This window comes from Sander lucioperca, chromosome 12 (assembly GCF_008315115.2).
Source record: "Sander lucioperca isolate FBNREF2018 chromosome 12, SLUC_FBN_1.2, whole genome shotgun sequence".
Taxonomy (NCBI): domain Eukaryota; kingdom Metazoa; phylum Chordata; class Actinopteri; order Perciformes; family Percidae; genus Sander; species Sander lucioperca.
Genome location: NC_050184.1, coordinates 14,638,044 through 14,782,222, shown reverse-complemented (window position 1 = coordinate 14,782,222; position 144,179 = coordinate 14,638,044). Strand labels below are relative to the sequence as shown.

The following is a 144,179-nucleotide window of genomic DNA, read 5'->3' as shown; positions in this document are numbered from 1 at the left end:
GAATTCGGTTTGCAGTGGAAGCAAGCAGGGTAACCCAGACTTTGTTTCCCACATCCTTCAGCTCTCCTGGGGATCTCGAGGCATTGGGATGGGACAGGTACATGTATTATTTTTCACAAATGTACATGTACAGCAATACTATAAGCAAATCATTGTGTTCCATCCATACAGCTGTGTACCATCCAATCATAAAAAACATATTTTTGTCATTGTCTGCAAAATATCAATTGCGTCATAGCATAACTGGTGGCGTTTTTCTTCTCTGGAAATAAGAAGTCAGTGCCAAACTAGGGTTTAAAAGTACACTTAGTACCATCCACAAAATGCAGGGTTAATGCTTGCCCCTGTTCAGTCAGATAAGATGTAGTACATTATATTTTTTATGTTGTTCCTGTGAATCTATTCAGAGGCCTGCTGTAGCCAGGTGGATTAAACTACCCTTACAAATTGGAATTTATTGGCTTGAGTGGAGAGTTGTGCACTATTTCCGTGTATGGTCAAAGTGCTTAATCGTGGCCAAATTGTTACAGGGATAGAAGGCGGTGGTGTCTATAATTGGAATGAAGATATTACATGTTCATCTGTAGTGGTCCCAGTAATATCTGTTTGATACTTTGTTTGATATTTGTGTGTACTGAAGTGGCATTTTACACTTCAATGTAATCATGCTATTTTCAACAAATTATTGTTCGGTAATACTCATGTAAAGTGACCATCCCATAACAGGATTAACCCCAAGTGAAACTTTCCATGTTGTTAGTATCACTTAACGTTGTGACTTTTCAACTAAAGTGTACCTGCTTTCTAGTAAAGGGTGAGTAAAGATGCTAATATGATCTTTTTATGATTCTTATAATTCCATACATTTAAATAAAGTAAAATGGTGTGGTCTTTTTTTCCATTTGATGTAATTGTTGGCTTACATCAAACACTAGCATTGTGTGTGTGTGTGTGTGTGTGTGTGTGTGTGTGTGTGTGTGTGTGTGTGTGTGTGTGTGTGTGTGTGTGTGCGTGTGTGTGTGTGTGTGTGTGTGCGTATCGGTGTCAGCTAGGCAAGATACCGACATCATCTGATAAAAGGTGATCTGTGTGTGTGTGCGTGTGCGTGCGTGTGTGCGTGTGTGTGTGTGTGTGCGTGTGGTCCGGCTGGCAGGCTGAGCAGTGTTTCCACCAGGTCAACGACCTGCCAGCCAGGAACAGAGCAGGACTCAGGCCAGGCCAGGGGAGATACAGCCAATTACTGATGAAACAAAAGAAAACTCATTTGCATTTCCATATACAAAGCCTGCCAATACACACAGTGAACATATTAATCATAATTAAATATGGTACAGGAAATGTCATGAATGTGCATATTCTTTCATCCCACTCGGACCACATCCCACAGCGTCTCATTTCATTTATTTGTTTCTTACAGTATCTTTATATACACTATATATTAACTTTTGCTTATATCACTTCATCCCACTTAATTTAATAACATGTTTTACTTATTGTAATATCATATTTAATCCCAGTGAATCTTGTTACTTATCTCAAAAATGTCCTCTCTCCTGGGGCGACCTCTAGCTCACCCAGTAAGAGCGTCCTTTGCAGCGGCCCGGGTTTGAGTCCGACCTGTGGCCCTTTGCTGCATGTCATCCCCCATCTCTCTCTCCCACCTTTCCTGGCGTTCCACTGTCACTATCAAATAAAGGGAAAAGCCCCAAAAAATAATCTAAAAAATCATCATTCCACTAAACAGAACCTTATCTTATCTAATTTCTCACATTTCTTCAGTGCTTGTGCACATACATTTGGGTCTGAGGGTTTTTGTGTGCTGCCTAGATCCAAAAACATGGGATTCGACAAAACAATCAGAGCAGACTGGACATTTTGGGAGGGGGGCTTAAAGAGCAAGGCGATAAAATAGAGCGTTTCAGACAGAAGGGGAATACAGGTATATTCAGACAGACAGTACGAGAAAATAAGTAATAATAATAAAGAATAATGTGTTTTTTTAACAATGAAGCATGTAAACATGTTATAGTAGAAAACCAAAATACAAGTATGGACTTAAGAAATGAGCATGATATGTCTCCTTTAATTTAAATAAACTGCATTTACAGTATAATCTCACACGTTTTGGTTTTACCTCATCAGATTGAATTATTTCCTGTATCTTGTCTGGTAAAATATCATCTTATCTCGTGTTACAGACCCATAAAAAACAACTTCATTATTTTATTTTGAAATGCACATTCCCTTTTTTTCTCAATTTTTTTCAGTATCTCATCCATATTGGCTTTTCCATTTGTGTATTGTGTATGAGTTATGTTTAACAGTCATTTGGATTAGAGGTGTTGATTGAAACAGTAAATTACGTACTGTAATGGATTTGGAAATATTTACAAGGCGCAAGCTTGTGGAAAGAGCTTTCTCAAGAGATAATTCAGGTATTATTGTTGACCTTGAGTATCAGAGTTTTGGATGTGTGTGTATGGATTCTTCTTTAGCACCTGAGGTCACATGTTCCACCCGTATGTACTGTTTGCTTCACTGCACTTTCACTTTAACAACAGTATTTAACTGCGACAGTGTGTACCAAAGTTTAAAATCCTCATAAAACATGTTCTTGAGGATGAAATGGCCTCAGCAGTGAACACTAAAATATGTGACTAGCAGGTTAAGATGAATGAGACAGTACTGCACATGGGGAGCAGCACTTTTACACAGAGGCTCTGTGGATTTGGATCCTTTATCAAAGGTTTTATTGCAGCTGGAGGAGACTCCAGGGTCTCATGTAAAACTCAAACGTACACTCATTCATGATTAGTGTCAAATCTTTATTTTGCATGTGGTATATTGCACAGACATGCATGTGGGAGGATCTGCTAAAATATGTTCTATATTTTACGTAAAGCATGCACTTTGCAGCTGACATTGATTACATTGGTCTACAGTTAAATAATTGCTCAATGTAGCATTATGCATCAACATGCCCAGCAATTAAGTTATCGGACTAACAATCTACTCCACTGTGGTGTAGTTATTTTGGCTGGATACACACACACACACTGTACACACCATTACCCCTAACAATGTTTTTGCACCTAAACTCTTAAAATACACAAGCGTATGGTGTGTGACAAAGTAAGTTGTAGTACGTTTCGGATATGTGGAAGACATTCGGTGTGTGTGCAGGGTTATGGCTGTATTAAAGGTCCAGCTCTCAGAGTGTGTCGCCAATCTCCCACCGTGTCCATAAATTACCCAAACAGGATTTGGACTCTATTCTCTGCTTTGGGTTAATAGCTGACTTTCTGGGTTTACAGCAGAAAGCCTCCCAGGTTGATTTTAATAGACTGAATTTGAAGTTTGGCCAATCAGCTCCACCCTGCAGTTTAAGGTATTTAAACTGCCATAACACACACAATAGCCTGAGGAAAGATGTACTGTTTTGGGTTGATGATGTGATTGCTGAACTGCCTTTCCAAATGTATCTCATTAAAGTTTACTGACTAAGTGCATTATATTATTTCACCCGCTGAAATGAGCAATAACAAACATAAACACGCATTGCCCAGTGTCACTAATGTAAGCTGATGAATATTGTCTGCGGACTCTGGCTGTAATTTGAATGTCATTATCATTATCAGCTCAGAACCACTATGTCACATTTTATAAATTGTTCTATCTTCTTCTATACATGTGCAATTTTCCTGTGGATGGATTTATTCCAGCTGCAACACTTCACTTGAAATTACACAACCACATGTCCCCCGGTGGGATAATAAAGTTTGACTTGATGCACTTTTTGTCCCACTAAAAGCTGAAAATCAGTGTGTTCATGTCAGGGGGTAGGTTCCAGTGGTGGAAGGATTATTAAGATTCTTAACAACTTACTTATTAAAGTAGCAATACCACAATGTCTAAATATACTATTAAAAATTCTGTATTCAATATTTTACTTGAGTAAAATTACACAAGTATTATCTTAAAAAAATATTTTAAGTATCAAAAGTAAAAGTACTCATTATGCAGAATGGCCCCTTTCAGAGTGATTTCAGAGTGCTGGTGTTATATACACACACATATTATTGCATTAACATTATTGATGCATTAACATGTGACAGCTAACTGAGGTGAACATAGTATCAAACTACATTAATCTATAGTAATGTATCTGGGATTTTTCTTCAATCAGGAGAGTCTAACTAAAATGAGGGTTTAACAAGTCATTAAGAAATTAATTAATGTGATATATTGTGAACAACCACAGCAACCCTGTCTCCTAAAAAAAGTTGTACCCATACCCATTCCCATAAACTGCATTCTCAAGTGCATTCTGAGGGAAACGTATTTTCATTTGTTTCAACATTTGTTTGAACACGCCTCGTACGAGCGACACAAGGGCACATTGTAAAACAGTCACAGTTTTAAACATGTGGTTAACATTGTGAATTGAAACAGAACTATTTGGTTAGGTTTAGGCAACATAACTACTTGGTTAGGTTTAGGCAACAAACCTACTTGATCAGGTTTAGGCAGCAGAACGACTTAGTTAGGTTTAGGTAGTCTATATCCTCAACCTTCCACTTCCGGGATTGCTCCATTGCCGACTGAAATTCCGTCGGATTTCACTCATTTAGGCCGGATAGCCGTTGCCTTGGGCTTCCTTTGTGTTGGCCTTTTAAACCCTGGTGGATTTATGAGGACTATGGTTAACTGCTCCTCAGATCTCTGCAGGGTAAATCCAGACAGCTAGCTAGACTATCTGTCCAATCTGAGTTTTCTGTTGCACGACTAAAACAACTTTTGAACGTACACACATTCCACGAAAACAAGTTCCTTCCTGAGGCTATTTTGCAGCGGCATTGCTGCTTTTCCCGCAGTTCAGCACCACCCAAGATGATTGTGATTGGTTTAAAGAAATTCCAATAAACCAGAGCACATTTTTCTCCCATCCCAGAATGCTGTTTGGACTAGCTACACCCTCCTCTGCAGCGCGGCAGTGGAGAAAGGTCTGGCAAAGCGAGACTAGGTTTAGGCAACAGAACTACTTGCAGAACTACTTGGTTAGGTTTAGGCAACAGAACTATTGGTTAGGTTTAGGTAAGATCATGGTTTGGATTCAAGTAAGTATGTTTGTTAAGTAACTCAAACAAGTCAATGTTGACTTTTGGTTTCACACGGGCCACGAACGGCAGTCTTCTGGGTGAAAGTCCTGTGTTTGTTGTTTGACCTAGCCATCCATCCACCCCGACCTCCTACGATTAAAAATTCGTACTTGGGAAATATGTTTGCTAACCACATAATTGTCCCTCTAGTCTAGAGCCACCCACAGAACAAACTACTTGTTGTAAGGCAGCAAAATGTCAAGCTACAAGTCACTGTCATATTGTCGGATCTTTGGAACATTGCAGTACATTGAACTGAATCACTACATAAACATCCAGGCAACTACACATTCGACTTGAATCAGAGTGCTGACTGGGACTGATTAGAAAATCATCACCTTCGTGTTCTAAACAGAGTTTGGGCTCAGATGCAACAGCATACAAGGCCAGACATTCCACTCATTAAAAATAAAGCAACAGTAAATAACATCCTGAATGGCTGCCATAACAGCAACACACGTTTTTTTTTTCTTTTTCTTTTTCATACAGAGATCCTGCCATTATTATACCATATACATTCAGCATCTGGTTTCCATTTGTGTTGTGTGGAGAAGATGGTGATTGTGGTTCCTGTCAGCCAAGCTTTTTCCTCCTTTGTTTCTGTATTTCTATGGTTTCTATTCAATTCTTTACGGCAGGGTGTGTGTGTGTGTGTGTGTGTGTGTGTGTGTGTGTGTGTGTGTGTGTGTGTGTGTGTGTGTGTGTGTGTGTGTGTGTGTGTGTCAGACCAGAAGAAGAATGACAACACTGTAATGCCTTTATCCTAGCTAAGGAAACGTTGGAGACTTAATTCAGCAGAGAACAAAAGATACTTTCAATATTAGATTCCTCAGCTTTTCCGTCTCCATCTGCTGAAGCGCTGCTTCTGCCATATAAACACACGAAAACACATTCAAATGTGCTAGCGTGCTGTGTTTCAAGGCCTCTCACAAACACATGAAAAAGAAGGCAAACAATTAGGAAAGCAAGACATGAATCAAGAAGGTAAATAAATCAAAGACTGAATCACTCACATAGAATAATAGTATTGTGTTTTATGTAGCTCTTGCAAGCCTTGGATTATGAGGGCAGTCTGGCTGATTTCGACATTCACCACTATCTGTTACAGTTTAACAGATGTGCCGTCTGCTTAGTATACACACACACTGAAGTGTACATTCACTGATGCCTGCAGGAACTCACATGTGAGAGTGTACTACTTCAGAGCTGAGACTGCTCTTGCCAGGCAGTATTAAAATGTTATGAGTTATTGCTTTGTGTTCTTCAAACCAAATAATAGCCTTCAAATGAGTTTCCACCAAACACATTATGGATTGAACTTGCTATATGGCCACATTTGAACTGGAACCGCAGGCTTCAATATTTGTTGAAGTGGTGATAAAGCTGACAACTGTCCCTTATGCCAGTGGTTCCAAAACTTGTTACAAATCAAGGACTCCGAAACGGACACAAATTAGACCTCTGACACCAATTTGATAAGAGTTTGTCCCAGGGTCCCCTATCTTTTAATTGTTTTATTACAGAAAGTATGAAAACCATGACCAAAATAGTCATACATTCTCTCATTTATGTTGCATGAAATAATAGTGACAAAATATTTGTTTTGCTCAGGATGCCCTGGAACCCCCTCAAGGACCCCCGGGGTCCACGGACCCTAGTTGAGAACAACTGTCCTTTGCCACCAAGTTTCCCCTGGGAGTATTTTCTCAACACAATGAATGTAAGAGCCATTTTGGTTTATGTTTTTAGTTTCAACCTCCTGCCACTTGAAGCAATAGTTCCCTGTCAATTAGATAAGGTATTATAATGAAGAGGTAGTCTTCCTCCACAGCACTGTGGAGCAACGGCGCAGCTGCAAAATAGCCTCGGGAAGGAACTTGTTTTGGTGGAACGTGTGTACGCTCAAAAGTTGTTTTAGTCGTGCAACAGAAAACTCAGATTGGACAGATAGTCTAGCTAGCTGTCTGGATTTACCCTGCAGAGATCTGAGGAGCAGTTAACCATAGTCCTCAGAAATCAACCAGAGTTTAAAATGCCAACACAAAAGAAGGCCCAAGGCAACGAATATCCTGCCTAAATGAGTGAAATCTGGCGGAATTTCCGTTGGCAAAGGAGCAATCCCAGAAGTGGAATGTCGTGGATATAGCCTAATGAAGAGGTAACTGCACTCAGGTGTTGCAATGAATGGAGAAGCAAACTGTTTTTTGAGCGTGCGGTAGATGTATGTTGTGTTTTGTATATTTATGAGTGGAAAGTAGTACAATACGAGCAAAGTGGCTGTATTCTGTTGTATTACTGTTGTATTGTAAGAAATACATTTTGTTGTCATTGGAAACACTGGACATTTAGTCATTTACTACATGCGGCTAAAACAAATTGAGTCTGCAGCCGTAGAAACATTGTTATTGAACTGACTGAATCTTGATACTGAACATATCTATGTTCAATGACAACATAGTTGAGTTTTTTTCCCATTTGCTCCATCTGCTATTTTAATACATGCTCGCAGCTACTAAAGCATGATTACACTTTCTTATTTTTATAGGTTCTCTTTCTCCTTTGATTTACAGGCAAAAAAATATGATAAAAAGAGAATAGGGATGCCAGGTCAGCAAATGAAAATTATGTGTATTTCTGTATTTATACACAAAGTATCTAATCTGTCAGACTAGCACCAGAGACCAGGGTTTGTGTCTTGTCTGCAGTCCTTTAACTGTAGAGACAAGTGTGTCTTTGTCCTATACTAATGGGGGATAACTTGCTAATAACCTGGCTCTGCGCTTTGTTGTTTTCCGTTAACAAATTAGATTATTTCTGCCTCCTGATTATATAATGAATCTCCGATCTGCTGCCAGTATGTCATGTTGACAGTGTTTGCCTTGACATGGCTTACCCAGAATGCTCTCTGGCATTAATTGCTCTGAGAGATGTTTCGAAATGCAGTCCGTTGTTTACTATGTTTCACGTGTCAGGGTTTCATCAATCATTCATCAGCATTTTGTAACAACGAGAGGCAGAGTCATTTCTCTCAGTTTCAACAGATTCTTTTCTTTATAGGCACCATATTATTTGTTCTGGAATCTGAAAATGAGACTTCTGAACATCTTTGACTTGTCTGAAGGGTAAACAGATTTGTATTGTGGCTGGAGGAGGAGGGAGGAGATACAAAGAAAAGAAAATGAAAATGAAAACATTGTGATGATTGTGATTGGTTTAAAGAAATGCCAATAAACCAGAGCACGTTTTTCTCCCATCCCGGAATGCTGTGTGGACTAGCCAGACCTTTCTCTGCAGCGCTGTGGAGGAAGGTCTGGCAAAGCGAGACTAAGGTTAAGGTAATGCACCTCAGCACTGGTTGCGCCCACTGTAAAACAGAATAGAAAGTAGATGAAACGCCCTCTTCACATGATCTGTGGTAAAACCGCTCTGCGCTGGCTGTGCCATTGTTCCTATGGGGAGAGAGGTGGAGACAACTCAGAGGAAGCGCTAGCCTTGGAGTGTCGAAATTGCAGCTGAGCGTTGCTCTCAATCCATCCATCTTCGTCCGCTTATCCGGGGTCAGGTCGCAGGGGCAGCAGCTCCAGCAGGTGGCCCCAAACTTCCCTTTCCCGAGACACATTAACCAGCTCCGACTGGGGGATCCCCAGGCGTTCCCAGGCCAGGGTGGAGATATAATCCCTCCACCTAGTCCTGGGTCTTCCACGAGGCCTCCTCCCAGCTGGACGTGCTTACCAGAAGCCCAAACCACCTCAACTGGCTCCTTTCGACGCAAAGGAGCAGCGGCTCTACTCCGAGCTCCTCACGGATGACTGAGCTTCTCACCCTATCTCTAAGGGAGACGCCAGCCACCCTCCTGAGGAAACCCATTTCGGCTGCTTGTACCCTGGATCTCGTTCTTTCAGTCATGATCCAGCCTTCATGACCATAGGTGAGGGTAGGAACGAAAATTGACCGATAGATCGAGAGCTTTGCCTTCTGGCTCAGCTCTCTTTTCGTCAAGGTCAACGATGTGATAAAGTGAATGTATTACATTACGCTGCTCTCAAAGTTCAAATTATTTCAACTTTGATTTTGTTGCTGTTGACCTTTCAAGACGCAACCAAAGGCAGAAGAAATGATGATGTATACCTGTGCTGCGCTTTACTTCTCTGCCTGCAATATGCTCTGTGCCCTACCTCGCGGTTTTAGGTGATGAAACTTTTTTAGGTGATGAGTTCCGCGATACCCTGCTGCTCTTTACAGAGTCATTCTCCACAGAACCTGCTCTCAGGACATTTTCAAACATGTCTTATTATACATTTCTAATTGCCTCCAGTTTCTGAGGCTTACTGTTAGAGGCACCCTGCAGGGCATGTCTGAGGGTGTCTGGCACCAAGTGGTTGACCACAGCTGAGTACTGCCAAGCCATTGTAATGTTAAAACAACCACTGCATTCCTTGCACTGCAGTACAAGCACTGAGACAGGCTTGGAAAGTTACCGACTTGGGGCCCATGATTTCCCAAAAGCTTCTTGGAGCTCAGATAATAGCTGTACAAAGACTTTGTGAACCCAGAGTTTTATAGTGATGCAAAAATAGTACATTGTAATAATGCTGGCAAGCATCAGATTGAGATATGAAACACAGCTTTGACACTTGGGTTGATAATTTTAGACAATGGTTGCCAATATCTCCATGCATTCTAGGAATGAGCATACACACACAAATTCCTCGGTTTTTACTGTCCACACCGCCAGTTTGCCAAAACTGTGAAGCCATGAAACAACAAGGTTTTGTTCTTCTTTCTGGGTGAGAAATGAACGTTAGCCACATGGAGCAAAGCAGTTCTTCAAAGTTCATAAAACAGTATACATACAGGGGTTATATTAAGGATGATTCCAGTGTGTCATCGAAGCATGATTTCAGACGGCCACAATTTTATTGTGTAATGTGTTTAGAAAGATATCACTGATTTTGCTTTACCCAGACTTTAAGGAAATATATGTTTATAATGAATGCAGTGCCTGCCTTTAAGCAAGGCATCTATATTCTTATATTTGAGCTGCTAGAAAGCCCCCCAGAAAAGACTTATTCCTTCTGCTGGCTGGATAACTGTGTTTGCGTGTGTTCTCCATCATACAAGTTACTCATTAACCTCAGATTTGAACCTGTGACCTCCTCAGTCACATTTCCAGCCAGCTCTGCCAGTTGACTAACAAACACGAGGCGATTCAGTATTACTGCTGTTGGCACTGACTCTGTACCACGCAGGACCTGGAAACTAAATATCTCAACCTGAAGCTGTTGTACGTATATAGCAGCATTTATAAGCCACCGGTGGAGCTTTTACTGTAGCTTTTCTATTCTGTCTTGACGCACATGTTCTGAAGAAGGTGATTTATTTTCCTGTATTAAAAAGGTCTTTGTCAGGCCAGTGTGAACGTGCTCTGATGTGATATTTGTCTGTAAATGTTATCTCCATACAGTACAGTCACATGCAAATGCTCATAATCACATGCATTTGATTTGCCTACAACATGATCTGTAAACACACGATTTGAATGAAATGCTTTGGATTTCAGATAGCCGCAATCTTAGACCTGTAATTGGGTTTAATTTCCTCCATGTTGTCCAAATCAGATACTGCAACTTTGACATTACACACACAGTCAGAAACCTGGCAGACACACAGCGGTACTTTGTGTAAGCCTGGTACAAATCCCACTTCAGATATCGGTTTGGGGCTACTCTGGTCTCAAACAGAGCATCTTTCACGTACAAAAAAGTCGTGGTAACTGCATCTATTCTCTCAACACATAAACAGACACACTGTCATCCCTTTCTCACTCCATCTCTCATTTCCCTCTTCTCTCGCAGCTATTATCTTTACATCTATCTGTCATGTCGGCCGAGTCCTTTGGACAGGCCACACATTCACACACTCGGCCCATTCACCAGATCAAATTGAATCTTTTTTGTGTAATTGCCGCAGCGCCGGGTATTGCCAAGTGTTTGTTTGCATTGGATGGGCTTTTGGTGTGTTCACTGTAAAAAAAAAAATCTCAGAGAATCAGATCAGAGCAATCTCATCATGTCTCAGACTCCCACCCTGACTCCTTCCGGAGAGGTCCAATTCCCAACTCCACTCAGAACTTACCTACAAGATAAATAACATAACTACTTACATACTTGATGTTACAGTGGCTTTATAATGTATTTCTACAAAACTTATTCATCCGTAAGCCCACTTTCCAAAGTCCCCTTAATATCCATAAACACGTCAAGAGAGTTAGTCAAAATAAAAAAAATACTTGAGCTGAGGGCTGATAGAGGCTGTAGGGTTTTTAGCTCTGGGTGAAGTGACCGGTTGTTCCTTTTGGGGGAAATCAGTCTGATTAAAGGGAGCAAGTGGCAGCCATACTGCATCTCCTCCCTGCCTGCTTCAAGCAGAGCTTTGTCTCAACCGTCAATCTGGCTCTATTAGCTGCTCCATCCAGCAGACAGACTCTTATTTAACTTTATTTACTGAATGTCCATTTAAAAAAAGGGTGTAGAGTAGGGCTCCAAAAACATTTCACAGTCACATGAGAAATAGCCAGAGAATCAAATATTTTAGTAGTATACTCTTTTCATTGTTTGGACCTTCACCAGAAGCAGGCCTGCAGCCCATATTGCATTCTGGGCATCAACAAAAAAGTTGTGAGCTGGTTAAAGAACTCCGGCCAGAACACCGGACTTAAAGCGCTCATATTATGCTCACTTTCAGGTTCATAATTGTATTTTGAGGTTGTACCAAAATAGGTTTACATGGTTTACTTTTCAGAAAACACCATATTTTTGTTATACTGCACATTGCTGCAGCTCCTCTTTTCACCCTGTGTGTTCAGGTCTCTGTTTTAGCTACAGAGTGAGACATCCCACTTCTGTACCATCTTTGGTGAGAGGTAGCTACTACATGCGCAGTAGCTAGGTAAGGATCACATCAGCTAGCTATCTGTTTCTCCAACTTCAGTAGTACAAGGCAGGATTAGCCAGGAGACGTCTTCGAAACGAGGGAGCACTTCCAACTTTGCGTGGAATACCTGCAGAACGGGGACACGTAAGTAGTTCTTTTGTAGATTATGGTGAACTTGTGTGTGTTGTAGCAGTGTTTTGCCATTGAGAACAAGGGGGCTAACCGCTAGGCGTTTCGGCTAATGACCAGTGTTGGGTGTAACGCGTTACAAAGTAACGTAACTACTTTTTCGGGTAAAAAGTAGTGTAACGCGCTACTACTGAAAATTTGGTAACGAAACGTAGTTCCTTTTTCAATTCGGCGCAACGTTACTTTTTCCAAGGACAGATTTGACAGCGACACTGCCTTCTCAGCTGCGCGCTCACAAGCTCCACGCAGGACGTGACAGAGGCTGGTAGCAGAGTAATCATGGCAAGCGAGAAGCAGCCAAAGCTAACTTTTGAGAGTGTTTTAAGCTTCGTGGCTTTTTGCTAGACGGCGCTCTGAGCCAGGCAGACACAAGCTGCGGTGGAGATGGCCTCATACATAAATGCAGCGGACCGCTGTTGACTTGTGTCGGTTGCACGGACATGCAAGGATTTCCAGAAAAGAGGCTGCATGTGTCTACGACAATGCACGGACCATCGTGGCAGCGCGACTGGTACAAGTCGATACAGATATTACATACACTAACACCGTGTAACGCTGATGACCTGCTGATGTGCATTCAACCCGCGCTGGACTCGTTCATAATGAATGAGCCGTCACTCTGTGAGGAGAGAATCCAGTCTGCAGTGTAGTTCAGACACTTCACTGATAAATCAGAGATTGGCTTTATGGTCAAAGATAGTTTTTGTATAATTAACTTCAGTCTCTGCCAGAGACCCCTGCTTTTAAAAGTAACGTAAAAGTAACGAGTAAAGTAAAAAGTTACTTTCCATAGGGGGTAACTAAGTAAAGTAACGGATTACTTTTTTAAGAAGTAACGAGTAACGAGCAAACACTACTTTTTAAAGGTAACTTCCCCAACACTGCTAATGACGTAGAAAACCCTGCAGATTTTGAACAGCTCACCCGGAGACTGAAGGCAGGACACATTCAGAAACCGTATCTCACTCAAAACAGCATGGATGTTTTTTTTTTCAAAGTTTGTATGCGTGTGGAAGCACCAGAGACCCCATATACCAGAAAAAGTGATTTTTTTCATAATATGGGCACTTTAAGCTTCAGTGTCAGCAAACATCCACTTTGTTGAAGTGTCAATGAGTAAAAACACTGGCTGCATCTGAACCTCTCCACTCTTACTCTCTTACACATATACGTTCTGTATCACAATAAAATTACATCTGACACCATTAAGTTCATGTGCAATGCATGATGGTAACAGACACAGGAGTCTCGCATTGCCAGACCTTCCTCCACAGCGCTGCGGAGGACAGTCTGGTTAGTCCACACAGCATTCTGGGATGGAAAAACATGCTCTAGTTTATTGGCATTTCTTTAAACCAATCACAATCATCTTGGGCGGCACTAAGCCTCTTTGTAAACATGCTGCTGCAAAACAGCCTCGGGAAGGAACTTGTTCTGGTGGAACATGTTGTAGTTCAAACAGAAAACTCAGATTCGACAGGTCTCGATTTACCCTGCAGAGATCTAAGGAGCAGTAAACCATCCGACTCTAACACAAATGCCAACACAAAGAAAGCGGAAGGTGATGGACATCCGGCCGAAAATTTGGGACATCCGGCGGAATTTCCGGCGGCACCTGAACAATCCCAGAAATGAAACGTTGTTGATATAGACTACAGAAACAGTAACTGTTAGCGATGTTAACGATGACTGTTATGCCACATTCAGATCACATGGGATGGATGGTAGAGATTAGAAATAACACATATTGAATAGAGTGGAGTCATCGTAAATATTATTAATAACACCTGTGATTTTCCATCAATGAAAATCAGAAGTGATGTCACACATGATGGGATGGGCCTGACTCATAATTAGCCGCTGATGAGACACACCTGGGAGATGCCAGGAGAGCACTGGGAAAGATGCTAAATCGTACCATGCGTTTGAAACTGTGCAACAATGTAGGACTTTGCCATCCAACTTTTCACCCATGAAATAAAATTTGAACCACTAACAGGGAAGAATATTAATACATTTGAGTCAAATACAAACTTCGCCTATCCTGTGTGAATGTGCCTCACGAAACACAGATGTGGGAGGGTAATATTTAAATCACATGGGGTTCCCTGGGGCTTTAGTTACTAATTTCTGGTGTAACCAGGCCTTAATGCTCCGCCATAGTAAACTTAGTAGACTTTTTGCATTGCATGATGGGATCATTTAAGTTGATTATTAAGGGTATAATAAAGAATTCACCATTCACCTTTTTTAAAATCACCGCCAGACAGCAAGCATTTGACAGTGGTAGCAGACATGGACATGACAACATGGAAAGTGTAATATTGACCATATTTCAAACAGGATTGTAAACTAACGGTGCCAGGGACTAATAGCAATTCAGAACATACTATATCAAACCCTCTGTTCTGATTTTGTGTAACTCCAGTGTCATAGGGTACAGATCTGATGCACAGGAGCAGGAGAGCAAGGTTTTAACTTTCAGTTTCCACACTTTCTACCCCTGTGTCTGTTAGTTTTCAGAGGTATTTGCCTGCCATGCACACGGGTCCTGCATTTGGGTTCATATGACTTTTTACTGGGAGCGGTGCTTTCAATATTGAGGCCCAGGATAGTGTTTGTTATAAAACAGTACCTCCCCCGGGATATCTGCTTTCTCTGTTACACAGGAATGTACAGAAATTGAGACCTTGTGAAGACTTCAGAGTAAGGCATCCAAGAGAGAGGTAGAAACACACACACACACACACACACACACACACAGTGAGAGAAAGTGTGCCTGAGTTTTGCCTTGAACACAGAGCTTTAAACACTACCACATGCTAAGAATCCAGCAGTGAAAGAGAGACAAACTCACAAACTGTGTACACACATGGTTGCATATGGTTGCATCTGTGCATGGCAGTGTATTTACTGTATGCTTACCTATCTAACTGTGTAGGAGAGTTAGAGAGACAGGGGGGGAGGACTTGAGCTGACTGTATTATCCACTGTTGACGGCTCAGACTGATCAGAATGTACTTTGTAGAAAACCATGAAGCTCTGTTTGCCTGCTTAAAGCCAATAAGAAACACAGCCAAAGATTTTAAGTGTTGTTTAACTTGGTCACTCACACACTCTAAACAGTGCTTATTACAATGCACAATAGCTATGTGGGAGAATTATGTAAGAAGATGCATGGCCAGTCAGAAAATGTGTTTTCCAGAAACTGTCATCATCGTCCAACATTTCCTGGTTAGCGTTACAGTTTCTTCTGTGGTCTAACTATTCTCTGCCGTGTGTGTGTGTGTGTGTGTGTGTGTGTGTGTGTGTGTGTGTGTGTGTGTGTGTGTGTGTGTGTGTGTTTGTATTCTCCAGTTCATTTTCCCCACTTTTATATGAATCTCAGACCAGCCGTTTCCAACTGAAACCATTCATTCAGTGAAACGATCCCACATCACGCTCCAGAACCACAATGAGAGGAGAAAATCACATCCAGCACATATCGCAGGCGGATTATGTCCAATAGATTCAATAGAGAGTCCTCTATGTGAATGAAGTAGAAAAGAGAGTGTGTGTGTGTGTGTGTGTGTGTGTGTGTGTGTGTGTGTGTGTGTGTGTGTGTGTGGGTGGGGGGGGGGGGCTTGTTTAACTATATTCATGGGGTCCAAAAACCAGTATACTTGTGGGGTCCCGACAGCTTTGTGGGGGCCAAAATGCTGGACCCCACAAGTTTAAAGGACTGTTTGAGGGTTAAGACTTGGTTGTAGGATTAGGGATAGAATCAGGTTATGGTTAGGGTTAGGGTAAGTGTTAAGGTTAGGCATTTAGTTGTGATGGTTAAGTTTAGGGTAAGGGGCTAGGAAATGCATTATGTCAATGACGGGTCCCCACAAAGATAGTGCCACAAACCTGTGTGTGTGTGTGTGTGTGTGTGTGTGTGTGTGTGTGGGTAGCACTTAAATGCAGTTGAGGCGGTTATAAATTTGTTCGCAGAGTATGAACAAATTCAGGTAAGAAAATATTGATGCAAACCAGATTTTAGTGTAAAACAATCGCATGTACAGTTTCCGCACAGATTTGTGTGTAGTGTGTGCACCTTTTGTGAATGAGGCCCAACGTCCTGGACAATCCGAACAGTTGACAGTTTTCACCTTTTCTTCTGAATGAGAGTAGCTTGAATGAAAAGCATTGCTAAAAACTACTACAGGTAAGTAAGACATTTTTTTTTTTATTTGGGTGAACCAACCCTTGTAAACTACATCTATTGACACCTATATAATATGAATTCAGGTGAATCAGTAAGCATAATCTAACCAATGTTAATTATATTAGAAAATGTTAAACAACAAAGTTGCATAATCATGTATGAAAAGCGTTTATCTCATCATGGCCTTTAGAATGACGGTTAAACTCATATTTTAATACAAGATCAAAATCACACCAGTATTTTCTAAATCCTCTGTATTGGTGTACCGCTGGTCTGAACTACTGTATACTGGTTAATACAGTATGACAGTATGAAAATACATGTGTTGGTGTAGCCTGAGTAAAGTATTTAAACTGCGGTACAGATCTGGTTTTACAATCTGTGAGTTAGAGAGTGTGTATGCTGAACTGCTTTGCCATTGATTATATCAAGTAACAGCCCAAGGTCCTGCTGGCACTCTGAATGCTACTTGGCGAAGAGAAAAAGAGGTCTCTCTCTCATACACAAAATAAATAGTTCTCTCTCTCTCTCTCTTTCTTTCTTCTCATTGGATGCATTTACTTTGATGGTTTTCCAGAGTGTTCGTCACCACAAATGAAAAGCGGTTCAGTGACATTCGCTTGCGTCATTTTGTGTACTTACGCTTGGACTCAAACAAGCAGCTTTCCAAACAGAAACAGCAGACATGGTCGGCGAGCCTCATCCAAGGTTGCACTTTCACACTAACAGCAAAGCCACACAAACAAACACACACACACACACACACACACACACACACTTTACATCACAAACAGCACTTATTCCTCAAATTTGGTAGGTCTTGAGCCTTTCAGAGTTTTTACTTTGAGAGCCAAGAAATGCCAAAGCCATGCACCCTTGCACCAACCTTATATCCTGATAGTCTTTGTATGTGTGTGTGTGTACCAGTTTGCTTGGCAAGGAACGGTGGGAAGAAGCGTTTGTGTTGTACAGGCACTGACACATCACACCATCACTGAGCACAATCAGGCTAGTAGAGACTCTCAGTGCAGGCGATGTTATGCTCCCAGCTGGTTTTGTTTACTTTCTATGCACAGTCAGCACCTATAAAAAAACAAACTAAAAACAAACCAATGAATATCAAACGTATTTAATCTTGATTTGTGTATTTGGTTCTGGATGAAGACACAGGAAGGAAATGCTTCATGTACTGGATCAGTTGACTGAGACAGAAGAAAACTTACGTGGGGGAAAAAAATATATTACAAATGCATCCAACAGTATCGGAGAGCAGGAAGCATGGCTAGTTAAATATGATACTCTGACATACCAACTACATACAGATACATACAGTATACTAATTGATAGTAGCTGTTGCACTCAATTGTTTCGTTAGACCTCAGTGACAGCAGAGTCACAGAGGGTTGGTGGTAGATGTGTTTTTTTTCTTCCTCTGCTCTGTTTTACAACCTCTCCTGCTCCCTGGCCTGCTTCCCTTTGCTCACAGCAGGCCGCTGGGCCTGTGGGAGGAATCAAAGACTCTCCTCAATTCGTTATATAAGAGCACTGCTGCTCGTTATCAACCTTTCTCAACTGTCGTTCAGGCTTTTAACTACCACAAGCTGTTAAAGCTGTAGTGCGTAGTTTCTGTCGCCCCCCCCCATGAGGAATTCTATGTAATGACAACAACACTGTCGGCACGTCCACATGATACAAGCCTTATCTTCACTTGAGTTTCTGTGAGCGTAAGTCGCCGGACGACACCAGTTTCTGAACATAGCCATACTGAGAAATACAGAGAGAGTTGTGTGGAGCTGATAGTCTTAATTAGCTTTGTATCCACTCATTTGGCAATGGCTTGAATGTGACGGACGTTCATTGATATAAAAAGTTACGTTCATACACAATGGCAATATAAAGTGCTTTACAAATGAGCAGAAGTGTAAGTGTAGCGTGTATTTATCAAAACAAACAAACATAAATATGTGTAAAATAATGAAAATAATTAGTTACAAAATTATAAAGGAGAGAAATACTAAATTTTTAATTAGAACGGACGAAAACGGTATAACTACTTATTTTAGGCAAACATGTCAGCTCTCAATTGTGCGTAAGAGTGCTCTTGAGTGTGTGTAGCTTCTGTTCTTACCTAAGAACAAAACCAAATATATAAATAAGAAAACACTGGTGAATGCCAGAATCTTCTTGAAAACTGCGTATGTGGGGTTTAAGAACAAATTTGTTCTCGAGAACGTTTGGTGACTATGTTTGAAAATATCCATTAACATGAATCCAATGCGATTTAGCAAAGATAAATCAGCCTTTTCGTAAAAAAAAAAAACACAACGTCAACAACACTGATGATAGGCTTACTGGCCTGCAGGTAAGGTAGCCACTATGGTAGCCATGCAGTTGAAAGTGCTGTAGGTAGGATTGCGAAGATCCAGGACTTAGCCAAAAAATTTGAACATCGACAGCTTCTCAGTCCCTCCCCCCTTTCTGCTAAAGCCCATACCGGTCTCCTAAGCCCCTCCCCCCACAAGGGAGAGCTGTGTACGATAGAGCGTGTGTGAAGAGGGGGGAAGGGGAGGAAACCTATCTGGACGCTGTGATATGTGTGTGCCTGAGCAGTGATTGACACGCAGTTAGACACCTCCCCTGGCCGTGATTGGTGCATCTGAACAGGGATCGGTGGATTTTTGCAAATCACACGACAGGCTGTAGTTGGTGCCAAAGGAGCCAGATTTTTTTTTTTAATTGCCTGCTTCATGTAGTTCTACTGGAACATATGGTCAGTTTCAGCAAATATGACAGAAAGTTAGTTTTATAAGTCTTACCTACTGCATCTTTAAGCTTAAGGATTCACTGTGCCTTCTACATGTATGTTTAACATTAAAACATGATGATATAGGAATTTGTAAATAGTAGCTTAGTATCGGAGGGCACCATAATAGGTATGTAGGCATGGGCCGGTTACTGGTTTCAAGGTATACAACGGTTTCAAAAAGTCACGGTTTCAAAAAAAACACAAAAATGTTTCGTCATACCGTTCCAGCAATATGAGCTGTTTTTTATGAGTCGTCAAGGACAGAAAGTGCAATTGAGATAATCCCTCTCCCTGCCAGTGTGAAAATGAAATACAGTGTGTTCAATGGAAGAAAAAAATGTTTTTGTTTTTCACCCAGACATTTCAAAATAATAAATTTTAAAGCTGTAGCAATGCCATGAAACCGGGATATTTTTGCTGTAGGTTATCATACCCTTAAAATCTCATACCGGCCCATGCCTAAGGTATGTGAATAGGCTTTAGGCCACCCTACAAGTTATTGTAGGTCCAGTTTAATATGCAACTCAATTATTATATGTAGTAGGTGGTCCCCAGTGGTGGAATGTAACGAAGTACATATACTTCGTTACTGTACTTAAGTAAATTTTTCACGTATCTGTACTTTACTTAAGTACAATCAATAGTGCATACTTTTGACTTTTACTTTGTTACATTTTGCAGCAATTATCTATACTCCACTACATTTCTACAACGTTCCGTTAAATTTTCGGATCAGTTTTTCCCCCTGCCAAAACGTCTTCCTGACCGTCACACATTTGCAGTCTGCAGGGAAGCCTTCAGCAGCGGCCAGTGCCGCTCGCGATATTACGAATCCCACTATGGCCACACCAAGACCCGCCCTTCAATAGCATTTACTGGCCAGGCGTGTACCGCTCCCGGTACAACCGCTGCTCCTGTTACTGCTGCTGCTCCCGATACTCTGCTTGGTCATATGTGAAGCATCCGTTCACATAAGGTTAATATACAACCCGTATATCGAGGACCGGGAGTGTTTTTAAGATAAATATCTTAAAAACACTCCCGGTCCTCCTCAGCTGTGAAGCCACGTACTTGTTGTCCAAGCCCGTGTTTTCTGTCCCGTGGGAAATAATGCAAAGTCAAGCTTCATGCAGATCACCCTGATAGATAACTAGAATTGTAAGTCAGAATGTAAACTGGGCCACAGATGGTAAGCACAATTACATTAACCTAAAACTAACTTAATTAAAATGCCACAGCCCATACTGTTTTTTTTTAAATTATTAGAATATAGACATTAAGAGATTAAATCATTATGCAAGTACTTTTACTTTTAATACTTAAAGTACATTTAAATGGTTAAAAGGTACTTTTTACTTTTACTTAAGTAGGGTTGTCATTGTTGTACTTCTACTTTTACTAAAGTAAATATATCTCTGGTTATTTGTACTTTTACTTAAAGTGCCCATATTATGAAAAAATCACTTTTTCTGGGATTTGGGGTGTTATGTTGTGTCTCTGGTGCTTCCACACACATACAAACTTTGAAAAAAATCCACCCATGCTGTTTAGAGTGAGATACAGTTTCTGAATGTGTCCTGCCTTCAGTCTCTGGGTGAGCTGTTCAAAATCGGCACGGCTTGTGACGTCACAAGCCGAAACGAGCAGGCTAACCGCAACCATTAGCTCGTAGCGTTAGCATGCTAACGCTATGGCTAACGCTAGCATGCTAACGCTAGCATGCTACCTCGTTCTCAATAGCAAAGCACTGCTACAACACACACAAGTTCACCATAATCTACAAAAGAACTACTTACATGTGCGCCCTCATTTAGAAGTCTCCCAGCTAATCCTGCCTTGTAACTGACCAAAGTTGTAGAAACAGCCTTTCTTTTACTGTCTATGGAGCTAGCTAGCTGACATGATCTACATCTGAGCTACTGGGCATGTGCAGTGCAATCAAAGATAGTACAGAAGAAGAAGAAGAAGAAGAAAAGAGGTCTCACTCTGTAGCTAAAACAGAGACCAGCTGAAAAGAGGATCTGCAGCAGTGAGAGAGAGCGGTGCAGTACAACACAAATATGGTGTTTTTTGAAAATTAAACCATGTAAACCTATTCTGGTACAACCTTAAAATACAATTATGAACGTGAAAATGAGCATAATATGGCTGCTTTAAGTACTGAGATTCAGTACTTACTCCACCACTGGTGGTCCCTGCTCGTCTCTCTTTTAGGTTAAGGGTCCTTGGGCTAAAAAAGGTTGAAGACCCCTGCCCTAGAGAGTGAAATGACAGGAACCTCAGGGTGACATGTGAGCAACATGTGTGTGACATTTTCTTTATTTAAAAGTGATGCAATTGTGATGTTTTTTTTGTGATAATCTATAATTACAATATTACATTTGACTCAACAATACATCCAGCTGAGTTATTCTCATTTTCAATCACATGTAATATTTATCAGACATTCAGTGTCAGACGAAAAGCAACACTTGCTGCTCCTATACATCTTCAGAAGAGGATATAATAAATACAATTTGTGGAAAGAGGGGAAGCAAAGGAAAGCAGCGAGTCAGTCAGTAGAAACATGTGTTAGTGTGTGTTTATGTATAGGCAGAGTACCCTGCGCTGACTGCTTCTCTGCAGGCAGGAGATGTCAGTTGATCCTTCTCCCATGACCCGGCTGACCCCGACACTTTGAGTGTCTCCACAGATGCAGGCGCACCGAGCACCCTCAGACCCCCGTCACCTTATACAAGTTGCAAAAATGCAGAGCACAAGAATCTTTGACCCCGACGCTTGAACCCCACATATTATACAAAATCATGTCACTTGAACCTCCTTGCACTTGCAGGAGGTCAACTAGTAATTGTTATTTTTGATATTGTAATAAGCTCATTCAAATTGAAATATTAATAGATCAATTTAATCATAGTGAAAATATCCAGCTTACCATGTCATTTTTTTCACTTTGAACCTTAAAATTATATGTTTTTCTGAAAGGATTTCCATGTAAATAAATGCCTGTTTAGGGGAATTTCATAAGTGATTTAACCTCTACACATTTTTTGAATGTGTTTATATTTTTTTATACCAAACATTCAGTGTTTGACAGATCTTTGCCAGAAAAGAAATACTGTTCTGCACAGAAGGTGCATCCAGTTTATTTGCAGACTGTGAGCAGTGATTGCTTGTCTGAAAAGACAGAGTGCCACGTACAGAAACTACAACGAAAATAAATAATTTATAGTAATATAGTAATAGTATAATATAATATATATATAATAATTTATGTTTAGATTTTTATTTTATTATGCAGTTTCAAAAGGTTTCGCTAAACAAGTGTCAGTATCTTGAGAAAAAAAGGAAAAGGTAGCAGATTGCAAATGGAAAAATGCACATTAGAATATTTAAAATATTTATATCTGGTGTAAGTCTTTGTTTGTTATTTACCATGCATCATACTTCCACTCTTTGACAGTTCAAATGGGAGTTACCCTCTTGATTTTGAAGTGCACTTCCCTGCATGTTGGATTCATAAGAGAAGTTTTTTTAAGTGTGTCATGAAAATATATCCTTGAGCAAATGTGTCGACACACACAACAACTCTGGAAGGCGCTCCAGTCATCAATCATACGATAAACTTCAACAGGATTATGCAACATGTATACAGCATAGACACTTGACAGCAGGGGACCAACTGATGTCTCATCTGAACTCATTCAGTGAATGCTGACACACCTGCACGCACATACTGTACATGCCGACCCCCCCCACAGGCATGCACACTGGCAGTGTGTGTCAAGTCGGATTTTTAAATTACCTGCTTCATGTAGTTTTACCCAAACATAGGGTCAGTTTCAGCAAATATGGCAGAAAGTTAGTTTTATAAGTCTTACCTACTGCACCTTTAACAGGATAGTGTCTCAAATCGCACAAGGCCGTTTGGAATGACTGGACATGACTCTTAATTTTCTGGTAAATTACAGCCAGGTGGAGCATTACCATGACCTATTGTCACCCGACAAAATACATATATACTGGCATGATTGCTCACTATCTGACTACAGTATAGTGGTACTTTTCGAGAAAAAAAAACAAAAAACATTTGTATAATCCGGTTTTCGGCGTTTCAATCGCAACCGTTGCAGCTTCCTCGCCATATTCACAAGTTTGAAAATACATTGGTGGTCCCGTAGCTTTCGCTCCATAGCAAACATGGCGACCGTTGAGTGCGAGTAGTTTCCAGCGTTCCACACTCAACATTGTGACTGCTACGAGTGCATCATCCAGGTACTTGTAGTGCACTGCATTTGGCCATACTTCACCAGTGTGAATGCTCTATTGACTCAAAATAGCAAATGTAAGTACATAAGTGCGCGATTTGAGACAGAGCATGGAGCATAACACATATGTTGGCTATATCCTGCTGCCCCTGATTGCCATGTGACAGCTGTATATATAGAGAGTTTGACCATGTATAGGTTATACTGACCCTGAGAATGGACTATATCCCTGCAACAGTATCCCAACTGAAAATGTCAGTTGTCAACACCCAGCTGGGAGCGCTTGAGAGCATTTTGAAGGCACAGCTTTTTTCAGCTGAGAAGCTTTGGTTGTGTCTCGTTATTATGACAAGGAATATCCTAGAAAGTAAAAATGTCGGCATAAGGTACTTGCTCTGGCCTTTGCTCTGAATAAGGAAGCTTTGGGAAGAAGTAGGGAAGGAACGATGCCGGTCCTCGGTGGAGAGGATGGACAGCAGTACCTTGGTGGTAGTGACACAGTGGTGAGAAAGGCAAGGCAGAGACTCTTACCTTAGACGCCTTAGGAAATTGTGAGAATCCCCTCAAATACAGAGGAATTTCTACTCCTGCATCATTGAGAAAATCCTGACGGGGAACATCACTGCCTGGTACGGAAACAGCATCGAACAGGACCGCAAGGCCCTGTAAAGAGTAGTTTGTTTGGCTAAACATGTAAGGCGGTGCCTTACCACGCCTTCAAAAATGCCTACAGAACAAGGCTAAGAGAACCATTAAAGATCCAGACCAACTGGGTATCAGGCTTTTCTACCGCTTGAGATCTGGTAGAAGATAACAGATACACCAGGCCAGCAGAGCCTCTATGTGCCACTGCCTAAGACTGGAGTTGAGTTTTTACTCAAACAAAATAACTGAAAAATAGTGTCTTTAGCTGCATGCTATCAGTCAGTGAGCTACGCTGTATCTTTGGTTGTTGTTGTTATTCTTTTGGATGTGTGCAAGTAGGCGGGGATGGAGAAAGAAAAAAATACTGGGGGAATCGCTAATCCGGCTTTTGATTTAGATTAGGGCTGGGCGATATGGAGAAAATCAAATATCACGATATTTTTGACCAAATACCTCAATATCGATACCGCAACAATATTGTAGTGTTGACTATTGGTGCTTTCACAAAATATTTACACAATGAAATTTTTGATAAATAATCATCAGTAATGTGGATATAATGACTAAGTGGGTAAAAGCAAATAATAGAACAGTTACAACAGTCTGGTAAGTTCGGAAAATTACATCACTTTACTGTAATGCAGCCTTTAAAACCAGGAAAAGACAACACTTATGCCATATTACGATATTACGATATCCAAAATCTAAGACGATATCTAGTCTCATATCACGATATCGATATAATATCAATATATTGCCCAGCTCTAATTTCGATTGTCGAAATCGTAATATCATTTGATCGATTTTCGATCTAAAATCAAAATCATGACACCCCTATTTATGAACCATTTACTTAATTTTCTGAGCCCACTAGATGGAGCTCTATGCTCAACAAAGTGGGCTCAACAAATATGTTAGATAGACGACTAATCTAATGCTAATTTAGCCAGCTAGCTAGCACACCCCGGTCTGTCTGTCTCACTCCCCCGCGGCACAAAGACACTTCATTCGGGATGGGTGCTGACAACACCCCCAGGACATAGGTAGTTACCGTTGCCCCTTGCCAGTCAATAGCCATCCAGTATTACAGCAATTCTTATCTGGCCAGCACTTAACTTCAGTGCCAGATGCTAACGATGCTAATTGCAGTTTAATGAAGCGTCGGGAAACAGGCCATATCAGAGCCAGGCATCAAGTCACAACAGCAGCCATCCACAACGTTAGCTGCGTCTCCATTAGCGCTACCGGTGTTGGTGCCAAAAATCTCCTCCCTGCCGAATTTCTCCCCCCTTTGCGTTTAGCTGTCTTTACAGTTAACTAAATTAGTGAGCTTGCTGGCTCACTAGCTAACTGGTCAGCTAGCAACCAATACAGATCAAATCAATAAAAACGTAATTATGTTGGGGACAATGCAGCTATTTTCTTAAAATGACATGAATAAACGTTACTAAACATAACATGAATAAACTTGAATGGGTGCACTCGCCCGTGAACAGACGCATTCTAACCAGCGATGTGTTTAACAATAACAACTACAACTCCCATAATTCCACGCAACTTCCCAACATCAAAATCTGTGTTTACAATCCATTGTTTTGGTTGAGAGACCACTAGTGGCAGAAAGTTACATATTGTACGTTTAAGTCCTGTATGTCCTAATCTTAACATAGCAAAAACTCTTCTTTCCTACATTTACCTCTATTACTTTTTACTTTGACAGACCTTTGGATTTTGAAATATTCTCTACCCTTATTGTCATTAATTCAGGATGTCATTCTTGCCAAGATGTCATTATTTCATGCTGAATTATTGATTTTGCTTCTGACCTCCCAAAACTAATTTCTAAAATATCATTATCATTTTTGTTTAATGCACTTAAAAGCAAGCTTATCAGCAATCTAATTTCCCTCTATTCCAACATGTGCTGGTTTACCTGACAGTGTACACTAAACACGTAAATCCACAAATTCTAAATTGGACAATTTTAAACACAAATCTTAACTAATTAAGCCTTAAGCCAATAGCCTTATTCAAAATGTTGTTGCTATGACATTTTCTTTTTCTCAGCTTTTTCTTTTCCATAGTGCACGCACATACAGTACATGACAAACACACACACGCACACACAGTAAAAGTAACAAGAATGTTCTCACAGTAGCTGTAATGACACAAGGTGTGTTTGTGTGTGTGTGTGTGTGTGTGTGTGTGTGTGTGTGTGTGTGTGTGTGTGTGTGTGTGTGTGTGTGTGTGTGTGTGTGTGTGACAGAGGGCGATAGAGCGGGTGAAGTGGGAGTATCACAAGGCCAACAGCTGCTGGTGTGACCAGCAACAGGTGCCCCAAGGTAAACCAGACATTCAGGCCATCAGGGAGATACACATTTACTCAAATATCTCTTTGCTGATACTTTCACCTACACTATATCTGCCCACAGATATAGTGTAGGTCCCTCCAGTACAACTACTACAGTAATAAAGGCTGAGTAAAGCACTGGCATGGCAGCGTGGTTGGCAACAGGGGACAGGGACATTTATTTATAGTAACAGTACAAGTTTCCATGATATTTTCCACCACGCAGGCCAGAGACCCTGGAAACACATCTATCACAGCTATCAACCACTGCGCTTATCATCACACAAGCACCAAAGCTACTCTGTCTGCAGCAGCTTATAAAACACTGCACGGACCCAGACTCTCACTGTCCTGAACAACGCCTCATTCATGTCTTTTTCCTGGTAAATAAAACCAGCAGTGTGGTGTGTGGTATGCATCAGTATACAGCATGCTAATCTTATTATCTATTCTGAAAACAAAGTCAACAAGCTTTTGGGAGAATATGCATTGTATATTAATGTACAGTTAAATTAATGAGTATAAAGACAAAAATCAAAATCTTCACTATTCCAAAATAGCTTCATCAAATGGTTCTATGCTCCTGGTTCTGCGACTTAGTATGTATGCTAAATGGAGCCCACCTCATTCCCATGTCATGCTATAGCATTGGCTTGAAGCCTATAGTATAAGTCAGTATAATATATAATTTCTTATGAAATTAAAAGGAAGTGTGATACTTCTAACCTTAGGCTAAGATATTCTGACTTTTGGTAAACTCATATTTTAAACCCCACACTCCCAGTTTGTAAGGCAGGCTTTTTATACTAATATATATATATATATATATATATATATAGACTCCAAACCTAAGCTGAGATAACCCTGATGACATCATTAGTGTTATTAAATCAAACTTGTCAAAGCTCCCTTCAGAGCCACAGAGGATTTTCAGCAAGTGTTTTCAGAGTGTGAGTAGTGCTTCTCATGACGAGTAAACTGATCTATATGTGTAAGTGGAGTGCCTGCTTAAAATCCAGTTTCCTATTATTGCCTTTTAAAGTAACTTTAACGTTGGAAAAATAATCCTATTACACACTATCTGGCAGTATCATATATATAATTCTTCATCAGCTTGTTCCAGCCCATCACAGAAGCGTTATGATGTTTACACAGACTGAAATACTCAAACCTAAACGACTTCATGATTTTTTTTTTAAGGCTGCACCTTTCCATCCATTAAACACATATCCCCAAAATTCGATGTGACATGGCATCTTTAGAAACTTTGGAATTTCCACTAGAATTTAGAAGGGCCAAGGCTGGTGATATTGATATTTATGGTTTTTAATTCCTCTTACATAAGTACATCGTTAAAATGGGTCATAAATACAGTAGCCTCTACTCTATAGTTTCATTTTTAAAGACAGCTCACTGAGCTTCCAAAAACAGGAGTGAAAAGTGCATGTGTTGGTTACTATTTTCATGCTGCACAGCAGTTTGTAATATTTTCCCTGCTGATGGGACCTGATCCTGAAGAGGCTAAATTCTCAGTTCTCAACTTACTATATTCACTTTTGGAAGTAAGTCCAATGCCCAACGCAAAATCCAGGTGAGTTAAGAGTTTCCCCTCACCTCTGCCATTTCGGTTGAGGTCATATCTCATAAATGTGTGCAACTACTAAAAGCATTTATATGGATGGGGAATATGCAGAAAAACTGCTTGACCTAAGTGTTATCACATTACAGTGGTGGAATGTTATGTGGACACTCTCTCAGCCAAGCACGTGCATTAGAGAGGGGTTCTACATGTAATGCCTTTTTCTACATAGACTGACAAGTGTGACCATGGTCTAGCTAAGCAATTTAAAAAGAGATCATGTTACAAAATAGCTATAAAAAACACTGCCTGAGCTGGTGCTCCTTGTCTGTGATGCTTTGTTTGAAATAAATGTCTTTTTAGATGATGTAACTACATGAAGTTCTGGCAAGTCTCTACTTACCCACAGCACTGCTCAACAGTTCAGAGCAGCTCTGCAGTGTGTGTGCGCTCATATATATCTACCTATATATACAGTATATATGCCTGTGCATGCATGTGCACCATGTCTGCATGGAGGCGTTAATGAGGTGCTGAAAATGCCAGAGCTCACACAGCCATGGTGATCTGAAGCCAAAGAAAACCACAAAACACATACTGTACACATGAAAAAAAAGGCAGAAATGTATAGGAAAACATAAGGAAAGGCAATCTTAGTCTTTCCTGGTTTTGATTATAGTTAATAAGAGTTGAAAATAAACAGTGAGGAGCTGTAAACACGATTTTCATAACCTCCTGGGGCTTTTGACCTGAATAGAAAGAAAAAGGAATCCATAACTATAACATGGATCATGTTACTATAAACTTAAATAAGACCAGGACTTAAAGCCTGTTACAGACAGATCTTCCTAACAGACCACCATGCTGTTGATACCTCCAAGACTCACTGCACCTCTGCTTTCCTACTTTAAGATCTTGGAAAATTGCTCTTCATACTTGTCAACTCTAATATCTTGAAATTTTTTACAAGCCTCTTTGTTTTGATTGCAGCAGTTAGGAGCACGTCTAACCTGTTCAAGTGTTCTTATAAAAACAAATTCTCTCCACTGTGGTCTGCATTTAGCTTCAATATAATGTTGCATGTAGGTGAAAATGTTGCCAAGCAATTGCCTGTTTTAGTAAAAGTCTTTCAATTAATAACAAAGACACAAACTGTACCTTTTCTGTCTCTTTAATCCATGCTACCACCTAGTGGAGTAATTGTGAACTGTCAATGAGTAACAACTGGTGGGTTTGGAGAGAGATACAAATGTGTACTTGATTGTGATCAAAAACGTAGCTAGGTAGACCTACAATACCTCAGCAAAAAAAAAAAAAAAAAACTAAAATAAATATAAAATAGGCTATTGACTTTAAGAAATGCTGAGAAGTAAAAGTAGCCTACACAAAAACAATTTTAGTAACGTGAGTGAATGGAACTTGAAAACATTCGCTATATGAATATTGTGATGTATGATTGTGTCAGGGGTTGGGGCAGGAATTGGAGGCAAGATGTCATTATTGACCTAAAAACAGGACAGTTTTAGTCACTTTCTGCCTTATGTTTGTAGTCTGAATGGTCAGTGTATGGAGCTGTACAATATGGTTCTTCGCTAATTTGAAAAAGATTGAAGTGAGGGAGATGAGGGTGTAGTGGCGATTGCAAATGTGGGTGTTTGTGTAGGCTATTAATGAATGATTAAAAAAATGTCCCTGTTTCCTATCTAAGACACGATACAGTTGTGTGGTAGTGAGAGAGGGACTTCTTTGCTGTAAATAACAAGTTAACAACACCCTCCACCCACCCATGGCATGACCAATCCGCCCCAGTCTCTCAGTAATCACAGTCCGCGGCTCCTTTGCCCACAGCACGGGGTCCCTCTCCCTTTCGGCTGCGAGCCACCAAATATCCTAAACTGGAGCGAGCCACTAAAGACGTATGCAAATTGGAGGCTATGTATGCTGCCTTACTCCCTTTGTTCAGTCCTCGTCCCCTTAATCATGATGTGTGGGTCCTTCCAGTCCATTGCTAAACTTTAGTGACCAACTGATCACCTTGCTGTGGGTTGGACCTATTGGAGAGCCGGACAAGAGGCAGGCCACATAAAAGATGAGCGGTAGGCAAGAAAAATGAACACAATGTGTCGAGATGACACGGTACCAGACTGGATTGTGCAAGAATGGATGAATTGGATTTAGGATCTGAATAAGCCTGACTTCAAACTTGAAGAACAAACTTGAGAACTGTGACATCTTCTGAACTACATCAGTTTGCTGTTTTGTGTGAGGATAGTTGTTGAAGGAAAGCACTGTATTGGAAGGATGCACACATTGTTTGGTGGAAAAAGAGAAGAAACATTGGGAGGAAGCCAGCATACTGTACATAGCCTCTAATTATCCCACAGAGATGGGACCCAAATTGAGAACGGACGGTGTACTGGACGTCAGGAACGGCAAGGGCCGGTAACTAATGACCTGGCTTTGTGTTGGACCTTTGGAGAACCGTACAACAGGCCTGTGACATTACAGCTGTGCTGAAGGCCGGCCGAGCTGAATGGACACAATGTGTTAGGATGATACTTTACCAGGCTGCATGGTACAGTAATGGATGAAGTGGATTCAGGATCTGCATAAACTGGAAGACTTTAAGGTTGAAGAACAAACTTTGAAACCGTGACATCTGCTTAACTATATTAGTTTGCTGATGCGTGTGAGAATGGCTATTGAAGAAAAAACACTGGACTGGAAGGACCGCACATCATGGTTAAGGTGAAAAAAGGAAGGAACAAAGGGAGGGAGGCAGCATACATAGATTCTAATTCTCCCACGGAAATGGACACCACTGGAGGACGCGCCAGGGACTTGAGTTCAGGAACGGCAACGAGAGCAGAATGTGTCCTGTCCAGACCCCTTCAGGGACCGCTGACTTGTCCCGACTCACAGCCGTCCAATGAGACTTCATCCTACTGGATGATGTAATCATGACCTCAAACACTAAAAGGACCAACTTGGTGCTTCTTTGTCAGATCGTTGTAACATTCCTACTGATCGTTTACCCCGTCATTGTTTCCAGTTTCATCTGTCATGCAGATGGTTAAGTAGTTATCATGACTTATTGTGTCTTATTTTGAAGGAATTCTTAATTTCAGTGTTTCTAAACGTAGTATATGGCAAAGCTAAGAGTGTATACGATGTGATGCATTGATAATAATCTCATGTAAACTGATTTTAGCTCATAAATCTGTGCAAAGTTAGAAGTAGTCAAGAAGACAGCTCAATGAAGAGCAAATCACAAACAAATCTAAAATGGCTACTGCCGGCAGTCCACCACGTGATCACGTCAAAATTTTGAAACCTTTATGCTGAGCTTTTATCCCAACTCTGAAATTTCCTTTAATATGTCATTCCTTTTGTGCGCACAGGTTTGGCAATAAATAATACTTGTTCTTGCCATCAGCCATGGTTATTGTAGTGTGATAATTACGAGGCTTCTTACATGGATACCTGCTCATTGTTAATGCGCTGCCAGACATGTAAGAGGCTGACAATTAGCTGCACGTAATACTTGACTAGTCAGTCACCAATATTACTCTTTACTTTGTTAAATCAGTGACCCTTTTTTTTATAATCTCTATTTGGATAAGACACTATACATCCTACAGTATTTCACTGACAGAGACCCAAAATGTCAAAATAAAAAAACGAACTAAGGGATCTATTAAAATATTTAGCTTTTTGCAATAAAAGTGACTGAATTTCTATTTTTGTCTTTAATGTCAGAGACCAGACGTCCCTTGTATGTTAGACTGTAACTGGGAACACTGGTCTCTCCTCAGTGTCAGAGCGTCTGGGTGGCCTCACAGGTCACACAGCCCGCCTTCCTCCACTGGTCTGCAGGGTGCTGTAGTGGCTGTCCTTCTCTAGCATCTCCTGGGGGGCTCCTGCTTCTGTCCACCTTCCAGGCCAGACTCAGGGGGGCAGCACCGTCAGGGTGGGGATGGCTTCACCCACTGCATAGAGAGAGAGAGAGAGAGAGAGAGAGAGAGAGAGAGAGAGAGAGAGATTAATAAAGTGTATATTAGGTTAACTAAACTTCATCCTGTTGGTTGCACCAGAAGAGACTACCAGCTCAGTAACCATGGCAACGGGCAGGCATCACTGCTGATTGCTGAACCATGTCAACAGACAGGTTTCAGTAGCCTACTAAAGATACAAAAGTTAAAACTGACACTCTTTTACTTAACTTTCTGAGTTTCATAGTTTAAAATATTACACATAAAATGAAGATTGTGAGGCTTTTATTGTTTTTTAATTAGCTTATTTCTTGTCTCAAGCCAAAACCTCATGAATATTTCACTGTACAGCCAGGCTTTGTTACTGAAAAAATCCAAATGAATATTAACTACTGAATTGATTTTTTTATTTTTATTCATAAAATTATATTTAATTTAAAGGGTGGGGCAATTAGTTATCTATTGAGTTGTAAAATATTTTATTTCCATGAATGAAAAAGTGAAGGTGTTGTATCTGCCTGCTGCTGTCACCAGTCCACCAGAGATGGAAAGAGACAGGAGGGGGATATCGTTATCTGCCAATGCCATGAAATTTAAGACGGTGCCCCATGATGCATGCGTACTGGCTCACACACACTGTAGGCTACACTCACATACTGCGCGCACACACACACACACACACACACACACACACACACACACACACACATACTGAACTAAATACACAACATACTGTATGTACAAAAATGCCCGAGCAAACAGAAAACGGAACATATGCTACACATCTATAGCCTTAATATAGACAGCCATTTACACTCAAACACATAACACAGCATTGCAATCACAGTTATTCTTAGGAGCATTCACCTCAGCTGTGCTCACACTCACCCTCAAAAGCTCTGGAGACAAAGGTAAGGACGATATACAAACGATTATAGAAACTTCTCTCCACTGTGTGTAAAGGCTTATTTCAGTTCACGGTAGCCCAAGAATGACTACAGCACAGCTAATGCTCTTTTCAACAATAAGTTAATGCTGAGCATGTGTCTTCATCATGAGCAATGCTTGCCACAGATTGTTTTTTTCTTAAACTGCAGCAGTCTAACGGAGCAGCCATGTGTAGTGTAGGCACTTTTACTCAAGGAGTGCATTGCTTACTTGAAGTCAGCAATGCACTCCTTCACTCATGTTTGTCTCAGTAATACAACGGTTTCCCTAGTGGGGTCTGGGGACTACCAGGGGGTTCCTCCAGCAAAATGATTACCATGATTGTTTTTACATCTGATTCTGTCCTTCTCATTGTAACACAGTCTACAATACAGCTATCAAACTGTTAATATGATCATATGCTACGTTCTGTTCTTCGTCTATGAAATGAACAGATTTAGGTTTTTAGGTTTCTATTTTTAAAGTCCTAACATGGCAGAGTGAAAAAGTGCATCTATATTTTACTACTTAATCATAATAAAAACACAATACCTACGTGATGTAACATTTGAGATTCATTGATATTATTTCCCAAATTTCTGCAGCTGTTCACTTTCTCCACAGGGGGGCGGGGCTACACGTTGCCACTAGTTACTTTAGTGTTGTATCCAATCAGAAAGCGCCAAGTTGTGTAACCGTGGTAACCGGGGCAGTGGTATTATGGTATGTAGACATGGCATCCAGCAGTCGAGGCATGGATGTCAACAGAAGATACTTGTATATTTTATTGTTCTGATGTGTATATCTAATGGACCTGCAGATACATTTGGACATTTCGCGGGATTTCGGGGACTCTGTCGTCGATATTGTGTGTATTTGTATTTCTCGTTTTAAGCAGTATGCTAGCAGTCTCATTGGTTCGGATAGACTGAGTGGAGCGCACCAATCCATGATGTAAACAGGGTGGGTGCTGAATGGGCTGCTACCCATCGTTTGTTACAGCCACACATGGTCTCAGTGTGCAGAAGTCGTCTTTTGCATGCAAAACAAAACCAGCTTTCAAATGAGGGAATGCCATGCATATTAAAGAATACAGGCTTTCAAAGAGGATATTCTTTTATTGACTTTACGGCTAAAAGCCTACTTGCATCTTAAGTGTAATTATTTGAAATGATAGATGATTAATTGTGATCTTCATCCATTTATTGAACATAAATGATAGGCCGTTGAGATTGACAGTTAATGCTACACAAGGCAAACTGGTGATTGTATCAATGTAGACCTACATGTTCTGTTCTGCACCACAGTTTGTGTTTACACAAGAGACTAGACATTAGATTTTTTGTATGTGTGGCTTGAGTTTAATCATTGAAAGCCCAGTACAGTAAGCAATATACACATACACTCACAGATAGGTTGCCCAATTTTTCTAATAGCCTTAGTAAAAGTAACGACAAGTTATCATTTGCATTTAAACACTGCTAAAGTCTTATAATAAACGTATTCTGAGAAATAATCATCTGTATTTTGTATGTAAGGACTAGAGCTGGGCGATATGGAAAAAAATCAAATATCACGATATGTTTGACAAAATACCTCAATGGCGATATTGTGGCGATATTGTAGTCTGTAGTGTGACTACTGATGCTTTCGAAAAATATTAACACGATGAGTTTTGATAAATAATCACCAATAATGTGGATACAATGACTAAGTGGGTAAAGGCAAATAATAGAAAAGCTAGTAACAGTCTAGTAAGTTCAGAAAATGACATCACTTACTGTAATGCAGCCTCTAAAACCAGGAAAAGACCACTTGTGTCATATTACAATATTACGATATCCAAAATCTATGACGATATCTAGTCTCATATATCGATGTCGATATAATATTGATATATTGCCCAGCCCTAGTAAGGACGGAACCCTTAAAAGAGACTATAAAGCTTTGTATTTCTTTTTACACTATTATTTCACAACTTTTTAACTGATTGTACCATATATCGATGTATATTAACCTTACTGCTAACTGTCAGTTCACAGGCTCCATACAGCACCCGACCCACCTAATGCCCAATTTTATTCTGTACCCCAGATTAAGCCAACACTGCCAAGGTCGTCACAGCCACCAGCGCCATCATGCCCGGTGAGGATAAACCACCACAACAGACCCGCCAGAGGAAAAAGAACAAAAAGTCCCGCTCCAAGGGGAAGAGCCCGGGTGGGAGTCCCAGTGCCTGCCTGGGAGGCGCCATAGATGGCCAAGATGACCTCATCTTACCCCCAGTGCTCCAGCCTCCTCCTAAAAAGCTGGCGGGGGAGAAGCCGAAAGTATCCGTCGCCAAAGTGGAAGAGGAGTCGTCCATTGCTATCTGTCTTCAGGTGCTTTTCCCCTACCTGCTGGCTGGGATGGGCATGGTGATGGCCGGCATGGTGCTGGACGGTGTACAGGTGAGTGCTCGGCCATGAGAATGGCTTTGAGATATTGAACTGACTGACTGTGTGCACATTACACCCATATATATATGTATGTATGTATGTATGTATGTATATATATATATATATATATATATATATATATGTATGTATGTATGTATGTATGTATGTATATGTGTGTATATATATATATATATGTATATGTATATGTGTGTGTATATATATATATATATATATATATATATATATATATATATATATATATATATATATATATGTATATATATATGTGTATATGTGTGGATACATCTTCAATAACTTGTGTGTCAAAGTTCTTATAATTCATGTTCAACCAGTAGTGATGCTTTTAGTGTGTTGTAGTCAAAGCTTCAGTGCGTAACTTTTTGATATTAATGAACGTCCGTTACATTCAAGCTAATTAAAACTCTCAGCTCCACAAAACTCTCTCTGTATTTCTCTGTATGGCTAGGTTCAGAAAATGGGTGTCGTCCGGCGACTTTCGCTCGCCGAAAATTGAGTGAAGATAATTACCTCTTCTTGACTTCCGGTCTCTATCATAGGCTATAGTAAACACAAGTCAAAGGTCTCTGTCCTGAGTGGTTCATGCTACTATACATTTCTCAAAGTTGAGAACGACTGACAAAGTCTTACAGCCTGACACCACAACATCCACCAAAAATATTTTAATTAGCATTTCATTTTTGTTTCAAATCGTAGGCATCTCTCCTTGATCCACTAGCTGCCTGCCCCCTGAATACACTGTGAAAAAGCCCGGTCTCAGGAGACAACACAGGGCTCGTAAACATCAAACAAACACTAGGGGCACAGGCTGTGCACCAAAATACAACAAACCACTCCAGCCAATCACCGACAAGATGGTTGGGGGAGGGGGTGGGGGTTAGTGACAGTTATTCTGTTAGTCATGACAGTTACGGAAACATGGGGGGAGGGGCAAGCTTGCTCCGTTTTGTTTGGTATTTACTTGGAACGTCATGCAGGAACTCATAGTGCACCTTTTAATGTACCTCATGTACACAGACAGCACTGCTACGTTCACAGCTATAATGTTACTGCTAACTAGAGTGCAGATCGGGCCACATTTTGTCTGAGCCCTTACCCGCGTCCGACAGAGCAGTAACCGAACCCGACCCGAGCCCGCCAGGCATTAAGATATTTATGTCCGAGCCCAACCCGAGCCCGACACAGTTAAAATCTAATTTTTTTCTCATACTAATGACACACGTACATTTGTTTGTGTGTAAAGCCCGCTTTTTTTAAGCAACTGTAGGAAGGCATTCGGAAATGTCAACAGATGAGCGCATCAGCGCACACGGGGCAACAAGCGCACGTTAATAAGCTGTTGAATTTAAAATGTTCAATGTGTTAACCTTTCCTGATTGCTTCGATTCCGACCGTGATCAGAAAACCAGGGGAGACTCGTTACCTCCAGGGCCGACGTTATTTAACGTCGGGGTTAAAATCACGTTTCTGGTGAGCAGATGAATGAACTTGGCTTTCAGTCTGGGGTTTATCTCGGACACCGCACACACTGTGTACAAAATTTAAACTTATTCCACCAACTCTGCTCCGGTCGCATCTACACGTCTGCTTCCTCTTTCTCTATCTCTCTTCTGCCATTTTCCACACACACACACAGACACACACCCACACGCATTGAGCTCTCTTAAAGGAGCCGCAGCACCATTTTACAACAAATGCCTTATCGCGCTGATGTGACCGAGCCCGACCCGAACCCGAACATCATTTCTAAATATCTGTCCGAACCCGGCCCGGCCTGTTGGGTCCCGTTGGGCTCGGGTCGGGTCTCCATCCTCTACTGCTAACTTTATCCTCGACCTAATATAATAGCTATATAATAACAGGGAAAACCCTGAAGTTGGATATTTCGAAAAACACCTTATCTCAGCTGCTGTTAAAGCTCAGGCAGCCTTCTCTATTTGTGTGTGGTCCCATTGTGTCTTTAACCCTCTGCCAGGCATCCCTGGCATCTGGTCTGCAGCTGAGGGAAATCAGACACACTGCTGTCTGCTTCATGATGTGCTGTTTCCTGTGCTTCCTCTCTGTCCTCCACTGATAGACACACGTCTATCCTCACACGGCTTATTCCCTTCGCTCCATCCATTGCTCATCACTATTTATTCCACTCTCTCCTCTACAGTATCAGTTACCCTCCTACGTCTGATGGAGGACAGTTAGTTTTGGTTCAGTGCCGTGTCGTAAAAGCATAGGGGACGGAGGGAAGGACATGGAGAGTAGCCTATCTGAATGGAAAGGAGATAAAGACAAGAGCACTGCACTATCTGCAATTAGGACTGTTACTGTAGCCTGTAGTGGTTGTGGATCTTGTCTAAATAACCACTTCCTGTTCCTCATTAGGGTTGCACGATATTGACAAAATGTGATATTGCGATATAGATTATGAATATTGCGATATCTATATTGATTTCGATATTTTTAAACATGTAAAATTACAAAAGTTATGGGAAAACGCATCAAAATAGATTCATAACAAAAACAACACAAGGTTAATTTCAACTGACAGTCATATTGGACTGGTCCAACATGAATAAATAAATAAGGACCATGTCTACAGAACAGGACATGTTTTACTGGTTGTACAGTATAAAATAAATAAATAAAGAGAATAGGACACAACTTTTTTTCGCTTCTCTGATTCGTTCCGTTTTGTTGTCTCTATCTATTTCTTCACTTACACTGTCACTCTGTCGAAATATGCACACACGTGGTACGCTCCATAGGGTTTGTCACGTACTGGACCCGTGCGCTGACGTGCACTAACATGTGCAAGTGGCACGGTAACTGGTCAATGAAATGGTGATCATTATAGCGTTTAAAGCGGGCTCTAAATCAAACACAACTAAGCCACACAGCCAACGGATGGGACGCAACGCTCCACAAAATAAACAAAATATTGTATACCGCGATAACGATATTGAGTCGATATATCATGCACCCCTAGTTGTCATAGCTTCAACTTATATCCCACGTGTTACAGCCTACATCCTTAGTTTGCCAATGGGTTTGTTCAGGATTTTTGACCCCCCCCAAACTATGACACTAAAAGTGTTCATAGTTTGTCAGCCTCCCAGAAGTCCGGGGCGTTGTATGCTGTGAATGTTGTGACAAACAATGATTATGCCAAACTGTTACAACACAGACCAAGAGTGTGGGAGGGCCAAATATTATATTTAATTTATTGCATACACGTGATAAAGGAGAAGGCTGTGTAGGTGAGAGAAGGAAAGAGAAAGAAAAAACACCATTTGCGTCTACACAGGTGCATCAACAGTGATACATACGGCTCTTCTTGTATAAAGTCAGTGTGGAATGAACAGCTTCGGTGAAGATTACCTGCTCATATCAGTCCCGCATGAACACTGGGGCTCTGCCCGCAGTTTAAAAGCTGGATGGGAAAGTTCTAGAAAGTTCTAAGCTTCTAGCATGTAATTACAAATCAATCCATGATTTCTTGCAATGTTATCAGATTAAATACATCAAACGCATTTGATGTGGAATTTCGCCGATGGGATATGCAGAGCTGTACCTGGCACCAGCTAGCAAGAGATTCGCGGGAGACACCGGTTTTAGCCGTCCCTGGTCAGTCCTTAGTTGGCATGCTGCTTGAAATGCAAATGTAAGGATTCAATGGAGTTGAATTTAAGTGAAATAGCAGAGGCTTGTGGATTTTGTGTGCTACATTATAGACTTTATTTCAACAGCATTTCGATGATCTTATTTACAGTACAACCTGTAACAGGTTCTACAGGATCTTTTGAACAGATATTCTTGATCAATGCCATAAAACAGTAAAATCCTTTCATACATCATTGTTATTGCTCAGGTTTAAAAGTGAGGTGCCACTGCAGTAATGGCGGCTTGTTTACTTCCTGGATTTGTGACTTTGATTCATCAAAGGTCTTGAATACAACCATTCACATCACATGATTCTGAAGTTAAGTGTACTCATGACGAGTAGTAGTTAGTCGTTGTTTAATGTCTTCGATATTGAGTTGCATTGTGGGAAATGTAGGATCCAACGTTTTGACCCATACTAGGGACTAAAAGACTGCTGTTTCCATTTTGACCATTCTTTTTTTAACCTGTCTCTTCTGAGTCCCCACACAGTACATGGTTATTTGGAGTAAGAAAATATATAATACATCCATATTTTAGGCAAATAAGATACACTCTGAGATACAGAAATGGAAGTATTTTGTTGCCTGCTTTCAATAGTTTACTGTTGTACAACTGCATCACCATGCATTGATTTGATAAACACTAAGATTTGGAGTCAATACTTTTACAGAAATAAATTTGTCAAATGTTTCACCCCTAACCCCTATTTTCCACCGGGCGCGTCTGCGCTGCGTTCCGGATGCGCCGCGAGCAATCGCTGCCATTCAAGTCAATGCTTGATAATCCAACAGCCGTGCCACAGCGCGTCCCAGAAGCGCGTGTGAAGCGGCTCTCCGCTAAAGCGCCAGGTCTGTTTTCACGCGAGCCGCGGGCCGTTTGGACAGCCAGGCAGGAAGTGAAACAGCGAGACTATCCAGTCAGTTTACCAAAAGAACCCCAATATCGTATATGTCTCCTTTACAACACCACGGATGACGAGAGATTCATCTTGGAGGTGGAAAAACATAATAGACATCACAGATCATTTTTATCAGGACAACACCAGAAAAGAGAGGGCACGGAGTTTAATTGCAGGAGTGCTTGAAGTGGAAGGTAGATAGTAGTTTAATAAACACGCGATTGTTCTGTAAAGTACTTGTAGAGACAATAAAGAGTCGGGCAGCAAGACGCTACGCATCTGAGACGCTCCCGGTATGGTATGGCGCGTGGCGCATGGCGGAGGACGGAACAAAACCGGAACGCAGCTGGAACCCAGTGTGAAAATGGGGTGAAATGGGAATCAAATTAATGACTTTATAATAATAAGGAAAATAATAACCATCACCGCCATTCAAAAGAAAAAGTTACTGCATTATAGAAGCACTTTGCATGTAAGAGACAAGATATTTGTAGATTATGTGACCTGAAAAGTGCTCTGAAATAAATATTTTTAATCCTGGGAAGCTTCTTGAAAGCAGGGCAATGTTTTAGTCACATGGTACAGTACGTGTTTGTTTGGTCTTACAAGTTGAGTTACAGAACAGAAGGAGATACAGTACCGGGAACTATGGAACTAGGATCCCAGTGCAAACGTGCAAATAAGGCAGGTGGAACCGAGCTAGAGATGGATGGAATTGAAACGGAGGGAGAGAATGAATGAGTCACGATGTAGAGAGATTAGAAAAAGAGGGATGAGAGAGAGGGAGAAACGCAGCGAGACCGGCCGACAGAGGGATGTCACATGGAAAGAGGGAGGTAAGAGGCAGACACGCAGCAAGAAATAGAGGGTAAGCGTTAAGCCGGTTGTTTCCCCTCATGAGTTTGCTTGTCGGGCAGTGCAGACAGCCCTGCCTCTTTCTGTTCTACGTCACAGCAGAACGGAGCGGAGGGAGCAGGACTACCCCGATGCTGACAGGAGGAAAGGAGCACTCCAGTCTGCCGGAAGCCGGCTGCTGCTGCTGCATCTCGTCACTGGACCCCTTGGATCTCTTATTGACATTACAGAGCTCTTTATTGTTTTCCTCTTCCCCCTCATTGTGATCCTGCCAAAACCGAGGAGCTGGATTGACAAAGACATAAAGGGATCCTGCAGCTTCTAACTCTCGAGACCTTTTGGACTATTCTTCATCTTTTTGCTGCTTTCAATCATTCAGGTGTCAGGATACAAGCAGATATCAGACTGAATCAAATGGATTAAGGACTAGATCCAGTAAACACTAAACTCCATTCAAAAGACTACATCAAATTAATTCTGGAGTAGAATTGATCTAAATCAGATTTATTGTCAGCTCTTTAACGTGTGTGCATGTTATAAGTCATTTTACTAATCTTTACTTAAAGAAGCAGATATGATAAAGATAGACTTTGACTGCAGAAGTTGAGGATCTGAGCTATTGACAAAAATGATGACCTATGAGTAAGGAAATGGTGGTAATGATTGGGTTCCCCAGTGATACTGACTAATGGATACCTCATCGCTGCTGACTCACCACTGGCCCAAAGATGCCACGCTCTGTTGCCATCACGTCGGAGTTAAAGCCTTTAACTTAGATTTTGCCTGGGGGAAAAGACAATTGATCGGAACAAATGGAAAATGAAGTGACAATCTCTCACTTGTTTTACTCGATTTTCACTTTTGAACATCTGAAGACATGGCAGGAGCTGATTACCTTTCTTTTTTCAATTTTCCTCAGAGGTAAAAAGGGTGAACATAAGCTCCTTGTTTTACTTGTTCACTGTCACGATAGATTGAAGAAAAGCCATTTCTTTGTAATCCTTTGAAAGCGAATCAACTATGCATTCACAAATCCTATCTTTCCGTTCTTCAAACATGTGCCCTTGCTCTTTTTAAACCAAGGACACCAACACTGATTGGTTTCTTCTTCAGCACTCGACCCTGCTCACTTCGCAGGACAGGTGAAACTCAAACCAAGTTTATGGACACGTCAGAAACCGATTTTTCCTTTACGCTCGGATTGCAGATCCACTTACCATGGGATAACTGTACGTTGAACTAAGTGATTAAGTAACCCCTTGTTCAACATGGTGGTGACTCACCTGGAGCTGGAGCTACGCTACCAGGGAAAGAAGTTACGTGGCGTGACATGGAAGTTGACTCGATCAGAACATGGGTTCATACCAGAGAGCTCTTGGCTTATTGCTGCCCAGGTTATGGTGCCGTACCTGGTGTCAGGGCTCGGAATGGTCTCCGCCGGGATTGTTATGGATCTTATACAAGTATGAAAATCTAAGAAAAATCATTTGTGAAATTCTTTTTGAGTGACTGGTTGATTATTAGGTGAAAATGGTTGGGTACCATCTGAATTGTTTCAATACTAATACGATAACCTGTTTTTTAACATTAAACAAAAAAAGCCAAAGTTCTCTATGTTAAATGCAGTCACAAACCGATTACCAGACAAAACATCCATTCTGTAAAACCCTGGATTACATTCAGTGCCTTTTGTTAACATACTACAGTATCTGCGCATGGAAAATACAGTATGTTAAGGTTAGAGAAAGTACATGGTTGCGGCACATTAGCCATGGCTAAGGCATTCATGGGACACCAGAAAGATTGTCATGTCATTCTTTTTTTAATCTTTGATTTTCTTCAGTTTCAACTTTCTGTCACTTTTTTTGGCATGGAGGGGAGGGGGGAAGGAGAGCGAGATTCACAGATTCACTTCTGGACCCACAGCCCGCTGCTCTGAAGCCTGGCATCACCACACAGCTAGCATTTTGGGAGTTCCAGGGGAACTTGTGAAAGCAGTTTCCGTAAATATACAGTAAAGCCAGGGGCTATTGCAGTCAAGCCGTCAATGTGCAACCTAGGTGTTTATGGAGATGAGAAGCTATTGCTATATGCTGGTAGGCGTTCTTTTTTCAGCATTTAATGGCAGACTAGAACACTTGTAGGCGTATGCTGCCCCCCCCCGTCAGGTCTGGTAGAATTGCATCCTACGGTACCTGCGGTACTGTGGAAAAATGAGTACCGTCACATTTATACATCGACTTTGTACCGAAGTATATCGGTTCTCAAGACATCCCTAGCCCTATGGATGAGTGAGTGGATGGATGGAGTGACTTTACACAAACAGTTTATCATAGTGGTATGGATGAATGAATGAATAATGTGGAGAGATGGGTGGTCGTGCACATACTGTATACAGACAGCTGTAGATGGTTGAATGGGTCAGTAGAGTGAGAGGCAGAGATTAAGTTTACGTGCTGCTCGGGTCAGAATGGTCTCATTTGGCGGTGTTTTCATATCCAGGTGTATGAATTAAGGTCTGACCGACATTGACCTTTAATTAAATATTAGACATTTTTCTATCTTTCTATCTTATATTATTATATCTTTTTGACTTGACCAGCTCTTTCACCACAAGTCTTTTAAACACCTTTTACATGTGGGGCAAGTTACAAGAAAATTGTGGTTGATGATGGTTAAATTGGTGGACAGAATCCTTTTGGAATAATAGAGGGCAGTGTTTCCTTACAAGCAGACGGATACATGGGTGGATGCAGCTAGATGGAACAGCTACTCTATATACAGAAGTTAAACAGCAGTCCTGCTTCCTGTTTTGATGGTGCTGTTGTTAATTCGACAGATGGAGCCTTGTGTTACATCCACCTTTCTGAGCTTTCCAAATCAGATTTAGATGTGCGGAGGAAAAGGAGACCTTTGGGATAAAAGTGGACAGTTAATTTAATAAGTGGTCAGAGAAATGCTATAGAAACTTTGATGTTTTGGTGACATAGAAAAAAAGACGTAGATTCTGTAGAAATGCAGTCAAAGAAAGCCAAACTGTTTGAAATAGGCCTATTTCTTACATTAGGCTATGGTCTTAGCCTAAAATGTAGCTTGAACTGTTCTGAACATAAGTATATGCACATGCTAATGATACAATAATGATGTCTGTAGTGAGTAGTATTAATATCAGTAATTATAATGACAATAAAAGATTGCTGCTCTAGATTTCCAGAAATCCAGAGTCAAATGGCTTTTAGTTATCTTGGCTTCTTGCCCATCACACTCAAGCAGCGGCAGCAGTATCAGGGCAGAAGTGGGCCATGTCCCAAGATAGCCTCCCAACATGACAGCCTTCTGCAAGACCTATCAGTCCAGAACCTGAGAGCAATGTGTATAAATAGACACACACGAGCACACACAAGAAGCACACCACTATACTCGTATTCATCCCTCTGTCCTTCATGGTGGCCTGGTTTTAAACCTCATCACCACTTTCCCTCCCTAGTTGCTGTTATATGATCAATTGAGGAGTCAGGAATGATCTCATTGGTTGTGTTTAATGTTTGTGGGTGGAGCTAAAGAACAAGGGCACAATAGATACCTGATCAAGCAGGGGCAAAATATTTAAAAAGATAAAAAGGACATTCGATACATTTTTTTTTGTCACTTATTCTTAAACATTCATGGAATGGATTGCGCCACTGATAGCACCATGAATTGTGTATCACTTACAATTGCTATCTGCCCCGTCTCAAGGTCCGATTCACAAAAGATATTGCGCTAATGATATTACAACGAACTTTATTCCTTAATCACATACAGTCACATATACACAGTAAAATATAGTAAACATTATTTTAATGCATTATAATAAACTTTATTGCTGACACAGGTCCATATAACACATTATACAGTATAAAAGTTTTGCATTGTAACCCATCCTAAGTATTAGGATGCAGTGGACAGCTTTTTACATACAGCATCCAGGGAGCAACTTGGGGTTTAGTGTCTTGCTCAGGGACACTTTGACATGTGGCCTGGGATTGAACCGTCAACCTTGTGGTTGGGGGGGGGGGGGCACTCTACCTCCGAGCCACAAACAGCGCAAAACACTCTCGTAAAGTTTAACAGCTGAGTGCAATTTGGCAAGGAATTCAAATGTGACAGAGAGAAACCATATGTGGGATTTAATATCCCAGTCTGTCAGTGCTGTTGGTGTTTTCAAACGCACACCTTCAGACTGTAAAATAAGGTGGCATGATTTGAAGCGGAGGACACCCCTTATAAATGCGAAAATAGATGTGAATTTGCCCATGAGTGTACTAATGTCATTGTAAATTGGTTTCTTACATATCCACATCCACCAGCACTGTCTTTTAATGTCATTTTGGGCCGTCTACAACGCCCATAGGAAAGCTGTTAAGATGGTGATGTTGAACCCACAGTGAAGAAATAGTGATTGTTAAAGGAACACGCCAACATATTGGGACTTTAGCTTATTCACCGTAACCCCCAGAGTTAGATAAGTCCATACATACCCTTCTCATCTCCGTGCGCGTTGTAGCTCTTTCCGACGGCTCCACCGGTAACCCAGCCTAGCACGGATCCTGAAGGTAATCGGTTCCAAATAGCCTACTGCTCCGAATAAGTGACAAAATAACGCCAACATGTTCCTGTTTACATGTTGTGATTTGAATAGTCACAGTGTGTACAAATAACAAGGTCACATGAGACACAGCCATCTTCTAACCATATATAAACTGGGAACTATATTCTCAGAAAAGCGAAGCATTTCTACTCTCTGTCCGGTGCTTCTCAGGTGCAAGCATATCACTCCACCCAAGTAGCAGAAGTAGCAGTGCTTCGCCTTTCTGAGAATATAGTTCCCAGTTTATATACGGTTAGAAGATGTCTGTCTCATGTGACCTTGTTATTTGTACACACTGTGACTATACAAATCACAACATGTAAACAGGAACATGTTGGCGTTATTTTGTCACTTATTCGGAGCAGTAGGCTAGTTGGAACCGATTACCTTCAGGATCCGTGCTAGGCTAAGCTACCGGTGGAGCCGTCGGAAAGAGCTACAACGCGCACGGAGATGAGAAGGGTATGTATGGACTTATCTAACTCTGGGGGTTACGGTGAATAAGCTAAAGTCCCAATATGTTGCCGTGTTCCTTTAAAGGCTAACAAAAATGGAAATGTTAAACAATGTTATTTCATCATTTTGTTTGTTTGTTTCTTAACTGAATCACTTATAGTATTTGTGCTTCTATGACATTTTTCCCCCTGAGAAATGTTTTGAAAACTTGTTATCTGACACAATTTCCTTTGTTTTACCTCTTTCCTTCCTCCATTTCCAGCCTGCTCTGTCAGTTTCTCCTCTCATCTGTAATTCCCTCCCTCCCTCCCTGCCCCTGCTCCTGCTCCGCATCCCTCTGCTCTTGGCAGCTGTGCTGTTCTTTTATATGTGCATCTATTTAAAGATCTAAACATCTCGGACCTGCCAACTGGAGTTGTAGTCAGAAAATATGAGGCACACTCTGTGAACTGTGTGTTTTCTAAACCCACTGAACCTTTGCAGTATGGCGTGGCATCAGCTGATGCTCAGAGCGGTGGAAACAGGAAAAGTAGGCTACTGGGTTAGTCTAGAATATGTGATGTGCTTATTTAACAGCATCAGTAAGGGACATGGTTCAGAGGGGTCCATCTGTGGAGGTAGAGATGATTTCTTTATAGAACTGAATGAGTTGTAATTCAGTGTATTTATATTTGTCTGCAATGCTTTCTAAGTGTTTATACAATATTTTATTTGAAATGTGTGTGTGTGTGTGTGTGTGTGTGTGTGTTCCAGCATTGGGAGGTGTTTAAGGTGATAACAGAGGTGTTCATCCTGGTGCCTGCGCTGGTGGGACTCAAAGGAAACCTGGAGATGACCCTGGCTGCTCGACTCTCCACTGCTGTAAGAATAGCTAGGTGTTAAATATTGTGTGTATATATATATATATATATATATATATATATATATATATATATATATATATATATATATATATATATAGACCCCAATTCCATGAAGTTGGGACGTTGTGTAAAATGTAACTAAAAACAGAATACAATGGTTAGCAAATCCTTTTCAACCTATATTCAATTGAATACACTACAAAGACAGGAACATGCCCCTGTCCCAGCTTTTTTTGGAACGTGTTGCAGGCATCAAATTCAAAATGAGTGAATATTTGCAAAAAGAACTATAAAGTTTATCAATTTGAACATCAAATATCTTGTCTTTGTAGTGTATTCAATTGAATATAGGTTGAAAAGAATTTGCAAATCATTGTATTCTTTTTTTATTTACGTTTTACACAACATCCCAACTTCATTAGAATTATTGGAATTAGGGTTTGTATATATATCACTTTCATTAAGCCCTATATATTTGATATTATTCAAGAGAACACTTTTACTACTCCCTACAAATTAATCTTACCACCCTACAAACAATTTATCATGCAACACTGATTCTATACAAAGTCACACACACACTTTTTTTTATAAACCTTTTGATATCATGTGATACCCTCAAAAACTATTATCATGTTTGTTTTTCAGCTCAATCTAAACTGAAGATAGGGCCACCAGATTATATTCAACTGCCATGTGGTTTCTTGAAGTACAATTAGGCATGATCATATAATGCAAAAAGTAAAATTATTCAGAATGATATTGAGATAATTTTTTTATTCCATCGGTACCCTGTATGTACAAAATAATTGCACTATAATGTTTCATCTGTATTCTAAAGTGTTACCCAAACCCCAGGCTGTAAAAAAAAAAAAAAAAAAACTTGACTCGTAGCTCTCGCCCTATTTTAACAATCTGAAACGCTTGTATCAAACGCCAAAAGCAAGTAGCTTTGTGGGTGGATCTCGGGCGCTGTTGCTATTATACCGGCGGGATAAATGACTCTTGCGTCTGACGCAAATCTAAAATGGGTTGGTCTGAAGTAGCTACATTACTCATAGGTGTGGTTTGGGCGTAACGTGCAATGAACCAATCAGAGCGTTATCTCACATTCCCTTTAAAAGCAGGCACGCTTCTTCCATGGCGGATTGCTATTATAATGGAGGATTTGCTAGGCGCACACTCTTAATACATCCATGGGTGCACGCCAGGAGCGGTTCACAACCGAGGAGACCAACGTTTGCTATTGATTTTTCTTTTTGACAAAATGTAAATAAAGAAATGTCACAAAAACATACTTTCCGATGTTTTGGGCTCACTCTCACTGAATCACGAGGTTATGAATGCATGATGATATTTTTGCAATGTAGTCTAACATTAGACCGAGATTACCTCCCTATAGACGATGCAGCTCATCTGTCTCTCCTCTCCCGTGCTGGGGCATTTGGGTTAAGTGGCATCGGCACATGCAGTTCAACATCACATCTCCTTAAGTCCTCTAATATTTCCTCATTTATGTCATCAACACATCCATGATTCATGGAAATGTTGTGTAAAACAAGGTCATATTTTTCCTTGTATTTATGTATGGTTTGCAAAAATGGGAACTGCTGGGTCCGTGAGATGAGAGAAGCAAAGTGTATGCGCGGTGTGCACACGCTACATTACGGCCAAGCATGCACCCTTAAAATAGCATCTGAATAACGCGCCACTGACTTTAGACTAGGTTTTTCCTGGTCTGTGGCAGAATTGTTTTCTGAAACTGCCGGAACACGCCTCCTCTTTTTGCTCAACCACCCCCGGGAGCGCAAGTTCATTCCCTAATTTACCAACGTGAGTCTGTGGAGGGAAAAGTCCGCTGTGCGTCGGGTGCAAAATAGGAATGATACATGCATCGGTGTACAAAGTCAATTGCGCTGGGTGCAAGATAGGGCCCATTGTCTACTTGTCTGCCTCCTTGAGATGACTCTTCTTTTTTTCTGCACACAATGAGCTATAATATTCCACACTAACATGTAATTGTAACAGGTGCCTGGGTAGCTCACCTGGTAGAGCGCGCGCACATATTTAGAGGTTTACTCCTCAACACAGCGGCCGCGGGTTCGACTTCAACCTGCGGCCGTGTGCTGCATGTCATTCCCCTCTCTCCCCTTTAATGTCTTCAGCTGTCCTATAAAAATAAAGACCTAAAATGCCCTAAAAAACAAAAAAAAACATGTAATTGTAACACTCAGTTTTGTCAGCTCTATATAATTCAAATGATTGGAATTGCCTTTCCCCAAACATTCTCATTAAAATGACTGGCGGTGTCTCCGTGTTTGTAGGCCAACACAGGCCAAATGGACGACCCTGATAAACAATGGACCATGGTGTGCAGCAATCTGGCACTGATACAGGTAACATACTTACTGTAAACTCACATAGCTAACTATTGTCACAGGTTTAGGCAAAAAGAAGGATCAAAATAACCATTGAGATACTTTGTTTAGTTATGCGTAGTACCCTGTGGTCTAATTTCTGATGTTTTATGGACCAAACGATTAACTGTTTAATAGAGAAGCTAATCAGCAGATGAATCAGTAGTGAAAATATCTGTTAGTTGCAGCCGTATGTAAAAGTCACCGCACTGTATGTCACATTCATTGCTGTACCCTAACTGTATCTTATGATAACGTCTCGTCTCATTTTCTGCAGGTTCAGGCGACAGTGGTGGGCTTCCTCGCGGCAGTGGCAGCCGTGTGTTTAGGGTCATTTTCTAGAGGGGGGATTGAACTGGACCAGGCAGCTGTTCTCTGTGCTAGCAGCATCACCACAGCCTTTGTAGCTGCTCTTTCCTTAGGTGAGTGACCAGGGATGCCATCATTGTTTTGCATCTGAAGTTGAATAAATCTACTGTATTACAGTATTTTCCAATTTTGGCTAAATTTTTACACACAAGTTTCAATTTGTAAAACTCTTAAAACAAAACTGTTTACAAAACTGAGCCAGTGGAATTGTCTTATGTGCATTAATGTTCTGGGTTTATTAGGAACTGCACAGAGAAAAATGTGTAAAATCAATGTGTATGGATGCAGTGATGATCCAGTCACCCTGTATCCAGTGGCAGCAGTGCAGCACACATATTTAGCAGAAAACGGTTGGAAAACAAACAGGTGGCCAGGTGCTCAGATAGTAAGACACGAAATTGAAGCAAACCAATACGATTGGTGTTTACATGCACAGCTACTTTGTCTTTTAAGGTGAGGTGTAAGGCCGCGTTCGGACTGCCTGCGTCGGCCGTCCGACATTCCGGCAAAAACGCAGGTCTTTCCATTCACTTTGAATGGTGGTAGTGCGTTTGGGCTGCGGCGGGGGTTGTCGCAGGGGGGACACTTAAAAAAAAAAAACGCCCCCACGTCACGCTGTGGGTGGCCAATCATGTAACCCGCGATCAGACTTGTCAGTGTGTTTTGAGGCGGTGTGAGAGTCCCGTACAGTAAACAGGAAACATCACTGCCTTTACCACTGCCACAAGAAAGTTTTAATACACTCTGAGGGTAAAATACGAAACACAAGCACTGAACTGCCTGTGTGTAATAGCTAAATGTTTCCTGCAACAACAAAGCACTCACTATGTCTCATTTGTCTCTTTCTTTCTCTCTCTCCTGTAATATAAGGCTGCCTTCAATTGCGGTCACAAACTTCGAAATCTATAAACGTTCTGACGGAAAACAGTAATCGTGAAATATAAAGTCTACTTGTGCTTTGTTGGGGGGTTTAAGAACAAAACAGGGCGTCACACAAATGGGCCGACTTTGCCGACGCAAAGACCGACAGGAGATGACGGCTGAATCACTTTTAACTTCCGTCATAGCTGCCCTGTTTATTGGCCAATCCTTATGTCTTTATTTCACTTTGTGTCCTGTAGATGATCCAATTTGTTGCTAAACTTTCTTTGAATGCATTAAATATATAATGAATACTTTGACATGTTGGGAAATACTCTTGTTCTATAGACCTTTTTCACAGCAGACATGTTGACATGTCATAGTAGGAAAAGCACAGGTGTATTCAAAACCATTAATGATGGCTGCATTCCACTTAGGAGAGGCCCTGGTATTGTGCATGGTGACTCACTGAAATAGCTTACTGGGACACTTGAAGTCAAAATGTCTGCTGTGGAAAAGGTCCATTGCCGAGAGTTGGATGAGAAGATTGATACCACTCACATATCGGGGGGAACTGCTAGCCTCTTTCTGTCCAATAGTAACATCATCTGGCTATCACCACCCCTAAAGGTCGAGACACACTGACCAGACGGCCAACCCTCGGCAGAAAAGGCTGTTGGACTGATCATCCTCCCCGAGTTGGTCAAAAAAAGTGCCTCGGAACACACCAAAGCGACGAGATGTAATACGTCTCCATAACAGCAGGCGGCGCTAATCTGTATTGTCGCCCAAAAAATGAAAACCGGCAGCTGATTGGACGAACGCGTCACGTGGGTCTGGTTTCTCCGGAAATTCAAAGACAGACTGTCATTGCGGCTTGTTCAGAATACAATCTGATATCGTACTAAAATAGTTCACCAAAACGTGTTTCTGAAAACATTTTAAGCGAGAAATAGGCCATGCAGTTGCTGAATCTGTCTTCATTTCAGATCGACAAAGGTCAGTTTAAAAGATTTTCGTCAGATTTTGAGAGACTCTAGTCACGCTCTTTCCGCTCCCCGTTTCCGGGTTAGCACTCTACCAATCAGATGGGTCACCGCCGATTATACATGATTATACATGTCAAATCGGGCAAAATGAAGGCCAACGGCTCCTCCAACGGACGACGGCACGGAACACACCGAACAGACTCAAGTCACTGACCTCGCCAAACTGTCCGATGGCCGATTATCGGCTTTGTGTGTCTGAACCTTAAAGCTCACTAGTCTTTATGCTAAACTAAGCTAACTGTTTACCGGCTCCAGCTTCGTATTTAACGGACAGATTCAAGAGTGGTATCAATCTACTCATCTACCTCTCAGCTAGAAAGCAAATAAATATATTTTCTCGGCACTTTAGAACCTCTAGGTTTAAATGAAGAATTTAATTTAACTTGCTTTCTCTAAAGTCAAAATATGTTAAAGTATAGTATTTAAGATGAATATATTTGTACTTCCATTGTATTGTGAACATTTTATATTTGTTACCAACATTGTTACATATCAACATTGTTTTTTAAATCATTTTTGTACTATGTGTGGGCATTTGCCCTTTAATGACTGATTGAGTGTAACATCTTGGCTGAGATGGGTGTATCTTCAGGCAGCTAACACGCCCCCCTTACGCACCTATAGATGATTCTTATTAAGGGCTTCATTGCTCATTCTCTCCTAGGACTCTGATGAAGATGTAACTCTACATCGAAACGTTAGTCACTGTTTTGCACCTTAAGTAATAAAAGTATCAAGTAAGAAGACTGCAGGTTGCACCGGCTATTTTTTGTCACTTTATACCGTTTTTGTCCAGCCTTGGTTGCACTAGATTGTTGTGGTCTGCAGAAGCGCAGAGAACTTCCTCTTTTTTATCTAAATATATTTTCCCAAAATGTAGAACTATGTCTTCCGTAGTAAGTAAAAGATGCGTGTTGCTTCTGTTGTATGTCTTTTTTACTCATAATGTTAAACACCATCAATATATCCAGTTCACCATACAGACCCATCAGGTTTTTCCCCTAGCAGCAGATGCACCCATCCCTGTATCAGCCTTCTCCTCATGTAATAACCTCATAATCCATAATGTATCCCCCCCCCATAAATGTTCTAGTGTTTAGCAGGCTTGATGAGTGAGGGAACTCATTTTCCCTTGTTCTGTCTTTCAAGTCTTCATCTCCTTACTCTGCCATTTTTTAAATATTTCTCTATGATTCAGTTTTCTTACTCAGATCTAAATGCAGCTTGTTGAAGTCTTCTTTCCTCTTTTCCAGCAAGCTGTCACTCTGTGAGGCTGGTTGATGCGCTGGAAGTTGTCTTTATTAATACAGGAAAAGCTAAATGTTTCTGCTGAAAGCTTTCGTCTGCGTTATGTTGTCTTGTAACCCCGATAAAAGCTCTCTCTCGGAACACACGGTATTATTACTAGAATTTTCGTTCGCCTTGGTTGAAACCGATGACAGCTTTGCTTTTATTCTCCATCATCCTATTTTCTGTTTCTGTCCTTTCACACTAACTCATCTCTCTCCTCTTCCTGTCTGTCCGTGGTCCATCCCTCCCTCCGTAGGCCTGGTGATGGTCGGAGTGATCATCGGCTCCAGGAAGGTGGGGATCAACCCCGACAACGTGGCCACCCCCATCGCTGCCAGTCTGGGTGATTTAATCACCCTGTCCCTGCTGGCCGGGGTCAGCAGCACACTCTATGAATATAAAGGTGAGGAAACACGGTGACATGGAGTCAAGAGGGAGATGAGCTAAATCTCAGCTCGGATTTATGGCTCTGTGACACATCGTCTGTAGTCAGAGAAGTGCCTCCTTGTAGATTGTGTGCACCCGTTGAATACAACAACAACTCACATCTGGATTTATTCCTTTTTTTTCACAATAAGTGGGAAATATGCATGTCTTTATTTTGTAGTATGCACAATGTCTTTTTTTTGAGTTTGTCATGCTTGATAACCAAAACACAAGATGGCAGCAAAAGTCTGTGTGTGTGTGTGTGTGTGTGTGTGTGTGTGTGTGTGTGTGTGTGTGTGTGTGTGTGTGTATGTTTTTTTGACTTATGCTACCTTCAGGGACCCATTTCAGACTAAAGACAAGTTAATTGGGGACAAAGCAGATTTTTGGGTCAGTGGTTAAGATTAGGTTAGCCTGTTTGTGTGTGTGTGTGTGTGTGTGTGTGTGTGTGTGTGTGTGTGTGTGTGTGTGTGTGTGTGTGTGTGTGTGTTTTTATGTTTTTTTGACTTATGCTACCTTCAGGGACCCATTTCAGACTAAAGACCAGTTAATTGGGGACAAAGCAGATTTTTGGGTCAGTGGTTAAGATTAGGTTAGCCTGTGTGTGTGTGTGTGTGTGTGTGTGTGTGTGTGTGTGTGTGTGTGTGTGCGTGCGCGCACGTTCCTACTGTCTTCTGTATTCACAGTACCTGTCTCAAAAAAATGTAAGCTGCTTTATGTAAGTGAACTTTCCCTCATCTGTTCCAGGGCCTGTTTTAATTTAATGTCATGAAAGTGTTTCTTCATGTGTGAGTGGGTGCATTCTAAATGTGTATCTTGCATTTATACTTTATAGTCCGGCGTAGGATAAAGCTTGATAAAACTTCACATAAATATGGATGACTTAAAGCTCATGAAATTAAATGGTTTGTTTGTAGTAAAGAGGTGTTGAATTAACATTACAGTACTTTTGGAGGCCATAGCAATATTTTAATATAATGACACATATACAGTATCTTGTAAACCTGTTGTACATCATTGCATAGTTAAGTGTCAACTATTGATAGTGCTGATTATTGCATAATTCAAGGCTTCTCTGAGAGTATAGTTGGGTTTTTTTATATTCATTTTTGCTGACCGTCACTATAAGTAGTATATCAGAGTGTGTGTGTTCCTGTCCCACAGATATATGGTACCTGTCGCCCATGGTGATTCTGGTCTTCCTGGCTCTGATCCCACTGTGGGTGGTGGTGGCCCGACAGAACCCTCAGATCAGCGAGGTTCTCCGCTCAGGCTGGCAGCCTGTTATAGTAGCCATGTCCATTAGCAGGTAAAAGCTCTTTAATTATTTTATTGAACTATTAATGAATACATAATTGTACAGTGAACTTCATATTTCAATAGAGCCGTGATTAATACAAAGTAAGACACTTAAGGCTGTTTTATGCTTCTGCGTCAACTCGCTACGCCGTCGGCCGTCGCTCCTACGGCGTGTGACCCTTTCGGAGTTCTGCGTCGAGGGTTCCTTTGCATCGCGGTGCATTTCACCGCCATGACGCTAGGGGGCTGTAACCAGAAAATAAGTCTGAGGTTATTTGCGAGGTGTCTGGCAGCCAGAGTATGTTATGTTAGCAAGCAAACTTTAGCACAACTGCCCACAAAGTACTGCTTGCTGGCGAAGTGCTGATTTCAAAACGTTACTGACATATAGACACTTTACAAACGGATAGCCCCATCATTGTAACCAAATTATGTCTGAGTTTATTTGCAAAGCTTATGTCAGTGAACTAGCATGTTGCTACTCCCCACGGTAGGCTGCTTGAAACACCGACTGTCAACACACCTCCAAAAATGTGTAATTTTGCGTCGAGGCGACGCAGAGGGGTCTGCGGGGATACACTGTCGATTCGACGCAGAAGCATAAAACAGCCTTTAGAAGCACTAAAAAAAACTAAATGGTGTTGTAAGAATCTTTTTAGACAAACCTAATGAATTATCTAGCAGTACGTAATTATTAGATTAGATTAGATACAATTAGATTAGATTAGATAGACCTTATTGATCCCAATTTGGGATATTACAAGAAATAAGAAATAGGATAGAATAAAAGAACAACTATTCAGAAATAAAGATTAAAAGAAAAATACAAAGGACAGAATGTACAAACTTATACAAGTGGTGAATAGAAATGTACAACCTTCTTAAATAGGATGTACAAAGATGCAAGTAAAACCCATGTTTGTGCAAGTTCCACACACAATAATATATCTATGTCTTAAATGATATACAGTCTAATTTAAATGATGCATGCAGGTAAATCTGAACAGGTTGTAGAAGATGTTCAAGTAGAAAAATAAGTCAACCCTCTGAACTGCTAGTGAGGTAGCTTAAAACAGGATTATCTTTTTTTTTTATCTGAACAGTTTCTTCCTTTCTGACATCAGGCTGGGAAACCCTGGCAGTGACTGCATGGGGTTGTGACTCCCTCTGTGTTTGTGATTTCCAGTTTTGGAGGCCTTATACTGGACAAGACAGTGAGTGATCCCAACTTTAAGGGCATGGCTGTCTTCACGCCCGTCATTAACGGTAAGCTGAAACGTCTTTAAAAGCTAAATGACGCCACAGGAAGAAATCAAACTGAGAGGTAGCATAGCATTTTAGCCATTTATTGGTTGTTGTCCAGAGTGACAATTCGGAAACATTATCAGCATTATCAGGATTAAGCCATTATTGCACGGATGTTTACTGTGTGGCAGTACAGCTTCTGCTGTTGGTACTGCTGTATGAATCCAAGCAGCATACTAAAGATTTAGTGAATCCAAACAAACACATATTGAGAGATGCCATCACAATTTTATATTGACATTATTTTGAACTAGAAACAGGAGTGAATGCTGTCAGGGTGGTAAAGGGGAAGGCAGCAGCATGTGCGAGTCATGCATGGAAAAATCAGCAGTTTGAATCTTAAATTAAAGCAAGCAAAATATGCGTGCTCACTGACACCGACACAATCCTGTTCTTGCGTCATAAGTTATACAGTTCGATTTGAACACTTACTTATTCTGTTCTCTTGTGTACTTCTTTATTGTATGAATGTGAGCGGCATAAAAAACATTGAGTTGACCGCGCAGTCCAACTCTCAGAACAGAAAAGGGATGCTTCTCACTCAGATTTCACTGATATTCATTGTTTAGTGCATCACTAATCCCCAACAACATACTTACAGTAGTAGGCTTCATGAAATTACTTTTTGGATTGATTTCCGTCTTCCAGGCAGCCACTGGCAGCTGCATGGTAGTTCACATTTTTATTCACAATGTTATAAAAAACCTCAAACTTCTTTCTTCGCTCACTTTTTTCTCCTCAAAGTTATATTGCGTTGTAGTTAAACGCTTACAGTAGGCAAGTTTAAAGGTCCCATGGCATGAAAATTTCACTTTATGAGGTTTTTTAACATATTAATATGAGTTCCCCTAGCCTGCCTGTGGTCCCCCAGTGGCTAGAAATGTGCCCTGAGTATCCTGCTCTGCCTTTGAGAAAATGAAAGCTCAAATGGGCTAATGTGGAATCTCCTCCTTATGATGCCGTAAGGAGGAAGGTTACCTCCCCTTTCTCTGCTTTTGCCCGCCCATGAGAAAGAGAGAGATCATGGCTTGAAAACAAGCAAAGCATGGCAGCTGGTCAAAGCCACACCCCCACCCTCCACCTTGCCCCCCTTCTCGCCTCCTCAATAGCCTTTAAAGCTACAGACACAGAAATGGCAGTAAAGCTCATTGTGGGACTGGCTCTAGTGGCTGTAATTCTGCACCAAGGCTGAATTTCGGGAAAGAGACTTCAGATACAGTATTAGGGGACCACTAAGGCCTACATAAAAGCATCCAAAAAGCAGCATGTCATAGGACCTTTAAGAATGTCCCAATATCTGATATTAGAAAGTTTAAATGCTGTGAAGTATTGCATTGAAGAGTCATTGGTCGTGTTTAGCAACTTTCACTACTCTCAAGCATTGGAACATGCTCATGCAAGCAGGGCTGGGTAACAATACCTTGGTTTGAGGCATAATAAGGATGTTTTACAATGCAAAAAAATGTCTTAAAATGAACAACAAAAGACAAACGTTTTCAAATGTTTAATGCTGCTGCGCACCTGGTTAGCTCACCTGGTTAGCTCACCTTGTTGAGCATGCCCCCATGTACAGGGGCTCAGTCCTTGCCGGGGCGGCCGTGGGTTCAATTCCGACCTGCGGCCCTTTGCTGCATGTCATTCCCCTCTTTCGCCACCTTCATGTCTACAGCTGTCCTATCAAATAAAGACTTAAAATGCCCAAAAAATTCTCTTAAAAAAAAAAAAAAAGTTTAATGCTGCCCTAAACAGCTGTACAAGAGGAATGCCCAACTAATGTACAGTCTTAAATTTGCAAATGTATAATTTAAACAGGAATTATTGGATTAAAATATAAGTAGAGGACTATTAATCTGTCCAGGCCAACTCTCTGTCCTTGACATTTTGATACTCTGTGCTACGGACACATTTCAGTTTGTACCACAACAGTATTGATGTGTGATACAATACCGAGCCCTAGCAACAAGAGAGGGAAAATAACCGTCCTTGCTCAAAACTAATGGCCATGCATGGTCTAACCTACTCATTTTCATTTTTTTTGATTGCCATTGTGAAATGAACTGAAACCAGTGGCAGCCTGGAAAACTATGAGACCAGTCTAAAAACATATGGGATGCTTCGGAAAAGGTCTGGCTCTAATGTAAAGTATACAAGATTTACAGTTAATGGGCTGAAACGTGAAACTGCCAACATGTCCAGTAAAATGAAGCCTTAAAACCACTGCAGCACCCGCTTCAGAAGCACCAGCTATTTCAGATGCACAGACTGCGGTCAAACCGTGCATCCAGGCCGCCATGCAGAGCATCAAACTGCTTTGATGCATCTCTATGAAGTTCCATTTTAACAGTCTCAACAGGAGACGTTCAGAACAGTTATACATGGTTTCTTCATACTATTATTTGGCTTGGTTACAGGTTACGTAAGAAAAAACGACTTCTCAATTGCACATCCACTGTGTAGCTTTAAAGAGGTGCTATGCAGTTTTGGCCATTTCTTTGCTGTTTTCTCGCTTTTTGCTCGCAGATTTCTCTATAGAGCTCCCCCTACAGCTTCGGAATAGATATTTGGCAGCTCCTATGTTTACTTGTGTCTGACTCCTCGCTCGGTCAGTCTGCCGTTTCCTCTTTCTCTGTTACTCTGACAATGCTTTCCTAGCTTTCTGCTTCTTTTTTGCCGGCTCAGCCATGAAAAACTCCATCGCTACCTTGTTAGCCGGTTCCTGAATGGGCGTATGTGTGCAGTGCCGTGAAGCAATTTGTTACATCGCGAGACCTGATATCACGCAATACTCCCTGATGCTGAGGCTGGCGGCTCGCCGGCCGAAAGTTGCAAGGGTGGTTTTTCCGCTCACAGGCGCTAGGGGGGAGCGAGACGACCATCATTCAACTTGAAAAGCTGTTCCGAAACTGTTCAGTTAAGGTAAATTAAGCTAAAAAAAAATGTATAGTTCCCCTTTAAAGTGAAGGCTAACGTTAGACACTCTGTCCTGCTCTTTATTGGATTCTCTCACCCTAAAAGCCTTCTTTCTAGTAACGTTAAAGAGAAAACACATCGTTGAAATGAAAATACGAACAATAAAGCATAAATCTAACCTCCGTCTTATTTGTCCAAGTATATATGCTAAGCAGCCAAATGGTTATGTTAGAATGAAACACACGTCTGATCTTACATTCTTCCTTCTTATACTTGTAATACTAGGACTAATTAGCTTAGCACTGCAATAAAAGATGAATGCTGTTTCTTTATTTACTAGTTTCTACCCAGATCATCAGCTGGTGAGGATGCTAACTTTTTGCCTGGTGCATTTAGCATTAGCCTCAGTCTTTTAAGCATTAGTACATGTATGTAGCCATCAAGTGCATATCTAATCCCTTTAACAGGGTTTTAAAACGAGTCATCAAAAAGTCAGCAGAAGACAGCGTGTGCAACTCATGGGGCTAACGTTAGCTTTAACTGCTACAGCTGATCAATTCTGCCAGCGGCAGTTTGCCATTTCACCTTTGTCTGAAATCATTGTTTTAAAAAATTCCAAAAGCGTTTCAGTGGTGAAGCGTAGCAACAGTTACTAAGGGTGGATTAACAATCAATTCAATACATTTCATCACATTTTTTAGCCGTCACAGTGGTGCAAATGCAGCTACGATACTTTCATGGTAATGCATGGTGCTCTGCTTGAAGTGAAGTGCACCGTAGAAGTGTCAAATGATGTGTGTCAAACGTCACATTATGTGCATTAAGTAAGAGAAGAACGTTCATCTTACTGCTAAATGGAGGGCTAGATGGAGCAGAAGAAATAATCGGGAGCAGAGGGAAGGAGAAAGTGGAGAGAAAACAACATTTCTCCTTGTGCATTGATTTTGCAAACTCAGCCAAATACAGTCCCCAACAGATTGATTTGAGATTTTGGATTTGCATGCAGCTCTTTTCTGCATGATAACACCCCTATCAACTGTGGAGAGCACTGGAACTATGTCTGAAGGTTTAGAGTTACTTCATACACATAGAAAACAGATTTTCACCCCATAAAGCTGTTTTAGAAATGATGGAAAATGCACTAAGGCAGAGAAGTGGAGGCAAAAAAGAAGCAGCCTTCAGAATAAGTGGTTTGGCTATGAGGTGATCCACTGACAGGAGAGAACTCAATAGAAACCACTAATGGTCTACACCCAGTGTCCTGGCACAGCTGACAGGGCTTTTCATAACTATCGACTCTCACTGTTTCTCATTTCGGCTCTGCCCATCTTCCCACTGTTTCTCAATCTCCCTCTCTTTCTCTCTCTTTGCACCAGTCTCTGCAAAATCCGCCAATCTGGTTTGAATTTCCCATTTTTCCTCACTGGCTTGCACATAAACCAGTATTATGTTTGACTAAAAGTTCCCTCAAGTATTTCCCAACTCACAAAAGAACATCTGTGCCATGTTTGAGGGGTAAATACTTGGAAAGGTGTTTGAACTGAATTAGGCACAGAAACCCTTGTCAACAGCAAATTAAACTAGATTTTGAAAAGTTTGAAAAGATCTGGAAAATGTGTTTTGCACTCAGCAGAAACGCTGGCTTTGATGGAGTCAATAAAAAGCCTCAACTCACGCCTGAATGAAAGGATACAATCTTATCTCAGATCTCTTTGGTGAGCCTTTTTGTTGCTCTGAAGCACGTCCCATCTGTGGCCAGTTTAGAATTCAGCAAATGACTTGTCAAACAGATCAGACATCTTGACACAAAGTCAGTCAGAAACACGTTATCTATCAGTTTCAGAAAAGCCACATAATAGTTTTCCCATTTCACTGTCAGAACCATACGGCCACACGTTTAATTTCTTTCCATACGGATGCGCTGCTGCCCTCTGAGATATCCGGGGGGAGCTTTTGTTTGTGTTCATCGCTTCAATTTTTTTCAAATGCTGTGACTCCGCTGGCCAGATTTTAGCTGTGCTTTGGTCTGTGTGGCTTATTGAGATGGACTCTGCTTTCTGTAAAGCCTGGCCAGATCACGGCAGAGCAAAGTTTGTGTCATTACTTGGCTTAATTAGTGTGCCGGCAACGCGGAAAGAGATTAAGCGTTACTGATTACTGAAAGCTGTGCACTGTCCCTTGTGGGAAAGACCTTTCTGTTTCGGTTGATTATGAGGATACAAAATCAATATCATCTTTTTAACTGAATCTGTTTAGGGAAACAACATGTCTTTGTCTGACATGAAATTCAAGTCGTTGCTCCTTCATTCATATATTGGCTTATCAGTCACTCAATCAGTCTGCCCTGTGTCTTTCCCTTCCCCTGTGTAGGTGTGGGTGGTAACTTGGTGGCCATCCAGGCCAGTCGGATCTCTACCTACCTGCACTTCTGGAGCATCCCAGGGGTGCTGCCCTACAAGATGAGGCAGCACTGGCCCAATCCTTGCATCACCTTCTTCTCCTCAGGTAACAATGCCATGCTGAATGCATGCCTTGGCATCTAAATACACAGGCCCGAAGCCGAGATATCTGACTCCAATTACTCTAATTCCCGCGTATTCGTTGATAGGACTTATGGATACCAAAACTCAAGGATCAACTCTGAGACGATAGATTCAGGTTAAGAAAAGTTTACTGAGTCCAGCAGTTAAGTTGCAATCACATATGTGGGTTCACAAAAGACACTAAGTGTCCCTAGCTACAGACAAAAGAGTCGGAGCTCAGGTTAGCAAAGTCTCTGTCCAATTGTGAGCCCCGTTCTGCAATATCCCTCAACCTTTATCCTTTTCCTTGATGTGGTGTCGTCCTCCTGTCTCCGGGCAGATTCTTCTCTTGCCACATACACACACACACACTCACAGGGTTGGGTCCTCTGTCTGGTGCAAATTCCTCTTCTTGTTCTTGTAACCTTTAAACAATTCACTTTTATGCCATATAAGGCTATTATAAAACTATTTTTATGACTTAAGCTTAACCTTTTGTGCATCAAGAGGTTACCCGGAGTACTTTTAACCACTTCCTCAATTTGACTGCACACAGCTCTTTTGCATCTAGCACATACACACTCTTAATAAAATATTCCTACAATACATAAAATCTTAGGTATTTAACCAAAGTGGTTACCCAGGGTGCCTTACAATAAGAGAAACAGTAGAACACATTTAAATTCCTAGGTAACAGGTGTTAAAAGCAACCGACAGTAAGATGTTAAAATTTTACTTTCTAAATCAAATTTACAGCCTTAAATTCATCAGGTGGCCAGAAAGACAGATAAATGTTGATCCATGTCTGGATGTGTAAATAGGTAAATAGGCAACAGTTTGCTAAAACATTAGCTAAAACAGCTATCTAAGTTCAAAATATGACAGAATTTGTGCTTTTGGCATGTTCTGCTGCTAACCCTAACCAAAAAATAAAAGAATGCACATTTACTGGTGTTAAATAGATGATTATAAGAAAGTAGTTAGTTTGGAGAACAGATATGCATTTTCAGTATCATGGTTTAGTCATGTCTTGAAGATAGCATATGAATAGTAATACATGTTATGTGTATAGCGCTTTAGTAGAATATCCTGAGGATATCCTTTTGAAATAGGAGCTGGGCTGGCTCTTGACAGTGTGAAACACCTGAAAATTGAACAATCTTTGAACACCAAAACACAGCAGACAGGTTTGAGGTAACAGCGAGGAATAAAACAGAGTACCCTGACTGCGAAGTGCACACTTCTCTGTGTCTCCCAGGAGTGAACTCCAAGTCAGCGCGGGTGCTTCTGATGCTAGTTGTCCCCGGTCACCTGGTCTTCCTCTACGCCATCTCTCTGCTGCAGGGAGATGAGGTGCCTATCGGCGTAGCCTTCACAATCTGCTACCTGTGTGCTGCTCTGCTGCAGGTAAACTGACACAGTTTCTTTCTTTTTTACATTGTTTTTGTTTACTGAACTATCAAGTCAGTACCATATATTTTACACTTTTTATAGATATTTATATATATATATTGTTTCAAATAATTAGCACAATACAGTTCAAGTTAATCATACAAAGAAGAAAAAAGAAAGCAAGAGAAAAAGGTGTGTGGCAAAGGAACAGTGGGGGTTGTGTTACAGTAAATGTTCCATTATTATCCCAAAATCAATTACAAAACTACAATTTCAAAATATTTATTTAACACTGAACTTTTTTTTTTTAAAGTGCTCATGTTGTGCTCATTTCACAGAGTGAGGCATCGCACTTCTGTTCCATCTTTGTTGGGAGTCGCACATGCGCAGTAGCTAGGTAAGGACTACTAGCCAGTCAGAGGCAGAGTATGAGGGCGTGCCATGCTAGCAGCTAGGCGAGCATTATAACGTGTGTTACAAAGTGATGCACGTTTGTCACGGAAGTAAAGGCTGGACTACAATAGAGCTGTTTGGAGCAGTTTGTGAACAGTGTTTTCTGTTGGAGATGGTAACTCCCTTTGGGGTGGACTTTGGGCTTTTTCACTTTGTAAACCTATAACATGCACAGAAAAGATATATAACACAATAAAGGAAAAGTAAAAAGCCAAACAGCATAATATGAGCACTTTAACATTCCAGCAGACATTATAGCAACAAAGCACAATATAATTTAAAATAAATAAATAAATTGGTAAAATTAAAATATTTTTATTTGGCCATCTTTGAGCCCCTCTTCTTGAAAAGCCTATATTAGGCCTATAACTGACTGCTGAAACTGATAGTGAATACTACTCTTTATGCCTACAACAAAAAGTGCATTGAAAAGAGTGCAAAAAAGTGGATGGACCCACAACAAATGAATAATCGCCTTTCCTTTATTGTGTTATATATTTTTTTGTGCATTTTATAGGTTTACAAAGTGAAAAAGCCCAAAGTCCACCCCAAAGGGAGTTACCATCTTCCAGAGAAAACACTGTTCCCCAACTGCTCCAAACAGCTCTATTGTCGTTACTTCCATGACAAACGTGCGTCACTTTGTAACACGTTATAATGCTCGCCTAGCTGCTAGCGTGGCACACCCTCATACTCTGCTTCTGACTGGCTAGTAGTCCTTACCTAGGTACTGCGCATGTGCGACTCCCAACAAAGATGGAACAGAAGTGAGATGTCTCACTCTGTAGCTAAAACAGAGAGCTCAACACACAGGGTGAAAAGAGGAGCTGCAGCAATGTGCAGTACAACAAAAAGATGGTGTTTTTTGAAAATGAAATCATGCAAACCTATTCTGGTACAACCTCTAAATACAATTATGACCCTGAAAATGAGCATAATATGAGACACTTTAAAAAGTAGCTTCTCTTTTACTACGGTGCATTCCTACTGTCAAAAGCAGTTATTACTAGTCACTGAATGGTTTCTAATGAACTCGTTGGCCCTAAGGTTTCACATGACACTCTGATACTAACTGTGGAAACCAGTCATCAGAAGGTAAGACTTTGTACAGTCTGATAAAAAAAGGGCTGCTGCCACCTGTTACCTAACTGTGAAATGAGCCATGCCAGGTGTTGGTGCTTCAGCAGCTCAGTGAGATGAAGATTTGTTCCAGGACAGAACCAAAAGTACACCGCACTCCTGCCCCGGTCGCCTTTCTGACCTCCTCAACATAACGTCATCTCTGCTGTGTGCAAGTGTTTGTAAAAGGCTGAGACACATTAAACATGCAGTGTTTCCTGTATTGATAGTATTATTGCAGGAAATTAGACGTTGTGTCCTTTGGTACCAAGTCAACGGCTGTCTGGCAATCTCCGTAATCTCATGCAGGTTCAAATAAATCTCCGATTTCATATTTGCCCGAGTCCAGAAAAGCTGAACTTCCTTCCTTCAATCGCAGCCTTTTTCAGCTCAGTTTTCTTGTCCCTCTAGGTGGCCATCCTCCTTTACTTTGCCGACCTCATCATCCGTGTGATGTGGAGACGGAGCCTGGACCCTGACAACTTCTCCATCCCCTACCTGACTGCCCTGGGGGACCTGCTGGGCACCGGCTTTCTGGCCCTCTGCTTCCGCGGCGTCTCACTGTTTCAGAGCCTCGGCCTCTGAATGTTTACCCCTGAACTCTTAGCCAGCCACGGTCTCGCTGCACCATTTTTTTTTTACATTTACGCAGAGATGCTTTTAAATTGGACAATAAAGCATTTTCTTACGGTTATTACCACGCCAGTTCATACCGAGGAATCTGTCTGTGTCACTAATTCAAACCTCGACAATGACACAGCACCACAGCACAGGTGGCACCCACCCATTTAAACCCATCCATGTGCGTGAAGGGTTTGCTGCATGAACACGTCCAGCCAATCTAATTATTTGTATTTGAGGGCAAAAGAATTTAAAGTATGTAGACGTTTTAGATATCTGTCCCGTCAGTATAATGAACTTTGTTTTGTAATCATTCCTCTATATGTCTTTTAGTTTTCCTGCATTAACTAAACGTGAGTTTGGTGGCTCTGTGCTCGCCTCGTCTTTTTGGCTTCATCCGAGAAATATTTAGCAACTTCATAGCAGCGAGACTGAACAGTTTGTCTGTTTGTGGACATCTGTTTAAATGTGGATAGATCAAACAGACTGTCCAAGCTGTCCATCATTGGATGGCCTGTACTATGCATTAATGCTAGAGGTTGATGTATGTTGTACACCAACTGGAATTTTCATGGATGTACAGTATGTCTAACATATGTTATGTAGAATGAATTTAGATGAAAGGGACTGATGTAGTTTTCACGCAAATCAGGTCACATACCGTTAACACACTGGGGAATGTTTCTGTATATTGTACTTTATGAATCTTTTCTTAACATTTTCTGCAAATGTATTTTTTGAGCTATAGCGTAACAGAAGCAAACAGACAGAATGGGGTAATTGGTATATTCATGGCCAAAGGCAAATGGCATGGCTGCACAGTGGGAACAGTATGATTAGGAGGAAGGCACTATCAGTAGGTGTGGTGGGAGTTTTATTTCAGTCACGAGCAATGGAATCACCTCTGTTCAGACAGTGTCATGATTCCAAAGCACTGTGAAGCCCTGGAAACGTGTCTACACCTCTCACTATTTGTATAGAAATCTCAGCATTAAAAAAACAAAAAACAAATTATTGTGAATTTTTTTGCCCAACTCAATGTAAAAAAAAAACACAGCATTGATTTGATGCAGGAGGCTATAAGTATTTGTTTTCACTCATCAGTTCAGGTTTATGTGTTGACATCTACTGTAAAGCTGCAGAGGATCTTGGGTATTCCCTCACTACTTGATACTAACAGCCCCTTTAATGGAAGGTCCACAAAGCCTTACTGTTCAGTATGACGTTTTAGAACTATAAAACCTCATCATTACAGCAGTGAATGCATATACATGAACATGTTACTCTCAAAGGTGTGTTCAGACAGAAAGCAAACCCGATTTTGGCCTTGTGTCATTCACACGAATTTCACCGCTGGATTCTAAATTCGGAACTCACCTTTAACTCCAGATTTTGTATTATTTTACCTCCAGTCTCACTCCTTATTCTTTTCATCTCTGTACTTTTATGAAACAAATTCATAAAGCCCTGGAATGCGCTCATACTTTTTGGTGGAGTTCATACATTTTCAACTCACGTTGGTGTATCTATTGACTTTGTCTAAAATTTGATTCACATTCTGTCTGAACACACAGTAACACTTGTCATTCATTTAACATTTAAAGTTATTTAAAAAAATGCATTATTTCAGCTTACACGAACACACAAACTATTACAATTAGTATGAATAAAAACCTTAAACTGCAAAAGCCACAGTATTTAGAGATTATAATCTGAAGTACACTGGCTATCTCTCTATCGTTGCTATGTGAGCTTAAAATAGCATGTATAAATGCACTCATGAAGTCACATGCAGCATTTTTGCAGTTTGCTGTTACTAGTAGTAATACTTATTTTAGAGACAAAGCTCGTAAACACTGAAATCTGAGGCATTTCTAAAAACAGCCTGTCTTTTCAGTAATTGATCTCTTAAGGTATTTCAGTGTTAATAGTGCTTTGCTAAAAGCTTTTATTGTGACACTGTCACACAGTACTTTCTACACTAGAAGGTAATGAAATATAGATACGTACTATTTGAATCACAGTTTATTTCACTCAAGCTTACTGAAATATATGTGTTAACTGTGATACTGTGAGAACTAGACCACAGCTAAGGTTGTATTGTACCAGCACATACTGTAATTGTGTCTTAATCAGTAGGGCTGGACGATATATCATACATCTTTATTATTATAAAATGTCACTGTTATTAATATTTATTGTGTTGTCTCACTTCTGATGTTTGTCTTAATTACAGTCTGACCAGTGAAAGATTGTAGACTTATTGGTTGGTTTAATGTCTGGTTAGCTGTCATTGGTTTCGGTGGCCGGTGTAAGCCAGATCATTTTTTTATATTTTTTATCATGACTAAATTTAGGTTGGTTATAATAACAGTCATTCAAATGAATAGTTCAGTGTTTTGGGAAGTACGTTTATTCACTTCATTGCCAAAACTTAAATGAGAATATTGATAAAGAGCCGAAGTGAGAGGTTGGTATCAATCTTTTTATCTAATTCTTGGCAAGAACATTTCCCAAAAATGTTGGAACTATTTCCCTAAAAACTGTGGTTTATTGTCCAGCCCTATTAAGTATTTAAAAGATTTTAATAGTAGTCTAAGGTTGCCTTGAAAACAAAGTTAATGTCAACTGTCTTGTGTAAAATTTCCTCACCCCTCACCATGTCGGTCAAACAATTGTAGCTTTATTTAAATGTTGCAACAGTCTTTACTCTTTTGCTGTCTATTGGCACGACTTTGTACTGTACTTCAATGTTGACACTGCCACATTATGACTTTAGGGGCTTTTAAAATGCCTTCATTTTCTAATCCTGTTGTGTTCACTGTCACCTGAGCTTCCATGTATGCTATGTCTTATGTGTGCATTAAGATGGTGTGGAAGTGTGGATTCAAAAATGTGACAAATGTTTGGTGAGCGTTTATGTGATTTTGTGGCTATGAACAGTTATATTTTAATAAAAACCAACAGTGTAATAATGTATGTGTGACGTTGGCACCATCACCTACTGTAAATGAACCAAAAAAAATGATGATTTCTTACTTTGGTGCCATCAGGTGGAAGCATCAATAATGACACCAGCCAGGTTTCCTTCCAAATTTAGCACAAGTTTTTAACCCAAATTTTGGTAAATGTGTGAAGAAATTTGCCTGGAAATCCAGACCCAAATCCGAAAGATTAAGGGTCTGGCTATGAGTAATTATAATAACTGCACGCAATTAGATAACACTACAACCAATCTTTACTGACTGATTCCGGACTCATTGCCAGAGTGACTCACTGAGCAAATTCAAATTGTGCTCTCGCGAGAACTCTGTATTTCCAGGGTATGAAGAAATGCTAATTTAAACACATTTAATTTACTATACTACTAAACCATACTATAACATAGTATAGTATGTCATTAAAAATGTCATAGTATAGCATGTCATATAAAAGTCATACGTCATTAAACAATATGTCATTAAACAGTCATAGTATAGTATAGTACGTCATCAAAAATGCCATTGTATAGTATACCATCAAAAATGTCTTGGTATAGTATGTCATAAAAATGTCATAGTATAGTATGTCATAAAAGTGTCATAGTATAGTATGAAGACACAAAAAATGTTTTAGTATAGTATGCCATAAAAAAGCCATAGTATATTATGTCATTGAAAGTTATAGTATAGTATGTCATCAAAAATATCATTGTAAAGTATGCCATAACAATGTCCTAGTATAGTATGAAGACATAAAAAGTCATAGTATAGTAAAGTATGTCATACAAAATGTCATAGTATAGTATGTCATAAAAAGTCAGGATAGTATGTTATAAAAAAGTCAGTATAGTATGCCATCAAAAAGTCATAGTGTGGTATGTCATAAAAACGTTGTGTATAGTATGTCATGAAAAATGTTCTATATTAAGCCATTAAAAGTCATAGTATAGTATGAAGACAAAAAAAGTAATAGTATATGTCATAACAAATGTCATAGTATAGTATGTCATAAAAACTGTCATAATATAGTATGTCATAAAATGTCATAGTATATAGCAGGAAAACATAAAGAAGTCCTAGTATAGTATATCATAAAAAGTGTATAGTATGTCATGTAAAAGTCATAGAATGTATGTCGGAAAAAAGTCCTAGTATAGTATGTCAAAAAAAGTCATAAAAAAGTCCTAGTATAGTATGTCAAAAAAAGTCATAAAAAAGTCCTAGTATAGTATGTCGAAAAAAAATTATTAAAAAAGTAATTGTATAGTATGTCGAAAAAAATTATTAAAAAAGTAATTGTATAGTATGTTGAAAAAAGTCATACTATAGTATGTTGGAAAAAGTCATATTATGGTATGTCGAAAAAAGTGATAAAGTTATGGTATAGTATGTTGAAAAAAGTCATAGTATAGTATGCCGAATAAAGTCATTGTATAGTATGTTGAATTTTTTTTCATAAAAAAGTCCTAGTATAGTATGTCGAAAAAAAATGATTAAAAAAGTAATTGTATAGCATGTTGAAAAAAGTCATAGTATAGTATGTCGATAAAAAGTCATAGTATAGTATGTCAAAAAACGTTATGCAAAAAAAGACCATATTATGACTTTTTTATGGAAGTCATGGTATGGCATGTTGAAAAAAGTGATAAAAAAAGTCATAAAAAAGTCATAGTATAGTATGTCAAAAAAAGTCATAAAAAAGTCATAGTATAGTATGTCGAAAACAGTTATAGTATAGTATGTCGAAAGAAATTATTAAAAAAGTTATAGTATAGTACGTTTAAAAAAGTCATAGTATAGTAGGGTGGAAAAAGTCATATTATGGTATTTTGAAAAAAATCATAAAAATTCATAGCATAGTATATTGAAAAAAGTCATAGGATACTATGTCGAAAAAATGATAAAAAAAGTCATAGTAAAATATGTTGAAAAAAGTCATATTATGGTATGTCGAAGAGAGTGAGAAAAACGTCATAGTATAGTATGTCGAAAAAAATGCTGAAAAAGTCATAGTATAGTATCTTGAAAACAGTAATAGCATGGTATATCGAAAAAAAGTCATAGTATAGTATGTCGGAAAAATATATTAAAAAGTCATGGTATAGTATGTCAACAAAAGTTATAAAAAAAGATAGTATAGTATGTTGAAAAAAAGTTATAGTATGGCATGTCGAAAAAAGAAATAACAAAGTCACAGTATAGTATGTCAAAAAAAGTGATGAAAAAGTCAGTATAGTATGTTGAAAAAAGTTATAGAATAGTATGTTGGAAAAAGTGATAAAAAAAAGTCATAGTATAGTATGTCGAAAAAAGTCATATTATTGTATGTCGAAAAAAGTCATATTATTGTATGTCGAAAAAAGTAATATTATTGTATGTTGAAAAAAGTGATAAAGTCATGGTATAGTATGTCGAAAAAGTCATAAAAAAGTCATAGTATAGTCTGTTAAAAAGGTCATGGTACAGTATGTCGAAAAAAAGTCATGAAAAGTGCCAACCCACACTAGGAATTGAACCTGGGTCAGAGTCTGCAGTCACTACTTGCCTGTTGGAGTGCAAACACCATGCCACTGCGACACCAAAGAAACTTTGTTGAAAACAGTGATAGCATGGTATGTCGAAAAAAATGAAGAAAAAGTCATGGTAAAGTATGTCGAAAAAAGTCAGAAAAAAGTCATAGTATAGTATGTTGAGAAAAGTCATAAAAAAGTCATAGTATATTTTTTGAAAAAAGTCGTAGTATATTATGTCGAAAAAAAGTCATAATAAAGTCATAGTATAGTATGTCGAAAAAAATGTCATGAAAAGGGCCAAACCGCACCTGGAATTGAACCTGGGTCAGAGTCTGCAGTGACTACTTGCCTGTTGGAGTGCAAACCACCATGCCACTGTGGCACCAAAGACACTTTGTTGAAAAAAGTCATAGCATGGTATGTCAAAAAAATGTATTAAAAAGTCATGGTATAGTATGTCAACAAAGTGATGAAAAGTCAAGGTATAGTATGTTGAAAAAATTCATAAAAAAGTCGAATAAATGATTACAAAAAGAGATTAATAGCATAGAATGTTGAATTGTATAGTCGTATACTATGTTGAAAAAAGTGATAAAAAAGTCATAGTGTAGTATGTCGATAAAAGCCATGAAAAAGTAATTGTATAGTATGTTGAAAAAAGTCTTAAAATAGTCATAGTATAGTATGTCGAAAAAAGTCATAGTATAGTATGTTGAAAAAAGTGATAAAAAAAAGTCATACCATAGTATATTGAAAAAGTTATAGTATCGTAGGTTGAAAAAAATTATTAAAAAAAGTCACAGTATAGTATGTCGAAAAAAGTGATGAAAAAGTCAGTACAGTATGTTGAAAAAAGTCATAGAATAGTATGTTGGAAAAAGTGATAAAAAAAGTCATAGTATAGTATGTCGAAAAAAGTCATATTATTGTATGTCGAAAAAAGTGATAAAGTCATGGTATAGTATGTCGAAAAAGTCATAAAAAAGTCATAGTATAGTCTGTTAAAAAAGTCATGGTATAGTATTTCGAAAAAAAGTCATGAAAAGTGCCAACCCACACCAGGAATTGAACCTGGGTCAGAGTCTGCAGTCACTACTTGCCTGTTGGAGTGCCAACACCATGCTACTGCGACACCAAAGAAACTTTGCTGAAAACAAAAAAAAGTGAAGAAAAAGTCATGGTAAAGTATGTCGAAAAAGTCATAACAAAGTCATAGTATAGTATGTCGAAAACAAATGTCATGAAAAGGGCCAACCCACACCTGGAATTGATCCAGGGTCAAAGTCTGCAGTAACTACTTGCCTGTTGGAGTGCAAACCACCATACCACTGTGGCACCAAAGACACTTTGTTGAAAAAAGTCATAGCATGGTATGTCAAAAAATGTATTAAAAAGTCATGGTATAGTATGTCAACAAAGTGATGAAAAGTCATGGTATAGTATGTCGAAAAAATTCATAAAAAAGTCGAATAAATGATTACAAAAAGAGATTAATAGCATAGAATGTTGAATCGTATAGTCGTATAGTATGTTGAAAAAAGTGATAAAAAAGTCATAGTGTAAGTATGTCGATAAAAGCCATGAAAAAGTCGTAGTATGGTATGTTGAAAAAATTCAAAATATAGTATGTTGAACAAAGTCTTAAAATAGTCATAGTATAGTATGTCAAAAAAAGTCATAGTATAGTATGTTGAAAAAAGTGATAAAAAAGTCATGGTATAGTATATAGAAAAAGTCATTATAAAGTCATGATAAAAAACTCATAGCATAGTAGCCTATATTGAAAAGTCATAATATAGTATGTAAAAAAAATAGTATAGTTTGTCAAAAATAGTCATAGTATAGTAAGTCGAAAAAGTGATGGTATAGTATGTTGAAAAAAGTCATATTTTAGTATATCAAAAAAGTGATAAAATAGTCATAATATACTATGTCAAAAAGTGATAAATCATAATAAAGTAGGTTGAAAAAAGGCATTAAAAAGGCATAGTATGGTATGTCGAACAAAATCAAAGTATAGTATGTTGAAAAAGTCATAAAGAAGTCAAAGTATTTATGTAAAAAAAAAACGTCATGAAAAGGGCCAACCCGGACTGGGAATCAAACATGGGTCGGAGTCTACAGTGACTTCTTGCTGTTTGCTCATTGCTCCAACGGGCACCAAGGCACTGTGCCTTCAAAAAGTTATTTTGAAAACAGTAATAGCATAGTATGTCAAAAAAAAGCCATTAAAAAGTCATAGTATGGTATGTTGAAAAAAGTGATAAAAAAAGTCATGGTATAGTATGGCGAAAAAACTGATGACAAAGTCATAGTATAGTATGTCGAAAAAACGTCATGAGAAGGTCTAACCTGGACTTGGAAGGGAACCTGTGTCAAAGTCTGACTACTTGTTGGTTGCCATTCAAAGCAGTGCTAACCACTGAGCCACCAAATTATGTTCAAACAGTATAGTATGTCGAAAAACGCCATTAAAAAGTCATAGTATAGTATGTCAAAAAAAGTCATAGTATGGTATGTCGGAAACAAATTGATAACAAAGTCATAGTATAGTATGTTCGAAAAAAGTCGTATTGTAGTATGTCGAAAAAGTGATGAAATAGTGATAGTATGTAAGTCAAACAAGTCATAGTATGGTATGTCATAAAAAATGTATATCATCAAAAATGTCATAATATATTATGTCATCAAAAATGTCATACTATAGTTTGTCATAAAAGTCATAGAAATGTCATAGTACAGTATTTCATAAAAGGTCATGGTATAGTCTGTCATAAAAAAAAGTCGTTGTATAGTATGCCATGAAAAATATCATGAAAAATGTCATAGTATAGTATGCCATGAAAAATATCATGAAAAATGTCATAGTATAGTATGCCATGAAAAATATCATGAAAAATGTCATAGTATAGTATGCCATGAAAAATGTCGTAGTATAGTATGCCATGAAAAATATCATGAAAAATGTCATAGTATAGTATGCCATAAAAATTTAACATTAGCTGTATTGTTACTTGACTAATTTAATGCTAAGTTAGCCATCTAGTGGATCCCCTGGTCCGTGTGCCTTACTCCCCTCCTCTAAGAGACTTTGTCAGGAGGAGAGCAGACAGCAGCCCAGTGTTTTTTTAAAGTCTACCTTTCAAGCATACAACCTCTTTGGACAAATATGTAAAACACGCTATGACATTGAATACCTCGGAAAATAGCATTTAAGACTTTTTAAAACATATAAAGGCCTTTTTATTTGATCTGTCACGAGTCTTTCTTTATCCTTTTTGGCCCCTTTACCGCACCTTAAAAGACGTGCATCAAAATTCAAATGACAAACTTGAACACAGTTCATACCATGAAAGGAAGAAGAACTGCCCTTGGGAGAATATCTCAGAGTTACACTTAAACATTGTTTGTGATGAGAAACAAAGATAACAACAAACAACACACATACTCAGTGCTGCTGTTAAGGGATTTTATTTGTAGACATGTCAAGGTAACCAGCCACTCAATCAACACACATATATACAGCAAGTGCACTTCAGTTATCAAGTTATCACATTCACAGTTTTGTGGCACAAGTAAACTGGTGCATGAGAGATTCTTTCAGATTGTGCTGTTCACTATTTCACAATGCACTCACAAAGTCACAGGTCTGACTAAAGGAGCATTTCTACAAAAATGGCTGGAGATGTCTGACTAGCTGTGTTCATTCACAGCAGCGTCTGAGCATTTGAGATGGATATACGCTATGTTTTATCCCTTTGAAAAAACAAGCTACTTGTATTCTGTATTTTCCAGTAAAAAAAAGAAATTAAAAGGTAAAACATATATTTTGCGCGGCATGTCATCTCGTCAGTAGGAAGTAGAAACAGGAAGGCTGTGATTGGGTTTTGGCAAGTCACATCTTGCAAATGATGGCTTAAATCACACACTGCTACAAAGGGGAGTATAAAATGAAAACCCTGTAATCCATGGCTGCATTCATAGCAAACGGAAACCAAAATGGCATGAACATAAATGGCATAAGCATGATGGCACAAATGTAATACATTTGCTTCAATACAAAAGGAAGTCACTTCTAAAGACAGATAACTCACATACAGATATTGCACTTTCCAAAGCATTACTACAGGCAGAACAAAGCAATGTTTCCAGAGTGGGCCTGCCTGGGCCTGAAAATATTCGTCAGCAAGATGAAATATTTCGGAAAAAGTAATGTGGAAGATATAGAGATAAAGAGATTAAACTTAACACTGTTCTTCTAGATCAATGCCTACTTGTCTTGCATGCCCTAGCACGCTCTTTAAGCAAAAACTGGAACTGATACAAAAAGATATTGGTTTTGCAAATGCACTGGCAGATTTGACTGTTTCAAGTACTCTAGCCTCATGAGACCGTCCTGATCTCGCGAGCTCCAGTTTTCCACTCGCAGATCAGTCTGGCATCTTGAGATAGAGAAAATTTGGAGCCATTCGCCAAACAACCGACCAATCAGCATTGGTTTTGAGGTGGGTTTAGGTGTGACGCAACGAGAAGCGACTGTTCAGTCTAAGCAACATGGCGGCTTCCACGGATGAGATGAGCGTAGCTATCGCGCAAGTTTTATCCGAATTAGAAAGCATTCCTTCATTGAAAGAAGAGAGAAAAACGGCACTGGAGGCTTTTCTCGGAGGAAAAGATGTTTTTGCTCTTCTCCCGACTGATTTGTTTGATATATCAACTGGCTCCGCTAGTCATGAAGAAAATTAGCCTCGTGAGACCGTCCTGATCTTGCGAGCTATCTGGCGGCGTCAGGTTAGTGATAGACAGATGGTTTATCCAATCAGCTAACCAGTATTTTCGCCCCTTCCCAAAAGTTCTCCAACGGAAAGTTCCCAGATGGATATGCTGAGCAAATGCGAAGCAATCCATCTGGTGGAGTCAGGTTAGTAGTACAAGACCAGTAAACAGACTTTGATGGGTAAAATCGGTGGCGTCCTTTTAAACATTTAAGACTATATAAAGACATTTGTTAAAAGTGACATTTTCACAGTAACGGCCATTAATAAACATATTTTGTAACACTTTACTTGAAGGTATCTACATAAGAGTGACATGACAGCGTCATGAACACGACACTGTCATGACACATGAACCCTAACCATAACTTGTTATGACAAAAACCGAATGACACTTACTGACAGAAGCGTTATGTCATAAACGTTTATGACTTGTTTATAATGTTTATGACACATTCATGACAGTGTCATGTCACTCTTATGTAGATACCTTCAAGTAAAGTGTAACCCATTTTTCTATATTAACACCTGTATTATTCTTGATGTAAATTCCGTCACATTTGCTGAACAAGGCCCTGCAGTGGAGATGCCTATAGGTGGATTAACCCCTTCATGTGACTGCATTCCCGCTAACAAGGGGAGCTCTGACCAGGGCTAGCACTGAGCCGGACCCAGCCCTGACCACAGCTATGTGCTTGTTTGTTCAGCCTACCTGCCCAGAGCTAAATACAGACAGTGATAGAGGAGGGATGGTAACTGACTTTTACTGGAATTAAGGAGTAAGGAGTGACTGCAAGTTCCCCTGGAAATGACTCTCAGATACACATTTACGATATTGTCAACGAGTGCTGTGACAAGTAAGATAAGACAAGCTCTGGCAACGGTTTTGGAACTAGGGTTTGACCAGAGAAGTTGATAGAAAAAAAGAGTAGGATGTGATGAGTTTATGTATGTGCAAAAGCCAAGAAAGCAAGTAACTTTCCATGCATAAAAAAGAAATCCCTCTGAACTGTTCTTTCATATAAAATTCATTTTCACAAAATCATGAGCCCAAATCATTACTAACACACACACACACACACACACACACACACACACACACACACACACACACACACGCGTTTCTATAACAATAAATACTTTATGCACTGACATACATAAATAAATGCCATCCAGAGATATTCTACTGTAAGTGAATGAATCAGCTGTGTTCAGTTTCACAGTTAGCACATTCACCTGTATACCATCCATGCAAGAGGAGAACCTGCTCCTCGGAAGTGTGACTTTAATTTATGGCTCATTAGTTCTCAGTGGAACAAGCCATGGGAGTCACTTTAACTTTAGTGGGCACCGCAGGGATGCGGGTAAGGCATATTACACCAACTCGACGACTACTGTTACTATGTAACAGACGAAAAAGCTGAAAGTCAATAAAAGGTTCTCTCAATTTGACAAAGTAATTTTTTAAGGTAATGAATGGCAATCAGGTGAATAAAAAATAAATATTGAATTTCTAACGGAACCCAAAGCCCCGCCAAAAAAGGACCTGTTTGTAAAGGCAGCTAATGCATCACTTGCATTTTTCAAACACATTGTGGGAACAAGCCGTCTGCATTCTGTTCTGCTAACTGTTAAAAAACAAAACACCTTTTTCACACTAGAAAGCAAACGGACACATGTGACAGAAGCTTTGTAGATTACAGCACAAACTGTCTGTCTTTTCTTCTCAGGAAGAAATTGGGTTGCATTTACAAAAGTTCCATTCACTGAAACCAAAACATCAAGTCATTCTCCACAGCTGTTATTGTCGGAGTGTCACAGTGACAAGTCGGTGCTTGTGATGGACCACTCCAGGCAGCGACGACAACTGTCCATGGCGACCAAAAAGTGCAAAAAGATCATCACTTATAAAAAAAAAAAAAGTCTAAATGGGATGTGAAAGGAAAACCATCACAACTATCACACATCCATGGCACTGATGTCAATCCTCTTGTCTCTGCCCCTCATCGAGTCCTGAGGTACTCTGGTGTGGAGTAGTTAAAGAGCAGGAAGTCCATTCGATACAGGTTGAACAGTTTCTTCTGATAGAAAGGACTGATATGCTTAAAGAAGCGCGCTGCCATGTTGCCATCAGTCCTGGTGCTTTTACCAGACGTTGGAAATTGAAGTGTCCCCTCCACTCCAGCCAACCTGAGCACAGCCTGAGCATCTGGCTCCAGAGTCTCGTACTTCCCCACTACATCGTAGTGGATCAGGCAGGGGTGGCAGAGGGAGTGCACCCGCTCCCAGTGCTCGTTAAAAGGTTCCTCCCGTTGGGTCCGAGGGTCCACGAGGTACTGGACAAACTCGTGGAAAGACACGTCATTCCCTTTCTCCAGCGCTTCGGGCTCCGGGTCGGGACGGTGCCGGCGAATGATCTTGGTTCCGTAGCGCTTGTGGAAAGCGGTGTTGTAGCTACGGGTGAACTTGTTACGATAGGCGGACACCAGGCGCTCGAAGGGCTCCCGCACGAAGATGAACTTGAGGTAGCTGCGAAGGCGTTGGTTGATCTCAGGGACTGAGAACTCGGAGAGTGTGCGGAGGTTGCCTGCCACATGGGCCTCATTGGCAGGGATGGCAAGGGGGTCGGTGTAGCGGCCGTCGCTGGTGAGGACCATAAGGACACGCTTCCAATTGGTGCAGGCTACCTGGAAGTGATACAAGACCGGAAGATTCTCTTTCAAGCCAAAATACACATTCATACATCTCAAAGTGAGAGCTCAAGTCTTTTTATACACTGCAACAAACTTTCATCTCAACAGTTCAATAAAAACATCAACTGAGTAGGAAGAACTACTTATACTAAATCTTATACTTAATCCTACTGTAATATAACCAACCTTGGGTACGTAGCAGTAAATAAGGCTGTGTTTATCGTCCACAATGAGGTGTTTGAGATCCTCCGGTGAAAGCACTTGGCGCTTCCTCGTGTGGCTCAGACACGCCTGCTCCAACAGCTCCCTGCGACCGTGGAGGGACCTCTGAGCTGGCAACAGCTCCAGCTGCTTGTGAAGATGTGATCAGGACGATGCAGGGCCAATGAAAGAGGGCCCCAATGGGTGAGTGAGAGAAAAGAAGAAATAGAAAAAAATATTTTAAAAAATATTATTAAAAATGACAGCAAGGTGTGTGTCCGACCAGTGTAATAAGAGTGAAACAACAGCTTGGTTCCACCAGATTTCACTCTTTTCGGCCAGATGTCCCGTTGCCTTCCGCTTTCTTTGTGTTGGAATTTTAAACTCCAGTCGACTTATAAGGACTATGGTTAACTGCTCCTCAGATCACTACAGGGTAAGTCCAGACAGCTAGCTAGACTATATGTCCAATGTGAGTTTTTGAACGTACACGTTTCCACCAAAACAAGTTCCTCAAAACACGTTCAGCTGCATTTCCTTTCCCTGCTCTCCTCTGTCTCTCTGTCACTTGTGTAGTCTTACACAGATATAGTCTGTGATTTTTGCAAATCGCACTACAGGCTGTAGGTGGGGCCAGAGGAGCCGGATTTTTTTTTTTTTAATTACCTGCTTCATGTAGTTCTACTCAAACATAGGGTCAGTTTTAGCAAATATGACAGAAAGTTAGTTTTATAAGGCTTACCTACTGCACCTTTAATTAACATTTCTGTAAATATGCCAAAATTAGCCAAAAGGCTAGTTTTCAGATGTTACAATAGGCTCCCTAAAAAGCAATGATATGAGCACAAAATAAAACATACAAATACATGTATTAATACACCAGACAAAATCACATTGCATTCTTGTCCTGTATAACAACAAACTAAAACCACATTTCGTTATAGTTTCAAAAAACATAAATCTACACTTCTGTCGCAGACTGAAAACTCACCTGTTCAGACTGCATCTTGGCCCATGAAATGATGAAAAAGAAGAAGAAATGTGGCACTTAAAGCAGGTCTGCTTATTTGTGGAATTTTATGTACTTGCATTATTCTTGCAATTTTAGGGTTGTATCTTCATGGCTGAATGCACTTATTGTTGGTCGCTTTGGATAAAAGCGTCAGCTAAATGAATGTAATGTTTTATGTGTTCTCACCTGGTCTCCATTGTAGAGGGTCTGCAGTGGACTTCTCCTGCTTTTCCCTGGTCTGCTGTCAGGCTTCACACCATGTTCTACAGTTAGAAAGACAAATCCAAAATCCACGTGATGACAGCTGCTGCTCACCACATTTATTGAGGGGGGTGGCTCAGTCCGTAGGGTGTTGGGTTGTGAACCGGAGGGTTGCTGGTTCAAGTCCCAGTACGGACCAAAGTACAGAGTGTGGATTGGTAGCTGGAGAGATGCCAACTCACCTCTTGAGCAAGGCACCGTACCCCCCCCAACCGCTCAGGGCGCTGGTCTAGCACTGGCAGCCCACTCACTCTGACATCTCTCCATTTGTGCATGAATAGGTCCTGAGCATGTGTGTGTATAGTGATTTCTAACAAAACAGAGTGTAAATTGTAATTTCCCCACTGGGGATCAATAAACAGAAAAAATTAAAATTATTGATTGGCTAATTAGCAACAAAAATAAATTACGCTTTCATAAAAGAGTTCTACTTCTATTATCTTTCCATTGCTCTCGTTTATTTCTCACATTTTCACTGGATTTATGTGAAAATGTGAAATGGGTAACACCATGGTCATTCTGTTACATGTTGTATGTGTGTTATATGTCAAACAAAAGAACTTTTACTGCGGGGGCTTTGTTAACGTGGTCACCACTGATTTATGTCTGACGACCACACCGCTGTTATTTTTTCATAAGCCTATATGTAGGTCACTCAAGAGAGACACTTTTATTTTGCAATGAGTCATGCATTTGCAGAGGTTTAAATTACACATTAAAGATGTCCATACGGAGTTATGGGAAAGGTCAGCCCGAGCCAACTTTCCAACCCTCCTCTGGTTCTGCCTATGTCGTGACGTGATCCTCCTTCCTTTCTTTTATAGATTCCATACTGTAGGAACAGTGTGTTCCTTCCAAACTCTCTCTGCAACTCTTACATAAGTTACATCTGTCCCTTTTAGGTCTCCCTTTGCTCTAGCTGCAATTTCAATGTTAACCCTTAGTTATCTATCCACAGCAAATAAACTGGAGGACACAATACAAAACCAAAAAGATTTTGGGGAACACCCACTACCATCCACCTTACCTAACTACCTAACTACCAACTACCAACATCTTTGTGTTTACCAGTCTACCAGAAGGCTGGCTCCGTTAATGGCTGCAAACAGGAGACATTTGAAGCTGTGGTGGAGAGGAGGTCACTGAACAAACTGTTATCTATCATGGATAACCCCGACCACCCTCTCCACCCCACACTGGTCCAACAGAGGAGCACCTTCTCTAAGAGTCTCCGACAGCTTCGATGTCGCACGGACCGCTACAGGAAATCATTCCTACCACAAGCAATTCAACTTTTTAACACTTCATCACTGAGTGTGAGATAAGACTCATATATATCACAGCTGCACTGAATGCACCTTGCACAACCTTGCACAATAGGTTTATCTACATCCTGTCATTACTAGTGAAACAGCTGTACATTTTTACTCCCCAACCTGCACATTAAGTTTATCTATATCTATTGAAATAGTTGTACATTTTATTTCCAAATTGTATATATTTTAAATATTGCTCGTGTAGTATTCTATTATTATTTCATGTATATTATTTCCTATTATTTAATGTTTACTCTGTATGTGTGCTGTGTGTCTGATATTTTGCTGCTGCAACACCGTTATTTCCCATTTTTTGGGAACAATAAAAAATCTATCTATCTATCTATCTTTACATATGCATCACTGGTTAGCTGTGGGTTAGAACAACGCATGGCTAACATGGAGCTGCTGGAGTCTCTGCTAGTTTTAGGAAGTTAAAATATCTTGTTGGAGATCTTGCTATTGTCTCTCCTCCCTCCTCCAGCCTCTATAAACACATCTGTCTTCTCCTTCCATCCCCCACTCCTCTCCTGCTCCCCCCCACCAGGCCTGATGGCAGTCAGTGTTTGGGACTGCAGCTAATGGTACTAAGCGAGAAAAGTGATTTGTTTTGCACATGTGGCTCAACAATGCATATGGCTTTACATCTTACAAAAAGCTGGAATGAGATGGAGGTGGAGAGAGGTGGGGAATGTGCTTTATATATATATTAGCATGAGGGAATAGTTTTGAAAGTATACCTATGGAATGATGGGGAAATGCCATACCATCATATGGAAAGCATATCAGTTAGGAAAAGAAGCAAGTTGAAGGGCTATGGTGTGCAAGTATGGAACCCAGAAGCAGACAGTTTCTCTTCTTTCTGCTGAGTTCACATTAAGCAAAAAAGACTGAAATGTCACTGTTTTGAAATGGTATCGAAATGTAATAAATCTGCGTCAGCTTGGGACTATAGCCTCTATGGGGGAAAAAAACATATAAACCACTACTGTTTACAACGATTGTGCAAGATTAAAAGCAAACTGTAAATCATATCTGCTTCCTGCTATTTTGAGGAAGCAGAGAACCAAAAAAGGAGAACAGCTGCTGTACTGAGGAAATTTAGTAAAACATAGTAGTAGTAGTATGAAAGGATCTGAGATAGACAGTGCCTTGATGCAGCCTCTCCCTGTCCCTCCTCTCTGCCTGAGCTCACATGAATCAACAAAAACCCCAACTTCCTCTGGGTAAATCTGTGCCACATCATCTTATCACGCAGAGATAGACATCTAGTCGAGCTGGACCATGTTGAAAGCTTTACTGGATACGTGTAAAACTCACATCTTAGGCACGCGCACACACACAGTTACATCAAATGTATATGCTAGTTTATGTACAGTATATGAAGTGTATACATATATGATAACATGTTTTGCACAGCAATACAAGAGTCAAATATACGGTGTTGGGGTGTAATGTTGAGGAGAAAGGAGTAGTTTAGAGAAGTCACAGAAACAGCACACTGCATCCCAGAGGTTTGAAACATACTGTAAAACCTCATCATGCGCAGAAATTAGTCGAAATTCCAGGTAGAACTCAAAAATAATGGTATGGGTGTCTAATCTCTCAGTCAACTGCACTGCAGTTCACATCATAAGCAGCCTTCTTAAGCCTTCCACAAACTCAGGGCGCTTCCTCAGGAAGCTGGGAAGTAGGTCAAGAGACACTTGTGGAGCCTCTACTCATATTAATGGTTTATTGTCTGTTTTCAAGTATAAACACAGCATGAGTACTGGGGAAACATTTAAGTGATTCATCCATACTGATATTTCAAGGGGCAAGACAGGAAAAAGGGCAAAGTATATAAAGGGCTAATTTGTCAACTAAAATGTTTCAAGACCTAAAACCGGAATATTCTGTAAACTTGTTTAAAAGGTCAGAAAAGACTGTGTGCTTTAAGAAAATACACAATTTAATAAATTAAACATTCTATATGTGTGTGTCCTAAAATGGTACAGGTTGTATGTCAATAAGAATCGTTATGACGGCGAGAAGTAGGGGTGTGCAAAAAAATCAATCCATATTCGAATCGCGATTCAAGCTCTACCGATTCAAAATCGATTCATAGAATTCCAAAAATCGATTCATATTTAAAAAAAAAAAAAAAAAGATTATTGTATGTCTACTGCAATCACATGGAAAAAGTAATTACATTTACATACTGTGAATCGTTTTTTAAATCGAGAATCGTTTTCGAATCGAAATTCGATTTTGAATCGAATCTTGAGCCTAAAAATCGATATCGAATCGTGACATTTTCTGAATCGTGCAGCCCTAGTGAGAAGTGGTTTGTGACAGTGAAATGTGAGTGACATATTGTTTATAAGTGCCATAAGCCAGGAGAACGGCAGCGACATATCAGCCGCTTTGAGATCTCGGCGTCACCCCACATCATTACACCACCACGCCGTCTCTCAGTGGTTGTGCTCATGCTTGACAATTAACTGATATTCCTCTATTGCGTTTTTAATTGATTGTTTTTTTTTTATTACTTAGCATAGCCACATTAATCCACATTAAAATATATCAACAGCAATTGGATGACATTTTGTACAGACATGCATTGTCTCCTGAGGATGAAGCCTGCTAATCTGAAGCGCCAGATTGTTTGTTACACAGAACCATCGAAGAAGCCGCCACTGGAAACTGTTTGGGAAAGGGCAGGCCCTTTTAAAAATGACCTGGCAGCTGATTGGAAGAACCATCTGTCTATCACGTCCGCCACTGTTGTTTTGAACGAACATTCGCAGCCATCACACACACCTAAACTACGCCAGTAGCTCCTTACCGGACGCTGACTGGTGCGGTATGCAGTTAGTTCAGACACAAACACAATTTGGTTGGAGCCTGACAAGATGGATTTTTCATGATATGTGATACCGCGATTCTCGCGTGATCTTGTGATATCGCGAGAATTCAGCTGCCGTGCACGGTAAGAAGCCTACTGACTCTGATGATCCCCTGACCTTTCATATGCTGCACTGATCAATCCCTACACTGTTCTCTTTTGCACTACCACCATTGCACACAGTCTACCTTAGCACATTTAACTCTTTACATTTCTGTGAGTGATTTTTATAACTCTTTAATTTTCTGTAAGTGATTTTTATGTATGTGAGATATATGTGTGTATGTGTTTTTTGTGTTATGGTTGTCTAAGCTACTGGATGCCTAAAATTTCCCTCGGGATGAATAAAGTATCTATCTATCTCTCTCTCTCTCTCTCTCTCTCTCTCTCTCTCTCTCTCTCTCTCTCTCTCTCTCTCTCTCTCTCTCTATCTATCTATCTAGCTATCTATCTCTCGCTCTCTCTCTCTCTCTCTCTCTCTCTCTCTCTCTATCTCTCTCTCTCTCTCTCTATCTCTCTCTCTCGCTCTCTCTCTCTCTCTCTCTCTCTCTCTCTCTCTCTCTCTCTCTCTCTATCTCGCTCTCTATCTATCTATCTATCTATCTATGCCACCGTCATCCGGTCAAAATCTCACTTTGCCCAAAACGTTTTGCCAAGACCAAATGACGTTCACATCAGCTTTAGCTATGCTTTGTGTTTAGTGCTACTTTGCTAATGTTAACATGCTGATATGCTAAACTAAGATGGTAACCGTGGTAAACATTACACCAGCTAAACATCAACATGTTGTGCATGCTGATGTTAGCATTTAGCTCAAAGCCCCACTGTGCCTGAGTAGAGCCTCACAGAACCATTAACATAACATAATTATGGACACAGCCTCTCAATGTGTGAGTGTTTATATGAATGTGAACGTGTAAGCTTGTTGAAGGGAGGACGGTGTCCCTGTTTCTTGCTCTGCCTTAAAGGAATGTTGGCTTTTTTTCTGACATGTCACTTGATTTGTAGATCTGAAACCTCCTATAACATCTAGCTAAAATCATTCTACAGATCCTTTCTCCTATTTAAAGGCTATATAAAGGTCTATATGTCAGTCTATTTAACTTCTGTTTGCCATTTTCTAGTTTTTTATTATTATCATTACATTAATGTTGGCTTTTAGTCAGACTGTTTCCTCCCATTTTATTAATGTTAATTAATGTTGCTCTATACAGCACCTTGTAACCATGGTTTTGAAAGGTGCTTTACTTACTTACTGGCACCACAAAACATCAGCCACCCTAGATGTTCTCTTCCTTTAGCAGTGCACTGCTTTCGTTGTGTATAAAAAGTTAAACTCAGAAATGCTTTTCGTATCCTTTTTAATGCATCAAAGCACACGGTCAATGTGTTCTCGGTTCAATGGAAGAGTACATTCAGAGGCTACTCTAATCATCATAAACCACCTATCTTTTTGTATCGTGTGTGCTATCACATGCACCAGAAACCACCACTTCCTCTCAGACCCAGGAAGTGACACAATTCTCACAGTTGAAGAAGAGCAGAAGAGGCCCCAGTCTTACTACACGCACACAAACAGGCTCATGTTGAACCTGGGTCTGTCTGCTTTAACAGCCTGTCAGGCTTGTGAAGCAGTGCTGATGTTATATTCACAGTCAAACAAGGTTCCATTAAGCCTTCTAAACAGACAGCACTATAGCACTATAAACAGACAGCACTATCTTATGACTAACAGTTGACTGAAAGTTAGTAACTAAGTTTGTTAAGAAGTATACTAGAATGTTTTGCTGTGTGTGTGTGTGTGTGTGTGTGTGTGTGTGTGTGTGTGTGTGTGTGTGTGTGTGTGTGTGTGTGTGGGCCCAATGCATCAACACCTTAATATTTACATTTTTTTATTAAGATAAATCTTTGTCCTTATCTGCTGTTGGGAGATAAGCTTCCTTTTTTTGTTGAAAAACCTCTTCCCCTCTGTGATCATGAATAATAGCAAGAAGGATTCTGTGGCATCAATAATGTCAATATTTACTTAAAGAGGTACAATTACACGTAATTGCACTAAATGAAGGCCTGTCTTTATGAGGGCTACGTAATGGAAGTTTCCATGAGCAGAGCCACCTTGATTGAGGTATATAAAGTCTGTTTTACTGTACAACTGAAAGTGAAAATAGGATTTCACAAATGAAAACCACTGAAGGCAGGAAGAGACAAAAGCGTTATCAGGAGTAACAGGGCTGCCAGACTTTCTGTGTTTGTTATGAGTGTAGCTGGATTCAAAGGTGTTACACCATCCACATGCTCAGAGCTGCACATGGTGGTAATTAGACCAACAACATGAGGTGACTTTACAATCAGTGATATCCTTTGTAGTGGGGCAGGGAGTTCCTTTTAATCTCACTCTTACCCTCCTTATGTTCACGTGCACAGTTCCTGTAACAGATGTATGGATTATGTTCCTACATCAACCAGCTAATTTCTCACTTCAGAAAATATGTCAGAGTTCAGACTGATCTGAAATATATCAGCAGTTTAATGGACTATGAGTTCACTTAGTAAGACGGTAGAGAGGCTCCCCTCAGTTGGTGAGGCCTTAACAAATTATTCACCACTTTATGTATAATCAGCATGCATGTTAGGCGCAGGATGTAGAACAAGCTAAAGGGGATAAAGCTGGGTGATATGGGAAAACATTTTATTATTATCAGCCGATACTCACAATATAAATCAAGGCACTATTTCTGTTGAGCTCAAAAATCCCTTAAGCTTTAAAATGTCCCAGTAGTAGAAGACTCCAAAATGAAATAAAAATCTTCAACGTTATATAAATCCAGTATAAATGTTTACAGTGTCTATCTTGGGTCAGTTATGCTAATATAAATATTTCATTTTCAAACAATTTGTCTTTTGTCATTAAAAAAGCAACAGTATGTGCGATGTGTGTATTAACCCTTGTGTTGTCTTCCCTTTCCCTGTCTTCTCTTTCCCAACCTTGAAAACACAACACTTATTTTTTTTTCAATGTTTTTGACGCCTTTTTTCACCGTTTGTTTTTGCTTTTTCCAACGTTTTAAATTTTTTTATTTTTCTTCTACACATTTTCAGCGCTTATTTGTACGTCCCATATTTTCTGATATAAAACAAAAATTTAAAACGGGTCAATGTGACCCGAAGTCAACACAAGGGTTAACCAGGGAAACGCACATCTTAATGTTAGTTTGTTGCTAGGGTGTTTCTGTGAGAGCCTTGCAACTCGTTTTAGAGAATGAGTCTAATTGCTGGTAAGAGTGTAAGCGCCCTCATCCACCTTCTGACCAAACAGGCCTTTAAGTAGCCAAAGTTTTGCCATACCACCGAGGTCTTGATACCACAGCTTCTCTACATTTAAGGTTGTTGCGACTATTAAGTTGTTGCTTTCTGTGCCAACACAATAACGTTTTTTTGGGGAAGTATGCTGTCTACTACAGTTGCAGTTTGTCGATTTCAAACGAACACATATTTTTATCATAGAAACGACAGAGAAGCTACAAATGGATCACAGCTAACCTGCAACAGAACACGTGACAATCACTACCAGTGCTAATAGTTTACAATAGAAGATCAGAGGCACAGTTTTGACCAGACCATTAAGCACAGATACCACAACATCACCTTCAGTGTAGACACAAGCCTCAAGCTCTTGTCTTTGCATATAAATCCACTTATGCTTTAGTGCTTCCTTCAATCTGAAACAGTCCTAACTGTTAGCGATTAGAAAAAGAGGGCAGTCATTAAGATTAACGATTTACAAGATAGAACATGTTAAGGAAATTAACAAACAGACTTTTGATACACCACACGGTGTAAGGCAGAACAAATAGCCAGCAGTTGTAGCATGTGGTGTACAGCGCTCGCTAAAGAGCTGTCGGCATTGTGGGGGACAATAAAGGCATCACAACATTCTTTGTTTGTTTCACAACAGCTGCAGTGATATCAAAGTCAGATTATAAGTGGCGATGTGCATGGATGTGCATAAAGTGGCACGGGTGTGTGACAGGATTACACGTTGCGGTGAACAAGCGAGTTTGTGGGTAAATACATGTGCTAACAGCGTGTGTTTGTGTGCCTACAGCAGGTTTAGGTAAAACAAATGACAATGTAAATTGTGGATTGACTCTGTGCACGGGCAAGACACATCAGAGCAGGCCTTGATGTTGCCTTTGTTTAGAGTTGTGAGGTGGAATCCATCACTGTCAGAAGAACCAGCAGAGTGGATTCTGCTTTTGTGAACTGGAGTGTAGAGCATCAGTGATATCTGGCACAAACAATCTTCAAACACCTGTCATCCATCTGCAGCAGTTTAGTTTTTTTAATTCAGCTCAGATTTGATTTGACAGAACACTCAAGGCCTAAAACAGTGGCATGGTGTGAAAGAGATCCACTGTTGTAAAATGTGTTATTAAGCAGCTTGATCGGATAAATTCCCTATTGTCTCCTATAGCTGGGAAAGAGAGAGAAGAGTGTTCCCACCCTCTAGTATGTGAAGCCACAAAGCCATGCCCAGCAAATGAAGTGGAAACGTTGGAGAGGGCGAATGTAGAGCAAACAGCACCATGAACAGAGAGAGATATGTTCATGGTTCAGAAATTATGAGTCTACCAAGGGTAAACCTCAGACACAAGTCTTGGTTCTGCTCAGGGACATAATATGTCAGTTTAGTTTCCAAGCCATGACGCAACCAAAACACGACATCTTATGACAAGTACAACAATACGCTGAGTGGACAGGTTCATTACAGAGTGACATGTTGTACTTCTTCAATTCAGTGGTACCGTCTCTCCTGTTTTTAGCTAAATGTGATGATAGAAAATGGTTTCCTGTGTCAAACAGCAGAGCTGAACACATTTTGAAATGAGCGCACTTCGCACAAGTTTGGATTTCACTTTTAGTATCTTGTAAATGCTGACAAGTTCACCCCACTTTTGACAAGTACACACACTGCGCATCACCCTTTCCATGCTGAAGTAAGGTACTTGGCGTCGTAACACATGCTCAAACGACACACACACAATGACACCGCTGAGTCAATGAAACCACATAAAAGCGAGTCTGAGAGGAAATAGAAACTGGGTGTTCATCTCTATTTTTTGCTCTAATTAGGATGTATCTAATAACAGAGGCAGACTGGAAATAGCACATGTCAGAGGATTTTCCTCAGTATGCCCAGAGTGGTTTTACCCTGGCTTGAGGGAGACTTTTTTTCTGGAAATCAAACAATTAAGTAGTGATGGGAAAACGTTTCTGGACTCACTCAGCAAACCTAATTACTTGCCAAAATGCAGCCGATGAATATGCACAAGGTTCGCATTTCATTGCTGAAACAGGGGACAAAGGGAGAGAATCACTTTTCTATAAATATGCGGACTTTGGCTGATTATGCATTGAATTATGCAATCGCATAATCACGTTTTTCTGGAGGGACTGATTGCTAAACTTAACGCACTCACGCCATAAACCTGGCTGTAACTGAGCTACAGTATCTCATTTTAACAAAAAAAAAACCCAGAGGAAGTGCTGTATCTGTTTGAAATGACACTATCTCGCCCAAAAAGGAACTACAATTTAAGCTCAAAATAAGGTAACATATCTCTGGATCTAACCAACTCAAATTCCTAAACAAATTCACAGTTAATAAAGCAACAAATCTGACATCACTGAACTAATGAGTTTATAATAGCACACTAGATAGGACTCATGTTTTCCTGAGTGCCAAAACCCAGGGTGTTGGCACAGGAAGTTAGACAATAGAAGCACAACTATAATATGCACTGTGCTTCCTGTCCAGTATTAAACGGTAAGCCTAATTAGGAGATGTGGTTTCGAAGACAAGTGAACTGGAAACATGAGGGTTATTTCAAAATTACACCTAAAATGCCTGTGTTCAACTTACACGTACAGGACATTCTTCATACTAAATGATTTTTGTAGCATTCATCTGTCTATGCAGCGGTGGCAAGTATTCTTTTTTTTAGGGAGGGAGAGCTTGGTGTTAAATGAGGGTTTTATGAAACCAATGAAATTGGCAAATGACAGATCAGAGTAGGCTTGGGAGGAGACGTACAATAAATAGGCTTTTATCATATATGACTATAGGTAGAGCTGGGCAATATATCGATATTTTATCAATATCGTGATATGAGACTAGATATCTCAGATTTTGGATATCGTAATATCGTGATATGGCATAAGTGTTGTCTTTTACTGGTTTTAAAGGCTGCATTACAGTAAAGTGATGTCATTTTCTGAACTTACCAGACTGTTGTAACTGTTCTATTATTTGCCTTTACCCACTTAGTCATAATATCCACATGACTGATGATTATTTATCAAAAATCTCATTGTGTAAATATTTTGTGAAAGTACCAATAGTCAACACTACAATATCGTTGCGGTATCGATATCAAGGTATGTGGTCAAAAATATCGTGATATTTGATTTTCTCCATATGGCCCAGCCCTAACTATAGGGCTTCACAGGTAAGAGCATATATCATTATTTTGTAACTCATGAAACTGGGACAGTTACGAAAGTAACATAACGCCATATCTCCATCAACAACCAGGCAACATTTCTGGAAGAGAACTCACATTTCTCATCCTCTATATCCTGGTGGTTGGGTGAACATCAAACCTCCACCATGCTAAATCATGCTGTCTGATCACAGCTGTGCAGAAATCCCAACTGTATGGAAAGTCGGCGTATGAATAACACACAATGAAAATATATTTGAAAAACTACTGGTGTTTGACACCTAAAGGAAATGGATTATTGGCACATAATGATCCAGTTTGGGGTGCGACATCATGTCATGGTTAAGATATTTCCAGGAAGCGTCACAGCCTATGATTTGTCTGAGGTGTTGAGATGTCAGGTCTCACATTTAAAAGTTATCTTCCAAAAGTCATCCTGGGGTTTTAATGTGTTGTTACTGAAGTATCTGCAGGTTATAAAACTGTATTCATCACAGTATCTATCATGATAGGAGGTTTTAACAGAAATTTAACAGTAATGCTCCAGTCAGATTGAAAAGAGTAGAAGTACGAAATGAAAGGGAAGGGAAATAACCAGGGTAGTACATTAGGTGTTGGCTTTTTAACCATTTCTAACTAGATACCCAGTAAATAAGGAAGCCATGTGCTTTGTTGACATCCTGTGAAATATTTGCTCTCTAGTGTGGCTCCAACATGCTTCTCATGTGACTTGCGTGTCTACTGGTGGGACTGTAAAGCAGACAAGCCTGAACAAGGCAGGCTATTAGGGTATAGGTAATATACACCTAGTTGGTGGAGGGGGTCAATGGGAGTGCTAAAGTGTGTTGCTTGTAGGTTTGGCTACATGTGGCTTGTGTGTCTGCCACTAACAGTTATGCATATTAGGGATGTCCAGATCCGATCACGTGATGGGAAATCGGGCCCGATCACGTGGTTTCAGACTCGATCGGAATCGGACGTTACCTCCCGATCAGGACTCGGATATATATGTATATATATTCTCATTATTTTTTAACACATCTATAGTTATGCGGTGGCACAAAGTTAGACCCTTTTGACTCCACACAGAAACAGCAACGCGTGCGGCATGACATCACTTTGTTGCAGAGACGCTATTGGTTAAATGCCGGCAAAGTAGAACACGGAAGCAGCTTGAAGCGAAAAGCGCGAGTATGTCTGCGGTCTGGAGGTATTATAAAGTTGAATTATTATAGAAGTATCGGATCGGGACTCGGTATTGGTAGATACTCAAAATCAAATGACTCGGACTCAAGGGCAAAAAAACCTGATCGGGACATCCCTAATGCATATATTCCATGTGTGGTTGTCTAGAAAAGTTGAGTTATTACTGTGGTCTTCAACTGTTCCATCATGGGGTGTGTGTGCCAGAGACAATCCAGGTGAAGTTATAGGTTTAGTGATGCTTTTTAAGGTTGTACTATTTCTTAAACATTATCTCGTATATATGATCACACATATAGATGATTCAGTATGTGCCTTGACGTGTTAAGCTGTGGAAAATCTCCTAGTTCACCTCAATACTTTTCTATTTCAACAAAAACCCACATTGATCGAGCCCCTTTGTTCCACAGTATCACCAAAATTGGGCATTGGTTTCCCCTCTCTGCACCATTCTCCTCCTACTGCTGTCTTCTTTCCAATCCACATGGAAAGCCTTTATATTAAATGCTCTTCCACCATGTCCTCTATGCCCATGTGCCATTTTGCACAGACCAATCATCTCTACCTTTCTTTCTCCCTGACTCCTCTCCCTGGGAGTCTGTAGTCCCCTTTGGACCAACCTGCCTTCAATGTCTAGAACGGCTCAGCCCAGGAAACAAAAGGGAGAGCGGAGGTAATAAGAGGAGAGGAGGGTTAAAGCAGAGGAATGCAGGGGGTCACTAGGAGGGGGGGCTTTCAAAACATTACACTGTTCACAGTGGGCTTATTCATCCTTCATTTCATTCTCATTTCACACTGTCTCTGCACATTTCCTCTGTTTCACATATGTAGAGTCACACACAAAGACAGATATAACAGTGTTGCTAATTATGTCAAGATTACTGTAAGACCACACAGCTCTATATGAAAGCCACTCTATTATCCAATAGTTATTACTCCTATATTGTTTGTATGTATCCTTGTTACATTCAAATACTGTAATATTCCTATAGCAACTTTCTTTTTTGATAATCGTAAATCCAATGTGACATTTTCACTGAATGAAACTTTACAACAAACTCTATAGTTATACTCCAGCGCACTGTATCTCTAACGTTAAAGCTTGCTGTTGTATTAAAATACTAACGCGTTATGTCAGCCACGTAATATTAGCCTACAATAAGGTTGGTAGTTCTGTTTGTCAAGAAGCAGAGTATGAGTCGGGTCTTACCTGCATTGGTGATGCTCTGAAAGTAAAGCACGAGAACAAAGAGCGAGCCAAGGCACGTCGCCAGGAACAGGCGTCCTCCTCTGGGCATCCTCATCCTGAAGCCCGGCTCTGCTGGCGGAGCCCCCGGTTCTCGCGGTTCATACGAGACCAGCCGGCGGAGGATGCGAGACTCTCCGAAGAATTAGGAGCCTATTCATTAATTGCGGGAGACGGGGGGAAAAAAGCAAACAACAACATAAGAGCCCATCCAGGTATAACGTTAGCTGCACAATTGAACGACACAGCAATTAGCCGTTAATGTTGAAATGAGTGGGACATCAATCTCGAACCGCCTGCTCTGGTCTTTGACGGATTTTTTTAGATAACGCTAACTTAATAATGATGACAAATTAAGCAAGGTCACCTTTGATAAAACATTTCATAATGTTGCGTTGATATGAAAAACCTAAAGCAAAATGAAAAGGTTTGAAAAAAAAAAACAGTTTTGCTTTCTCCTAAGCTGTAGTTGCTGGTGTTGTCTAGAGTTTGTCGAAACTACACAAACTTATTCTTCGCCAAACATGGACGGGGCACCATACCATGACGTCAGACCCACCTCTCTCTCTCTCTCTCTCTCTCTCTCTCTCTCTCTCTCTCTCTCTCTCTCTCTCTCTCTCTCTCTCTCTCTCTCTCTCTCTCTCTCTCTCTCCCCCCCCCCCGGTTCATACAAATGAGTCCGTTTGCATGTTGCCTTCGGGTACTGTCGGAAATATTGAATGTAGACTGAGAAAGTCGCATTTTCTATCCTCAGCTTCCAGGTGTTGCGCATAGCATGTATAGTAATTACAAGCAAGATGTGTCAGCACTTTCGGGTTAAAAAAAACTGCAGTCAACTTTGTTCTAATGATTAAAAGTTACCATGCGCCCACTGTATTCTCATCACAGTCTGCGGCTAAAGCTGTTATTACAATTTGTATATATCTGATTGTATATATTTTTGGCACATTTATATATATATATATATATATATATATATATATACCTAGTGGAAATTATCAACGCCCCCCCCCCATCTTTTTAACAAAATACCCTACTGAACAAGAGCACATGCCAGGTCTCAGAGAAGAGACATTAAGGCTAAGACACCCACAGAGCAATTACAGAAGATGGAAATGGGAAATTTTCAAAATAATACATGTCAGCTTGTGGCCGCTGTAGAAGATTGTTTTTATCAATAGCTTCCATGTAGAGTTATTTTTAGTAGTGACAGAATGATGAAGTGCCAATGCATATAAGCAAAGCCATGGGCAGTCTGCTACAATACTATAATGTTAGTACTGGATTCCTCCTTTAACATACAGTCCAAACTGCACACTGCTGAGGCAGGATTGAACCTGATCAAAGGCTAAAGACATGGCAGAAACTGAGCCACTGAGTATCCGTGCCAGTTCAGTGTGTGAGCAACCAAACCATTCATGCTGCCATATCTATGAATGCTGTAATTACCCACATGCCCATCATTATACCTACAACATGCAATGCCTCCTGGGTTTCTTGGAGACACAACAGAGATCTCAGACTTGAGAAGGAGAGAGGCTTGGTTAGGGATGGCAAATTATGTGGTTGTTTGGGCCAATGTTAGCTTTTACCACACAACTCTCACCAGCAGATGGTTTACTGACCACCCACAGGGTCTTGATCTACACCCTACTTGTCACTGACAAGTTTCTCATAGACTGAGGAGGTGGAGTATCATCAGCAGACCACTGGCTAGTACTGCAGGCAAGGGCTGCTGCTTCTGAACAGGCGTTGTTACATTCATTTCACCTGAGCTACATGTCTTTAGACTGTAGGAATCAACTATCTTTTAGCTTTGGTGTTATATTCTCTGCCAGCTAAACTTATGTAGTCAGCTATATATATGTACTTTCTATATACCAGAGAAGGTTCAGAAATGAGAGGGCACACTCATGAGTCATTTCCTGTATCTTTGTCATATGGGTTTGCCCATGCCCTGTCCCTTTAGGAGACTGTAGCGGCAGTCTATTCACTCCAATGGGAGAAGTGAGCACAGATTACGACCGATTATTTCGTCCCATAGTTACCGAAGTAAATATTGGACCCATTTTTCACAATCCACATATCTCTCGACACTAAAATGGCATTTTTCAGATGGACAAATCAGGAAAAAATTAACTTTGTTGGAGACCTGTTTCTGTCTCAGCACACACTGTCGCCAGATCTGGCAACACAGATAGCGTTAACATTAGGTCAGCCTATCACCATTACATTATGGCACTTTTGGCATTATTGATCGTACATTGTACAGAGGGCAAAATTATCGAACAAATATGATAATTATCGTACACCTGGCAACGCTGCCACTGGAGTATGGTCTTAGACCCACAAAAACGTGCAAAGTAGCACTACTTTGGCTTAGACTTTGACTTTGAATAAACATTTAAGGACATTTCAGAATCCCACACATGCAAAGCACATGTGGCAAACAGAGCGTGATGCCACTTATAGGCAGGCTACCAGACACTGTTTTTGAATCACATCGTTGTCCGTGTTTGGGGGCGTGTTTGGTGGGAAGGTAACCTGCACGCCACACGCCGACGCCACATCCAGAACGCTTTACAACAGCAGGGGGGGGGGGTGTTACCGCCTTTGACTCTTTTCCTGCTTCCAACGTTAACTACATGATTGCTGGATATAACAAACTTACTTTTCTTCACGTTCTTGGAGCACGAGAGGATAGCTGAAAGGAACATTGTGACTGTTGTGTGGAATAAGGTTGGCGAAAAAAAGGCGCTACGCTTTTCCGTGTCTATTTTTTCACTAAGAGGAAACTCAACAAAAAGCCATTTGCCAACACTAATATCAAACAAAAGCCAGACACTATATGGTATTAAGTTGCTGTGAGCTGTACCCTACAACCACCACTTCTAACAAGATGCAGAATATAAAGTAATCTCGTAATCCTGGAACGTTCTCTGTCAGGTAAATACAGTAAGTTAGTAGTAGGCTATACAGGGGAGTTGCATATGAAGTGGTTTGGGGTCCTTCTGTAAGTAATTTTGGGGTACAATTTGGTTTTGATGAATTCTACAAGCAGCAATATCACAGGCCAAGCAATCGGCCTGTTCCAAACAGGCACATTTTCAACGGGCACTGCACTAGTGTTAATAAAATAAAATATAAATATGTGAGTGTTTCTGCTGGCCTGTGAGTAGGGAGATCTTGGAACTAGTAAGATGGTGGGGAAATTTAACATATTAATTTACACATACCAACATTATTATGACAAAGTTGGTTGAATATCAGCAAAGGATCCCTTTAACTATGGAGCTAGAGCCACAAGTTGATTCGCTTAGCTTAGCATAAAGACTGGAAGCAGGGGGAAAGAGCTAGCTTGGCACTGTCCAAAGGTAAAAAAACTACAACTTGTCGTTTTTTTTTTCACTTTAGTTTGTGTACAGATTAAAAAGAGAAGGTAAACCGTGATGATTACCGAGCTTTAGAGGTATCGGTAGTCAGATTTTCAACCCTAGAGTGAGCCATGATAGTTGTTTTGCATCCAATCTTTATGCTAAAATATGATAATCGACTCCCTGGCCTCAATATGATAGATGTTTACTTAGTCAACAGAGTGATACAGAATAGATTGTTTGAGTGTGGAAAAAGTTAAGAAGTTTGTCCTCCATTGTTCTTGAGGACCTTGAACTGGCACTAGTGCTGTGAAAAAGAGCCATTTTGTGAATCATTTGGTAATGATAAAGAAACAACAGTGCTTTGATGTTGGCAGGCTATCAAGAAAGGAAGGCATGACAAAAAAACGTTGGGACACAATGCTGTATACTGTACCATTACTGTCTCAAAGGTGCCTGTAATCTGCAACTCTTCTGCAACCTAGTCTTTTGAGTGTAGCGACCCGCAAAACATAAATGCTGCAGAACAGATAAAGAACTAAAATGGGTGTCAGGGACCAGGTGTTCTTGGCTTGCAACTATCTTGTCAATGTGCCACTAAAACAAATGTACACTGGCGCTAATCATTATAAATGCGTATTGCAGTGTTGATGTGATAAATATATGTTAACCTGGGGAGATTTTGTCAACAGGAAAGCCCATTCTTAATTTTGACACACATGACCAATCAAGAAAGGGGAAGGCCAAAATCAACCATGTATATACTGTATACCCAGAAATAAACATAAACAGCTAATGATTCAAGATTCAAGAGCACTAATTGCAGGTAAATTAATTCAAGCTGGAAGGAATCACATCACTTAGCATGTGACTGATGAAACTTCAGGGAAGTAAACGTTTGCAGTTTTCCTTCTAACATGTGCTGTAAGACCTGCAGTTAGCGGTTAACATCATTACCAGCCTTTGATCTCATATGGTTTTCTGTTTTTGGTGCTGGGATGGGCTGGGATGACTGGCCTAGTGTGGAGACATCCCCTGTAAAACTGAAAGACAATAATAGTGCCCTAAAACATGCTGTACAACACAAAGAGACGTTTTCCTGAACATGAATACTTTTTTTGAATAGTTTTTTTTTTTTTTTCTTAGAAAAGATTTAATCATAAGCCTGTAAGGCCAGCCTATAATACACCAACTGTATAATATCCGCTTGTTTCAGACAACCATGTCAAATGTACTGCACCAGATCACATTAGTGAAAAAAGCTAACACAATTTATTGTTATCTATTATATCTATTATTACTAATTTTGTAAATTTGTCATGAAACAGTACAGTACACTCTCTGCTGACCATGCTTCTGTATCAACATGTATGCTGTCATTTGATGCTGCTCACAAAGCAAGTCCCAAATTATGAAAACAGTAACTGAAAGTGACACTCCCTCAATCAATCAAGCCTTCAACCCTCTGCCCCAAAGTGAGAACAAGATAAAAACTCCCACAAAAACCTCATGACATGAAAAACCTTGCTTGTACTTTAGTGTTTATTGTGTAATGAGTATGTGCCTTTTAAATGCAGGCAACCCACTAATCGAGGCAACATCAATGCGACCAAAAGATTTTGCCAATGCAAACATGTTACATTCAGGGTTGCTCTGCTGCACATGTAATCATCATGACCTGGGGTTTGTACCAAACCAGAGCTTTTGCTGAATGTCATCTGCCTGTCTGTAATTAAATATGTCTAATAAGGGTTAGCATCCTTAGCCTAGAAATCTAGACGCACCCTAGCGGCAGCAAATGCAATTTGCAGCCGGGGTCAGTCTAGCAACTCTCCGTTGGCTTGCGAGCTGGAAAAAACAAATTCTGGTTAGGCCAATCACATCGTGTATAGAGTCGGTGGGCGGGCTTAACATAAGCACAGCAGAGTTGCGACGGTTCTCTGCTACTTGAAAACAAAGAAAATGGCTGTTGCTGCTGGTGAAAAGCGGTCTTTCGAATTGGTTTTGGCCGCGACTCTGGAAGACTTGGAGTTAAGCACTGAAGTCATTCTTAAAAAAGGAAGATGTGTTCAGATTGTTGCCGACCGGATACGGCAAAAGTTTAATTTATCAACTAGCGTTGCTCTGGTTGGCTATTGCGTGCAGAGGGAATTTGAAAGACAACTGTTTATCATGCCCCTCGGATTGAGCCCTGCCAATGGTGAGTTCCCAGACCCAACATCTTGATGTGGGTCTGGCTTGTCAGGCTATAAAATCCTACTAAAAACATCTCAAAACATGTCAAGTCTATGTTTTACAATTAAATCAACATATTTGAATGTGCTTTTAATCGTAGGTACAGCTTGATGACTACTCAAATGATGACATTTCCACTTTATGATGGACTGTTGACTCTTCTGTGTTGGGGGTGCTTTGTCACAAGAGCTGGCCTTATGTCCGCAGCATCTGAAGCCCCTTTCCCACTGGACAAAAAACCCACTAACCCCCACTAACATCTGGCTTTTGTCTTAAGTGGGAAAGGTTTGGCATTTATTCCCAGGACAAATGAGCTCCGATCGGCAGTGATGGAAACATGTTGTGTTTAGTCTCCCATACTGTATACACTGTTTATCAATAAATGTTGAGCTTCACTCTCCACTTACAACTTTTTTTAAGTATGCAGATGATACAGCCTTGGCGGGGCTCCTAAAGCCTGACAACTCATCGTTGGGTGATTTTGAGGAAGAGGTAGGGAACTTCATTAAATATTGTTCTGACAATTTTCTTGAGGTCAATGTGATTACAACAGAAATGGTCATAGATGTTATACATAGTAGAGAATAGATAAAGTTACTAGGACAGCTCTCCAATTTGACATTTCTTTTTGCCACACAACAGACATTTTGGACAGCGCCCTTCCTCAGCTTGTGCACAGGCAATTACAACCAATACTCCACACACAGGTAGGTTTAATTAAATACATCACAGGTGGAGTTAATCACCCACAACTAGCAGAGGGAGCCACAACCAATCCAGAGCAGCAGTGAAAAATAATGTTGGTGCTTGAAACTGAATACAAACTAAAATTTTCAAGAAAAAAACAAACTTAAACTACACTACCAGGCCAAAGTCCCACAAGAAATGAAATAAAATAAACAAACATACACATGGACTCACTCATTAAACATCATGGCTATACATAGAGAGATGACATATCGCTCACCAAGGTAAACATTGAACCCATCAAAAGAGTTATCACCTACAGATACTTAGGGATAGAGATTGACGACCAGCTAAGGTTTAATGTATGTGCCACTGCGAAGCTCAAAAAACTGCAACAGTGAATGTTTTTCTTAGTTAAACTGTCCAGTTTTAATGTGGATTGTTATGTTTAGCAAATGTTGTATTCAGAGCATCATGTCATTTGACCTGGTTTGGAAACATCAGCTGCTCAGTTGTGTAAAGAACTCATTCTTAGGGTTTTTCTGAGTGCATCTTCAATGCCCTTACTCACCCTCTGCACAACAAGTTCCAACTAAATCTGCCCTTCAATGGAAGGAATCTGCAAAGGAACATAAGAACAGGTTTAGCAACTCTTTTGTTTCTTCAGCAATTAGACTGTTTAAGAAATGAGAGGGACAGTACAAGAACCCCAACTATAGGACCTGATAGTATTTTGGTCAGGGCTATAAGAAATGGTAATCTGTATGCAATCTGTGTATGGTGCATATATACATATTAATTGATTAGTGGATTATAATGCTGATGTTAGACATCCTCAGGGATCATGTAGCCCATTGCACTTCATACTATTAGTGTGTGTGTGTGTGTGTGTGTGTGTGTGTGTGTGTGTGTGTGTGTGTGTGTGTGTCAGACTATGCAAGAACTCTGAACTCTGCTGTATTAGGACTCTAAACATTCATAAACTTTAGACTTCAGGTCATTTATCACACGCCAAAGCATTCCGGCTGTGCACGTCCTCAGAAATTAACACTACGCGGTTGTCTATGCGAATGTGTAGTTAAAAAGCAAGTATATCTCCACCATTAGATTCATCTTGCAACCCTTTGTTGGGGCCCAGACTCCCAGGTTAGGAACCACTGCTCTAGCCAACACTGCTGTGATATTTGATCTCTTTTCCCTCTCTGATGAGGCTGTTTAGGAAATTATTGGACTGTGAAAGCACTTTTATTAAACCATTACTTGCACCATGGAAAGCATGAATCACTGAATGTTTGTAAATGTGCACACACTCATTTCCTTTCAGCTGTTATCGGTACATGTTAAAAGCTGCAGAAGAAGAAATTAAGCAAACAGCACCTGAACTTGCTGCAAAAAAGCTTACGGACTTTCTCTGGAAGGCTTCGTAAACGTGTGTGTTTATAACTTGCAGATAACTGCCAAAATAAAACTGACCAGCACTACATGTCTACTATGTCTTAATAGGGTGTTGTAGATGCCAAAACACCTTTTAATATGTGTCTGGAACTCAGTTGGAGACCATCCCTCCACAAACCATGACAACAACTAATGGTTTGTTGATGATGGTGGAAAATACTATCTCTCACATGGCACGCCAGACCTACCTAAAGTGTTGCTAGGTCAAGATCTGAGGGGCCATATGTTTTGGCCATTAAACTATTTGGTGACCATTTGTGGCCCCAGGAGATTAGGGGCAAAATTCGACACCCATCAAGACTTGAATCCCTACTGAAGGTGCTTAGTGAGAACACAGAATGGCCCTGGTCCTTAGAAGAACTGAGAATATCCATGTGAGGATGATTTGTTGGGTATGTCACATTTTGGTTAAGTACGTCTGACAGACTGGCTGCATATTAAGTGTGAGCATGAAACTATGAAGATGGCAGAGGCAACAGTCCTGCTGGATGTGGGAAGTGACTCTGGAAGGTTTATTAGAGCAAACAAAGCAGGACAGCATGGAATATTACATTTCAATTTTTTTAAAATTTCCAATTGTTCTTTTAATTTTAAATTCACAATTCCAACCTGACAAGCTTGTTTCCTTTACATATAAAGGAATAATACGAAATGGACAATACAAAATCATTTACGATCACAAAGAAGCAGGTGATGTTGACATTCCCTGTGAAAGAGAATGTTTTTGTTTTTTTTACTCACAATACAGCCAGAATCAGCCAGAAGACATCAACCTGATAAAAGATTAACAATATACTGTGGTTATGTTGAGGCTAGATGGGTGTGCTAATTGGGTAAAGCGCTATGCCACATGAACTAAACTGAAGCAATTATTCTCCTACTGACTTTACCTATTAGAAATTGAAATGATGAGTTAAAGCCAAATACTCACTCTGAATTCTTCACAGACATCGGATGCCGTCAGACTCTGCTCTTGCATGACCCTTAAAGGAACACGCCGACTTATTGGGACTTTAGCTTATTCACCGTAACCCCCAGAGTAAGTTAGACTATATTCTCAGAAAAGCGAAGCTCTGCTACTTCTGCTACTTGGGCGGAGTGATTTGCTTTGCAGCAAGCCTTTCTGAGAATATAGTTCCCGGTTTGTTTACGGTTAGAAGACGGCTGTGTCTCATGTTACGTTGTTTTTTGGTACACGCTGTGACTCTACAAATCACAACATGTAAATAGGAACATGTTGGCGTTATTTTGTCACTTATTCGGAGCAGTAGGCTAGTTGGAACCAGTTACCTGCAGGTTCTGTGCTAGGCTAAGCTACCGGTGGAACCGTCAGACAGCATTACAACACGCACGGACACGAGAAGGGTATGTATGGACTTATCTAACTCTGGGGGTTATGGTGAATAAGCTAAAGTCCCAATAAGTCGGCATGTTCCTTTAAGGGTTTCTCCAAAACCATACATTTCCTGTATGAGTGTGCCAGGTCACGTGCACTTGAGATTTTGTCATTAGCATAATTGACGCATCTCAAATGTCCATTTTTAGGCAACCTGATCTGCTCCGATTGTGTGCAAGTTTCATTCACCCAAATTTTACCAATAGTAAAAAGATTTTCAAGCTGCAGAGCCTCTAGTCCGGCTTTCAAAAATTAGCAGACAAAAAGATAAGACAGTGCATGCCCATCAACCAACCCAACAAAATGGACACAATGCGCAGCATTGGCTCTGAACTTTGGCAGATGTTGAGTCGTCCAATATGATCGTAACTCCTAGGGATATCGGCCTACCATTTCTGCAGCTATGTACGCCAAAGGCAGCATTATTAGTCATAGTTCTATTATCATTACTGTTATTATAATAGCCACTGTTCATCATTATACCCACTGCTATAATTATTATGAGTCATATTTCTGTCATATGTCTGTATTTATTATAGTTGGGTATTATTTTCTCTCATTCTTTATCTCTCTCTCTCTTGCCCAAGATGGTCGCCCAACAAAAGCCAGGTTCTGTTTGAGGTTTCAGTCTGTTAAAGGGATGTTTTTCCTCGCCGCCCCCAACACACTAGCTGTGTTCGAAACCGTTCCCTATCACGGAACTAGTGAATAGTGTGTTCGCCATTTTTTAGTTCTGTTCGAATTCTCCGCGGTAAATTTCATTCACTATGTAGTCACTATAAAATACCCACAATGCACTGCTAATGTGAACATGCGATGTACCCAAGGGGGTAAGCGAGCATCCGCAAAGCGTACCTCCTATGGAGACATTTTGATGCATTCATTTTGGCGTCACTTTAACAGCAAATAACTTTACATCTGAAGAGTTTAAAGACTCTATTTGTCCATTGTTTATTTCTAAAGAAACACGACAATGTATAAAAGGCTCCATTACCTTGTATCTCACGTTATGGCTCCGTAGCAGCCGTTTTTGTAAAAATAGGCTAACGATTGTGTCATAACCACGTGACTTTCTGTCGCTTAATAGACAAATTACTGTATAGTCAGGAGAAGCTCGCAGGCAGTTTCAAGTTACATTAGCTGTTTAAAGGGATATTTCACCGCTGGAAAGATGAATATGTATTTAAATTGGGTCATTTATGTAGTAGAAATGTGAAATTATTTTAGAAGTTGGTGCCTTCTAGACCGAGAAAAGCCAGAAAATGTATTTTTGGCTCATGTGGATGAAAGATAACAACTCCCAGAATGCACTACAGCCGTAGTCATTCCCTACGAGGCCACTCCCAAGCCATGCCTACCGGTTACAGAGGGCAGTCAAGTCAAGTCAAGTGGGTTTTGTCATTTCAACCATATACACTGTATATAGTGAAACGAAACGTTTCACCGTGGCTCAAGTGGTATTACACATTTAAAATACATAAAAAAAAGACATTTTATAAAAACGACATTATATAAAAACAACATTATATTAAAACGACATACGAGACAGGCTACATTTAGTCCACACACATTATAGACTATTGGTCTATTGGTAGAATTCGTGCTTGGTGGGATGTAAACACAGAGTATAAACACAGCCGTGAATTCATGTGGAATGTAGAATGGTCGGCATTTAAGACAGCTGACACACCAAGCCGATTATCGGCCATCGGACAGTCTGGCGAGGTCGGTGACTCGGTGTGTTCCGTGCCGTCGTCCGTCGGAGGAACCGTTGGCCTTTATTTTGGCCGACCCGACATGCTCAGTTGGAGACAGTTTGAGGCAGTCGGGACTCACCCGGAAATGGCGAGCGGATGAGCCTCTCAAAATCTGACGAAAATCTTTTAAACTAACCTTTGTCAATCTGAAATGAAGATAGATAGATAGATAGATAGATAGATATCAGCAGTACAGTATGGCCTATTTCTCGCTTAAAATGTTTTCAGAAACACGTTTCGGTGAACTATTTTAGTACAATATGAGATCGTAATATGAACAAGCCGCCATGACAGTCTGGCTGTGAATTTCCGGAGAAAAAAGACCCACGTGACGCGCTCGTCCAATCAGCTGCCGGTTTTCATTTTCTGGGAAACAATCATAGACTGTTAATGGAAACAATACAAAGAAGCGCCGCCTGCTGCTATGGAGACGTATTACGTTTCGTGCACGCGCAGAGCGTATGCTCAAGTTGGCGTCGCCTCATTGTGTTTTGAGGCATTTTTTTGGACCTCGGGGAGCCGACTGATCAGTCCGACTGGTTGGTGTGTAAGCACCCACGTGACGCGTTCGTCCAATCAGCTGCCGTCGGCAGTCGGTGTGTTCCGAGGCACTTTTTTTGGCCAACTCGGGGAGGCAGTCAGTCCGACTGCCTTTTCTGCCGAAGGTCGGCCGTCGGGTTAGTGTGTCAGGGCCCTTACCCGACAGAGCAGCGTCTCTATCTGCTCGGAAGGCTAGCAGGCCTGGTAGCTGGATAGCGGAGTCCGGTACATTGTTGTTCAGCCATGTTTCCACAACAACAAAAACACAGCAGTCTCTGAACTCGCGTTGGGAGTTTCGTTGAAGTTGGATGTAGTCCAGTTTGTTGTCTAATGAGCGGAAATTTGCAAGTAGGATGAATGGGACAGGTGGCCGGCTAGCGTTAGCTTTTCACCTAGCTCGAACTCCTGCCCTCATTCCGCGTTTCCGCTTTCTTGCACAACGCTTTCGATGTCCCCTTCCCCGGCTAGCGGCATTCAAGCGACACTGCAGGCTGAGGTGCTGGTCGCGTAGCAGGCGAAGCTCGCGTAGCAGGCGAAGCTCGCGTAGCGTGTCGAGTATTCCGTCTGTAATAAGGTTTCCTTCATATTCTCCGATCTGTACCAATGTATCCCGGTGGTACACATGTGCGGTAGTTTGAATGCACATAATTGCAAGGTTGCTGCTGAAAAGAGAGAGAGCCTGTTAGCTTAGCTTCAAGATGGCTGACACTCGACTCACATCAGGTAGTGACAGACCCACCCCCTATGGGCGGGTTGAAAAACATGCGGAACTAGCAGGCTGTAGTCAAAAGGCTTTGGCCAAAAAAGCCTCCGATGACGCTAAATGACGATTTTTGCGTCATCAGAGGCTTTTTTTCCAGACACACAAAACAGAGATCTCTCGTCTCAGGGGGACATGAAGGAGGGAAGCATGGTCATTTGAAAATACTACCGGGTTTCTACTGATTCAAAGCTTAATGCTAATCGGTGAAGTATCCCTTTAAGTTTAATTACTAATGTTAACTAGCATTTTAGTTAGCAATAATTAGCCTGTGCCTATGTTATCTCCTTACATATACCTATGCTCTCCGTCTCTGCAAGATTGGGAATTATTGAGATTTATCTTGGCACAGCTACCAGAAGACTTACAACTTTCAGACAGGTTGCTCACGTCACATCTACGTCTTCAAGCTCAGTTGGAGGCTGCGCAGTAACGCTCAGCCATCACCGGAAAAGTGCTTCTAATAAACTTCACTGGTCTCCGTGGAAGTCTTAATTTTACTGTCTATGGATGTACCCTACATTTTACTCCCGTATGCCACAATGCAAAGCGCCCGTGTTTTCCCAGAAGAGGAGAAGAAGCAGAAGTCACCGCGAAAACTGAAAAGGAAAAATGGAACGGACTTTCGTTTCTAAACAGTGTAAGTGTAACATGCAACATATATACAACTGTTTACTATTCTCCTGAGTGCTGTGTTTGTTTCAGGGACGTATAAGAAGTATTTTAGTTTCGGTTTGTTAACATGATGCTGGGCGCCCTGCCTTCGTCACACAAACAATCTCATCTCACATCTCTTGACGCAAGTCACGCAACGATGTGTTTTCAGTGAGTGTCTGGAATCTTGTTTGGTCGTTCCCTATATAGTTCACTATTTAATAAACACTATATAGGGAATAGTGAGTGAGTGAATGAGGGAGCGGTTTCGAACACAGCTACTAAGTGCAATGGGAATTATTGGGTATCTGTAAATTATAGAGTGTGGACCTACTCTATCTGTAAAGTGTCCTGAGATAACGTCTGGTATGATTTGAACGGAATTTTACAGCAACAGAACCAAAAAAATTGCTGTTTAAAATGCATAAATACAGAGACTACAAGCCTAATCTACCTTGTTGGAAAATTATACAAGAGAATGATTGGCTTCTGCATTTTTCAGCAAGGCAATGCCATTTTCTACAGTTTGTATTTCCATTATGGAATGGTACTTTCTTCTATAAAAAAATGGTTTTGACATTTTGGATTTTGGCTTTTTTTGGTGCGAGTGAGTCGAGAAGGTAGATAGATAGATAGATAGATAGATAGATAGATAGATAGATAGATAGATAGATAGATAGAATCTATAGTTAAAAGATCAGTACAAAAAATATGAGAGAGCGATATGAGAGTGGTATTGATTTTCTCTTGGCAAGAAAGCTAATAAGTGTATTTGCCAACATTCGGAACAATTCCATCAACAGTTCTGGGCTGTCTCTGATTTTCAAGGACATTATGTCTTTGGATCAGGGCTTGCTCTCACATCAAGACTGTGCTTGGCCAACTATTGCGTCACTGCTGGAGGTTTGGCCACAGACGTGACAGGAGAAAGAGTATAGACATCTTTGTCCCTTATTACGTCCTCTAATAGTGGCAGAATTATAACAATGAATGAATCCCGGCCAGCCTCTTACGACACAATCTGTCTATTGGGATTATTAATGGCCTTTTTCACTGCAGCCTTTCTGATATTGCCTCTGATGTACTATATGGGGAAAAAGCACATTGAAACTAATCAGATTCAATTTGCAGTAGAGGCTTTGTGCACCACAACCCTATCAGAAATCATGTCTTGATGAATACTTAAGATCTTTCCTGTGAACGAAGAAAATATTATCCATCACAAATGTTGACGTGCCTAATAAAAGCAAAAGTATCAAACACTGTCCAATGAATAGCTTTTTGTAGGTTGACTAGGAAATCTTTATTATCTGTGGCAATGCTAATGTAAAAATGTTTTATATGTGTGTAAAAGTTGGGCTAAACTTGTACTAAATACAAGAATTCAGGATTTGTATCAATCATGCATATTATGATTTCATTTTATGACAGTTTTACACTATATGAGGGCAAACTCTGTGATATTCCACAGATCCCGTGCTTCTGCTGTACCTCATTTCAATAAACATTACCAGAGAAAATAAATAATGGCCAAGCATTTGGCATTTAAAAGCCTTCTTAAACCCGGCAACTTGCATCTGCCAAATATGACTTCAACATTTTACAGGCTTGTAATCCTGCTGCAGGCCAGGATGATGCTAGATTAAACTATTAACACTTCTTTACCAAAGATGCAGCTGACAGCAATAAAATAAATGCAGACATAGTAGAACACCTCCAATATAAAGCAAATACTGACTGGTTGGTAACTTAGACAAACAGAAAACAGTAATACACCAAAGTAGTAGAATATATTTGTCTTTTTGTTTAAATCTGTTAAAAACACTTTAAATTATCAGGGTAAGTAACGTTTAAATCAAAAATAATAAAAAGAGACCAACACTGCAATAGTCTGTATCGCTAGTATACATGAAAACAATTCCAAACCTTTCAGAATAAAGGTCTTATTTTCCACCAGAAAAACCACCTGCTTCAAAATTGAATTTACAAATTAAAGAATAAGTTTAATTTCTATATTCTTATATTGTTAACACATCTCTGTCTGTGGCTGTCATCCCCAAGCCCATTTGTTTTCCTACTGAAGATGTAATTCTTAAAAAAAGCATGTAACAACTATATCCTATTTTTTTTTTTTTTTTTTTTTTACAAAGACCATTTTCTAAAGCCCCTGACTCGCCAACCTGACGGCTGACCGTCGGCAGAAAAGGCAGTCGGACTGATCAGTCGGCTTCCTGAGGTCCAAAAAGTGCCTTGGAACACACTGAAGTGACGCCGTCTTGATGAAAACCGGAAATGACAACGCGTCACGTGGGTCTGGCTTCTCCAGTTGATGCCGGCTTGTTTGAAATACGATCTCGTATTTTACGAAAATAGTTCACTGAAACATGTTTCTGAAAACATTTTAAGTGAGAAATATGCCATACAGTTTCTGAATCTGTCTTCATTTCAGATCGTCAAAGGTCAGTTTAAAAGATTTTCGTCAGATTTTGAGAGGCTCATCCGCTTGCCATTTCCAGGTGAGTCCCGACTGCCCTGTCTCCAACTGAGCATGTCGGGTCGGCCAAAATAAAGCACGATAGCTCCTCCAACGGCACGGAACACACCGAACAGACTCCAGTCCCTGACCTTGCCAGACTGCGAGAAATAGGCCATACAGTTTCTGAATCTGTCTTCATTTCAGATCGACAAAGGTCAGTTTAAAAGATTTTCGTCAGATTTTGAGAGGCGTTCGTCACTCATCCCACTCGTTATTTCCGGGTTAGCACTGAGTGAGTCCGACTGCCCGCCCTCCGTCACTGACCTCGCCAGACTGTCCGACGGCCGATTATCGGGTTGGTGTGTATGTTGGATTGATCCAAAAGTTACTACAGTGGTTGTATCCTATAGTAATCAAGGAACATGTCACCCAGTGCAATGGTGTGGTTTAGAAGTTTTTTACAGTTTTTGGACAACAATGGAGCTCTATGGCAGAGAGAATAGGTTGGTTTTTAAATGGGATTTGTTGGATATGAATATGACTTATCATTCAAAAGGTTTTGGTTGAGTGTCTTTAAGAAGTTCTAATACATTGACCTAAAAAAGTAGAATTTAAGAAATTGTATGATGTCATGGTAAAGGGACGAAGAGAGAAAACACTATTCACTGTGATTTATAGTTCTATAACCTCTGGATTTTACACACAGACACAAACACTCACACACACACACACACACACACACACACACACACACACACACACACACACACACACACAAACACACAAAAAGGGCAACAAGTGTCACATCGAGTAAATCTGTGCTACCCCACATAGCTTTGACTATCTCTTTTGCAGTAATAGGTGGTCTTCAGATGGGAGTAGCCCTAACATAGCCTAAGTACTTCCACATGCTGCATTTTAGCTAATGGTTTGGCACACCAACTTTAATGACAGCTCAAGCTTCGGCATGGGTACTTTCTATGATGCCACATCAATAGCAGGACACGGGGCTTGTCATTAAATTGATCTAATCGAGTTGGAAGAGATTACCATATGCAGACAAGGCCTGTGATTTCTACTGCACATGGTCTCTGTGCATCAAGAGTGAAGTAGAATTACTATCTTGGGATTGCTGACAAGGAACACTGACACTGCAAACTGTTGCTCATACCTTTCCAAATGTTTGGAGGCGCTCATGGCTGTGGAATGCCTCTGCATTTCGTCCATAAAGTCCAGCTTTATTCTGCTTCAGTCCAGCTGGAAGGTAAAACTACACCGAGCAAATGGGTTGTTTAACCACAGTGAAACCACTTGAATAGTTCCCAAAGTACACAACTTCACTCATGTGGCACTCTGGCCTAAGCAATCCGAGCTGAGGTTGAGATATATCAAACACCAGGGTAGCTTAATTAGAATAGAAGAAATATTGATTTCTCTTTAAGTGACCACAAAGGATGGACTGATTACAAACTGACATTCTGTTTGGGTACTTTCTAAACTACTTCAGAGGAGTATGTTTACTAAATGGAAGAGCTATTACAAAAGTAGAACTTTGCTAGGAAACTTCTACAATATTATCCAACAGAATAACTTTTAGGGGATATGCATGCCCAATTCAGGCAAGGGGAAAGCAAACGCTCCAAATGAAGGACTTTAGGGTAAAATGATTGGGAGATTGACATCTGGCATCAAAGAGTAATTTAAAACATTTCAAAATGTATAAGAGGACTATTTAACACGTTATACAAAAACCTTTGGACAGAGCCAGGCTAGTTTCCAGTCTTTGTGCTTCATATTTAATACACAAATATGAAAGTGGTAACAATATTCTTATCTCTCTCTCAAGCCTAGTTTCCATTCATGTGTATTTATGCACATTTTTAAGTATCGCATTAGAAAAGTAGGGAAACGGCAACATTTGATAAAACTTCCTAAATTGCACAAAAAAGGTTTTACGCATGCTTGGGGTGGTTTTTGCCTTTGTGGAAAAAGAGTTGATTGGCTAAATGGGATATGGAAACACCTTTGCCGGATAAATTCTGTCGTAGCGAACATTTAGGTCAATAGCCTGGTTGACACCAGACCCTTCTCAGTTGTAACTGAGAGTGGGTCTGGGCAAGCTTCATCCACAGCCCATTTCCAAAGGGGCGTCACCAACGGACGCCGCTCAAATGCCTCTGGGCGCAATTGGATAGTCCTTCAACCAATCAGACCAACGATCCGGGTGACGTAGCAGCAACAGCAGCATCAACGAGTTGCTGCGCTTCGGTGGCCGTCATGTTGAATGTAAACAAAAAGCTGCTTGCCGTCGCTGCGCTATCGTCATCGTGTAAACCCCGCCTCAACGGTTGTGATTGGTGCCTCGATTTGGAAAAATTGGAAATGGGCTTGAATGGGCTCTTGGCCAGACTGACTTGCAGAGCAAATCTCAAATTTGCCGGAAGTTTGTCAGGGTTTTCCCAGGCTATTAGGTCATGTGAATGAGCAGCTGTCTAGCTGACATGAAAGAACAATTAAAACTTGCCCAAATTAAATCAATTTTTGAAGACCTCTCTCCATTTCTCTCTCATAGATGGGTTGGATGTGGTTAGATGGCCAAGGTGACTTGTTTTATTTCCGGTTCACTTCTTCTGAACTACTACTTCTTTTTCTCTTCTTTTTGTGTGTAGTTTTGTAATGAAAAGTGTACACTGAAGTGATTAAAAGAAACATTTAATAGTTACGTTTGATCATCTCTACACCAGAATATTTCATTTCTTTTTTATTTTCATCTCTTCCAGCTCTGCAGATATTTGACTTCTGTATATATAACGTATGATTAAGGGCCAGACTTTTATCTCACATGCATATATGTCCTTAATTTTGGCTTTGGCAAGATATTGCAAACAATTTATCTTTAAATCCACAGTTTACTTTTAATAAATTCACATTACAACACACAATATTCCTGTGGATATACAACCCTACAGCATCAGAGTAAGCCAATCAGAGGCAGAGTAGGACGGGTCATGCCTTCACTGTCCCTCCGGACCATCCACTCTAGCATCAACAGTTGAGAATAACTGTATGTGATTCACTGCACATAAAACCTTCTTATTTATTCCTTCCTCTGTCATTTTTTGTTAGATGACTCCACAGTTGGATTATTTCTCATTTACATTGGAGAGATTCAAGAAAAATGTAAGGCTACAAAAAAAACGTTTTAATGTTCATTTCATTCCGGATTGAATCATAAACTTATGTTGTTGCTTTTTAAGCACAATACTAGGGTTTTGGGGTTCCCTATAAAAGATCATAGAAAAGATGTTGTGTACAGTCTGTGTCCATGAGGTGAAATCAGAAATAATGTGAAATGACGCACAGCTCGGACAGAAGCCCAGTTGTACCACCAGGAGGCGCTGTTGTTCATACCACAGACATCACCATCAGGCTGGGAAGACAGGAGTGAGGTGGACGAGGTTCAAGTGACAGAGAGGGAGACAGAAAGAGTGACGGACCGAAAAAAAGAAGAAAAAAATGATGATGAAGGCTTTTTGAATGAAGGTTTTCCAAATTGAATTAGTATGTGCCAGCTGGGTAGCAGAAGTACCAGCACATTATGTGCCAGCTTAGTATTTTCCTATTCAACCTACTGTGTCAAACACACACACACACACACACACACACACACACACACACACACACACACACACACACACACAGACACACACAAATCATGAACGGGATAAAATAATTCAATCATACAACTTTAGAGTTTCCAATTTTACAGCTGCTCCTTTTCTGAAGATTGGGTATAGGCAAAATGCACACACACACACACACACACACACACACACACACACACACACACACACACACACACACACACACACACACACACACACACACAAACCCATCCAACAAGGACTTACTAAATACTGATTTATCAAAACTTCCTTTTATTAAATCATCGCTGATCAGTGTCTGCCATTATTATAACATGCCAGATGACTGACAACGTTTATCCTAAAGGCTGCTGCTAGTTAAGGAAGAGGAGTAGCCAAAGTTAGATAACTGTTCAGTCCAGCGCGTGTACTCCATGTGGCCTCCAGACCAACTGTTTGGGTCCTTGAGGATCTGGCAGAAATGGGATCTGTCCACACGTCAATCCGTCTCCTCCCACTAATACACAGCTAACCAGTCTCACTCTCTCTCTGTTTCAAAGGCCAAGAGCAGCAGAGAATCCAAACAAGAAAACACAAAATAGAGTAACATCTGGTGCTTTTTCAGTTTGAATTGGGGAGTTAGATTGAGTAACAATAGGCAGTACTGTCCCTTGACACATCTGTCTCTCATGTTATGCTTTTTCAAATAGGTTGGAAAACAGTTTCTTCTATGCAGTGAAAATCTTACAAAACCTTCATCTTCTTTTTCTCTGGAGGTGGAGATGGTCTGCCACATAGAAACAAAAAATACTTGAACAACAAGAGGCATCCGGGGGTGAGACAATGTCTTTGCGTTCAATGTCATGGGCAAGCAGCAATTCAAAACCCATTCCTTTCAGGGGACACATGTAACAACAGCGGCCTGTACCTACAGGGAAGAGGCAAAATATTACAGTAAACATGATTTATGAGGCAGAAAACATGTGCTTCCAACATGTTACGCCTTGTTTCATGATGAAGGTCTACATAAAAGCCACGAGAGGTGTCAAAGAATCACACACATGCAGTGTAACTGAGAACTTAGCTGGAAATCTGCAGAAAACTATTTCAGCAAAGATGAATGAAACCATGAAGGAAGCTGGTGACTCCTGTGGATTTACAGGACACAGTATCTGAGATTCTGGAAGAAAACTTTAATGCACAGCAACCGTTTGTCCTGTGAGAGACAGGAACCGAATCCAATCGGTTTCAGCCTGATCAAATATGACTGCATTGTGGAATATTGAGTGAAATAAAAAATGACAGGCAGTGCAATGAAAACCAGAGCCTGTTCACATTAAATATGTCTTGAAAGCCAGAACTGGTCTGAGGCCAATCCTGGTAAAGGTGGTTAAACTATGACCCCTGCTGATCACAACGAAAACAACCACCAGTGTACAAAAAAATTACACTAACTAAGTTGAGAACTGGGCACTGTGTTCAAGGTACACAACAGGGACATCACCACTCCAGTTTTTCCTCACCAATAATGTTCCTGAAGGTATCCTTCACTAGTAAGCATAAATGCCACCCCTGTAATGAAGTAGTCTCCATGTCCAGTCCTGATGTCAGAAAGGAAAGTAGCTTTTGTAAAACAGAAAGTGAGAATTGTAACTTAGAGTGAAATCTCATTGTAGAATAGACTTATTTTTTGGCTGCAAGAGACAGGAACAGAATCAAATCATTGATTTTCCAAATGTTATTGGACCAAGTGGATCAAATTCTGATAATAAAAAAATATATTTTTTCCAAAAAAAATGTATTCATCATTTTACAGCTGTTCCTTTTCCAGTGATTGTGTATAGGCAAAATGCTTTTTTGTGCAAGTGTCATACACACACACACACACACACACACACACACACACACACACACACACACACACCAATGTGAAGAGCTCAGGGCCCCTTAGTGGCCAGGAGGTGAACTGGCACCTCTCCAGCTAGTTCACACTTTGTACTGTACCGTGGTGGACTTGAACCAGCTACCCTCCAGTTGCCAAGCAAAGTCTCTACAGACTGAGCACCTGAAATTGCTGGTACTATGATAACATTTTTCAGGTAACTCAACACTGCACACTTCTTCATTATGACAAATGTATCAAATGAAAGTATAGCTTTAAACTGTACAAAATATTGCTGAGCCACACAGTCCTTACAGGCCATCTGTTCCACAAACCTTTGTTCCGGATGCACTTTTACACACACACACACACACACACACACACACACACACACACACACACACACACACAAAGTCAATTTGAGGTATCATTGTGCAAGAACACTGGAGCAAAGAGTTACAGAAGAAAAGCAAAGTTTGGTCATTCTCCTCAGTGTTTTTTATTTCCCAAACAGTATGAAAGAGGGGTTCATAAAGAGAAAGGATTCAATTCCCTCGGCAGCAGGGGTAAAACAATGGTTTGGCAGGTAGGGGTCATTGTAGGTAGTGTGCCATTTACGGTATTCAGAGAAAATTGTGTCAAATAGTTGAAACTTATTCAAACACAAAATGCACAGATCACGAAGACAAGAATACCCAGACAGCATGATTATTTTACTGAGACATTCCTCGCTTCCCTCCTTCAAAAGCTATATATTGGATCCAAGTTTTCTATTTTTATAGTTTTTTATGTGAACAGTTTCATATCACAGGTGCAAATTTCCCAGGCTCCCTCTCTGCTACTTGACAAGCCGGGTCTGTCCTGTCTGTAATGTAAAATGGAGACACTTGTCATTGCTGAAACTGTGCTCTGCACTCTATTAGCAACTTGCCAAAAACAATCTGACGCTTTCCTCGCTGCAGTCAAAACAACAGATATGAGGAGAATTATTCTCTGCTACCTGCCTGTCACAAACAACAAAACGCTGGAAAGGAAATTTTAATATTTCCATGCTTAGAACAATAGAATGTCACAGCTCTCTACTTATTATATGACTCTTAACCCATTTTGGGAAATAGATTGTATTGACTTTTGCCATGTTGCATTTTACATGAGTTAGATTACATCATTTGTAAAGATTGGAGTTTTTATGCTGTGGCGGTTATGTGCTAAATATGTTTGTGACTTACTTTCTCTTACTATGTGTTTTATGACACTGCAGCATTGTTCTGAGACAGCCTGAGATAAAAGGGAAATATTACCCCAAAACTGGCTTGGCCCCTTTTGGTCGGGGTTGTCATATGCTCCACTTTTAAGAAAATTCATTTTTGATTGTAGTTCGAAGAAACTCTTCAGAATGCCTAAGTAGAAGCAACTAGAAAAAGGGGACTGCACAGGGATTCAGGGCCTAGTAAGAGATAAACAGTGCATCAAGATCAACAACTTGATTTTCTCCATGTTCTCATGCATTATTAACTGTGTTTTCTTATATATTTGGTAATGAGAGCTAACCTAGACACATCAATAACACCATCTTTGATTTATGCATGTTTCCAGCGTTTCCAGGAATCAAACCAACCTGATGTAACCTTGACTGAAAATCTAGTTAGTGGTCCTGCACAACAAAATAGGAGTCAAAGTGGTTTCTTAGCAACAGCTATATCACTCTGGCCTTCCTCCAGTGGCAGATGCTGTTGGAGGATGTTTTTCAACCCATGACAGAAAATCACAAGTTGATATGACTCAGGTTAGCTCTCTCCAGCCAACAAAAATTTGACACTTCCGGACAATTCCTGCGAGGAATTTGGCTTATAATTTAATAATATTAATAATAATACATTTTATTTATGGACGCCTTTCTCGAAACTCAAGGACACCTTACATGTACAAATAGTAAAAGACAAAATGCACAACAAAGACCACACAGAAATACAAAGCAATAAATAACAACAGACAAATGCTATAAAATTACACTTGAAGAGGTTTGAAGAGGTAGGTTTTTAGACGATATTTGACGATATTTGAATGTGGGGAGAAAGTCAGTGTCACAGATGGCTTGTGAGAGTGACTTTCAGAGAAGGGGGGTGGCACGGCTGAAAGCTCTAGACCCCATGATGGAAAACAGCCGTGCAAATTTGGAAGGTCTGAGGTCAACAGCGGCATAATAGAAATGTGGAACAGGTAAACGTGTCTAATTTAGACTTTTAAACAGCATGGAGATTTGCATTATCAGAGCAGAGCAGGTGCATTTACTCATATTTTACATTACATTACATGTCATTTAGCTGATGCTTTTATCCAAAGCGACTTATTGCTATATGTCGGAGGTTGCACGCTTCTGGAGCAACAAGGGGTTAAGGGTCTTGCTCAGGGACACATTGGTTGATGTATCACAGAGAGAATCAATCCCAGAACTCCCACACCAAAGGCATGTGTTATATCCACTGCGCCATCACCACCACCATTTGATGTAATAAAATCAATGTCTAACTAGAGCCATGCATGAATTCCACCAGTCTTACTTTTCTCCATCTCCTGTGGTTTCATCTTTTATTCAAACAGATAATGAGCCACCAGCAGCTCGGTCTATTCCTCTGCTGTCCATATGATGGTGCCATTGCGTTACGTTAGAGACATCCTTGTAGACGGAGCCTCTCACAGGTGAACCTTTGTGATATGAATATGAAAAACTAACTCAGTATGGTAATAATGGGAGTTTACAAATACAGGCTTCAATATGTGCTTTCACACTGTGGCATGAGCACTTTAGACTAGTTGATCCTTTGATGTCCCAGAAATAGGTTTGAAAGCAGGTATCATTAGGGTTTCAGAGAGGGAGCGGGAGTACCTTCTCCATCAAAGCATGTGCGCTCCCCTTTGTAATGGGGACACCAGTTGAGAGCTGCGCGGAAGGAGTCTAGCCATGAGTTTTCATGTTTGAAAGGCAAATACAAAACATGCCACATAGTTCACACAATGTTTGGTGTCAAATCTATAAAGCAGAAAAAAAGAAAAGTTAAATTTTTTGCTCTATCATAATAAACCTGTTTGCATAAATTCACTGTTGGAAATAAGGAACACATGCTCTTTCAATCAAAGAGAAAGGACACATGCACATTTCACAAGTTTTAGTTTCTTTACAACAAATCATTGATTTTTTTTTTTCAAATGAAATGCTGCACTTTTTTAAAATTTTGGCTGTATTTTCCCCATTGCTCTCTAGGCAGCCACGTTTCGATTGAATTACCCATAGTCCAGTGTTGCATAATCCATCACACTGAACATCAAGTCTGCACATCATCTTACATTGCAGTAGTATTTGTTGTGAGATTAGAGCTGAAACAATTATTCTAGCAACTGATCAGTCAATCGCCAGAAGAAACAAATACAAGACCAAAAAATTTGTAAATTGAAATTTGTTTATATAGTACTAACTTGCAACAGCAAATGCGTTGAAAAAAATGCTGCAGCCCAACATAATGAGGAAACATTATTAACAAACAAACCTGGCAAGTTGCAACAAATGTTGATGCAGAACATATTGTTACTATTACTAATACTACTATATTATCACTTGGTTTCGGTTAGGGAAAGACTGTCATCTTGGTTTACTGTAATACAGAAAAAGTCAGCAGTGACTTAAAGCAAGAGAAATGACATGCTTACTATTTTTAACTGAATTATTATTAATTAACTGAAACCATGACCTTTCACTAAACTTAACCAAAGTGCTTCAAAAGTGGGTCGCTGCATGCTAAGCCCATTTCTGGAATCAAGTTCTTGTACAGTACATCTGCCACCCAACACCTGGCTACAACATACGTATGGTACACACATGCAGTGCTTCCTTCCCTAGTAAAAAGGTTCACTGTTAACATAATCCAGGCAACACAACATATTGGGGAAACAAATTTGTATTATCTAAACATAATTTCTAGATTTGACATTTAAAGAAGTCAACTTGGGCTCTAAGAACTTATTAGAGACCAAGGTCGCTATTTACTAATGCATGGACAAGTTTTTCCAAATCCTGCTGAAACATATAAATCCTTTAAAGCCTTATTCTTATGGTGATAGTAGGATAACTTTGTAATTGTCTTAATGTGACTGTTGAAATTCAGACAACACTTATCCTGTAGCGGACAAAGATGGATGGATGGATGGACATATCCTGTACCTGATATGGAGGCACTGACTGCTTTTTTTCAGAATTTTGTCAGTAAAGAAGAGTCAAATACATGGTTGGTCCTGGTGAACAGAGTTCAGATGCTACTGACACCGGAGGGATTGTTAGCCTATCGACAGTAGCAAACAAGGCACATGCCCTATTATTGTTTATGGTGAGAAAAAGGACCACCTTACATTTCTCAGTTCTAAATTATAAATGCAAAGTCTCTCTTTATAGATGTCATAATGAACCTGGAGATTTATTTTTTGCGTTCAGCTTTTTGAAACTCTCTTTTTTCTGTTCTTACCAGCATGGCATTTCTCCGTGGAGATCTTTTCTTACCAGAGACAGCTTTCACCTTAGTGGGTGCAATGACGTCAATAACATCTGTAACATTGTAATTTTAGAATTGAAATGATCTACAAGCTCATTGAGTGAGACCCAAGAGACGGCGGTTGTGATGACATCTCCACCAGCTAAAACATTAAAAAGTTATAATATTCCAGTAATATAATTTATAATAATATAACAATAACAAGGGTCATTCTGCATAATGAGTACTTTGGATACTTTAAGTACATTTACTGTACTTTCATAGTTTTCCTTAAGTAAAAATGAATGCAGGACTTTTACTTATAATGGAGTATTTTACATTGTGGTATTCCTACTTTTACTTAGGTAAAGGATCTGATTACTTTCTCCACCACTATCCCTTTCCATATATGGACTTTCTGTTAAAATATACAGACAACAGGTTTCACTAGCTTCCTAATTTTGAGTAAACAGGATATCTTAATTAACACCTGAACAATACAACTGATCCTTAATGGTGTGTTTATTATACATGGAAGGGAAAGATAATGAAGTAATTAAAGAAAAGCAACTTGCTAGCCACTCGGTATAATTGGAAAATAATAAGACAATGTTTCCAAAGACAATTAGATGAATGAAATTTGACATTAAAATGTTTATAAATGACTTGTGTTGTTTGCCTGAGCTGAAAATTACAATGCTGTGTTTTAATTTTTCTGAATATAGTCTGAAGTGAACTTTGCAGGCACTATACTGTATTTATATGGATTTTGTACCCAATCAAATGCTGTATATGCTACCCCAGCAACATTTTCAAGATTCAGCTGCCCTTAGATAACATTACATAAAAAACCTATGACAAGGTAAAGTCTGCAAAGTTGCCTGTGCCTGTGTGGGCCAGCCTAATTAGGCTTATAAATCTGGCCAAAATCTATGCAGTATAGCTGCTAGTTCCACTCAGACGGTGACTTGACATATTCCAGTTTTTACCCCAAATCACCAGGGGCATCTCTTGGAGAACATAATCCTTAATGCTCCAATTTATCAAGACCCAGCACTGTAACGACGACACAATGAAGAAGAGAGTGCAAACTTTCAGGTTGTTAAAACTCTCAGCTTATCCATTTGGCATCAAGGCCCTTTTGCTCTGCACTCACATTAGTCCAATCCCTTATCGCTCTCACGGTCCAGACACACTCAGATCTGGGCAGCGGAGGGAACATTGAGTTTTATATAAATCAATACTATGTCCCCAACACTTTGCTGCTCCCGGCACCCCGGGGAAGATTATGAAACGCTTGGCCAGATCATCTCTCCTCCATCATTTCTTTTTGAGGTGTGAACTAAGAGCTGGATATGCTCTTTTGAGGGGGAGGGGGGCACACAAAAACAAACAATGTGGTCATCTGGGGGTAGTCTGGGGTCAGCTCCATTGTCATTACAGTTCATTCTCAACTGCTGGACACACTGTCAGAAGTGAATGTTGTTATTAAAGTCATGGAATTTTCGCTTCTTCAATTGTTTGTTGCCTAAGTGCAATCGTCTCCCCGCAGTCCTGCACTGAGAACAGTTAGCGGCTGCTCCAGCTTTTATGCCAATGAGCGAGCTGACATGGTGTTATTGAAATCTTGGTTGAAAATGTTATTCACAAGACTCACGGCTAACAAGTAGTAAGCTTAGGGAGCCTTTCAATTCGACAGGTATTCAGACTTTGGGGAGATGGGAACAGGTTGGATTAGATGGGATAGTCTGTTGCCTAAGCAACTGCTTCACTCCACTGTGTTCGAAGACGTTGCTTTATCTGTGAGGATTACACTGGGCGCGGGGGGGGAGAAGAAAAAAGATGTTTGCCTGGAGTCAAACAGTTCAGCTCTGAGGCAAAAAGCTGTGTCAGTGTAGGGCTAAATCCTCACTTGGTTTAAACAACAAACAAAAGAACGGAATCTGTCAACAAGGTGCGAAAACAAAGTCAAGTGAATCAAAGAAAGGGTGACAAGGAAGAGGGAGGAAAGATAAGAAGCGTAAAATGAGGCTGATGTATGCTAAGTCCACTCACAACAAAATTATCCTGAAACAGCGGCACTGCGTACCTAAGCTCTTAGGTGAAAAGCAGGTGGATTAGATTTTTTCTTTTTTTTTTTTTTTTTAGCTGACAAGTGGAAAGAGTAAAGACACATGGAATGTGTCACAATTCCCAAGAGCCCCTCCAGCTTTTTCCCCGGCGGGGTGACACTTGTTAGAATTATTTATTTACATCCTTGTTTCATCGTGCGACGCACCTACATTGCAGCAGCTGTGGCCTGTGTTGTGCTGTTTTATGATTATGCATTTCCATAAGGAGATTATGGAAGTTGTGTGATGACAGAGGGATAGAAAGACAACAACAACAACAACAACAACAACAACAACAACAACCCTGCTTTCATCTCTGGAGTTCACAGGTGCCTTTAGCAGAAGTTTGACTTGTCCCAATACTAACCACACACACACACACACACACACACACACACACACACACACACACACACACACACACACACACACACACACACACACACACACACACAGCTTCTGCTCTTGTCATCACTGAGTAAAAGACTGTGAATACAGCAGCATTACATTAATACATCCAGGCAGATTAATAATCATCTGATAGTTTTAAAAAATCAGTGTTGATAAGATAAAGTTTGTTTAATCACATATTGTATATTAACGTAACACACTAAGGGCCCTATTTCAACGATCTAAGCGCACAGCATGAAGCGTCTGGCACCCTAAACTTGGAGGAAGAGGAGGAGGGCAAAGAAGAGAAGGAAGGAGAGCCATATCTGATGAGATCAGGGCCACACTTACTGATCACTGGTGATCCCCCACCCCACCCCATAGGAACGCCCACACATATACACACACACACACACACACACACACACACACACACACACACACACACACACACACACACACACACACACACACACACAAATGTGTTCTTTATTCTAAAACGATACCTTTGGTTTACATATTTGTAGTTTTGTTTTCTTGTTTGCAACTGTTTAACACTGTGCTACTTTTACAACAGTAATGTTATGCCAAATACTGTAAATATTTTCTGTTTCAACATTGTATTGCAATTTTACACTGTACTTCTCAAACACGCTCAGCAAATTACTTTCACTATAGAACTTTGTATGGAAATGTAGATATAAGCCTTTGAAAAACAAAAGAGGTATATCTGAAAATGTACTATTATGATAAAAGTGTTTGCCATTTGATGCAAATGCTTCATTTTGAGATATATTCATGGAATTTTGAATGCAGTGTTTCAGTTTGAAGAAGATGTGAGGCATTTTGCAATTTGTGTGTGCAATTTTGGGAATTGTGTTTAGAGTTTTGAAAAAAGGAGACATAGTTTTGAAAATGTGTGTAAGCTGTTGTAAAAAACTGTAAAAAGATTGCACTCCTGCTCGGGCCATAACTCAGTCAAGTCTAAACACACAGACATATTTTTAGATCCAGTGTGATTTCCACTTTTCAGGAATATCATTATCACTGATGTCCATTATGATCAGATGTCCATGAATCAGCTTAGAAGTCATAAGAAAAAATAAGCCTCTTATAACTCGAGAACTTGCCTGAGAGTCATCCCTTTTTCTTCAGTATCAAACAGTACCATACCAATCATAACAGTGATAGTTAATGGGTACATTGCAAACAGGAACTGCTAATAGCTTATTCGGCTTCCTTACAATGGTGCCAGTTAAGGCTCAAGTTGTAGCCCACAGCACTCATGTTTCCGGTTAGGCTTCCGTTGAGAATGTCTATTATCTTTCATTTGTGAGTTATCTTTTCCTAACAGACGGAAGCGCCTATGTTTTCGGACATGTTGACATATTAGATTGTTATTAACTGTTATTGAGTTATAAGTTTCCAATAATGGCTAAGCCCAGTAATATTTCCTAGAAGCGCTTTCACAGTAAAAGCCTTCCACAGCCACTACAACTAAAAGACATGTCACAAGGCAACTATGAATTTCAGTTCAGCTTCTGTTGTTTTCATTGAGCTTGGCATAATTAGGCTAATGTAACAAGCGTTCCGTTTAACTACATCATAAGTAACGTAAGTCCATTTTAGCTAAATGTCTACATGTATTTTCCAAAACAAATCCAACAGCAAAATGTCTGATTACATCGTTGGTTATGACAGTATAGCCTTACCAATATTATCTTAGCATAAAGAAAATGCAACCATTAGCGGCTAACATTAAGTCAGTTGGCACTTTGGTTGAGGAGCCCAACTTATGTTGTAAACATTGGCAAAATGGTAATATTAGTAAAGCTAAATGAATGGTCCGGAGCGCTAACGTCAGTAACGTTATACAAGTGGATTTTGGAATAACTACTATGTACGTTCGCTAAATCGCCCCCTTGTTTATGTTTTCACGATGTAAATGAGATTACAGTAAGAGCGACCAACAGCAGCATTGAGCTGTAGTGTGAGATGGAGACTTCCCTACATCTGGCGAACCTTCTGCTGTATAACAAAAAGTCCTTCTCTGGTATTTTTTGGCTCTGCAAGTCTTAGTTGACTAATCTTGGGATGGAAATGGACACATATTACACTTACACACAACCACAAACACGTAATGGTAGCTCTAACAGAAATGCTACAGCTGAGCTAAATGGATTAGTTTGCTCTGAGGTCATCTCAACATAGTGACTGATTTGTGCTTGTGTGGGTGTGTGTGTGTGTGTGTGTGTGCCAAAGCTGTAGTGCAGGGAGCAGAGCCAGTGAGAAGAGCTGCTTGACTCCTGCCATGTCTTCACAGCAGAGGCTTGGATACTGTCGTAATGAGTGTTCACAACTCCTCTGTGATTGGACTCACCAGAGAACAAACAAACCCGTTATGCAAGACTTGCATGTGCTTGCACACACACTCACACACACACATCCTCAGAGACACAATTATTTAGAAATAAAAGAAATTAAAGCATCCCTAATGTAAATATGAATACAATGAACGCTCCATTAGTGTTGTGATAGGGTCTCCACTGAGCTTGTTGTGTTTGTGTTTAGTTTGTTGTGTTGTGATCTGGCCACAACAGCAGGACCTCCATTTACCCAGGGTTCCCGGCATGTCAGAGCATTAATGGCAAAACGCTGAACGCAGTTGGACACGAGGAGTTATTTCTTGAGGCACTCAGTGGTCAATGTGGGAGGACTTCTTGGAGTAAACACACACACACACACACACACACACACACACACACACGCTACAAAAAACAGAAGTGCAGTTGTGACACATAAGCAGCAACTGACACGAGAAGCAATAATAATCATGTGTATCTGCAAGCTTTTTATGAAAACCAAAGGGATGAGAGAATGTCAGCAAGTCCAGCTTTCTCTGGATTGATCACTTGTTGCTTTTAAGAGACATTTTCAATTTCACTCTTTTAGTTTTGATCTATCACCACCTGTGGATGCGAGAAGTAGGAGTGCAGCTATGAATGTGGGTGCTCTGGTAACAGCTCGAAACAGCTGTGGTTGGTTGGAATGTAGGAATACAGTTAGCTCATGGTTTGATATGATACATAAAACAGGGTTTAATAGTTTGATGCACTTACAATATCCAACACTGCCTCCTAGACATTACGTTTATATACTACTACCGGGAAGTCTCAAATAGTGGCCTATTGCAGGGAGGAATAATAGCAGTAACAGCCACAGTAAGCTTAAAGTGTTCATATTATGCTCATTTTCAGGTTCATAATTGTATTTAGAGGTTGTACCAGAATAGGTTTACATGATTTTATTTCCAAAAAACACCATATTTTTGTTGTACTGCACATTGCTGCAGCTCCTCTTTTCACCCTGTGTGTTGAGCTCTCTGTTTTAGCTACAGAGTGAGACATCTCACTTCTGTTCCATCTTTGTTGGGAGTCGCACATGCGCAGTAGCTAGTTAAGGACTACTAGCTAGTCAGAAGCAGAGTATGAGGGCCTGCCACGCTAGCACATTGGCGAGCATTGTCACAGAAGTAAAGGCTGGACTACAATAGAGCTGTTTGGAGCTGTTTGTTAACAGTGTTTTCTGTTGGAGATGGTAAGTCCCTTTGGGGTGGACTTTGGGCTTTTTCACTTTGTAAACCTATAACATGCACACAAAGATATATAACACAATAAAGGTAAGGGAAAATCCAAAAAGCATAATATCAACACTTTAAAAGAGCTGCAGCCAACAGGCTCTTACTCACTACCACACCTCCAAACCATCATGATGGTGCATGTGACGGGGCGCAAGCCTGCCCTCACGGTAGCGATGCGCTACCTAGTTTAGCTCTCAAAGACGGACTGTAAATGTTGCCTGTTTATTGTGTTAGCGTGTCAATATGCTCTGTTTCAAATCGTCTGTTAAACTAGCCATTCATGAAAATTCCCCATAGTAATCCCGTAGTGTTCTTGTGCACAAATTTAACATCTACTGCGGTGATTTATAGGCTATAGTCATATCCATCAATGCATCATTCTCTATTGTTTAAAACCATACCGTTTGTCACAAACATAACCATTTATAATAATCACACAACACTTACGTCTTTGTTAACTGCATTGCTGTTTATTTAGTTTAAAAGGTAACAGTATAACATGTAGTCTTTGTGGCTTACCGGCGTCTGCTCTCTTTTGTTGATAAAGGAAAGTTTGCCGCGATCGGGGAGTTTAAATGACGTTAGTACATCCGGGGTAACAGGAAGTGGAGTAATTAGGAGTAATTATTTTATTGTCCGTCAAGTTATCTTGTGGCTTAATGCAATGTTTTTGTGAGTCAGGTAAATAATCTTCTGTAAATTTCTAGCCTATTAGATCTAATAATTTTGGCTGTTTGTAGCTTTTAATGTCTGCTCACCATAGCCACCCCTGTATGTTAGTTTTGGTTGGTATGTTCCAATTCCAGGGGCGTGCTACAGGTCTTTATCAAGGGGGTAAGCTTCTCCTCCTATGGCGCCATTTTAATGCTACAAAGCGATCACCCCCCGTTAGCATTCCATTGACTGCCATTCATTTTGGCGCCACTTTGACAGCGAATAACTTTACATCTGAAACGTTTAAAGACTCTATTTGTCCATTGTTTATTTCTAAAGAAACACGACAATGTATAAAAGGCTCCATTACCTTGTACCTCACGTTATGGCTCCATAGTAGACGTTTTTGTAAAAATAGGCTAACGATTGTGTCATAACCACGCGACTTACTGTCGCATAGTAGAGGAATTACCGTATAGTACAGGAGAAGCTCGCAAGCAGTTTCGTCTCACATTAGCTGTTTAAGTGTAATTACTAATGTTAACTAGAATTTTAGTTAACAATAATTAGCCTGTGCCTATGTTATCTCCTTACATATACCTACGCTCTCCGTCTCTGCAAGATTAGGAATGATTGAGATTTCTCTTGGCACAGCTACCAGAAGACTTACAACTTTCAGACAGGTTGCTCACGGCACATTTACGTCGTCTCTCTCAGTTGGAGGCTGCGCAGTAACGCTCAGCGCTCACCGGAAAAGTGCTTCTAACGGCCTTCACTGGTCTCCGTCCAGAGCAACGGGATCTGTTGGTCCATTCTTATATACTGTCTATGGTCTTTATAGACTGCCATTTTCAGTTGTTCGGGGAGCTAGAGGGGTGAGGACGTAAGTCTGTGGAAGGCTCAGGTGACTAGTTTGGAAAAGTCAACTTATATACAGCTGTATCTCTGTATCATTTATCAATTTTTGACTCTTACGTCAATTTATTTTATTTTTTGGTGAAAGTATTTTTTTTTCCTTTTTCTTTTTAATTTTGGTTTTGTTAATTGTTTGTTTTGCCTGTGGGCCTTAATTGGATATATAATAATAATAAAAGCCCATCATTTTAACATCCTCTTTGACTCATCCTGAGTGTCAATATCTGCTCACGACTACTCTACTACATCTACCTTCAACAGTGCACTATTTTACTTTTGTTGTGTGGAAAAGCATTCACGACTATGAAAAAAACCCCTAACCAGAGCTTTATTTAAAACAGGCTTTTATTCTTTATTTCCCCTGATTCCCAGTTAATGCAAACCCAACACTTCCTACAATACAATGCAATTTTGTTTTTACAATTTGTAACATGCATTTCACAATACTGAGTCCACTTTTTTAAAACTCTTCATAAAGTCTGCACAACAGAAGTCAATATGGACTTAACCATGGATCACTTTTCATTGCTTTGACACAAGTAAATCAGGTGTAGTGGCTTTTTATTTCCATTCCAGCCTTCTATGATTTACACATCTAAACAGTGAACACCATAAAATACATATTACATAAGCCCAGACACGCAATTTTCACTTTTATTCCATTTTACCCGCACAAAACGTAGATTCAATCCATTGGTAAGTATGGGCTAACTGACTATTTAGTGCCTAAAATGGTTACAAATCCTTAGTAAATATCACCACAATCTATTGGACATGTGAGGCCAGTTGGGTGTTCCAGCAGATGTCATATACAGTACCTTTCTTAGAAGAAAGAAAGCATTTCACAGAGTGTATAGTTCAAACACTAGACACTAGAATTGCTCAGAAAAGTTAAAGATTTCACAGCTGAATGCACCCTTTGTCGGCATTTGGCATTTCCTGTCAAATTTGAAGGGAAGCAGACAGGTGTGTTGCTACCAGTTAGGAGCACATGGATTTGGACAAGCAACTGGAGAAAACACTTCAGATAAGGACTCCTCTCTTGAGAGCCTTGTAATTGCAGCTGAGCTAAGATAACCACTATGTGAGGTAACCTCAGTGACACACCACTACACTACCACGGACAGTACCAACAAGATGTTCACTGAACTGCTTCTCCATCTCAAAGTGAATCAAAAATACAATGCAGGAGCATCTTCAAGTGCGATTTGGCTCAGAAATCTTATTAATATCCATTTTGATACTTCAAAAAAAGGGTAGCAAAACATTCTCCCTATTAGCAGCGTGTTACCTTTCTGCAACTGAATGTATCCCAAATGGCATGTTACACTTCTACAAACATGCCAACAAAAGAAGCGATGCTACTGCAGCACGTATCACTGATAATGTAAAAAAAAACAGTGGTTTGATTGTGATTAATCCCTCAGAATTTTGCATAGTAATTCTGTTCATGGTTTAAAAATCTAAAGCATGCAAACACGGGGCTGAGACAGTGTGGATGCAAGTATCACATTCACATCTGCATTAACAATTAAATGAAAGCCTTGTGTTCCGAAGTCAAAGTGGAATTTTAATCATCTGCCAAGTATACCACAAGCCTCCATCGCTACTTTGAAATGGATTATCAAGAGGTGCTCCAGCATGTTGTCACAAGGTGGCTGTCACTTTTTGCCAGCTGTTGAGCGCATCCTGCACAGCTGGCCCGCTCCTCGCTCCAACTTCCACTCCAAAGAAGGAGAACAGTGCAATAGGGTGTTGTGGAATACCTACTCTCCAGAGGACAGCATGTTGCTGCCTTTATGCAATGCACATTTTCAACACAGCTATCCTGAAGTTGGTGAGAATTGCTGCATTCGTATCCGAGTTACACTCAGAGATGAACTCTTAACAAGTTTGTAAGTTCATTTGATTAGGACAATAAACATTAATCAACATTTCTGTAAATGCGCCAGTGTTAGCCAGTCAGCTAATTTTCAATTCTCAACTGTATTGGTAGTGGGAAGAAACCAGAGCACCCGGAGGAAACCCACGCAAACACGGGGAGAACATGCAAACTCCACACAGAAAGGCCCGGAACGACCTGGATTCGAACCCAGAACCTTCTTGCTGTGAAGCAGAAGTGCTAACCACTGAGCCACCGTGCTGCAAGACTGCATATGTGGAAGAAGCAGCTACTAAATGGACATATACTTATAAAGATGGTATGACTATAGTTCATTTTTTAATCTATGTCCATTCCAACCCGTTCTCACTCCGAACTCGTAAAATACGGACGTTGGGACAGTGGCTGTCAGCATCTGAAGCGACGAAAAAAGCTCCCCAAATTCACTTCATGTTGTACTGTACCTGAACGCAGTGGGATGGAGCTTTACCTTGGATTTAGACTGTTTGACAAAGTAAAAACCAATCCACTGAGGAACTCTCTAAGTCACAGTTTTTTTTTTTTTCTCTGAAGAAACTCAATTCCAGGTAGCACCTTTGTCTCTTTGTTTGTGCTAAAACTGGGGTGTATCGGCCCATAATCAAGTGTTATTATGTGACTTTGTTCCAACATTCACAGCAAACTACAGAATAATACACTGGATCGATACACTTCTTGATTACAAATTTCTCCCGGGAACTGTGCTCAATATATATTGTTAAATTGATCATTAACGTCATGCCAGTGTTGCTTATGTGCCAGAGGTAGAAAGAAAGAATGGAATTCTGGAGATGATGTGTGTGTGTGTGTGTGTGTGTGTGTGTGTGTGTGTGTGTGTGTGTGTGTGTGTGTGTGTGTGTGTGAGAGAGAGAGCGAGAGAGAGAGAGAGAGAGAGAGAGAGAGAGAGAGAGAGAGAGAGAGAGAGAGAGAGAGAGGGAGAGAGAGAGAGAGAGGAGGTTAAGGAACATAAAAGAAAAACAGCATAAGAAGGAAAGAGAGAGAGCTATTCAGACGTGTGAAGTGGATGAGTGTAATGGCAATCTATTTGCTACCACGGCGATGGCAGGAGTGGGCAGGCGTTCGATATCATAACAACGTAGAGGTGGAGCGGCAAATCCACCTTTTCTCTGTCCCTGCCATCCATCCACCTATCTGTCCATCTGTCTGTCTGTACATAAGGAGGGAGGGGTTGGGGTGCTGAGGCAGTGGAGTGATGCCTGTAAGTCAGGAGGGAAAAAAAGAGAGGAAGGATGCGAGGTGTGGAAAAGAGCTGTGGTGATGGATCGCTGAATACGAGAGTGAAAGGGGCCAGAGAGGTGGGGCAAAGTGGAGGAGATTATAAGTGGAGCGTATGTGCATATATGTGTGTGTGTGTGTGTGTGTGTGTGTGTGTGTGTGTATGTTGTTGTGCAGATGAGGAGAACAAAACACTGTACAATGGTTCAACCAGACTAAAAATTGTAGGGCACAAAGATCCCTCTGAGCAACAGTTTAATAAGAATCAAAGAAATAATCATTGGTAAAAGAAACTGGAAGTTTAGCATCAAACTGTGTGCAAATTTAACAAGCTAGAATTAACAAGCAACCCATTGCTTTAGCAAAGCTTTTTTTGTTTTTTTTGTTTACTTTAACAAATAAATGAAAGGGTAGTCTAGGGTTAGTTATGAGACAATGACTATATGGAAGTTTTAATCATTAGTTATTTTTTCTTTTGGGGCCAAAACTATTTCAAATGTAAATATCGTATTGAATCGAATATAAAACGACCCTGATTATAAGATGACCCCCTCCTTTTCGCGACTCATTTTTTTGAAAAATACTTTTTGTTTTGGAGACCAAATGTTTTTTATTATTATTATTATTATTATTATTATTATTATTATTACATATCGTTTTTATCCAATTAATTATTAGTGGAGAGAAATTTAAATAATGCAAAAAAAAAGTCTGTGAAAACAGTATTGTTTACAGCTACAGTGCGTAGTTTCTGTCGCCCCCATGAAGAATTCTAAGTGACAACCAAAAGCTGTATTCCTAATGTATGTTGTAAATTCATAAATCATTAATTATTACACCATTCCCATTGTTTATAACCATTTTACTAGGAAGCAGGCTGAGGTTTCCCTTTAACTTGTTGGGCATACATTCTTTCCTGAATTAATACGCCAGGTGTGAATGCAGTCCTGGATACACAAATGATGGAAAGCTGTCAGAGACACTTTTCCTGGTATACACTCCAACTACAAGCTTCAGGTTAAATGACAGCTCATCAAGTTGAGTGACAAGCAGGGAAGTGCAAATGTAAATGTAAATGGACTGTATTTATATACTGCCTTTCTAGTCTTAACGACTACTCAAAGCACTTTTCCATACAATAGGATAGTACAGGAACCATTAACCATAGTACAGGAATACATTCATACACTGTGGCCAAGGCTGCCATACAAGGTGCCACCTGCACATCAGATAAACATTCACACACATTCACACACCGATGGCGCAGCATCGGGAGCAATTCGGGGTTCATTCGGCTTACCACCTGAGCCACAGCCCTGATGAATAAGAGCATCCCCCAACCTACACACTCCCACCCACTTAAACTCACATATATACTATGTGAATCATTTAAATTGGACAAACTCTCTGTCAATGAGTTGACAGAATTTAGATGAGGGAAATGCTTACACTGCACTAATCTGTAATTAGGGGTCAAAAGGTTTCAACACATTCATTTTTTTCTAGGCTTCACATTTTAGTTCATGCAAACTGGAACCTTATTTGATTTTTTTTTGCTGTGGCTGATCAATACATATACAGTACAATACAATTAATACATTTTCCATATGTTGACAAACTATCCAGTGTGTGTACTATTTACACTTAGCCAGATGTGGTTCTTAAGAGAAAAGCTGAGCAGTAACATTTCCTGTCAGTCTCTAAAACCAGCTCAAGTTGCTACAGTGAAGAGATAAAGGCAATAATATCTGGTTGTTTGCTTGAAGATAAGCACTCCTTTATTGTTTTCTATTACACAGATTGGAATCTTTTAATGACATTATAACATTTAAATAACTCAAAAAAGAGGCGTGCAAAAAACAAGTAGGCTACATCTGTTGTTTCAGTGTGTCAGATATATATTTCATCAACAGTTCATGTTTTTTATGCTGCTCAGATCTCATTTTCAGGTTGTAGTTGGGCACGTTAATTAGGCTACCACTAACCACTAATGTTGTATCAGCTTGCACAAGCAGCTTACAGTTCTCAGTTGAATCATGGTGTATTTTGCACTAAATGGATGGCTTGAATTACACAGTGTCAAATGGGAAGCTGGGGTCTGTTTCAGAAAGCAGGTTTAGTGAAAACTCTGAGTTTGTTAACCCTGAGATGAGGGAAACTCTGGGTTTTCTGTTTCAGAAAGAGAGGTTAATCAAACCTGAGAGAGAGGGGTAACTCCAGCCCATTTCAGAAAGAGAGGTAACTTAACCTCAGAGTCAGTTACTATGGTAACTGGGTCTGTGAGAGTCATTAAAAATAATTAAATGTTTATAAATTATATTTCTGTTAATGATCATGGTGCTGTAGGCTCAGAATGGGATTAGTAGTAGGCCTAGCTTACGTTTTAGCCCGCAGGATTGCACCTAAATGAAATTATAGGTGTAATACCATTCCAGTTTTCACCAGTAATATTATAGGTTACCTGTGATTAAATATGAAATTAATACACTGTCAATGCTTACGCATTGACTCGAGCAGCAATTTTTTCCCACACCAATTTTCTCTCTTTTGCAGCAGCCGCGGTGTTGCTTTTTTAACGAAATACATGTTCAAACTCGCTGTATGTGCGCATGAGTATTTCCGCCGACCCATTTGTCTGTGGTTGTTACCATGGTGAATCGTAGTATCATGGCTCCATTCATGCTGCCTTTTTATTGTGCTGGTGCCCGCGCTTAGCTCTGAGTCAACCTACTCTGAGTTGATTGAACAAACTCAAATCAGCTGTTCTGGAACCGAAAACTCAGAGTTTCCCATCTCAGGGTAAATCAACTCAGAGATCAGGGTTAGACTTTAGACTAGAGTTTGTTAAACCTCCTTCCTGAAATGGGCCCTGACGTATATGGATATTAGTGGTGTCAACAATAATCGATTCGGCAATGCAACGCAATGCGGGGCATGCACGATTCAGCATCGATGCGGCAAAGTGCCATAATCGATTATGTCACTGTTTATTTTCTGGCCTTGAGTGGACAATAAAGTTGTGAAGTTTCAATTACTTCCGGGGGCATAACAACAACAATCAAGATGGCTGAGGCGGAGGGAGATGACTACGATAGACAGGTAATTAAAAACACACTCAAAGCTTGGAAAGCGGACATCTGGGCACATTTCGGATTCTACGAAGTTAATGGGAAACTAGACAAGACTTACGTGGTATGTAAAACCTGCCACACTAAAATCAAGCACGTTGGCAATACAACTAACTTCACGAACCATGTTGATCGTTGGCATCCTGAGTTGGCTTCAACAACAACAACACAAAAAGTCGACACATCCCAGCCAAGAATTGACGAGTCGCTAGTGTCAACATTGCCACACAACTCAGAGAGAGCAAAGAGGATCACACGATCGGTGGCATGTTTCATAGCGAAGGATCTATTAGGGATAAGAATAGGATCCCTATTCTGTGGTAGAAAATGCGGGGTTTTGCCACATGCTTAAAACAATTGAGCCCCGGTATAAGCTACCGAGAAGAGCTACCTTCACTGATTCTGCGCTTCCCGCATTGTACAAAGAAACCAAAGCAAAGGTAATGGAATCAATGTGTAAAGCCAGTCGTGTAGCCATTACAAGTGACGCCTGGACTTCAGTCGCAACAGAGTCCTATGTAATCATAACGGCACATTATCTTAGCGAGGATTGGCAGATTGTATCACATGTGCTGCAGTCACTGCTGGAAAAAGTTGGCTGTTATTGCTCTATTTAATTTCAAATGGTTCTAAAGCAGAGAGAAGAGAAACATTTCTCATTCAAAGCACTGAAAGCAGTGATATATATTTTCTTTTTCAGGTTTGAAAATGCCATATCCAATACCCTGTACCATTCAATTTTATTTTATTTAATGACATTTATGTCAAAGATACAGGAGAGTGATAATACACATAGCAGCCAATAAAATCTGTTGTTCAATATCTGACTGCTTGTATTGCATCATGACTGATGAAAAATTTGCCTTGTTGTGTGCAGTAGAATTTTGATGCATCGCAATGCATCGTAGAATCGAATTGAATCGAATCGTTACCTGGTGAATCGTAATCGAATCCAATTGTGAGGGCAGTGCCAATGCACACCCCTAATGGATATATATATATATATATATATATATATATATATACATATATATATATATATATGACTAGATTAACTAAGATTAGGCAAACAGCATTTTGCTTTACTTTTTAACCCTTTCTTTAACTGTGAATGTTGGTATTGGCAGTGGTAGAAGTACTCAAACAAATGTTTTTCTGTCAGTCTCTGTCTGTCTGTTTGGATTTTCTGGACAACCGTTCATCAGGTCGACTTCGCACTTGCAGAGGACCCAATGAAGTGCAGTGTAAAGTACGAGCTTTTGAGATCTACTGTGCAGGACATATTATTAATAGTACGATATGTAAACCCTGTGTAGTGCAGTGTGTCAGCAACCTTAGGCACCATTGGCACACGGTAGCTCAACAAATGGCACACAAGCAACAAGTGTGCAAGAGAGTATTTTGGAAATGTTCAAATCCGCATGCCAAATGACCTTTTTCACAGCCATTGGCAGGAACACTGTTATTTACTGTAGTTTGATTGACTTATTCCCCATCCACATTGCGCGAAGACCCGCCCCACTCTGATTGGCTAGTACTTGTTGCCTTCTTCACAGAATGCGGTGCAAAGGAAAAATAACACTGCCTGAGCGGGCTCGGTGGCAGACTTAATGCTGATATGGCACACTGATTAACAAGAACATTTTAAAAAGGCTCTTCATTTTAAAAAGATTGCCGACCCCTGGTGTAGTGTATTGAGAGGGCATGCTGAACAGCATGCTGGGTAGGCTACAGCTCGCTCTCCGTCACTAGCTACAATATATTCAAGAACAGATGAAGAAAGGGAGAACGGAGAGACTGGAGATGTTCCATTGTAGCAAACTCAAACATTTCAAGCATCTGCAATGTAACTTTCTGAATGAACACTTTTGTTCCTGGAATTATTAGGAAGGAAGAGCAGTGTAGTGTGTGAAGTTGTTTGGATGAGCCAGGCAATCGGCCTGTTCTGAACAGGCACGTTTTTATTTAAACTCCAATAAAAACTCCAATTTATTTAAAATGTATAAGTGACATAGCTATGCTCTGGTGAATAAAGGGGTATAGTTTATACAGTATGTCACTAATTGGATTATATGCTCACTACTTAGGTTAAAAACAACAAAAAAAACCGTTATCCTGCTGACTGTCCTTTTATGTTTCAGAAGTGTCTAGAACAACGCTTCAATAAAAATAGAAAACAGTAGAGAGGGCTAGTTGGAAGTTGCAATGTAGAAATGTAAGGGTAAGGGGGCCAGAAGAATTGGGAGACAACCTGATCTGAGATGTCTGAAGAGGGATAATGACGGTTCTGAATGGAAAGGTACACTGGAGCTCAAACCGGGTGAAAGAGGGCAGAGGAAAACAAAGAAGGGAAGAGAGAATGGAGGGCCAGAACAGACATCAAGAATTTACTTCTACTGGAAAAGAAAGAGTGTGCACACACACGCATGCACACACAGACACAAACACACACAGACACACACACACACACACACACACACACACACACACACACACACACACACAATACCTGTCTGATGTTGAGGAGTGTTTGTATGTTTGGTCATGCTGACTGAGTGCTGCAGGTGTTATTTACCCATGCCTGTATGGCCGAGCACTACGCCATGAAAAAAGCACTGATGGGCTGGTTTCAAAGAGCCTTACCTGCTCTTTCAGCATCAAAAAGTGCACTTAGGAGCCTCTATAATTTCCCATCTCTTTCCCTTTGTTCAGGTTGGGTTATATTATGATGAGCAGTCTTTCTCTCTCTCTCTTCAGTCTCTTCGTCTTTCATCCTCCCTCCTCCTACCCATCAATCTATTACTGTCCTTGCTGTTTCACATGCTATACTGAAGCTTTGTTGCATTAATAACAAACCTTGACTTTTACTAAATAAATACAATTTCACTCTAAACTCAGTAGGCTCCTGGTTTTGATTCGGCTGTAGACATAATTTTATGCAAAAATGCATTAGTTTAAGATGTCACAGTGCCTCAGATGTATTAAAGATGTAATCATTCAAAGCACCTCTGTAGGTGGTCAGAGATGCATGTGGGCACATTAAAAACGAGGTGTAAACGCAGTGTGTCGTCAACACACCGCTATAGTTACATATGGTAGATAATTATTTGCATGTGGATCTAATCAAGATCACACGTGACAGGCAGCTCAGATACAAACTGGGTTGTACATTGAACACAGGCCAGAATTTATTGATTTTTTTCAGTTAATGTTAAGTCTTTTCACTTACTGAAAGAACACCTTATAAAGGGTTCATAAACCCGTCAAAGGGGCTAGAACTTGTCATTAATGGCTTCATTGACAGATAAGTAGTCACTTACTAATTTTTTATAGATAGAGCTAGACTATCTGTCCAATCTGAGTTTTCTGTTGCACAACTAAAACAACCTTTGAACGTACACATGTTACACCAAAACAAGTTCCTTATTGAGGCTATTTTGCAGAGGCACCGTTGCTCTGTACGGTGCTTACTGGCAATTTCCACTGGATGCGTAACGGCTGCGGATCCGCTCCGGAACGTCGGCGGAGTCATTAGGTTTCCATTAAAGTCAATGTGTGTATTTCCACTGACTGCTGAACGGCTGCGTTCCGACTGCGTCCCAGCTCCGGCGATCTGCAGCCCTCCGGAGCAGATACGCAGAGCTTCTATTTTTGCCGGACGCCGGAGAGCTCCACAGCAATTCAGCACACAGCAGATAGTGCGGGACAGCAAGTCGAGCACAGAAACAAAATAAAAATCTGGTTAATTTTCAAAATAAAATACACCGTGCTCACGGCGGATCATATTTCCCTGCACTACACCTTGAAAACACAGCACAGAGTTGTTTCCCCTCTACTCCTCTGGATGGAAACAAACTGTTGTTGGTTTTGTGGTTCTATTCTACCTGAATTCGCGAGATCTCGTGGGTCCTCGTGACTACAGCTGTCAGTCATGGCCGCAGCCGTGCCGCAACAAATCCGGACCTAGTGGGTATTGACGGACGGCGGAGCACACAGCCGTTCCGCAGCGGAGCCGATCCGCAGACGTTCCGCATCCAGTGGAAATCCGGAGTTAGCGTCGCTCAAGACGATTGTGATTGGTTTAAAAAAATGCCAGTAAACCAGAAATACCTTAGAACATTTTGACCAATACCAAAAAGAAAGTCTGTCCAAATATTTGGATTATTCCTGTTTTATTCAGCTATCTGTTCTGTGCCAGGAATAGAATTTTTTTTTTTTCTGGCCTTAAGGAAATACATTTTAACTATACGGAGTCTACAAAACTACTGGAATCACCCTGTGATATACCCTCCATTTTTCAGTAGTACAGTGGTGGCACACACATTTGTCACATGTCCCTAAAATCGTCAAATTCTCACAACATGACCTCAGTGGTAGCACCGGCAAAGGGTTTCTGGGTTGTAAAAAAGTCTCTCTGACTGGTTTCTATCCTCCTCCAGTTTTATTCGTTTTTTAAGCTAGCCCCTTTTATTCATTAGGAATCTTTCAAGGGACAGTTTGACCACTAACCTTTTGTATAAGGTTATAAAAACCCATTCATATTTATATTAGCAGGTAACTTTTAACTCTTACTTTTGCGCTCGGCTTATTATATAGTGAAAACTGCAATAGTCAATATTTAAGTGAAATGTGAAATGATCCGCTAGTAGTGAAAAGCCCTCAGATAATTATCACCCCACTTTGCAGTTTTTTTTCTTGTTTCATCACAATGTGATAATATATCAATTTACACTTTGTTCTGCTGCTCCTAAGCAGCCAAAAATGAAGAAGAAATCAAATACCGCTGTAATGAGTTATTTATAGCTGCAGAAGTGATGCCTTATGCAGAAGTTAAAACAATTACCTTCATGTTCATGTTTAATTTTATTCACAAAAGACAAGTACAATCACAAGACACAATAATGAATGCATTTGAAGCTTGTGTATAGGGGCCCAGACACTAGCAAATAATACACATTATAAATACTATCACATTGTTTGGATAAAAAAGGAAAAATGTGTTATACAATATCATTCACAACCTACAAGAAGAAGAAACCCTAACTACCCTAACCTTACCTAAGTGGTCCCAAGACATTTAGTCCATCAGTCTAAGCATTGGTTAAATAGATGAAATGCAATGCACATTAACCTATAACAAGTAGAAATAAAATCAAAGGATTTCAGTTTCACTTGTTTAGACATCCCCAGCCGTTTAGAGTATTGAAGCTTTAACATATTTTAGCAGTAACTGTTGTCTTAGTCTCTATTTAAAAGCAAACACAGACAAAGACATTTTTATAGTGTTATCAACCTCATTCTAGTGCTGGATGGTATAACGGTTCATACCATATACTGGTATTTATTTCACAAATGATATGAATTTTTCATATACCATAATACCGGTGCATTGCTGCGGAGAGCGCTACAGCTGAAGCAATCTGTGTGTGAATTAAGAACGGGACCCCTGTTAACTGCGTACCCATCTCACTCATGGTAGTAATTTTATAACACGACAATTAATAACCCACAACTGACTCTCTTTAACAGGACAAAACACCATAGCACACAACAATTTGTGACATAATCAATTTGTAACACTAATAATTGTACATTTACAAATGTACACCCCCGAACGACATGCTGGGTAACATTATAGCTGCTAGCTAGCCAGGTAGCATAACAGTCTGGAAGAGGCTGTGGTCGCTATACTGCACATTCAACAACAGAGAAGGAAAAATAGAGGATGAAGAAAGACCGGAGATACAGCAGAAAAATGTGTGTTCAAGAGAGGAGCCGTCTGCTGTTCAGACGTCTTTTGTTTTCAAAAGATCCGACTTAATTTAGCCACTGTTGTTGCCGGGCATGCTAACGTTAGTCGGTCTCGCTAATGTTAAGACCTGTCACCTCAATGATTAAAACACTGGATTTAAAGGGTAACTATCGTTTCTTTCAACCCAATTTTCCTATGTTTTTGTGTCTAAGTGACTGATGGGAACAACAATCTTTAACATTGGTCCAGTATTAAGCAAGATCTCTGCACTCTGCAGTGGTGAAACAAGCGACAATGTAAGTTAACAGGGCAATTGTCCAGCTTGTATTTACCTTCACAAAAGTGCTCTTTTTAGCCATTGACAGTCTCAGATTGATATTTTAAGTGTCTGACAACATTAGACATCTATGTACTGACAGTATAAGCCATTATTAACCTATATAAAGGCCCAGTCAAGCAAAAGAAAGAAAATGCAGTGATATACTGTGAAACCGCCAGAATGTTAAAAAATACTGTGATACAAATATCTGCTTTTTCCTTGTCTTATATGTATGCGAGGGGGAGTAGATTGGAATGAGGTCAGAAAGTCTTCATTAATGACTTACTGGCTGACAGTTGAAGAACTAGCTACGAAAGACTAAGCAAGTTTCATGCTAGTGGAGGATACACAGCCGAAGAAATTTTAACACAAAAGTTGGAATGAATGAATGTTACGTGGTAAATTGAAAACCTAATTTCAATGTGTATATGAGACGAAAATCAATTTAGTCCAAAGTCTCAAAGATAAAGACCACATTTATGAATACAATTGACTTTGTCCCTTTGTATTTGTATAATGAAGTACATGTTCCTTTTCTGTACTGAGAGACCATCCACCCAATCACAAATTCTTAATAAGTTAAACAAGAAAAGTAGTTTTCTTAGTTTATTCCATCTCTGACTTGGTAAAGGAGGCATGAAAATGCCAATATGTAAAGGCAGTAAACAACAACAACAACAGTACATTTCAGACACATTAATTGCTTAATTGCAGAAAGTATTTTATTCGCCATATTAACATAAGCAATTCCTTGGAAGGGTAGTGCTAGCGTAGCAGAAAATTGGCCTGGGGGGGCTTATGGGAATTAGAAAGGCAGATTGCATGACGTGGTGGAGGGAGAAGTCTAAGCTAGCGGAACCGACATTTGAAGCTTTTTCCCCGCTAATTATGATCCTTCTGTGCATTTTTTTTAAGTCCGCTCTCTTTCCCTCAAAACTCTTCCAAAGCTCATTTCATTTACTTGGAAGGGATTTGTCATGTGGAAAATATGCTTCAATGTTTGATTTGATTCATTTATTATATTTCTTGTGTACTGATGAAGAGGCATCCTTTTCAGATGACATGACATTTCTCTCTCAATTCAAAGTCTATTGTTGAGCACACAGATAGAAAAAGCATTGTGACAAGATCCTTGATTGTTTTATTTTAATGTTTATCCAAAGATGTATGGCATATATGTGTGCCTCATTTTGAATTCTCAGCTTCATTTTCGCTGTTTACACACTATGAGTCTGGTGCTTTCCAGACATTCCTCAATTTTGCTGTTTACTTTTCGGATTTATTTCTCACAGTTGTTCTTCTTCCTTCATTTCCCTCCAAACATTGATCACCCATCCAGCGTGAAACAAAGAGTAAAACCTCCTAAACGAGATCACCCACCATGTAATCTCGGCAAACAAATGACGAACACCTGCTGCTTTAGCGAAACGCTGGCTGCAAGCGCCTCCTGCTATTCGTGATGACAGCTTGTGTGCGCAACTAAATGCACCACGCTGATGGCAGCCAAAGCATGGCGAGATGCTCCGCTTTCATTTCCATTTACCCTGCGCTGTTTGCTGATGCCGGAGATGCTTGTATTAATGGGAAATAGAAAGTAATGAAATGCTGAAAGAAGAAATAAAACTCACCCATCTTCCCTTCTTCCCTCCCTCCTTCTCTTCATCTCTGCTCGCTTCCCTATCTTTCCATACCTGCAGCGAACATGCACATTATAACACTGTCCTGCAAAGCTCGGCCCCTGTCCATTCTGGCTCATTACAATGATAAAAGGTGTATGAAAAAAGCCCTGATCTTTCATTCTCCCGTCAGCACTTTCCCCGAGATATTGTTGGGGGGAAATCTGCCGACATTTCCCTCACATTTTCTCTCTCGTGTAATATAAGTTGACCTCTGTCACTTCATCTTCATGGTAGTCAAAGGCCACTATAAGAGCAGTTGTATTACAAGTGATTCTGACTCCAGACTTGAATCTGTCTGCTGGAGCTACGACTACTGCCTCTTCACTGTCTCGCTTCTTCTAATTATCTCTGTCTCTCTGACAAACTCACATCTCTTTCTTTCTTTTTTCTCACTTATCCATCTTCACCTTTCTCCCCCCCGCCCCGCCCCCCCATCACTTTCTGCTGCTTGCGGACTATTTGGCTGTTCTGCAGGAACAATAAATTAGCTTTAAAAAGGATATTCTATAAAGCTAACACAAATATCTCTCCAAAGCATTAAGGAGAATAACTTAGCTACATTTATGAGTATAAAATATGTGCGCTGGGAGCAGAGTTTTCTATATCTGTGAGTGCTGCCAGTACTGCAGATCATACAGTATGTGGGAGGCTTGATGGCATTTTAAATTGAATGTTAGCAACATTTGGGCTCGATTGTATTGTGAAATATGTTATTAAAGAACACCAAGTGTAATACTCTCTCTAGACTGCATTAGCACAACCAGAGGATGGCTGATAATAGGTAATTATTACTACAGGAGCCCAGGAATTATACTGTATATTTCCCCGATAGAGCATGTGTGTAATTTTCACCTACTAAAACTTCCCAGCTGAAATTACAGCCTCTATTTTTGATGTCCTAATTTTGCATCTGCACTTAACTGGCATATCTGTTACAATAGCCTAGTGGCATGGTAGAGCAGCATCACTCTCTACAACATAAGTGTCCACACCTTTCATGCTGGAGGCCACATGGAGAAAAAAATATATATAGTTCTGGGCCATGAGCCTTTTCATTTCAGATGAATGACTGAGTTTTAAGCACTTTGGACTGTACACTTGAATCTGCAGTGAAATGATATCATCACCATGAAAGTGGAAACTTGAAGTACACTACGGAGGTAACTGTCAGTCGTCTTGGACCTAGTCTTTACTTGTTTATTGTGGTGTAGAGCCAAATAAACTGAGCATCCTTTTGGATTGGCACTTTGGAGAGTTTCATCACAGTGCATTTCAAGAAATAAAAAGGTCAATTTCAGATCTCAGAGATCAGAATCACTTCAGAACTGTCCCACAACAAAGCCAGCGCACATCTGGTAGATTATGTCCCCGTATTGTGCATTTCTGCTAGGACAGTCTGAAACTCCTGGAGCCAGATGCATAAAACAATGTCCGATTTATAAGGCCAATTAGCCAATTCAAAATATGGTATAGAATATTAGTGCAATTTCACTGACTGTATCACATCGGCGAGGTTCTCCAACAGAGCAGCTGTCATTAAGCACAGCGGTGGCTATTTGTTGCGTCCATACCACAAATTCATCACATGTTCTTCCAAACCATCATCACGGTACAAACGCAATCATCATTATTATTAAACACCATCAATGATTCATTCATAGTGTTGAAACTGACTTCTACAAAATGCTTCACAATTCAAAATTCTATTCAAACAGTCCTTAACAGGGAGATTTTTAAATGATGTTTATAAATGCACCTTTGATTGACATTTTACAGAACACTGTGCAGTCTGCAAAAATATTTAACAAAGTGAAATAGGCAAACAACCAAAAAATAATCCTCCTTTTTATATCACCCAAAGCTATGTCAGCTAAAACGCACATACGCTGGTTTCATGTCTGCGTGAGGTGTGCACATTCTTTTTGAAATACCAGTTTATGCATGGGGAAAGGCGTATGCATGGTTTTTGTGCGTACACATCGTTTATACATCTGGCCCCAGGTGATTAAGCACTCTTGATTGGATGAGATTAACCACTGTACTCAACATCACTAGCTGGACAGCTCTAGTGCAGAGGGCTTCCTGTGACTGATATTCCCCTATGGTTATAGTGACGCCCTGTGTTCATAGGGCCGCATATAATTTTAATTATAAATTTTATAATAATTTTAAGGCTGTAGTTTGGACACACCTAAAGGATATGGAGCCACTCGAAGAGAGTTTTGCTGTTCTCTGGCTGACATTGTGTGGTGCCCTTACATTGTCACAGTCTACCTGCAGATTATTTTACTGTCTAGACGAATGGCTGAATTTACCAGTGTGGACGGGCAAAATCAAACCAACCTCTCCTGGTAATACCACTGCTGTTTGGGCCGAGCGAGACATTCTTTCTCTCAGTCTGCCTCTGCTACCCGAACCGTTTTGTCCTGATCACCGGATGACAGACTCTGCAAAAGTGCACCGCCATAACTACCAACAACAGTTCAGAGGGGGAACAGCAGTATTGATCGAGCCAAGACTCATCACTCCCAGCGATCTCTTACAAAAATCTAATGTGACATTAAAGGTTTGATGCCAGAAAGGGGGGAAAAAACAGTTGCATAGAAACAGCCAAGTGACTCGAACTGATAGGAGGCGCACAGAGTGTTGATTGACACAGAGCCTTGGCCCGGTGTGGAAGACATAAGCTGTTAATAAGCCTGATAAAACTCCCACTCCATTAAAGCTATAGGCGGCGAGGGTCTTGTTAATTGCTGTGTTGACACATGACTGCTCTATTTTCAGTCCATGTTAGTTTCTTTTTCCTCATCAGGCATAATTCTCCTTCCCTGCTTAGAATATTAACCATTTTCAAACTTTAACCGAGTTATTCCGAGGTATTAACCCTTTAATGCAAACCAAATATTAACAAACGCCTGTATATCCAGTATTTGATATATTAAGTTGTCCTGCTGTCGACTTTAGTCTATGCAATGAATTAATTCCAATTGATTATGTCATTCAAAAATCATTTTAGAGCCAGGCTGAGACCAATATCCACTGTGGGGTGCAAGGAATGTGTGTCATGTTCAATTAATTTTTTTCTTATGGCACCGTACCATAGGCCAAATAATTACTATTGTGGGTCACTAACCCTTTCATTTACTCACTCACTCAGGCAACAATGCCAATGACTACAAAATTAGGAACAATATATTCTGGGTTGAACCATTTTTAAATTCACATAACTTTTTTTTTTTTTTTTTTTACAGGTCAAAGGATGCATGCTTGGGGCTAAAATCTGGGCATGTTATCTAAAATAGATGGTATTGTAGGTAGAAATCAAACAGATTTGCATTTGTTAAAAGAAACAAACCAAAACTTGAACTAGAGAAACAGTATTAAAGGTCCCATGGCATGGGAATTTCACTTTATGAGTTTTTTTAACATTAATGTGAGTTCACCTAGCCTGCCTATGGTCCCCCAGTGGCTAGAAATGGCTTGAAAACAAGCGAAGCATGGCAGTTGGTCAAGGCCACACCCCCACCCTCCACCTTGCCCCCCCCTCTCTCCTCCTCAATAGCATTTAAAGCTACAGACACAGAAATGGCACATCCTAAGTAAAGCTCATTGTGGGACTGGCTCTAGTGGCTGTAATTCTGCACCAAGGCTGAATTTCGGGAAAGAGACTTCAGATACAGTATTAGGGGACCACTAAGGCCTATATAAAACCATCCAAAAAGTAACATGTCATAGAACCTTTAACACAATAAAATACACCACATTGACATTGTGCACATGCGAAACCCCTGTGCCTCCACAAGTTTGTGTAATCCCTGCAACACATGAAAAACTTGTTTAGCTACAGAAACTCTTTTAATTTGGCTAGTGCTATTTTACACCTTGCATGCTCTAACCCATCACTCACTAAATCGACACATTAATGGAACAATTAAAACTGTATTCTATAATGCCAGGAGTGAACATTAGCGTAGCCAGAGCACCGATGTTGGCCCTGTTTTATTCATGCGTCACAAACAAGCAGGGCTTTCATCCAGGAGACTGGGATTCGTGTCACATTTGACAATAAAAGTAAATGCTGAGTTTTTTGTTTTTACTTCATGGATCAAACGGAACTACATCATGTTCTGTGATTTTAACCTAAACCACAATCTTTTTCTAAACCTAACCATGTAGTTTTTGTGGCTAAACGTAACCAAACTACAACTGTTTCACAATGTTAACCATGTGTTTAAAACCGCGACCGTTACATTCTGTCGTTTAGATACGGAAAATTCTAAAAGAGTTGTATTTCCTGCCAACTGCTAGGGGCGCTAACTTATTAAAAACGCTTCTGTGAGTCGTATTAGAGGGTAGAAATAAACAACCTATATCGTCATATGGTTTGGAGGACTTGTTGTGACAGAATTATAGTTAACAGCTAGTAACTACTGACATCCAATCATATTCAAGCAGGTGTAAAGCTATTATAACCTGACACTTACTAATACACAGCTGATGCACTTATGCCAATGCCTTTTGCCACCGCATCTCCCTCCACCACCCAAACCTCCATCTTAA

The 144,179-nt window shown here is 40.2% G+C and overlaps 2 protein-coding genes across 12 annotated transcripts; one reads left to right on the top strand and one right to left on the bottom strand.

The window, feature by feature from the left end:
• The first annotated feature begins 32,822 nt into the window (after positions 1–32,822).
• LOC116040808 (solute carrier family 41 member 1-like) lies at positions 32,823–67,882 on the top strand. Of its 5 annotated transcripts, none has more exons than XM_031286461.2 (11): positions 32,823–33,018; positions 35,129–35,484; positions 46,761–46,868; positions 49,195–49,266; positions 49,565–49,709; positions 53,113–53,259; positions 54,447–54,591; positions 55,768–55,847; positions 61,167–61,301; positions 62,577–62,725; positions 64,694–67,882. In XM_031286461.2, the coding sequence occupies exons 2-11, from the start codon at positions 35,173–35,175 to the stop codon at positions 64,865–64,867; spliced, it is 1,467 nt and encodes a 488-aa protein (XP_031142321.1). In that variant the 5' UTR covers positions 32,823–33,018; positions 35,129–35,172; the 3' UTR covers positions 64,868–67,882. The 5 variants fall into 5 exon arrangements, with proteins under 5 accessions (XP_031142321.1, XP_035864081.1, XP_031142322.1 ...); XM_036008188.1 differs by lacking the exon at positions 32,823–33,018 and adding an exon at positions 33,738–33,902; XM_031286462.2 differs by lacking the exon at positions 32,823–33,018 and adding an exon at positions 33,747–33,997.
• A 9,094-nt stretch (positions 67,883–76,976) lies between these two features.
• Positions 76,977–93,041, bottom strand: LOC116040990 (carbohydrate sulfotransferase 11-like). 7 transcript variants are annotated; one of them, XM_031286759.2, is made up of 6 exons: positions 92,862–93,041; positions 92,459–92,647; positions 79,265–79,341; positions 79,058–79,072; positions 78,052–78,216; positions 76,977–77,859 (listed from the first exon to the last, which is right to left on the bottom strand). In XM_031286759.2, the coding sequence occupies exons 2-6, from the start codon at positions 92,550–92,552 to the stop codon at positions 77,176–77,178; spliced, it is 1,035 nt and encodes a 344-aa protein (XP_031142619.1). In that variant the 5' UTR covers positions 92,553–92,647; positions 92,862–93,041; the 3' UTR covers positions 76,977–77,175. The 7 variants fall into 7 exon arrangements, with proteins under 7 accessions (XP_031142619.1, XP_035864249.1, XP_035864250.1 ...); XM_036008356.1 differs by having other exon boundaries at positions 78,052–78,213; XM_036008357.1 differs by having other exon boundaries at positions 79,058–79,066.
• Between the last annotated feature and the right edge of the window lie 51,138 nt (positions 93,042–144,179).

Bases quoted from the DNA above. Each gene is read 5' to 3' on its own strand.
- LOC116040990 (XM_031286759.2), bottom strand. From the start codon at position 92,552: ATGAGGATGCCCAGAGGAGGACGCCTGTTCCTGGCGACGTGCCTTGGC. The intron at 79,342-92,458 runs GTAAGACCCGAC...TTCTAACTGTAG, and splicing joins TCAGAGCATCACCAATGCAG to AACATGGTGTGAAGCCTGAC. The intron at 77,860-78,051 runs GTTGGTTATATT...TATCACTTCCAG, and splicing joins TTTACTGCTACGTACCCAAG to GTAGCCTGCACCAATTGGAA.
- LOC116040808 (XM_031286461.2), top strand. From the start codon at position 35,173: ATGCCCGGTGAGGATAAACCACCACAACAGACCCGCCAGAGGAAAAAG. The intron at 35,485-46,760 runs GTGAGTGCTCGG...TGTGTGTTCCAG, and splicing joins TGGTGCTGGACGGTGTACAG to CATTGGGAGGTGTTTAAGGT. The intron at 54,592-55,767 runs GTAAAAGCTCTT...TGTGATTTCCAG, and splicing joins GTAGCCATGTCCATTAGCAG to TTTTGGAGGCCTTATACTGG.